The sequence below is a fragment of the Ananas comosus genome, linkage group 18, assembly GCF_001540865.1.
Source record: "Ananas comosus cultivar F153 linkage group 18, ASM154086v1, whole genome shotgun sequence".
NCBI classification, from domain to species: domain Eukaryota; kingdom Viridiplantae; phylum Streptophyta; class Magnoliopsida; order Poales; family Bromeliaceae; genus Ananas; species Ananas comosus.
In genome coordinates, this window is record NC_033638.1 from 9,475,367 (window position 1) to 9,607,055 (window position 131,689).

Sequence of the window (131,689 nt, forward strand, 5' to 3'; positions counted from 1 at the left end):
ATAGAATGAGAAAAAGAAATAAAAACTATGATAAGGTAATGGATAGGGTTGATGAGAATTTACTGTGTTCGAACATCACCAAGCCTGGTTTTTGGAGAGTATATTGTCCTTTGTCCTTTACTACTGAGAACACCAAGTTGAATGAAATTGAAATGAGATAATTAATTTATTATAGAATCTATAACACGGTTTTCGTTTTGCTTTAGTGAACTCTTTTCATCTGGCATTTTGAGGATGCATATTTTTTACATATTATAGTAAACAAACCTCGGAATAGCTAATTTTATCTTTTATTTGCAGCATGGCCCGTATGAATGCTTGCTGAACACCATTGAAGCTTGTGCAATCAATGCTTGGCCAGATTTGGTAAGTATATCTTCAAAGTTGCTTAACATGAATTCTGGGTGTTTACATAAAAGTGTAATCAATTGAAGAATCAAACTTGAAGTACTCGCCATGCTGACATCATATTCAGTTCATCTACTCTTTCTATCTGCTAAAGCTAAAAACTTGGTGAAAGCGAGAGCATAAGGATCCTACTAATGCTCGGTCAGCTAATTGCAAGATGATGCTTTTTCTTTCCCATTACGAAAGATACCGCTTGTGTAACCTGAACCTGATAGCTCATAGCTCATAGTGCGAACCTTAAGTCTCAACCAATTGCATGGATTGGGTATCCATGCCTTGTCAATCAGCACAATAGTGGTGAATGAGCAATCTAATTTATACGATTTGATTTCTGTTTGATGTGTTCGTTTTCCAAAGGCTAAATTGATTTCAGCCTCTCTCTTACTTGATGTCTTCATTTATAGCTTATATCAGCTGCTAGTCTACAAGATTATACTCCTTAATAAATTTTGATAATTTATATATGTTATATTGCAGGATGTGCATTTCAGTTTTATTTATTGTGTTGAGAGTCTGGTTGTCGAGCATAAATACCGTGAGTGGGAGTCATGCTTCTCAAAAACAGGGCTAGATTCAAAGGCTGTTATAGATTGCTATGAGAACGGATACGGACAAAAGGTTTCTTCCTAGCACTTCTTTTCTGCTCTGTAACATTTGTTTTGTTAAATACAAAAATATAGAAATACCGTTCGCTAACCGTTTAAGTTTTTTGAGTACAACGGTTGTTTCACATGGTATCAGAGTAAGAGGTCTTGAGTTCGAATCACGCCAGACTCCTAGCATTATTAATTTTCTCCTATTTAATTCAAGTCTACGTCATGTGTCTTGCAAAAAGTTTCGAACACAGACGTGAGGAGTGTTAAATATAAAAAGGGAAAACTTCAAATACCCCTCTTGTGGTTTCACTTTTTTTCACGTTAGTACCCTATGGTTTAAAGTGTATCACAAGTTAGTACCCTGTGGTTTCGCACTTTCTCACTTTAGTACTCTGTGGTTTAATATTTTATTAAGAGAAAAATAAAACAACAGGGTACTAACTTGATACAAAAATAAAACCACAGGATACTAACTTGATACAAAAATAAAACCACAGAGTACTAACTTGATACACTTGAAACCACAGGATACTAAAGTGAGAAAGTGCGAAACCATAGGGTACTAACTTGATACACTTTAAACCACAGGGTATTAAAATAAAAAAATGCGAAACCACAAGGGGGGGTTTTTGAAGTTTTCCCATATAAAAATATATAAACACCGTTCTGACAACAGTTGTTTCACATGTTTCAAAACACTTTTTTTACTAGATTGTTATAGCGTTCTTACGTCTGGTATGGAGACTAATTTATTTCAATAAGGATCGGCCAATTCTTGCATGACAAGCAAAGAAACAGCTAGTTCAGGATAGCAATATTTTCTTATGCGATAATTCTGAAAAGCAACGCTGTTTGCTTTCTTTTTCTAGAGTTGCATAATGGCAATGTTGATGTATTGGCTCTTAGTAGTTTTCTTTGTTCTAAAACGGTTTTAAATGAGATCTTATGATCACTTGGAGCATATAACTTTGTAAGCGATATGAATGATTTGGGTAATCATTGATTGGGCGAGTCATAATGCATTTTGGTCTTTGTTTAGAATTATGGTCATCTTAAATATGTTTCTTGAATGCCTAGCACTGGTAGTATGTGTTATCATTTGACTTGGATTTTCTCTTTATTTCCTCCAGCTTGAGCTTGAGTACGCGGAGCAAACAGATTCTCTTCAGCCCCCACATAGATATGTGCCTTGGGTCGTAGTTGATGGGCAGCCACTCTATGAGGTGAGATTTTTAGCTTGGCTACTTAGTAGTGTTACGTTTTGCGATCTCCTTTTCTTATTCCCACACGGCATCAAATTGTCCCTGCAGCTACATTTATGTTCTACTTTTCAGTTTATGTTATTTCTTGAGCTGGTGTAAAATATTACGAAGTCAGTTCCAAAACTTGGTATGTTTATATTTGATAACAAATTCTGCATGCTGATAAAGCTCTGATGCATCCAGGATTATGAAAATTTCGAATCTTACATATGCAAAGCATACAAAGGTGTCCCTCCAAATGCCTGCAAAGAACTCTTGAAGACCACCACGGATATAAAAGCAAGTGATCGTGTATGTCACCGCAAGAAGACAATCAGCTTATCCACAACTAAAGGAGATGAGGAAATGAAGATAAAGATGGTGATTTAGACTTTCTACATAAAGCCATTTATCTATCTTCCAAGAATTTGCTAAACATGTGACTCTCTCCTTGGCCGAGTCCAACGTTTTCTTTTCCTTGTATAGCGTATAATTTTGGTTATCAAATATGTGGAACTGATATAGTCTGCTTGTATTAGTCATAGTGACCTGCCATTTATCAACCTTGAATCCAAACCAAAGAGAAAGACTAGAAAGGAGGAACGCTGTACTTGTCTGATAACATGAAGTAGGAGACAGCATGAAAAGTGCATCCAAATGAAATAGTCTTCCTGCTGCACAATCTGAGAAAATTCTCACACTCAATTTCCAACATAAAGGAAAGAGTTTTTACCTCTCTAAAGAAACTTTCAAATCCCAGTCATTGTTTCTTTACTATAAATTGTTTCTAAATTGATCGTAATAATAAATTGCTCATACATTGCTCATACATGTCTGTAAGTACCACTTTTCTGCCGGAATGATGTGAGCAACCCACATGAAATATCCTTCAGCCCACGACACTCTTCTTTGATAGCATTACTAGGGATCTCAATCATTGCGAAACAATACTTCCCACTCGATATCATGTTTATTAATTGTGCAAGGCCACCCTGTTAATTTCTCATGGTTAAAAAAACCCTGCTAGTGAACCTTCTGAGCAGTATCCCAGGCCCCGATCAATCATCTACCTTGTTTTTCTCCAAAAGCTTCTTATAGATTGCGTTCTTGTAGACTCAAAACATGTACCATGACAAGACCATCACAAGCAAATAAACACCAAATTAGCACTCTCGATCCAGGCTTATTTTGTGATAAGGCCATTCAGTCCCACGATGTCACAGATAATGCAACCCAAAGATCATTGGATGTCCCGTGTATGTACATCCGATGTATCTCGATTTCTCCAGCAGTGGCCACTGGATTAATGCTTCCATAATGAGCATCGCTTACTCTGTCATTGACCGAAAATATAATCTCCCTTGAGATTGGTTCGTGGCCATTCAGAAGATTCCCCATGCTCAAAACTTTCCTCCATGACTGGTTAGCAGTAGGTGGAGGAAATAGATGTGCCACAGCATCTCTTTCACCCATCCTCACTGGTTGCCTGCTATTGAACTCCTGTAAACATAATTTCATCAAATTTCATACTTTTTTACACTACAAGTTGAGAAATTATATGCATGTATCACGTGCTCGCCTCTAATCGAAAAAATGGGGACATATTCCCAAAAGTGAATGCTGCAAGAAAATGCACATCAATGTACCTTGTCATAGCAAATGCTTGTCAAACTGGTACCCATCTTTGGAAGATAGAAAGTGAAATAGTCATTGAAAATTGCTTCAGAAAGACGTGGTGCATCCACTAGCTTCCGGTGGATTGAAGCAGCTAGAAACAGTAGCTTCTCAATGTGCTCAAAAACAAGACAAAGCTGTCTCACGTCTCCAGTCAACTCAGACACGTCAGAAAGCTGATTTCCTGTTTAGCAAAGGTCTGTCAGCTCTTGATAGTGGAGAAGAATAAGACCGATTAGCAGTATTCGGCAAATTCTGAATACCATAGAACAATTAAACTTCACTTAATCATAAGCTAGAATAGACGTCCATATGTGATGCCTGTTGTAGCAAATCCTCCAAAAAGAGTAATCTACACCAAAAGAAAAAAAAAAAAAAAACATCTAAACTCTTTTTACAAGAAAAGTGATACCTTGTACAGACTTCAAAGTAGATGCTAATGTAAGATAAAGCTGATCCATTTTTGTTCTCATTTGCTTGAAGTCACCATATGTGGTCTGGCTCAGTGTGTCAGCTGATGCTCTGAAGGCAGTGCACACCATTTGCTCAAGCAGCTGGTGGGGCCTCAAAGTTTCAAGGTAATGCAGTATCTACGAAAAACACAGAAACTCACTTTAGGTGGCCTATTGGAATTTCTGCTGATGTAAACCTACGGTAATTTTATACAAGATAACTCATTGAAAGAAAAATAATCCAGTTTTCCAAATAAAATATAGTTTTCCTCACACATTGTTTGTCCACCTGGTTCAGATAATTTACAACCATAAAACATGATGTATTTAAGACAAATTAAAGAAAGAAACCAAGCCAGAGGCTTAAAAGAATTACCTTTTCCCCTTCTCGGACTGGGTCAAGTAGAGGCTTCTGCTCAGAGACAGGCAAAGGAGGAGCCTCATTCCATATCTTCCTCCACTTATTCCCATATTCAGACATTCTCTGTGAGAGTTTTCCTCGAGGTGGCCAATCTGAATTCTTTCCAGATTTGTATTCTGTTTCATCAGTCTCCCAGTCACCAGGTGAATGCCACCGGATAAAATCTTCAAAGACAGCATCTGGATTTGCAGCTTTGAAGGCTGACATGTCTGAGCAATATTGCAAAAGCCATAGTTTGCAGGCTATTCAGTAATGTTATTATCTTGTATCATATCAGAAAGCAAAGAAAAAAAAAGGGCGACCTGTTTGCTGTTGTCTTACCCTAAAACATTCTATCAATGTTTTTTCTCGGGATGATTATACATTCAACATAAGAAAGATTAATGTCCTATCATAATTAGAGGATAATTATTTGATTCGAATACATGTTACTGTCGTTGTTCTCTAAGAACTTGATATGACCATCTATTAAGCCATTTTGGCTGCTCTTACCTGAGGACAAGATGTCCCTTTCTAGCTGACCAGAGAAGCCCTGCAACAAATCAAAGAAAAGGTCTAATACCATCCAATAAATTTGTAGCTAAAACTTGACATTGCATGATAATAACTAGCAAGCTAATAAAAAAGTAATATAAGAAACCGCTGACACAGACTTGCACGTAAGATAATTTAATTATGGAAAAAAAGAAGAAAAGGAACTTACAGCTTCATCACCCAAAGCTTCAACTGCATGAAGCCTCTCTTCATGCATATCTTCTGTCATTAATGGTGGATCCTACAAGTTTTAGAATGGATAAGGCTTCTTAACACACCAGGAGGTTAAATACTATTGTAACAAGAAAGTTTCAACTAAAGAAAAGGAAAAACAAAAACAAATTGCTGACACAAACCTGAGTATACGGAGCATGCATCTCCTGAAATGAACGTAGGAGCATCATAGATGGCACGACACCAGCTGATCCTCTCCGTTCTCTATGCTTTGATTGCCGGTCTGAAGATGGCACTGCATATTTAGCATCTTTACTCAAGTCCGTCGTAGTTTCTTCCAGATTTGGATGCACATCTGATCGCAAAGAACTGCAGTTTATAAATAATTTAGGATCCGTCCTGTAAAGAGAAGACAATAGAGCGCGGAATATAGTTGGCAGGCCAATGAAGAAAGTCCATCTTAACCATTTACTTGAGTCGAATAGGAAGAAATGTAGACAGGAAAAAAGAAACAGCATGAAGTTTAAGACAAAAATTGAACTCCATAGAATCTTCACATATAGTGTTGTTTTTACAATCAACCAAGCTAGTGGGAAGCTAACAAAAGAAAGTTATCGATTATAATGCATTATAAGTATTTAAGAGTATACTAAGTTCCATTTCTTCTATCCTGAAAATGGTCAAATACTCTTTTAACTGTTCAACTGACCTGTCAATTTTATCATCCCGAGGCTCAGTATGTAGGTCAGCTTCTAAATCTGTCTGTATTTAAACTGACAGAATAAATGTCTGTTGCTGATGCATAAAATATGGAAACATCAATTGAAAAAAGATGAACGGCACCTTACTACTACTGGCCTTCTGATATTTATTTTCTGAGTTATCAATGATATCATGATTCCGTGATTTCTTCCTCTCTATGCACACTGCAAGCTTATTAAGATGAAAAAAGAAAACAGAAAGTCATCAAGAATGAATAGGCTGATCTAAGTCAAAAAGTATAAAGAAGTTGACGGGGTAAAAAATTGAGGGGGAATTGGAAGCTCAGCTAAACACCTAAACATCAGAAAGTTGTAAGTACCATCTGCAATTTTTGATGTACAAGACAGGCAGAAAGATCAATGCTAGAAACATTTGATGACATTCTTGGTAATGGTTCTGACTCCTCCCAGCACCACCGAACTTCACGTACAAATTCGATCCAGAGAACAGCTATTGCTGTTTATCATATAAATAAATCAACAAAGCGGTAAGGTTCTATTCACAATAACTATCATCACATGCACCAATTCAGAGAAATATTAACTGTTGGATACACAAACCACGTATGTTGCAGTTGCCAAACCACAGTGCATGCAAACAAAACTGAGCAAAAAGGGATTCCAGGGGTGCGCCTTTGATAGCACGAGAATATCTATTTTCAACATCCACATGACTTGAACTCTGAATTTCTGAGGATTAGCGAAAAATTGCAGTACACTGTTTAGAGGTTTGCTAGTAGGGAAATAGAGAAAACAGGTGCTTATATGATATGAAAAGTATTTAAACAACTGCATGTTGACATGCAGGTCCAAATCAACATCTTAATAAATATAATATTGATCATTCTAGGTTGGGAGAGTAGCTAGAAATGTTTAGGGAAATACCATCATGGAAAAGTTCTTTAAGAACACGGTCAATAACTGTTGGTGGGGGCACAGCTGTTGCAGACTTCGAATTATCAGAAGCTGGGTTTTCAGCTGTCTAACATAAAGGGAAAAAAATTAGGAAAATAATAACATATTACAAACTCATACTGTGGCAAAATCAAGGAAAAGAACTGAGATGGGAATTTCCAAACCTGCCACAAAGTCTTCCAGAAATTGGGCATCAAAGGACAACTCCAACGCACTTACTAGAAGATGTAGTTGGGAGGCAAATCCAACAAACTTCCCAATAGAATCATCAACCCTATAATGAAAACGAAAAAGTTAATCTTAATCAAGAAACATTTCCAACAAGCAAAGACACAACATCTTCTTACAGTTGAACATAACAGATAACATTAGGCAACAGATATGGCTTAAATATTTATATAAATCTAGGAGATTGACATCAATAATTTCCCAGCAAATTAGCAAATCAAACTAATTAATGTACTCAATTCTTAGCAATTCATACATTGTTGGAGACACAATGGGATAAAGAAGCCATTTCTCAGCATCAAATGATGAAGCATTTTCCAATTCAGCCATCTCAAGAGACCCTTCAAACATTTTGCTCGACCAAATGGCAATCAATTCGAAACCTGACAGAAACAAAAGTAACCAGAACAATTAATGACACAGCTATTCTGATTTACCAAAACAGAAATTTGTTACTAGGTTAGTTCATATTGCATAAAAGCTAATATATCATAAAATCTATTTTCAAAATTTTATGGTATCAAAAATAAGTTGAATAGATAATTGAAGTTTTGATATAACAAAATAGTTACATGAATACAAGCACATGCCTGTTGGTACTAGTCATGATATTTACATGAAATTTCCTTTTCTGTCACTTCTTTCAATATCTATTTGAGCAAGAGCCCAAGTATTCACACAGATTTAGAATGCTCGTGTTTCACACACAGAGAGAGAGAGAGAGAGAGAGAGAGAGAGAGAGAGAGAGAGAGAACTACCTTTGACAGGATCCTCAGCAGAATACCACTCTGTCCATGGGCAATCATCATCCCACTGCGTTTTCATACGAGCCAATCTATCTGTTTCTCCTTCTGATTCTCTAACCTCTTGTTCTGAACTGTCCACTTCATCATCATAATCATATGGAGGTGTTCTGTAGGTAAGCTTCATTGCAAAGTGTACCTTGATGTAGCTTGCCGTAAAATCTGACGAGTCTAAGACCTCCGAGAAGAAAATTATACATGTAAGAGTGATATTATTTAGATTATATCTTATAAATCTAACATAACGAGCACATAGCATAACATCCCAGAAATGTTTATTACTACTCACAATTTTCGACAGAAACAACTCATATAACCCCTCCAAATGCATTAGTCGTATAGGCACCTGGCTACCAATCCGGTCAGCTTCAAACCGTCGAGTAAATATTGTCCCCATATTTTGGATGCCTATATATGCCTTTCGGGAAGGATCATGCACAGGAACAAATGCAGGCCAATTACTGAAAAGCACAATAAAAACTAATCACTTTATGTAGTGATTATATCAACTAGTGAATATGTAGCTTGAATTTCACAGTACAAGGACAAACATGTAAAACTTCACTTTGCTAGGGTTTCTAGAGTTTAGACAGATACTCATTCGGAATATTATATGATTGTTTCATGAAGAAGACTTTAATGGTCATCTTTTCAAGAAGCATTTTTTTTTCTTTTACATTTTAAGAGATTTTTCTGCAAAAGACTGAACATTATAAATAAATCGATACCTAAAATTGCATTTGACTTTTTCAATGGGAAACTCACCTGCCACAGTTTGACAAAGCAATAGCAACAGCACTTAGAAGCTTAGTCGACTCAGGATCATCAAGAACCACACCACTAGCACTCAAGGGAGCAATAACCTGCAAGTAGTGCAAATCAGCATCGACCGGAAAAGCTTACACGGGAAAAGTAGAGGTACCGGCACTAAATTTTCTTTCATTTGCAAAAATAGTTAGCACTTGTTCCATAAACATTAAATAATGCAAACACATACCAGAAACTCAGCGACTCCGAATGATAATTGCAAATTATGCAAATCATGGTCCCAATACGTGGACTTTCCTGCAGTAAGTAAAATAAAATGCAACTGAAATTTGAGTTTTTCTACAAACAACAAAAATAAAGCTTAAAAGATGCAAATAATCATATTACCCATAGTAGAGATCTCAAAATGATATTCCATGCAGTACATTTTTTTCCCGTACTTCAATTCACATTTGACCCTACATAACTTCTCCTGAGAACCCAAACGTTCTGCGCCTTTCTCCTGGAAACAACCAGCTGATAATATCAAACAGCGTCCAGAAGCAGAATACATTAACTAAATATTAACTGGTAGCCTATTAGCGAAGTTGCACAACTGTAAACCTAAGTAGAATTAGTCCACGAGCTGGAACACGAAAGTGTTATACAATATTGAAATTTATGCTCATTTCACTCATCATAAGGTAACGCAAGGGGGGAAAAAGAAAGCCATTTTGGGAAAATGCTGCTAAAACATGTTATATTGGTCTAAAAGACATCGTGATCACTTAAATAATAAATGAAACTATATTGAAATTGGTAAAAACTAAAACAGGAGAAGCACATACCACCAAATTCTTCGGACCATCGGCTAGCCATTGACGGCAAACAGCCTCTGCATCTGATATGAATCTAGGAAACGAGAAGAACACTAATTCAGCTAGATTTAAGCAAACAACTACATTGTTTATGAAATTATAAACAAAATTTGATTCAGAAAAAGATTTTTAAGAAAAGGATCATGCGGTACCTTTCCCATGATGATGCGATAGTGAAATCATCAAATCTCTCAATCTGAACCATAAGAAAGCTTCGATATGAGGCCAAATAGAAAACACGGAACAATTACCTTGCGCAAAAGAACATCTAATCATATGATCAACAAAGGGAGGGGAAAGAAATGGACCTCTTCTGCGGTTTCGTCCTCGTCTTCTTCTTCCTCTTCTTCTTCATCCTCCTCTTCAATTAGTAGTCGCCGCTTCGACTTGCTCGACGACGCCATGGGCGACCTCGATCGGTGGATTCGGGGATAGGAAAGCGTAGAGAGAGAGAGAGAGAGAGAGAGAGAGAGAGAGAGCACGGTGATCTTTGGATCGCGCGTTAGAAGATGCTAGAGATCGGGAGGAAGAGAACTTCAGGTGTCGGTACACCATGGTCCATGGAATTCGAGTAGGCCTGGACCATGGAGAATACCACGGCTATTTAATGGGCCGGGCCCAAGGGTCCAAGACGTGGGAAACGCACCGTGAGATTGGACCCAAACGTAACCAATTTCGGTTTATGGGCCTCAAAGGGATTAGGCTCGGGTCGAGATTTCATATTGGGCCCCATTGGGGCCATTAATTACGCCCACTAGATCGCCTGAACCCAACCTCTTAATGGGCCTCATACCGGATCCATATGTAGCCCATGAGTTCACTCTCTCTCTCACTCTAAAATAACTGTTTTTAGAAAGGAAAAAAAAAAAAAAAGAATATTATTGAAAGCATGGGAACTAAATGTACGTATATCATCATGTATATTAACTTTACATATGAGATCCCCGTACGTCAGGGGTAACAGATTCCATTGTGTTAGTGCAGAGTCATCGTCGACTTACGCTATACCTGTAAACAAAAATTAAACCTTGTTCATCCTCGTCTTACCCAATTCGGGATAAGGTCACTGCAGGGATCCAGATTCGCGGAGAAGTTACTATTTCATATGATATAGCAACCACTCCAAGGGGCATGTGATCTAGCAAATGTTCGTACAATGGGGACAATTGATTATATGTGGGATTAGGTGCGCTGGGGACAGAATCTAACCTCTGAGCGAGTTTAATCCTATGATTGGGACTAATAATGTAGAGGTCAATTGATGGGGGACAATGCTCACATGCTTTACTCCACATTGTAGGTGGATTAAAGGTGTTTTACTAATTAATTAATTAATTAATTAATATCCGCTTCATTTTGAGCTCTCCTCTTCTACGTGGAACAAAATGGGGATTCATGCGGCACATGCAAGTGTCTCTCTCATGGTCCACCAAGTGGAGAAAGAGATTGAACCGCGCGTGGACCAAATGTAGTAGACCAATTTATTAAAAAAGTAAAAAAAAAAATGCAGTGTTCATTTATTTGTTTTGAGAAATAGATAGCAAGCTATCCGCTTCATCCATTAAGTTAGATGAACTGAATATATAAGTTGGAAGCAACTTAGGCCTCCGAAAACCCGACAAAAAGGCAAAAATAGAAATTAAAAAACAAAAGGAGTAAAGTTAACAAAAGAGAGTGGAACAGAGGAAGGGGTACAGAAGAGACATTAGAGACATCAGAGCGTTGTGGTCCAATTGCTGATTAGTTGTTTGACACGTTCAAGAGACCTGGTGGCATTAGGCGGGTTTCCTCTAAAAACAAAGTTGTTTCTATCCGTCCACATTACCCACCAAGTCGCAGCCAGGAGGATCAAGCATTGCTTTCTCGACGAGTCAGCAAGGATTTCAGTAGTTCTGGCCTAGAGATCTCGAACATCTCTTGTGCTGACGTCAATTGTGTCTGATCCTCCCATACTAAGAAGAAGGAATCGAACGTACACGCAATCGTTGAAAATATGGTCGCAGCTTTCCGTGAGGACCGCACAGAAAGCACAGTTTTAGTTTACGTGCATGCCTTGGATCAGCAATCTGTCAGCAGTGGTGCAGTGTTCATTTATTAAATTATTACAAAGATGTAGAATGATAGAAGTTGTAAAATTACGGATAGTCCCTGAATTTTTGACTATTTGCAGTTCAATTTCTAATCTATTGATCGCTTGCTTCTAACATCTATTTAGAGTTGGTTGCAAAGTAGTAATTAACAGGAATTTTGAATCACAAACAAACTCAAAATATTGATTTTGGAGGAAATTGGGTGTTACTCCAATTGAGTAATTGAAAAATTACGGATCGGGAAGCAATTAGCAAAAGCCCTGGGACTACTCGTTCATTTTACTCTTAAAACCTGTGCATATATTGCATTTTTTCCCTTTTTTTGTTAAAAGCATGCGTGTAATAAAATAATATATGCTAATAATTGCTTGTAGATTTGTTGGGCCCTACACAATTTTTCGCAGGTACTGAAAATAATTCTTTCGCCATCATGAAGAAAACAATTTTAAAAAAAAATCTACGAACTTTAGACTTTTTGAAAACAATTAATTTGCCCTCTCCTTTTTGTCATCTACGCAGAACAATAAAAATTTGTGAAGTGGTCTACTTTGGGTTTTAAAATGTAACGTAGTAGATTACTTTGCTGCTTGTGTTTTAATTAACGAACTAGTTCCAAAGAGAAAAGTTTCGTTAGTTAACGTTATCAGCAAAGCATCAAGATATGTCTACGTTTAGTAGATGCGTCCTAATGTTAACTCAAGAGAAGTCAATAAACACCATGTTTTGAGGAACATTGCTAACCAATTAATCCATTTATTCATGTTTTTTAAATCAACTGGGGGCTTTAGTTACATAATCAAATATGCAAACGTAAGTTTCTACAATGTGGAGATTAATTAGGGGAAAAAAATTAGAACAGTTAATGATATGTATCCATTGAGACTATCACTCTTCGTACGCCCAGTTTTTACTCTACGATGTTTTAAAATTCGTTCGAAATAAAATCTAATGATCGAATAAAAAATGCGTGAAAAAAACATCATTTAAAAACATATATATTTTTTTCGTCCAAATTGACAAAAAGAAAATGCCAACGAGCCAAACCGGAGAAAAAAAAGGAGAAAGACATTATATACAAAAAAAGGAGAGTACGATACATCAATTTTAACAAATGTTGCGCGATAAGAAAGAATAATAGGGACATTAATAACGCTGCAGCGGCGAAAGGGCCGGCCGACACGGTTGCCCCACCGGCCGTATATTATCTCCGGTACGCTGGCACGCATTTTAATAAAAATTAATTATATGTATTTTGTAAAATAATAAAATTGTATACTTATCTCTCCGAAGCCTGACTGATTAAAACTGATGTGAAGCTCGAAAACTATTCGATCACTTTGTTCGTAAAATCGTATTCTTTTTTATCTCGACAACAATAATAATAATATTCATAATGACCAAGTAAGGAAGTGTACGAGGATAAGGCCTTTGATTATGTGCTCTTTTTTTTTTGAGAGAGAAACGCTACCTGCTTCATTCATTAGGTAAATGAACTTAGCTATATAGGGTTTGAGCCAGCTAGGACCTCATGTAGGCGACTAAACGAAGGAAAAAGAAACTAAAAGAAAAACTAAAAGAATAACAAAAAAAGAACAACAAAGAACAGTAACCAACGTCACCCTTCTCTGCAAAAATCAGTACCAAATGGCCACCACAAGAATTTGAGACTTCAACGTGTCCGTCTTTGACCGCCTTCTCATCAATTCTTTCCAAATGAACTTGACATTCTCACATGATGGGTAGACGGAGGGCGCCTCTAGGAGGGAAAGAAAAAGAAACTTGCTGACTACTCACTCCACGAATAAGTGGTCAACTATTTTCAGTTCATTGCCATACATGACACACCCATTGAGATCTGCCCAACCCCTTTTAAGTAGATTATCCACAGTAGGGAATCTCTTTTTTGATTACGTGCTCTTAAGAAGAAATAGCTAGACGGCTAAGCGGTGTAGCTCCAAAGTAAATAATAATAATAATAATAAATAAATAAATATTTTAAAAAAAATTTCTTTAAAGCCAAATTGTCAAATCTTATGATTTTAACTGCTTATTGAAATCACCTTATTTCTCTTAATTCTGCGCTATTTATTTTATGACCAAGTGACATGTCCTAATCTTCTTCTTTTTAATATTTATTTTTTTTTATTGGGGTTATTGGACATGAATTGTCCTAATCATGAAATTTCATTGCTAAAATTTTCTCCAATCATATTTCTTAGCCGGCCACAAGATAAAGGTTCCTCAGGATGGTGACCTGTTTTGTCCTTTTTAGATAAATCTCCACACATCACACTCAAATGATTCCAAATTTAAGGATAAAAATCCTCTCATACTTAATGTCGATTAATAGTTTGATTCCCAATTGACATTCTTTTCGCATTAATTATAACATAGTTTACGACTCTCAGATGAGAGTAATTTGAAGTGGGCCTGCATTAATTTGCTTTTGCATCTTTATTCTCATTAAAAATTAGCGATTTTGCACCCCTTTGGATAGAGAAAAAAAAAATTAAGCAGGAACTACGTAATTAATTAATTACTGGTTCAATATACTGTACACAACTTCTTAAAATTAAGACCAATATCCTAAAATCCACTTAAAAATTACCATTAAAATGGCAAAAAAAACATTAATTCAGACCCAAGAAAAAAAAAAGGGAGAAAAAGTGATAAATGACACACTGTTTCCCTGTTAGTCATGTGGAAGATTCTGAAACATGGTTAATTTTAATGCTAATTATTTTTGCAACTAATAAAAGAAGTGATCTAAACAGCCTGTTTGGGCCTAGCACCCCATTAAACGTTAGCTCTTATAAGAGGAGCTTCGTGGGTATACCTAACCAAAATTTGTTATAATGATACACACAAGGTGGGTTACATGCACTTTTTTCCAAACTGCAATAAGATGATTGGTCATGTGATCTTAGCAAGAATATGTTGATTAATGTTTTCTGTAGCGACATTACTGTAATGCCCATCATCATCTATTCTTTACTATATCATTTCTAAGATAGGTTTGTTAATTAAGACCTGTATAACTCCATCTTTTGAGGCATTCTTAGTTTCATACCATAAAAAAAGACACTCCAACAAAATATACTTTAGACGACTCTTTTTAGACGACACTTTATTCCAAACGACGCTTTATTTCAGCGTCTTCAATATTTGGTATGTGTCGATAATCATGATTAAGCGTTGTTAATAAATATTTTTTTATCAAATACTGATAAAAATTTTCCAACGCTATATTAAAATATCGGTATATCTATTCCGACGTATTTGCTTAACGAATTTTTGCTCAACGCTTTTACAAGCATCGCGAGTATTCTTGCCGACGCCTTAAAAGTATCCTTATATGCAAAATTTATTGTAATGAGAAACATTCAATTATTTTATTATTTGTAAGATATTTGAATTATATCACATATTTTAAGATAGACAAGAGCTTTGAAAGTATCAAAAGAAACACAAATGTAGTTCAGAAAAACTCAATACAGTTTTACATAACTTATGGTAAAAAAATTTAGGAAAAATTTTAAATACCACTTTCTCACTTTAATACCCTGTAGTTTAAAGTGTATCAATTTAGTGTCATGTGGTTTCATTTTTATTTTTTTATTATCGATTTTATTAATTTTTTTTGTTAAATCAGTGATAAAGTTAAAACTAATTAAAGGGTACTAAAGTGAATATTTGATAAACTTAGATAGTGTATCTGAAATTTTTTCTATATAACTTAACAAAATATTAATAAAAAACTGACGAAAAGATAAAAAAAAACCACAGAATACTAACTTGACATATTTTAAGCTACAGAATACTGAAGTGAAAAAATACGAAATTATATGGGTGGTATTCAAAATTTATTTTTTTATTTTTTATTTTTTGTTTTTAAGGTGTTTGTACGTAAGAACATGCATTTATAGATGTGTGGACACGCAACCATTGTTTCTATCTGAGTGTTGAGATAAATGAAGACAAATGTAGCGGCAAAAATATTGATGGAGTAGAGCACGGAGAGGGAGATGGTGTGTGTAGGACTCTGAAAATCCAAGGACGCGTCACCTTTCTTTCCTCGTGATACCATAAAGATTGAACCGTACTCTGTACTCGATCTGCACAGCGGGTGATCACTCAATGCTTCTGTACTCACCATGCATTTACCGTGACTCTGCAATAATAATAGGATGATGGCCAATGTATAAAAACGTTAAAATTAGGTTGATTTTATACACCTTTCTGTACCGTATAACAAATATATTTTTATAAAATTTAATTTTTTATTTTTATCTTTATAAAAATTCAGTATATTCATATAAATCTTTTGGTTTGTTATTTTTACAGCACTATTTATTTTTTAATAAAAAATAAATAAAAAAAATATTTTTTTCATTATAAATATGTTTTCTTAAAAGTCCCAATTAACTATTAAAACTATATAGAAATATTCTTTCAAAAATTTTGAACGGTCGTTTTCTTACTTTATACAATTGCAAAACGTATAAGAGGAATAAAAATATCAATTTATCTCATTCACTAATCAGGATAAATATTTTACATGTGATTAACTATATTTTTTTAATGTATCCTAACGGAGGAGTGATATATTTAAAAATATTAAGATTTTTATAGAGATAAATATAAATAGTTGAATTTTGTAAGGATATATCGGTGCATTTACAAATTACAAGAAGTTGTATGTAATTAACCGGAAAAAAAATTACACAATAAAATACTCCCTTGTTTAGATGCGCCTTTGTTTGCTTATATCCACCAAAACCTTCATTAGTGGAGATTGATATTTGGAAAAAAAAAATAAAAATTTTAAATTCTAACATAATTAATAATCATATCTGTCATCGAATTCTAAGTGCAAATAAATATTTAAATTAAAATATCTATTTAAAATTTAAAATCGAATTGGAATAAAAATTAAAATCTAATTTATAAAACAACCAACTACTAACAACATCATTAAATATTATATTAATTTAAAAATCTAAAATAAGTAAAAACCAAATAAGCCATTGACATATGCATAACTAACGCCTTTCCCATCTCACATGATCGCATCTCTCTCTGTTCCCTTTCGTTCTCCTCGTCACCGGTCGTACTCTCTCGATAAGCAAGATCACATGCTCATTTAAGCATCACCAACTCCTCGTATTATTCAATTCACACGCACTTCGACGCCATGTTCTTGTGTTTCATGCACACAAGAGGAGACTAATAAGAGTTGTAGAAGTAGAAGAAGATCCCTCTCCCCGCCTCTTTTTTTTTTTTTTTTTTTTTNTTTTTTTTTTTTTTTTTTTTTTGTTTTTTTTTGTTTTTGCGCTCTCTCTCTCTCTCACACACACTCTGTCTCCCAACTATAGAGCTCCAATATATATATGTAGAGCTCCTCCTCCTCCTCCTCCTCTTCTCCAATCAACCTCACTCTCTCTCTCGGAGGTCCGTCAATGGCGGCGGCGCTGGAGTGTTGGTCGGGTCGGCCGAGCACGGACGAGGAGATGGTGGAGCACGTGCTCATGAAGAGCCACCACCGCTCCGACGCCTTCTCCGCTTCCTCCGCGGCCGCCGCCGCCGCCGCCTCCGCCGCGTCGTCCCCGTCCCCCTCCGAGGACCAAAACCCTAGCGGCGGCGGCGGCGGCGGAGGCGGGACCTTCCCCACGCCCCCGAAGAAGTGGCAGCGCCTCGGCCGCAACTTCGCCGGCGCCATCGCCGCGCTCAAGAGCTCCCTCAACATCGACTCCCCACGCGACCCCTCGCCGCGCTCCGAGAAGCACTTCTGGGGCGGCGCCGTGCGGTGCCTCGCCCAACTCTACCCCAACACCCACCAACCTAGCGAGAAGCTCATCGCCAATCTCCGACGCCATTTCGATTCGTTGCCTAACAGGTGACACAAATTTAGCCCTCAATCGAACAAATTAAACAATACCCATTTCGTGATTTGGTCTATCGATCGATCTACAAGTGTCAAAATCGTTCCTTTTTTTTTTATTTTTTTGTTGTGCTGTGAACAGCTATGCTCAAGCGGGGTTTGATATGAAGGACGTTCTCCTACACGCTCGGCTTATTGAGCAAGCGTTTGCAGAGGATCAACCCGCGATCAATATACTGGAGATGCAGGAGAACAATAATGGTGTGGATGGGTTCTTCTTTAAGCTCACATTTACATGCAATTCCCCTCTTTCATGGCAAGCAATGTCGGGCTCGCTCGATAGCTCTTTGATCTGTTGTAGAAAGATTCAGATCTTTGAGAAGAAAGGTTTAACTCTTGGTATTGTGGTAATCTTTGTTCAATCGGGAAATGAGAGGAATTTCAAGTCTCGGGTCGAAGCTGCATTGAGATCTGCGGTAAAGAAGCCAAAGACTAATGGCGTGAAGCTCCCTTTCGGGCTCTGCGGGTGCCAAGAGGAGAACTCGAGGAATTGCGAGGAGGATTCGCCGTTCGATCGAGATGATCGTGCATCGGCAGCCGATAATGAGCCTCTTCGACGAATTCAGCTTCCGTCACCTTTGCCGGAGTCTTCTTTGGTTGTTTCTGTCGATGAGTGGCAAACTGTTCGATCCGGTGGCGAGGAAATTGGACGGTGGATAATAAACTCCGATGAGGTCGAGTTCATCGACTGGGTGGGCTCCAATTCCTTCAAAGGTGTCTACAGGGGAAAGAAAGTGTGGGTAAAGAAGTTGAGGGGTTGTGAAATGGGAACTGCTTATGATATAGAGATCAGACAAGACTTGTTACAGCTGATGAGCTGTGGGCAGAAGAATATACTTCAATTTTACGGGATGTGCTTCGAAGAGAATCACGGCTTGTGCATTGTAACAAGGATGGTGGAAGGGGGATCGGTTCACGATGTTACGGAGAAGAATAGGAAGCTGCATATTAGGGAAGTGATGAGGATTGCTCTTGATGTTGCCGAAGGTCTTATGTTTATGAATGATCATGGAGTGGCGTATCGAGATTTGAATACACAGCGGATTTTGTTGGATAAGCAGGGGAATGCTTATCTTGGGGACATGGGTATAGTTACATCTTGTAATCTTGGGGAGGTTAAGGAGTATGAAACAGCTGGGTACCGGTGGCTCGCTCCTGAGGTTAGATTTTGCTTACTTTGTCGCAGTATTACTTTCGCCTGTCCCTTTTCCACTACTTGTTGTGAACATGTTATACATGATCTCTCTCATCATTTGGTGAAAGTTCATTGTTTTCTAGCTCACATTTAATGAGATCTTCAATCCAATCCATGTAAAGAAAATAGAGATGGCATAAAGTGATATCGGGTAATATAGTCTGCATTCTGGGAATTCAATAATCAAAGCCTCTTGTTGTTAGCTAATTTTGAAATTTTCTTTTCTAGACCTGCCCATTGTAGCACAATCTTTTATTCCATTATCATTATCGAATTTTGAGATCCAAAGTAAATTCAGGTAAAGAAAGAACTAAACTGCTCAAAGACAGCTCCATGTCCCCCCATACAATGATCACTGCAATTGATTAGTTCTTGATCTTATTACCAAATCTTAAGCTTTTAACTTTCAAATAGTTACGATAACAGGCTGTGAAGTTTAGCCTCTTTTTGTAGCTAAATCTAATTGAGGAATCACATGAACAGCTAGATATAAAATCTCATCTTCTTGGCTCATGCAGATCATTGCAGGAGATCCCGAGAGTGCGACGGAGACTTGGATGAGCAATATCTATAGCTTCGGAATGGTGCTATGGGAAATGGTAACTGGAGAAGCCGCATACTCTTCTTATTCTCCGGTTCAAGCTGCAGTAGGAATTGCTGCATGCGGGCTGAGGCCGGAAATACCAAAAGATTGCCCTCAAGTTCTAAAGTCGCTGATGCTCAAGTGCTGGAACAATTGCCCGTCGAAGCGACCTCAATTTTCGGAGATCATCAATATCCTACTAAGGCAAAATATTCGATGATAAGCCTTAAGTTTCTTGTTTACTCTCTTTGTGCCGTATTTGATTGCTTTAGTAGGATCTATGTTGAAAAGAATTGTACTTTTTTTTTTGCCCTTTTTCTGGGTGCCTGTTTTTCTACCACCCCAAGTGTACACTTGCCATGTATGTTATTAGATGAGAAAATGTGTGGTTCTCTCTCTCTCTCTCTCTCTCTCTGTACCTTTCATCATTGTGAGATTAATAATGAGCAAACCTTCTATGGAAAGCTTCTGATAAACTAAACCATAAAGCCAACTTCTTCCCAAAAATACTTGTTGAAAAATGAAAATATATATGGATATTAAAAGAGAAGAACACTCCTATAATAATTTCTGCGAGGAGCTCCTCTAAATAACTTGTCTCTGGATGATTGTTGATTCTTTTTGTCAATTTTTTTTTTTTTTTTTTTCTTTTGAGTAGAATTTTCTCTTTTATCTCTTCAGAATCATCTCATTGGCTGGTATAATTTTGTAAGTTATGTTAGTGTTTTTTAAGTCAATTTTGTCTGTATCTTCTCCGGCCAAGTCTACTTTTTGTGTCCTCTCACCTATTTTAAAATAAACATATAGTTAAATCATATTAGGGCCCTGTTGACTTAAATACTTAACCAATTTAACGATACTTTCTTTCTATTGCTGTTGCCTCTACACTGTTAACAGTCATGTGAATTGGTCAACGACCCACAACATTGCATCTCCAGCATAATTTTTTTTAAGAGAAAATTTAAAAAATTATTAATAGTAGAGAAATAATGTTTGCTATTTATTTTTTATTTAAATTTATAAACTTTATTATGTAGTCGTGGTACAAATATATATTCAAAAACTAAAAATTTAAATATTATTTGTTTATTATTAATAGTACCATAGCTCAACTCTGTTTTTGCTGTATTGTTTTTTTTTCCGTATTGAAGCTTTTGTTTTTATGAGTGAACGCTATTGGGTTCCTCCCAACGTTCGAGTCAAATCACGATCGAACTTTTGCTTCGTTTCGTTTTTCAAAAAAAAGAAAAAATCCACCAAAACCCAAAGGTGCATAGATAGACCCATTTAATAGCATATAATCTGAGCTCAATAAAAAGAAATGGCCAGTACCCAGCTAGGCCTAGACTTAAATGTGTTTAATACTTCTATGTAATTGTAATTATATAAAATAAGTTCTAAGATAGACTAGAATTGCTTATATATATATATATATAGAGAGAGAGAGAGAGAGAGAGAGAGAGAGAGCAGGTAAAATATGACTGCAGTGTGTTGGAATAAAATATCGGAAAAGAAGCAAAAGTTGTACAGTTGATGAACTGCTTGCAAAACAAAGAACTCGGGCTGAAACCCCCTGAAAATGTATTTTTCTTCATCCACAAGACAATGCTACGAGAGAATACAAGAGAATGGGGAGTCACGAATGGTTTCCTCATAACTTATTGTTAAAGATCATCTGAAGAAATAAAGCAGGACTACTCGGATACCGGGCAAGCGCTCTCAAATGCTTGCTGCTCTTTGCGGCACAAGTCGAACTCGTTAGTGTAGTAGTACATGCATCCTGCATAAGCATCCATCTCCTTGGGGCACTTCTGGTGAAGCTCTTTCAGCCTGCATTTATTTGCTTCATTAGGACCATATTTTTGGATTTATATGAAACTAGAAATTTCACCAACAACATTTTACTCAGTTTACAAGATCATAATTTCACCATAAGTCAGTTCAGTATGTATTCATACAAGATGCATTAAACTTCACATTAAGAACATGAGAATATGTAAAATCTCCCCTCTCAAGAAGTAAGTTTTAAAAGTACCAAAACAAGTTTTGAGCAAGCCTAGATAAAAGTACATGGTGCTACTAGCGTAGTTAAGCAATACAGGATATAGAAGCTTTGTGTCATATCTTACAAAAACGCACATTCCTTAGGGGTAGCAAGATCATCTATATTATATGAAACAATGATATATAAATAGTCACATACTACATTTTATTTTCTTTGTTGTCATAAAACAAGAATACAAATCTATTTGAATATCAAAACAAAATGGATAGTATATCTATAGCATAACGATATGATTACCCTGACTTATAAGACAGTAAAATTGTGGCACAATGTAATGATGTATACATGATGTATCACAGCCTTGAATTCATTTAGACGGCTCCATGTGACAAAGCTGTTCTATGATAAAAATAGTGACATGATTTTACAGAAGTTTTAGAAAGAACGTGGCACGGTCATTTATTGGATGCATTTTCCTGAACTTCTATCCAATTTTCAGTTTGGTCCTCCTTTTTAGTTAGACATTTTACACCTCGAGCTTTTGGAAGTGCTTCATTTTTGGTCCTTGATTCGAGGGGTATATATTCCCTGCACCTAGTGCATCTGTACATCTATGTCCATGCACCACGAATTCATTGCCCCTCGATCCATTTTATACTTTAAATCCAACGGTACATTTTCTAAGAACTAAGTAGAGAAAAGGTTGTAATGCAATCGACGATATAGATAAAAATACAAGATGGGATTAAGGGCTGATAAATGCATGACGCACAGACGTATAGAGGCACCAGATGCAGGCATTAATTTTTTCTCTTGCAAGAAATGAGGATAGAGACTCAAGAAAAACACTCGAAAAAGTTTAAGGACAAAGTTTGGAGAGTAGTAGTGCAACTTACCCTCCAGGGTTTTGCCCAGAAATTAGTGTCTGATTTAGCATCTTTGTAATAGATTGACTCTCTATACAACCAACTTTTCTTACCCTAATGATGCACAATAATAATGTACCTATCATGTATCACTTTTAGTCCTAATGTGGTGATTTTTAATAAACGATATAAGTGAGCTATTTCCCAACTGTAGGAAGTTGGTTGCGGTGAAAATAAAAAAATCTAAAACTTTAAGGCTAGCCGGGAGAATTTGGCGACTCTTTTGCATAATAATATTGAAAAAAAAAAATCCATTGTAAGGCTAGCTGGAATTTAAGCATTATATGCAAGTACATAATACTATAAACACAAGAAAACTAGGCCAAAGCCTGAACACTTGTGAAGCTGAAGATAAGAAAGGAAGGCTTTACAAACAAAAGTATAATATTAGAAGTAACAAATAAAGAGGGGCGGAGAGGAGGAGGAGGAGGGGGGGGGGAGGGGGAGCATGTAAAGCATGAATAAAAGAAATAACCAGGGCGACAAGTTTAGCCTAATACAGTCCTCATGTAGCATATGGTTCGAGCTGTAATTTAAACATATCTGTAGCTACTATGGAATCGGATTCAAATTGATCTAACAAAAGAGAAGAACACGCCGCCAAGTTGATCCAAGATGTACAAAGAGGAAACTAAACAATAGGTCTATCTCAGCAGAGAATTCTCCAAACAAAAGGCGAGAAAGAGAGTTTTGACAAGGAATACAAAGGGAAAATAGAATATAAGGGGAAATATAAGAAGCACTACATGAAAGTCTTTCCCTCATTCACCATACAATTGCTGGAAAATCAAATGTCTATCATGTTGATCCAAGATGCATAATCCATCACCATACAAAGTAATAAAAGCAACAACAGCAGAACACAAATCAATCCAAACTATTCTTAACAGAGAATACAACTAAGGACGTACTCTTCAAAGACTGTTAACTAAAACGTGAATATAAACGCAACTAAAATCAGAAATCATCTGTCCGGGATTATTCAAGTAATCAAGATTCTCTATACTGTCCCAGTCGGCCCATTCAAAATTTTCCAAAATCACATTAAGAAAGAAAGATAATCCCGGACAGATGATTTCTGATAGTTGAATGGAAATCATCAGCATTTTTTTCCATTCAACTACACCGTGACATCACTTCCTAATGTAGTGTAGCTATCCTTAGCAATTTGCTCCTGAAAACATCCGAAAAATGTGGGCTCTGATCAAAACTACGATATTTACGATGCATTTTACCAATCAAATGAGGAACACACTGAATCTAAATAGATCACAAATCAAGCATCAAAGCCCCAAAAAAAATCCTCACTCAGAGAGATCAAACAGGTAGAAATCGACGAGTAACGACGCGGATCTCTTACAGGTTTAGGACGCATCGCGTGACCTGGCGACCCTTGTCGAGGCATTTCTCCGGGTTGGGATCCTTCTTCTTGCAATTGATGAAGTCGACGTTCTCGGAGCGACACTTCACGGCGATGTGCTTCGACGCCGCCATGAGAACCGACGAGGTCGGGATCGGCTCCCCCGCCGCGTCGACGGTGCTCGCCATGGCGCGTAAATCCCTCTCTCTTCCGCAACCCCGTGCGAGCGAGTGGACCGAGGGTTAAAGGAGGAGACCCAGAGGTGGCTTTCTAGGGTTAGGGTTTGTGGAATTTTACCTAAAAAGGTTCGAGCTTTTTCGCGGAGACGATGATCCGAGAAGGGGTAGAAATGGCGTGGCAACTTGAGTTGAGCTACTCCTGGGAGTGTGCACTGGGCCAAATTGGTAATTTGGCAGAGATTCATGGGCTTTTGGCTATATGTGCTCCCATGAATGCTCTGTTTGAATCAAATGGACCAAGCTTAGACCTTTATTGGGCTACTTAATTCATTCTCCAACACAGGATCTTGGGCCTTTAGCTTTGGAGGCCCAAATTGGTTGGAAAATCTAAAAACCTCCCGATCCAGTTGGTTGCGATCCAACGGCGGAGATCAAATTCACGCATTTTCATCACATTCCCTCCATTTCTACGGTGAGATTTTTATCCACAGTACATCATATTTTAAGATTCATTCTAATTCACGTAATAAACGTGGATTTTTGTTCCACTTTTTTTTTTTTTCATTTTTTGAGAAGTAGGCAGCTCGCTAACCGCTTCGTTTATTTTATTTAGAAATAAATTTAACTAGAAATGTGAATCAACTAGGATTCGAACTTGGATTGCGGATACCAACCATAAGTCTTTTGCCATTCGCTTTAGGAACGGTCGGTATTTTTGTTCCACTTTTAACCCCCCCAACTCACGCCTCTCTATATAACTCTGCTTAGCTTCGCTCTCTCTTCCTCTCCTTCTCCTCTCACTCTCTTCCTTCTTCTCCGACGTTCTCACCACGAAACCCTAGCGTAACGAAGCTAACGATCGCGTCGGACAAGGTAGCGTAGAAGAGGAGTACGAGCGAGGCTCGTTCTCCTCTCGACTTCCTCATCTCCTTCCTCTCCCTTCTCCGTTCATTGTCACCATTCTCGATCTGATCGTTTCTTGTGATATAGAAGGCGTTTTTTTGTGATGATGCTTTGAATGGAAATTTATGTATCCGAAACGAGTTACTGGTTTTTAATGTAATGTTTAATAATGATATCACCTCAGAAGCAAGTATCCTTGTTCTTAATTTTTTGGTTGGGAGATTGGATATCCTATACTTTTTCTTATATATAATGAATTTTATTTGGAGACATCATTTATGGGTTTTATAATTGTGTGCAGGATGAGCATCCATTGCCTAAGACAAGCCAATTATTTCACAATACAATCTCTATGAAATCTAATTACCTTCTTTCAGTTTACTGAGCCGATCCATAAGTGTTTAATAGCCTGTAGATGTTTCTTTTGGTAATCAGATCCTACTTTATTCTTTGTCCCAATTACCATATCTTTGGTCTCAAAGTTATCACTTGAAATCAGGTTAATTAGTTCTTGTGCGCATCATGGTTTCCATATATTAGATTTGAATCTGTCGATGAGATATCCTATTCTCTTTTTCTTTTTTTTTTTTGTTCTGGGAGAAAAGGCAGTTTACATCATTCTCTGGGAGGTTAAGTTTCTCACACTAACAATAGTATGATATTTGCCTTTTTCAATTTATGTCTCTGTTGAATTCCAAAACACCTCATGATTAAGAAATTTTTTATTGCTTTAAGCTTCTTATCAGCTTCTTTTATCTTTCTCTGAAACTCTATCTGTATTTTGCAGCAAAGAACATTGTACTTGCTGGTGTCAAATTAATCTATCACTCTACACGATGTAGAGAATGTGGAAATGTGGGATTTGTCTAGCAACTTCTTTTTAGCTGAGGAAGATATTTGTAAACGTTGGCTTAAATAGGCCAGCATTCTGCCATGTGGCGGGAGGCTATATGTGGGTCGAGTCATATTCGAAATGATGTGAGGCTGGGTTGGACTGAGTCATGTTCGAAGTGGCGTGAGGCTGGTTGGGCCGAGCCACAATCGAGATCCGTGGGCGCTGTATCTGTACTTTATAAGTGAATTGATTCTGTATTTCTAACAGCTCGAGCTTTTAGATTAATGGTTAGCATCAACGATCCGATAAGATAAGAACCGAGCTGTGGCTTGTGTCCAGTATTAAAGAAGGACCAAAAATTCTATGCCCCTCACACACTGTCCTCCTCCTTGCCACCATGGGTTATGGAGGATCCGCATCAATTTAACCGCATTCGTTGCGTTTTGCGGAATCTTCTAACTTTTCCACTTATTTTTTTGGGAAATAAAGAATGAAATGATTTGCATAGTTTCATGGTAAAGGTAAACTCATTGCCCGTGATAAAGTCCTCTTTGTATTGGTTATTCTATTTATATGCTGAATTTGTAACAACCTTATTAAAGGGCATGATCAATATAAAACATCATTATTTTATTATTTTTTTATTTTGAGAGATAGGTAGCAAGTTACCCGCTTCGTTTATTTTATTTAGAAATAAACTTAGCTGGAAATAATATAAAACATCATTAATATTAATTTTTTGTTACTTTTATTCAAATTTATTATAATGTTTTTGACATTGCAATCTCAGCGTGACATATTATAATGTTTATTGTACAAATTCCACACTAAACTAATCATAATACTTTGAGTGAATTATTCTTTTATTTACTGACAATTCTTGGACAACTACTCTCAACGACCATCAAATCCAAATAATGTCCCAATAGTATCTTTAGTAGTGCTTATCAAATCGCCCGAATCTACACTAATTAGTTAATAAAATCGCCCGAATCTACACTAATCTTATATATATTATAGAGTCTCAGTTTGCTTATCAATGGTAAGAACTAAGAATACCATAAACAAATTTTTTTTAAAAAAAAAACTAAGATTATAGTTAGAAGTATTATGAAATAGGAATTTTTCGGTAGGTGAGTAAATTTGTGCTACATAGAGGGCTTTTATTACATTTAGTCTCCTCAAAATAGAAATAAAAATAAAATAAAAGATCCTAACAAATTTATATTTGCATATATGATCATTTTCTTACTACGTGAGCGTCATACTAATATTTTCAAGTTGAACACGATAATTGAATCATTGTGTTATATTTACACTCTAGCCCCTCTTTTAATTAACTTAGGGACGATAAAAAATACAAAAGAAAATACGGTGATCTAATCACCGTATTTAAAGACGGTGATTGAATTAGCACATTCAACTTAAAAATATCACCTAGACGGTGATTGAATCAGCACATTCAACTTAAAAATATCACCTAATTGCTCTCATGGCAAGAAAAAATTTATTTATATAAATATAAATTTATTATGGTTTTCTGTAATAAAAAAAAAAAAAAGAAGGGCAAAATGCAAAAAAATACCCTAAATTTTAACATTTTATTTAGTTGGTCTCACAACAACCCAACGGAAAGCCACATTCGACCTGCAATCATTATTGACATAGTACAACATCGGAGCACATTCTTCGTCAATTGCTTAAGGATAAATTGTATGAACAGTCCCTGTACTATGCCAAAGTAACAAATTGTCTGTACTTTTATGTACATTTAGTCTTTGAATGACAAAAAATATGCCAAAAAAAAAATCCCTGTACTAGTGTACTACTCTTTAATTTACAGCAAACTTTATGGGGGGAGACTTATTAACTAAAATGATATACTAAGCCTGATTAATTCACAAATTAAAATATTTAAAATATAAATAGACATCATTGTAGAACAAGCTTCTTAACTTCATATCCCCTAAAGCAAGTGGCAAAGGACTTGGTGTTTGGTACCCGAGACCCAAGTTCGAATCCTAGTTGATTCACATTTCTAGCTAAGTTTATTTCTAAATGAAATAAACGAAACGGATAGCGTGCTACCTATTTCTCAAAAAAAAAAAAAAACTTCATATCTTTTATTGACCTCTTCAAATTTTTATTTTTTATTTAATTTAAAATTTTACATAAAAATTTTAATTGTTCTTTGCCACTGTAATATAATTTGAATATTTCCTAACTTTTTAATTTCATCGACTAAGTCAAGTATAAAAAAAATAACGAAAAATATAAATTTGATGGAGTTGTTTCAAAATCGTCTATAGTTGAGAGGGTTTCACGCATGTTTATCAAACTTTAAATATGCTATGTTAAAGTAAAATTAAATGTGAGCCATGGAGTCGTCTTTGAGCCTCTGCTACCGCCCTTTCCCTTCACGCGTTTCCTCGCCTCCTCAACCCTTCCAATCCAATTCCCCACTAATTTTTCACCTTAATTACCCCACCTTTTGATCCAAATCTCGTTGTGGGGATTGGATTTGGCCGAGTTTGTGAATGGGGTGGTCGTTGCTAGTGCTCCTACTGCTATTTTGGAGATTGGATCTCGGCGATTGGCACAATGGGGAAGGTGAGGTGTTCTCTACTGTTTTGGGGGTCGGATTCGGTGGAATTAAGCTCGATTCGGGGGTTTTTATCTGTGATTTTGGTTTACAGGTGTGGAGATTTTCGGATTCAAGGAGAAGGTGGAATTGGACCGCAATGGAGCTTCGTCGTACTGGGGTGAGCGAGGCGCATTCGGTTCGTGTTCGTTGTTTGGGGTTTGGTGCTCTGAAGGAAGAGTCGTGATTCGGTAAGTGGTGAAGTTTTGGGAAATACTCTGATCAGATCTATTTGTTGTGTTCTTCTGATTTTAATTGCAAGAAGCATCTGCATACGAAGCATGCTCTTGAGATATTTTTGTTTCCGGACAATGCACAAAAGTTAAGTGATATCTTTCATGAAGCAGTAGAAGAATATGTTCAGCTGAAATTGGATGATATTTGACGATTAAAAATATGAGTTTCCTTTAGTTTGTGCAATCATTAGGTTGTGCATAATTTGGTGGCATATGTAGTTTGGATTCAGAATCCGGAGTTGACTTTTACAGATCCTTTGGTTTCCACCTTTGGTGGCATATGCAGTTTGGATTCTGAATGCGGAGTTGAATTTGACAGCGAAAATATGATCTTTTGGTTTCCGCTGTTGTATTGGTATGTGAATACGAAATATTGTGTTATATGAAAAATTAGGAGGGAGATAGGATAATCTATATGTTCAATTCTTATTATGTTAGAGTGTTAGACTCTTTTCCTAGTACTAAGTAGGAAAGGATGATACAATCACTAACCAGTGACCAGGGTTTTATGGCTTTTGCATGCGGAATGCGGATGAGCGGGAGCAATTTGAAAAAGATTTGAGCAAAGTTGTAACTTTCAGAAATAAATAGGAGCTAGAAATTGAATCGACAAGCGCTACAATTCCATTGCATCGTGTGTGCGATGCTGACTTTTTCATATTTGCAGTGATGGAAACATTCGAAATGCAAATACGCGGAAACTTCTACAAATAGGTAGCAATGATCTTATGCCACCGGCACCAACACCAACACCAACACCGGACCCGACTTTTTCACCTATTTCTTCACCCTCGGTTGAACCCTTTCCTCCAGCCGAGCCGCCATGGATTCCACAATCTCCATTGGCTTCTACACCAACTATCTCCTTTCCATCATCTCCTTCCAGCCTTATTAATCCATCCCCCACCCCTGCTCCCACACCTTCACCTATAACCAGGCCTCCATCCCCACAAATAGCCACGACACCTTCTGCACCTGTACCAACTCTTTCATCGACAGTCAAAGTCGGCTCACATAGAAAGCATGTGAATTTGGCGGCTAAATATGGGTCGATAGCTGCAGGAGTTTCCTTTTTCCTTGCCATGTTTGGTTTGTCTATCTTCTGCTGCCGGACAAACAAGGTTGAGACTGTTAGACCGTGGGCAACGGGCTTAAGTGGACAGCTACAAAGAGTTTTTGTGACAGGTATCCTTTCTTTTAGACCCTATATTCAGTTTTCTTTTTGTTTTGCTAGAATGCAGGAAGCCACCAAAACCACAAAGATGAAATACTGTAGTATAGAGAGATGAAAAACTATAGTTTAGTGGTGTAATTTGTAGTTCTTAATTTTCAAAATTTCAGGGTGGAAAGATGAAAATGGCAAGCTTCGAAGAGGGGTTTCCTGCATCTTAGACTTTACTTTTGCTTGAATTTTCATCTTCTAACTTCATGAGATGATTCTCATTCAGGCGTGCCTGCTCTCAAACGGTCGGAACTGGAAACAGCTTGTGAAGACTTCAGCAATGTGGTTGGTTCTTTATCAGGCGGCATGCTTTACAAGGGAACTCTATCGAATGGTGTTGAGATAGCGGTGGTATCAAGTGTGATAACATCTGCACCAGGTTGGTCAAAACAATGTGAATCCCAGTTCAGGAAGAAGGTAAAATATGGTCTACTTACTTTTTTGGTAGAAACTCTAACACTTTGCATTCATTTCAGCATCAAAAACGTATTCTGGTTTCAGATCTCGAGTTTGTCCAAAGTTAACCACAAGAATTTCATGAGCCTGCTCGGCTACTGCGAGGAAGAAGAGCCTTTTACCAGGATGATGGTGTTTGAGTATGCTCCCAATGGGACACTTTTTGAGCATCTCCATGGTAAGTTCTTCAAACACAACTTTCACAGACAAAACATACTCTCATTCATACAAATTATAATATATAGATATATTGAACTCCCATGATTGGCTCAGTAAGATGAGTTGCTTACTTCTCTTACTAAACGTGCTCCTTGATCAAGTTCTTAGAAGAGTAACATGGTATGTGGAAAATAACATGCTGTATTCAGCTTCAAAACATCTGACTTTGTGATTACGACAAATTATCAAGTACAGATAACTTTCCGTGGAAATAACTAATAAATGTAAAAGAGAGATTGAGTTTTCCTCTTCAGTATGCATGATGGAACTTTACTGGTATGTAGCCTCAAGAAACTTTTCTTTTTTAGAGATCGTATCTTAATGCGAACACTCGTATACTACATTGATTCTTTTAATAGGTCCTGGGGCGTATTTGTGAAAATTGTAGAAAACATAGAAATTAGAAAGGTTGGCCTTCATTAGAGGTAGCCAATTACACACCCAGAAACTTTTAACATCGATGCTTGAGTTTCCTGTGCATGTAGCTGTGTTCCAATTTTTATTGTTTTGGCTCTCACATCATAAACTTGACATGCGTTACAGTCAAAGAAGCTGATCACTTGGACTGGTCGACTAGACTTCGGATATCCATGGGGATAGCTTACTGTCTAGAATACATGCACCAGCTAAAACCCCCCGTCATCCTCAGCAATCTCGACTCGTCGACCATCTTCCTAACTGATGATTTTGCCGCCAAAGTCTCTGATCTTGATCTCTGGACTGACAGTAAGGGAACTGATAAAGCTAGCGAGAACTCAAGCACCTTTTCATTCTTATCAGATCAAGAGAGTGTCGTCTACAAGTACGGTATCCTTATTTTAGAGATAATATCAGGTCGGATTCCATTTTCCAGCGAGAAAGGCATTCTCGAAAGCTGGGCTTCATCTTACTTAAATGGCGAGAAGCCTATTCACGAAATGATTGACCCCGGCCTCGAATCCTTTAGCGAGAAAACACTAGATGCCCTTCTCGAGGTGATATTGTCATGCATTGATCCGAATCCTGAGAAGAGACCGACAATGGCCGAGGTGGTGACCCTCATGAGAGAGATCACAGGGATGCCTCCAGATGGCGCAACTCCAAAAGTCTCCCCATTGTGGTGGGCCGAGCTCGAGATTATCTCATCCGAGGCTAACTAAGGATGGAATACTTTGCCTTCTTTGTGATTAGAAATTCGTTTGTTCAATTTGGTTTGATATTCGTTTGTTCAAATTGGTTTGTTGTCAGAATTTTTTTTCTACCTCAATTTGTTTTGCGTTGTGAGTGGGCACTACAGAAACAATGTAGATGATACAGAGAGGAAGAGTCGGTTGATGCTGTAACACGTTGTAGTATTTTCAAAGTGTTAGGGTGCTGATGTTTGTGGAGAGTGGCCCTGGAAAAATAACCGCTTTCAAAAGCTGGAAAAAAAAAGAAAAGAAAAGAAAAGAAGAGGAGAATTACAATAAATTTTAGAGCCGTTTATTAGTTGTTTGATCATTTTATACTCTTTGCTTGTCGTTTCCCTATTACGAACCAATCTATTTTCACAGATTTCGATACAAAGCCTGCAGGATTCGCCTTAATCTTTCTTTTGAGTGGATTAACTCAGAAAAATTTTATCCCAATTCCCTCGTACCCAGAAGCAGTACTGAGTTTTATGTTATCTTATATTCTATATATATATTATTTTTTGAGATAAAAAATAAACTGGTCCGCACGAAAGAAACAAACTAGTCAGCACGAAGGAATAACGTCAACACCCCAATGGCCAAATCCGTCCATGATTGTGATTGTCCAACAACTTACTAGGTCGCACGTCTCTACGCACCGTCTTTAGTTTAGTTTTTTTTTTTTTTTTTTAAGGGTTAAACTTATTGGCAATTCATTAAAAATAAAGCTTGATTATATGATTGAATAATTTTGGGAAAAACAAAAAAGCACATTAAAAAACAAGGGAGAATAGAAATATCTCCAAAATTATATAGAGAAGATAAAAGTGCCCCAAACCTGAGAAAGCAAGAGAGAAAATATATAGATCGGTACCCGAAACCTACGCATCAAATCAAGCTCCTGAACCTAAAAACCCGTAATGAAAAAGACGAACAAAACATGAAAAAAGAAAAAAAAAATCTATAGAAAAAGCAATTAACAATCAATCAGATCCAGCTGCCGACCACGTCAATCTCCGGTTTCTAGTTTAGTTATTCCCAACGTTCAATCTCTGTAAACGGCTCCTCTAAACACCAAGCTCAAAAGATATAAACATAAAAATATAAAAATATAAAATGTTTCCTAGAGGGGAAAAAAAGAAAATAGCCCGTATAAGCATTGTATACCACAACGTGCTCGAAAGGGATAATCTATTAATTTGAAATCGCCGCAGGACCAAGTGAACAAGCTGAACAGAAGACCGCATGTATAATATTTCTCAGCTCTGCGACTTTGTTTCAAACTGTTTGAGCGACAATGACAGAGACCAACTCCAAACAGTGATCAAAGCCAACTCTTCAAACCGTGCTCCGAACACAATCCGTGAATTCCAATCAATCTTACAAGGAACTCTTTACTTTTGACGAAATATCTATTTTACTCGCAAGTAGATCCGGCAACAGAGATACTGAGAATGACGAATCACTAGAGACAACTGAATACATTGGTTAGAGCAGTTTATGAACCACAAACACTTTCCTAAACTGATGGCAGACCTGCGACTCTACGGATTGAGAAGAACAACAGGAATGTATTTAGGACAAGACATCCTACGATACATTAGTGAAGACACTTGCGAACCTCCAATTCGTATTGATATATCAAAACACACAAAATTGTCAAAAGACCAGGAAATACGATCTTCACTTTAACTGCAGAAAGTAGAAGGAAAGAAGCCTATACCTCAAGAAACCAGCACTCGGCGAATCATTCCTTGAGTCCAAGTTGCAGTCTCCTTCAGTTGTTCATCGTCAGATTCGAAGCATTCTCCCAAGAAATCAGAATGGAAAGTACAATCCCTAAACAAGAGTTTTGTGTTTGGGCCGAGTGTGTCCGCAAGATCCCCCAACATGGCAACTGCAGCTCTCGTCACTCCCTCATCCCTACATGATACTCAAACTAAATATCCTTCTAAATAACAATTGATTTCCTACTCCGACGCACAAAAGGGAAACAAAAAGAGCCATAGGGTCTTTTAAAGTATATAATATCCCTGCAAAATCATCTAATTTACATATATCACTAATCCTATGTACCACTTTAAAGAGATATTTTTCATCAAAATAAAAAAAGGGTACCCTTTTTAAAGAGGGGAGTTATCCGATTCATGGGGGAACTTCTGTTCCGTACTAAAAAGAGCTATTTAGAGTGGGCATTTCTGTATGTAAAAGGGCATACGATAAAAAAAAAATTCAGATTTTGCAGGACTATAAGTGTAATAAACAATTTTCTGGCTTTATATATATTTAAATATCTCAAAATCAAATGCCAACTGCAAGCACCGCTTACCTGTTCTTGTCTTTGAAAACTGCTTCTGTGAACTGTAGAAGCTGGCTCGCATAAGGTACCAACAACTCAGCTTTTGAATTCTTAAAACCTTGGAGAATGCCAGAGTAAGCCTCGAAAATGCCTCTTCTAAGCTGATTTCCATAATCCACCATATCCTCATCATTAACATCTAGATAAGTACAAAGACCTGCCGCTCCTTGAAGCATAGAAACAGCGTAAGGCAGATACTTCTCAAACTGTTCACCAATCGCAAGGGCAATATCGCCAAAGCAGGAGAATATAGGGGGTTTTACAGAACGATGAAGCATGGAATTGGAGAGATCCTTAAGAAGGGCACTCATTATACCGTTACAGAAGGGGAGGATCTTTTCATCCAGAGCACGGCAAATATCGCCCACCACACCAACAGAGATAGAGCAGACTTGGTACTCCTCAAAATTTTGCAAGCCCATTTCCAAATAGTTGTAGAATTCTGGCATGTATTTGGCAAATTCTGGGCCAGTAGCATAAGCAAGAGCCCCAATAGCAAGCATAGCTTCTTCGTGCACTGAAGAGCTGCGACACCCAAAAACACGGAGGAATAAGATCATCATTTGGTCAGCAGATTGAAGAATTACGGATTTTGCATCTGAGCTGCTTAATTTCTGTATTATAACTTGAAGAACACCACACAATAACGCTTGCAGATCACTTTGATTTTCCTTGTCCTCAGAGGAACTAATCTGAAGCTCCAGGGTTTGGCTCAATCTCTTCATTATTTCGTGCATTAAGTGGGCAATCATGTTCAAGCTCTCAGGTTGACTGCTGCATCTGACTATCTCATTTACAGTTTCATAAGCAGAAGCCCGAAGTCTTGAGTTGTTAGTGTCCATACGGTCAGCAGTAGAGAGGAGAGCTGAGATGGCATCAGCGAGATATGGCGTTAGCACCGATGAAGCCGATCCATCATCTTCATAGCCCTGCACGAGGAAATAAATAGCCCCACACACTTTCTCCGCCACATTAGGGACGTCTCTAATACTCTCCAACAGTACAGACATGATTTGAGGAAGATTTGCATTAGTTATCACTGCATAGGTGCTGGATGGAGAGTGAAGGATCTCAAATATCCTACCGAGAGCCCATGCTGTAGTGTCCTTAACATGAGTATTCTGATCTTTCATTGCATTAAGCAAGAAATTTAGTCCAGCATGGACCAAAGGAAGAAGTGTTTCTACAGAAGGACCTTCCAAGATGGACCCAAATGCAAAAGTGGCTGCCTCACGGTTCCGCCAGTCTGCCTTTGTTATATTATCCTGCACAAAAGGCATGACAAGAGGCACAACAGCATCACCGACATTCCTGGCGACGAGTCCGAGGCAGGTGCCACCGGCCATAGACAAGTTCCAGATATTATCATCTTGATCCTGATCCTCCTCTTGCTTCAACAGTGTCTCCAGCAGCATAGGTACAAGCAAAGGAAGAGCCTTCTCGATAAACCGATAATGCTGAGAAGAACTCCCGTCAGCAGGTCCTGCGTGTTCTTCTTGTATTGTGATCTCTTCATCGCATATCGTACTCCAAAATTCAATGGCTTGAAGGGCGACAGGCTCCTCATCACCCCTCACAGCACTCGCCGTTAAGTTAAACAGGGTTTCCATATATGGCCCTAGCAGTTCATAATAAGTGGAGGCTATAGAAACGAGGCACTCAAAGGCAGCCTGTCTTACATTTGACTCTTTGGACACGGCAGTCTCACAAACCACCTTCATTAAATAGTTCCTCTCGATCTCATTCTGAAAGTTGGTCTGAGCAAAATCAAGAGCATTATACAATGCTTTGATACCAGCGAGACGGACTTCAAAACTGTGTTCCATCTGATTCATGCCTTGAACCACAGCAGTAAGGATGGCATTAACTTGGTCCTGCTCCAAATCCTCAGGAGATATCTCCTCGCACACATATCCCAAGGTTTCCAGCGTTGCTTCTTTTAGAGAAGGCAGTGAATCTTTCTGTGTCATGTTGTTTAACAACTTTGCAATAAGGTCCTGCCATTCTCGACGAGGGATCTCGATTGAAGCAACTTTGGCTATGACTTGCGAAGAGGTGCGCCGAGCTTCTGATACGGATGATCCAAGTGTCTTTAATAAGGATTCCTTAACTTGGAACTTAATAGTAAGGTCCACGCTGATCCATTTCTGGGCCAGTTCTTCTTTCCTAATTGAGTCCTTCGCATCCAAGGAATTTTTAAGCAGGATGCCGGCGAGCCTTCGAGATTCAGGAGGCTTTTGTTCATTTGATAGCTCGATAGATAAGGCAAGGAGGAAATGGGGTAGGTTCTGCTCCTGGAACTGCTTGAGATTCCCTTCCGCAACAGTACGGATCTGACCATCTTGTGATTGTGCAGCTAATAGTATTGAGGTTATCTCCATTGCCATGCCGATTATGCTACAGTACAGTAGATAGAACCCACAGATCAATCAAGTTAGAAAAGCAGGTAAATTGGAAATTCTCAAAAAGAGATGTAGCAAGATAAATGCATTTCAACATAAGCATTATCCAGATGGCTGACCCATATGATAAACAACTCTCCATTAGATTTTTTTTTTTTCCAATTTCCAAGTTTCCGGAAGACCGCTATCCAGGCCATCTTAATTGGACGAAGATCTCAGATGAGCAGCAAGATGAAGTCGATCTTGCCAAAGATGGGTTACACATACCACAATATTGCAATTTCTTAGTTGGCACATATTTGACCGAAATATAGACATCACCCAATAAGTGATATAGAGCACAACCAGCATTTCATCTCATATGTCTAGCTTTTGAAAATAACTCTTAAATGATAGTATATAAAATTAATTGCAACAATATCTAACAGAAAAATATTTTGGAAGTGTATATCTCAGCTAATCAATATGGCCTGAAATTTAACATGCAGCGGCATAAATTTAGTATATTTTCACAATAAGATTGCATAGTAGAGTCACCAATAGAAGGGTGAACACTCCAACTTTACGGGTAATCCAAATTTACAGTAAAATAATACACTTTACTATAAACTACAGAAAATGATGATGACATCAATTCCCGTAACGCCACAATCACAAGCCAAACATAAAAGTAAATTACAATGGGCTGCAAATCAGTAATCTCCAAACAATTACTCGTCTATGGTAGCAGAAAGTAGCAATTTAAAAAAGGGAGTTACACAAACCAAAATCCTAAATTACAATCCCTGCAATCAAATCAATTAGAAACTCCCACGAGAACTAGAAATAGGCAAGCAATGGAGCTAACACTCAAAATGTAAGTAAAAACAAACAAAAATAAAGGGGCAAAGAAATCCTACATGATCGATCGACAACTTCATACACATTAAATGAAAGAAAAATGATAAAAAAATAAAAAACCATTACAAATCCTAAAAACAAACATAAGTACAACTAAATCCGAAGCAGATCTCAAGGATAATAACACTCTCGCAGTGGATTCGAGATACAATACCTTAGTTTAGTGATCGACCAAGCGAAGGCGCGTCACCCTCCTCCCACGAAGCGAAAGAAGAGGCGATTTAGGGTTCTCCGCAACGCTCGCCTCTCGAGCTCTCTCACTCTCGCTTTACGGCTTTACGAAGAGTGAGGAGAGGAGAGGAGGGAGGGTCGGGATTTAGGGGTAGTGAGTGGGACATTATAAAGGAGGAGTTATTCGAAAGGGTCGGAGAAGCGGGAGGGCATCGTGCGAGAGCCCGGAAAACCCTAATTTTTTGAAATGTGCCCGGTCGAACCCGGTTCGAGACCCAACCGAACCCGACCGGATTTTTTCGAATCAAATTTTATGGTACAAAATGATTCAAAATTTCGTTTTGCCTACAGCTTAGCTACCAAAAAGAAATAATAATTTTCTTTTTTCTTTTTTATTTTTTTCAGCGTCCGAAAGGTTATAATAAGAGAATGTTTTCAAAGATTAAAATGGTCATTAAAAACTAAAAGCACCCGGTTCGATCTTCGTGGTTCAACTTTATACTAATACGATAACAATGAAATAAAATAACATTATCGTACTGTAAAGAGTAATTAATGTAAGTTTACTAGGCCGGTCCATTCCTACTCACTTTCACCACGAACCGGTGGGCTCATAAAGGCTGGAGAGTAACCGGTTTTAGGATCCATTGAACGTGCACCGTTTATTTTAAGAAGGAAAACACTAGCTATTACGGTTACTTTGTCGCAGACAATTTCTGTATAAGAACAATCTATAGCTAATCAATCAAACTAAGGATTTAAGTACCATGGTACAGTATCGTATCGGAAACTTGCCGGCACGATATGGTACGATGCATGTCGAATCGTGCCGATACGTGCCAGTCAAAAAAATTCTTATATACCGACACATAATAGCATGAAATATTTATTTTCTTTAGCAATAAAATATTTTAACTATTTATTATATTTTTTTATCACATCTTCTGAATTTTATTGAAAAAATTACTTACTAATTTAAAGAATAGAGACTTTTGAGTTGTGCCATCAACATAGGGTCTGTATCGTATCGGTATTTTGTTGGCACGGTACGGCACGATGGATACGGTCCGTGCCGACGGACACTTAAAATTTTAAATCAAACCGAAAGAAAAGGAAGGGCATTCAAAAAAAAAAAAAACTCCATCACCAGCAAGAGATCCAACGGACCCAGAAGCACTTGAGACCACAGCATAATTTTTAAGCAGCAGCGGCAGGTAATTTACCTTAGCTTCGGGCTGCTGCTTTACTGCGAACTTTGTGGTATATAGCTCGAGGGAGTCACTGCGGTTGGGGTCGAGGCACAGTGCCCCCTCGCAATCCTGCTTCTCCCGCAAAACAGCACTTCGAAGGGAAACTTCTCAAACTGATAATTCTTAACTACACTTGTTATTCAGCTGTATAAATGAATGTACATCTCAAATTAAATATTATTAGATTTCTTTTCCACTATCACACTATCGATCGTTATTTCAAATATCTTATCCTATGTTTTTTTTCGATTGTACATTTTTCACCATCCATTAATGACCAATTGATACAGTCATAATAACTTTTCAAAAATCACGAAATTTGATTTTTTTTTTTTTTTTTACTTTAGTTACTTTTTCATATTAAATGCTACGACTTGTCTGAAAAGCGAGTACGAACACCTTGGTGCTATGACGGAATATATATCAATCTATAAACTTCCTTGTGTACTTCCATAAAGCTCAATCTAAACAAATTGCAGAGAATTGGTAGCCAAAATTCTATATGATGTGCATTATCATTACAAAGGTGAACAGAGAGGCTCACTTTTTAAGCCTACTCTGCATATAAGTTGCTATTTTAAGTCGAAATAAAATTACCAACAAAATGGTCGTTGCGCAACTATCCATCACGCCGAAATTAAACTCAATCCATGAGTTTGTATCTTTTCTCCTGGACACCAGTAACTCCCATCTGTATCTCAATAATAGTATGCAACGGAACCTACAAATGCAATAAGAGAAGCATGGTTCAACTGCAATATTGGTCCCTAACCTTTAGTTACATTTGCACTTATATTACTGAACTCTTTCTATTCCATTCCATCAAAAAGTCCATAAACCAGAACAAATTGCCACATTTTAAGGTACAACGTTGAGGCTACAGCGTTGAGCTGTTGACATGACAAAACACGGTTCAATGTGGATATGGCAATTTCCGCCCAGTTAATGGGCTTTTTGATGGAAAAGAACTTGATCAAAACAACTAATAAACATTGAAGACCCAATTGAAAAAAATAAAATAAAATAAAATAAAAGGTTGGGGAATGGTGTAATTATATATCAACCCAACTAAACACAAGATCTATAGAAAAGAGGACTTCAGCTGTCAACATCGACTCACCTCAATGTGAGGAATTTCCTTCAATGGTCTGTCGGCAAAATATGCATATAATGCTCTTAATACAGCCTACATCACAATTTAAAGAATAATAATCAGTTGCTATACAAAGTAAACATAACAATTGTACTACGATCAACAGCATTAGGTATATTACCTGGTGAGATATAACAACTACCGGAGCACGCTGCCGTTCCAGCTCGATGATCACAGGCTCTAATCTGTAAATAAATAAGACTGTCAACCTATGTGGAATAAGCTAGGCGGTGTTAATACAAAATCTATGAACAAGTTGATAATAAGAATTTTAACCAAGTTAACAGTTTTCTGTGACATAAAATAACAATAATTCAACCTCTGAATGACGTCAAGATAAGATTCTCCACGGGGATACCGATATCTCAGCTTGTCCTTCTTACGTGATCTGCATTTATGAACAATAAATATACATTTTCAAGTTAGAAACCTAAAGTAGTTGTAGAAGTTCTAATTGATCCCTTGCCTATAATTAACCAACTACTGGTACCATAAGATTATAAGTATGGTTCAGCCAAATTATAAGACGGCTTTCACCAACAAGAAGGACAGTCAGATTAGATTAGTTATGACAGCATAAGCTTTTCAAGTATCACATGAGAACAAATTCGAGCGACCTTTTGTTCATCCTAACAAAAGATATAGCAAGCACTGCCTTCTCTATTTAATAATTAAAAAAAACAACCTAGAGTGCGGCTTCAAGGCATACTCATATTCCTCTGGCATGTTTTTCTTTATCTCTTCATATGTCATCCCATCACACACCCCAGAATTTATCTCATCAAGAGCACGCCATTGTATCTAAAAGCAAGCAAGAAAATTACCTCAAAACTTATTTATCAACCATATAAGTACAGATGATAGAACAAACCAATCTTGAATTTACAAGTATCTAAACAACCAACCTTTGGAAACCCAACAATAGGATTTGCAGTCAATATTGTTCTTTGGAGAGTGCTCGTCCATATCTATGGCATGGCATAAGCAAAATAATGGAATAAGAAAAGTACATCCAACTTGCAGTAAGAAAATAACTCTGTATTACAACTAATGATGAATAGACCAATGAGAATCATTTTGTGGGAGAAATGCATCTCTTTTGACAAATACTGGAGAGGTCAAACATGCAGTTCTGCTGAACATCGCTCACATTTGCTCTAGAACAAGGAAATTTTGTTTCACAATATATTCATCATTAAAAGGATGGCCATTGATATCAACAATACCAAGCCAACACAAATCTAACGACAAAGTTGGAAAAGTTTGAGACATGTCAACAACACAACAGAATTAAGGGGGAAAAAAGAAGAAAAAAAACTTCATAATATCCACAACCTAATCATCTATAACAGCATGTAAGAACAAAGAGATTCTTACTGATGCAGTCTTCTCATGTTTCAGTCGTTTCTCTACGAATTTGGCAAGTTTCTTTGCATAAAGCTCCCCAGCATCACTGCAAAAATTACATTTATCAGAAACGTCATTAGTCACAAAAGGCACTACTGTCAAATGAATGTTTGAGGGATAGTCCATGTGTCAATGCTTTTGTTACTGTTCGTTAGATACAAACGCTAACCTTTTCAAATATAGTTAGAGATGGTAAACATTAGTGTATGATGCTGTTTTACAGGACAAAAAAAATCCATGGCACCTTTTTTTTTCAAAAAAAAAAATGTAAGTATCATTTTTAAACGGCTGTATGACTGAATACATATGATGCATCAATACCACAGGAAGTTTGAGCCCACATTTATCAAGCAGTAAACTGCATGAAGAACAAAAGTCAAGACAGAGTAGACCTCAAAACTGTGTCACCACCAATTGTTCCATGAACATTGTCTAGACTTTCACCATGTCTGGTAAGCAGAATAGGACGAGGTGTCAGATGAGTATTGACCTGCAATCAAATTATGACCAGCTTATACAGTATACGCCATCACAAAAGCCTTTAGCTACAAAATGATAACATATACAAGGTCCACATCATTGATTTCCATTGCAAGAAGTGACATCAGATAAACCCAAAAGTAGGAGAAACGAACTAAAAAGATCGATTGTAAAGATTACAATTATTTTTTAAGCTTAGCACTAAGAAGAAGGAGACTATGTTTCTCCATTCAGGAATGCTATTGACAAAAACATGAGTCAAATTCTACCAGCCTTCCCTTTGACAATTTTATCATCCAAAACGAAAAGGCTAATTCTGAGTATCAGCCAATATTTCAAGACATCTTTGAATAGTATTTATGTCCAGTGAATTCTGAAAAATGGAATTGGCACAAGTATCAGTATCCGACACATCCGATACGGACAAAACAGCTAAAATGAAGTATCAGTGCATCATGGTTGAAAAGTAAGAAAATGAAAATTTTGATCCCAGTTCATAATAAAAGTACGATAGTTACATAATAGTTCAGCGACAGAAAAAATTTGAGAGCGCTTCTCCAAAGGAAAATATATTTTCTACAATAATTGGTAGTGAAGGATTGCAATAAAACTTACCAAGAAGAAGACAATCCGCCCAGGAAGGTAACCACTAATATTGTTGACCTGGATATTTACAAACAATGAAATTATGACTCTAAAGATGAAAGAACAAAAGGCAATGAAGATTGTATGCACCAATATGCTACAGAAGCCCACAAGCATTTGATAAAGACACTCAATCCTCAACCTTCGCTACAGATTGTTCTTGAAAATCAAAATTTTAGCTGAAGTAAAGGATAAACAAGCCATCTGGGTGTAACTTGGAAGTTAAAAGTACAACACCTTAATAAATTAGAGGAACCGAATTTTATAAAAAGTTCAAGCCACTTTCAGAAAAAGCAAGTGAACCAAGTTTACAAGAAATATGAAGGAAACCCCACATTTGCAAGCAAATGCAAGAACAGAAGGTGAAAATACTTTCTTCATAGCGTATACAACTCCCCGTAACTATCCTTACTGAAGTTTGAAAAATGCCTATAAAGTAGCAACCAAGGCGAAACTTGAAAATTTTCTCTACACTGCGCATGCTCACAGAAAAAGATACTTACTTGCAACTGCCCACCATATCCGTTGACCATGTCAATCATTTTGATATAAGAGCCCTCTTCTACTGGCTCATAGACCTGTAGGAGGGCAGGTATACTTAGTTTCAAACCTTAGAAGATTTTGAACTTAAAGAATCCTACCTCGTGCACACAGCTACAACATTAAAGTCATTATTTAGGACCTTTTCATAGTTGGCCAGGCGTTCTTTGAAGTCTCGTAGACCAGCTTCAAAATTTGGCCTGTAAATGAGCATCAATCTTTGCCATCACTACATCTTTGAATATGAAGGCAACCGACCAAAAAGTAGATAATGTAAGGTTTCTCACTCTTCTGCATAATCTGGACTCTGTTGAATTTTTAGGCGTATATTTCTTTCAATTATGCGTTGATCATTACATATTGTTTCCAAAAATATGATCTGTGAGGTAAACAATAAAGCAATATGTTAAAGACCAGATATCTGCAGCATCTAAACTCAACATTTAACAAACTTCTGTTGCCCAATACACCAGAAATAAGGAGTAAGGATCAAAATTTCTTAATTTCAGTTTTGACAATCGTAGGTTATAAATATGAGAAATGCTACTTGTACACCCAAAAATGGGGTGTAAATCTTACACCCACCCACATCCAGCAGTTTTGGGTTTTTAATATTCAAAAAAAAAGGATTGATAAGACTAGTGTGGGAATGGCCCTTGGACAGGTCGGGTGAAAGATTTACACCTACTTTTTGAGTGCACAGGTAACATTGTTCATAAAATATATGTAACAGACCAGTTAACTGTTAGTTGACCATTTTAGTCATCAGACCTCAATACCTATTAGGCCCATCCCTCAAAAATAAAAAAACAATTTATATATTACAGAGAAAAAAAGAAAAGAGAGGCAAGCTTGGATCCACTAAGAAGTGATTTTTATAGAAATAGAGACCCCTGCAGCATTCCCCCCTCTTCTCTCTCCTCTGCTTTACTTTTCGCAAGGATTGTTGAAGCAGCCAGCCAGGCAGCCAAAGGGTTGCATGAACTACTTCAGGGAAGATGACAAAATATGAAGAAACCAAAAGGGAGAAAACCAAGTATAGAGTAGGCTACTGAAATTTTACAAGCACCTTGCATTTTCCTTCAGCCATTTGCATCAGCATATTTCTTCGACATCTACTGCTGTTTGTGGCATCAAAAATACCGACCTATGGCCCAAGTGAAACTAATCAGTGGTCTATAATGATATTTGCACACAAAATGCAATGAAACACATCATTTGACCTGGCCACCTTCCTGCATCCAAGCCAGCATATCCTCCATTGCTAAGGCCGCTACCTGGCATCATGCAATTCAAGAGTACAAAAATTTTCAAGTATATTCCATAGAAGAACCCTCCTCTTTACAAACTCAAAATAGAAATTCAATTTCTCAACTAGAATTAGGCAAAGTACAGATCCAATAATGTAATACAAAGAATGGAAGGTATTCTGTGACTTTTTTTAATAACTAGGGGCAACTAGTATCATCCTAACCTCATTACGGGCCTCCAAGCCTTCTCGATTATCAGCACGAAAAAAATCTGCACTCTGAACAATTAAACTTTTAGTCAGAAACTTTAGAACAATAGATTATTAGAAGTGTGATAGAGCTGGCACAGAGGAATTTATAAAGCAAGTGTAGAACTCTCTAAAAAGCATAATCAAGAAAAGAAATCTAGGAAGTTAGCAAGAAACAACAAATATCCAAAATGCTATACTCAGTATACAGTCCAGCATATAAATAACAAAAAGAAATCAATTTTTCTCAAAACTGTAGAAGGTTCTTATATCATTCCACAAAAAGAAGTATAAAGTTTCTGCTCAAATCATGCCCAATCATAACATTCCAATCACACATACACACACACACACACAGGGAGGGAGACTTAAACATATTATTCAGAAACGTCAGAAAAAATATATCAGACATTCAGACTATAAAGATAGCAAAGGCTTTCCTGGTCTACATCTTCTCAACATAATTGAATGATGGCGCAAAACATGTCACTAGACATGGTCTCTGTTGGAACAAATTTCTTCTCTAACTCCTAAAGGTACAAGACTAATACGGCTTTATGTTTGACACAGATCCTTTATGGACCCATGCAGAAGATAATGCAAAAAAAATGTCCACAATAGCACATACTCATAACACCTATCTCTCATGTGAAAAAGCAAATCAGAAACGTCCGGGTAAATGTAAAAGAGCAAGTAATGGCAGACAGTAATTTGAAATGAACTGGCAATTATGGAATAGATTTCCAAGTGAACAATATATAACAAAGGGTTTAATTCAAGAAGACATCCACTATACCTGATTTGCTCCATGCTTCAGTCGGCGATACTGTAGCAAATTTTGGTATATTAGTAACTACTTTATATCAAATGTAGCAAAAAAGAAATCTTCTGGCTTTACGAAGCACAATGTATCATAGTAAGAAATAAAATACTCACCTTCCCAACATTAAAATGTTTGGTTTCATGGCCTAACCATCGAAGATATCGTGTGAGCTTAGCTGCGGTGAAGGTCTTTCCTCGAGCTGGCAAACCAACCTAAACAAAAGCAAATAACATCAAGAAACAAACAACAAGGAGAATTTTCTCTTTAGTAGAAGAGAAAAAAAATAGCAGATAACTTGTCCCAGCAAATCATCTAATCATTCAAGCCTTCTCCCACGAAAGTGGAGACAATAGAGTAAAACATCTCCTTCATAATAATGTCTTAAATGAAAAAATTGAGCATGATAGAGAAACACTCCAAACAAGATGCGGAATTCAATCTTAGTTACATTACCAGCACAATGGCCAATCGGCAATCTTCCTTTGGTCCATGCATCTGATCAGCTACAGCTGCTGCTGCAACAGCTCCTGCTGCCGCTGGCATGCCCTTCTAACATAGAATACAATGAAGTAAACATAAAAGTCACCTATAGATACTCATTCTTGTGATGAGTAAATGTTCAGAGTACAATAGACTGCAGCGTGGATTATAATCCACAAGGCAAATAAAGAAAAATTAATCTAGGAAAGCAAATTGACAAAAGCAACACAAACCTTCGCTTCAGCATCCAACTTGAGATCACTCACAAAAGCACTGGCACTAGCTGATTTGACAAGCCTTGGAGAGCCAACACCCCTATCAACAAAGAGCCCTCTTTGACCATCTTGCTTTTGAAATGTTGAAAAGGTGCCAACTGATTTTGACTCTACCATACCAGAAATTGGAAAAGCTCTAGAGGGTTCCGGAACTGTGACCTCAATATCCTGCAGCATTAACAAAACAAGATGTCTATCAACTTTTTATTTTACGCTAGCACACTTGGGCATCATCTCTGTCTTAACGATGCCGCCAGATATTATAGGCTAGATAGAAAATTATGCATAGGGAGTGACGTAATTCAGAATTGAATAAACAGAAAGCAACCAAAAAAGGCATCAATTCTCTGACTATCTAATGAATTGTCCCATATCCAAGTTCACTACAGAGGCAAAGCAAACACACAAAGAGTTGAGGTAATACCTTTCTAATGTTACTACAGTCAGCAGAAGACAGAGCAGCTTTAGTTGAAGAGTGTAAACTATTACTTGTGATACCACTTTTGGAGGAAATTCCAGTATGAAATAATGATCTTGGACTCTCAGTCAGATTAGCTGCATAAACAACACCAGAGCTAGTAGTTGGTGCTGGAACAACATACTGCTCTAAATCAAGCTCCAAACTAGCAGCAGAACCATTCTGTTGGAAGAGAAGAAGGCATATAATAAGAAACATCTCGATTGAAAAGAAACATATTATAAGAATAATAACATGATCAGCAATTGACAGCATATATGATTTGTGGTCAGAACAAATCCTAGTGCATAACAAGAACCAATGGAGAGGCTTCTGGCACCTAGCTGAAACTCAAGGTGAAGTTAGAGATGGTATACTGTTCAGAGGCAGCATTTACTTTCACTCCAAAATACTAATTTATAAGACGATATTGATCCCAAGACAGTTTAATTCCATTTAGTGTTCCAATTAATGGTATGCTCTTAAAGCAGTCACTCTGTTCACCTGGCAGTGGAATAGTAAAGTTAACTCTTTTTAAAGTTTGTGTTGAATTAGGCAACGGCCAACTCCTCATGATTCTATAATCTAATCAATTGTTAGTAAATGGATGGGTTAATACTATTCATGCACATCTAATTTAAAACTAACCTAATCCTCTCACAAGATATTTTCATAATAAATTTAGGCATTAACCAACTAATTCACATTATAGAACATTTATACTTGTATCTAGTACACCACATATCTCAAATGAAGATTCAAGAACATAACAAGAAGAAAATAGGAACTAATTTATACAAATAACATATGAACTCCCCATCTCCACGAAGATTCGAGAAATTAAAAAAGAACAGAGAGGTACAAGAAACCGATTAAGTCATAACCTCAACTCCTGAATCAGGCACCACATTGATCGTGATATCAGGGATCCCTCGCACTCTCGAGGGCCGGAGATTCTCCTGATACGCCCTCCAACTCGCCGCGAGATCAAATGGCGACACAATATCCGCCTTAATGAATACCTTGCATTCAAGCACATCCTCATCGCCTCTCAGCTTAAACACCGCCATCCGCGCGTCGCCCTCAAGCGTGCCGCCTGTTAGCACCCGATTCGGCCCCTCTTCCACCACGCACGGCGAATTCCTATACTTAGGCTTCAGCAAGAACTTGAAATCCAGGGTTTCTACAAACAATCCGAGCAAATAAACAAAACCTAGTTGATAAACTTATCACTCTCCAAACACTCGAGAAGCAGAGCATACCGTGATTGGGAGGGACGACGAAGCTGAGCTCCCACATCGACGCTGACTCTCGTTCCATCGAGAACTACAAGATTAGCGACGTTTGACGCCCTAGAATTCGGAAAGCAAGAGAGAATCGAGAGGAGGGACGAGGAAGAGGATGAGATGTGTACGGCTTTGGCAGAATCCCAGGAACCGATGATGGGGACGGAGCCATAGACGTGGGGGATGAGGTCGGCCCTGATGCGAAAGTTCTCCATCTTCAGCGAGACGTAGAGTTGCCCCCCGCCCTCTCTCCCGCCATGGGAGCTATCCGAGCTCTTGGAGGAGATCGTCCCCATCGCCGCGGAGGCGCAAAACCCTAGGTAGGGTTCAATGGCGCCGATGGAAGAGGGTAGGGATGATGATAGGGGAGGAGAGAGGGAGAGAGTGATATAGCATGGGGGGGATGAGAATAGCTTCGTAAAATGGTGGTTGAGAACGAGATTCGGGTGGGGAGGAGGGAGAGATTGCGACGCGACGGACTGAGACGCGGGGGGTGGTGGGAAATTGGTGAGTATCACTGCATGAGCCTGGTCTACAATAGACCGGTAACTAATAACAACACTTACAACACTTTGCTCTTTTTGCTGAGGTACATTTAATTCTGCATAAAATAAATCAAAATTTTAATTTTAATATGCATATAAATTTTTAAAAAATTAACATTTTTTTATTATTTTTTATATAAAATAAAGTTTCAAGCCGCATAAATTTTTTTTATTTTTTTCCCACCAAACCAAACAAATATGATTTTTTTTTTCAACCAAACAAATATTAATAAAAAATTATTTTTTCCTACAATCAAACACAACAAAACGTAAAATCTTTTTTCCAACGAAATATTATTTTTCAGGGCTTTTTTTGCAAATAGCCCCCTTACAATTTTTTTTTTTAAAATTGGCCCTATAAAAAATTTATTTGCAAAAATGGCCCTGGCTCCGCCACGCAAGCGCCATGTCAGCGCCACGCGGGCGGGGCTGGGCCAGATGGTTAAGTTGAACACGGTGAACCATTCACCGTGTTCAATACAAAGTTTTTGTATTGGACACGGTGAACCATTCACCGTGTTCAATACAAAGTTTTTGTATTGGACACGATGAATGATTCACCGTGTCCAATACAAAATAGCAAGACCGAAATATTTGTATTGGACACGGTGAACCATTCACCGTGTCCAATACAAATAATTAGACACGGTGAATGGTTCACAGTGTCTAATACAAATACCTCCAACTTAGCCATTGTATTGGACACGGTGAACCATTCACCGTGTCTAATACAAAAATCTTGTATTGAACACGGTGAATGGTTCACCGTGTTCAACTTAAACATCTGGGCCCGCCCTGCCCGCGTGGCGTTGACGTGGCGCTGACGTGGCAGGGGCAGGGCCATTTTTGCAAATAATTTTTAGACGGGGCTATTTTTGCAAATAAAATTTGTCAAGGGGCTATTTGTAAAAAAAGCCCTATTTTTCACAATTTTACGTTGAACCAAACGGACCTTAAATAGCACTGTCACGCACAATCCATATGTATACCCCATTATATTGTTAATATGTTGACAACATTATCAATAAATTTTTAATTTTTAATTATAATTATTCACGCATATATAACAGCGAATCAATAATAAAATAGATCAACTTATATCATTTCTAGTAATTAAAAGTAAAAAATACAATATATGTAAAATTTAATAGCTAATCAGTAGAGGAACCAACTTGCAATTTGGAGATAGTGCAAGGCCAACTAGATGTTTTACTCTTAAGTTTACAACCGGCGTTTGCTGACGTGGTGGACCCGGAATAATGGCTCATGGTTGACGGGGGAGTTTTTCCTGTACTGATTTGCCTGACGTGGCGGATAGGTCGGGGGACGGCTCTTACGAGGATTACGAACTACAAAGCGCGATTTGAGTATAATGATGATATAAATATAAATAAATAAATAAACAAGTGATTATTTTAAGATTTGTAATCTGTGTTCTTTTTCTTAGATTTGCTCGTCCTAAATGGTCCCGTGATTATCTCGTACAAGTTTAATTAAGGCTTAGAGGGCGTAATTATGAGCTCATTTGTTTCCGTCTCCAAGTGTAGTTGGTTCTGGAACTTGGAAATTGCAAGATCGAAGTTAGCCACCAACTGAGACAAAAATTTTATGGGCACCGACTCCAAATTACTTAATTTGGGGCAGGTCCCCGATGGGCGCCTCATGGCACAGCTGCCACCCGGCGTCCATCCTCCACTATTCTCCCAGGGAGAGCGGTGAAAATTTTGGGTGCACCTGGTGCATCTATACTAGGCGCACCATAAATTATTTTTTTATTTTTATTACTTTCAATTTTTTTTTGAAACCAAATAGAGTGTAAAATTTTAACTTCTACATGATAATTCCTAAAAAAATAAATAAATTATTACATAAAATTGTAATTTTAAAAAATTAAAAATTAATTTTATGGTGCACCTAATATAGATGCACCAGGTGCACTCGGAATTTCCACTGCTCTCCCTACATTGGGAGAGCAGTGGCCTATAGGCGCCGCGTGGCACCTGTGCCATGTGGCGCCCATCGGGGACAGGCCCCAAATGAAGCAATTTGGGGCCGGTGCCCATAGAATTTTTGTCCCACCAACTGTTTCTAAAGTAAGTTACAAAAAATTTAATGATTGATATATGACATTTCAAATTCAATATTTAGTTGCTATTATTGTTCTAAAAAATTAGCGAAACAAGTAGCATATTATTTTTCTCTAAACAAATATTAGCCATGGAGCAATGTTTGGTAACATCATTTTTATTTGAAATTGTGGTTAGATTGCATTGTAATGTTTGGTAACATCGTTTTTATTTGAAATTGTGGTTAGATTGCATTGGGTGCACGGACAAAGTACGAAAGCAAAATATTATGTTTATACTAATCAAATTTTTAGAATGATCGACAGCGGTACGTAACAAACTTAGTAATTTTACTCGCAAAGTTCTTAAGGCGCCTGTCTTTACCAACGAAGATGGACAAATTCTATTCTCTATTTACTAGTCCAGACCACCGCACCTTATAATTAAATACAAAAAAGAGAAAAGAGAAAAACAGAGGTTATCTGAAAAACCTAAGTACTTTTGTTATACTTAGTAAATAACATATAAATACAACTCTCTCTTGTTGTCTAGGGCCTCATCCTGATCCGCTATTTATAGGCCTCATTTGTATATTAAATACAGCCACTAATAGCCAAGAAAAATGGTAAAGAAAAACTATTGAGTTGCCTGTGACCATCGGACGTCCACCGATAGTTTTAAAGGCCAGTAAGTTATTTTTTTTATTTTATTTAGAAATAAACTTAGCTGGAAATGTGAATCAACTAGAATTCGAATTTGAAACTTCGGGTACCAACCACCAAGCCTTTTGCCATTTACACTGGGGACGGTCGGTGTCTCCCGCAGTAAGTTGCTGAAACAATATCCCTTCGGTTGCCCATTTCCGTTAGTGAAGTTGTGCCAGTAATTTGCCCGGATGGAAATTTTTTTAAGTCCCCGATAAGCAGCTGTGCATTTGAAGCCCTCATATCTAAGGATGATTATGGGCCAGAATCAAATGGGTCATTAGGCCTGAGTGCGAGAGCTATGAGTGGGATCACTGGATTGGACTGGGTTCTAGCCCAACCCTCCGCCTCTCTACATATCATTTTTCGTAAGTATATGATACATCACATAAATCACACTCCGGTTAAGATGCGACTTCCCAATCACATCTGGGTGTATTTAGTTCCACGTAAAAGCAGCTAATTTTTTTTTTTCAGTCTAAAATAAAATATTCTAGCTTTTGTTTTGGCGTAAAATAATTTTCACGATAAATTATTTTACGGATTTGAGGAAAAAAAATGGTTTTTCATTTTCTGCCGAAATGAGGAGGAAACAAAAACTCACCTGGCTGAAACAAGCAGCGCATGGCGTTCCTCTATATCGCGGTCCACGAACTTATGTGAGAGCTAGTGGACCGCTTGAGTGGTCCACATTGGACCACTCAGCCACTCCCTCTCTCTCTCTCGTGTGTGTGAGAGAGAGAAAAATTATTATACATATTTTATATTTTTAGTTATAAATATTATATATCTTTATTATATTTATAGTGTTATATACATACTATTACATATGTCATATTATATGTTTATCAATTTATCATATTATATAATTTTGATATATTTAATTCATAAAATATAAGTTATAATAAATGATAATAATATATATAACTTAATAATTAATATAAATAAACAATAAATAGAAGTTAAAATAAAAGAAAAAAATAATTTATTTTTTTTCGTTCAATTAAATAAGTGTGGCGGAAAACTATTTTTCTTTTTCTTCGGGCCAAATACCACAAGTTAAAAAAAAATTTCTACAAAAAAATTTTTTACCGATTTTTTATTTTCAGTTTCACGAGGAACCAAATACACTGTTCAGTCAAAAAAAAGGAATAAACATGTTGATTTATGTTATGGCCTGATTTTTTAAAAAAATTTTGGGCACAGTAATGCCTAATGAATTCTCAACTAGTTAAGGAACCCGTGCTACGCAACGGGTTCATTTATTTTCTTTATAAATAATTAATAAATAATTAAATATATTTTTTATAAAGTAAATAATAATATATTTTAATTAATTAAATAAGAAAGTTTTAGATACATTTTCACATGCGCTCAATTGTATCAGATATACAAGTTTTGATTACAAACAATAATGCTGATCTTAACAGTCGTTCGGGTTCAAATTGTAAATTCATTAGTTTATATTTTAATTATAATAAAACTTTAAAATATATAATTATTTATGCCTAATTTTTAAATATTTTAGATTGTATGTATTAAATATTAATTTTAATTTTATAATTATTTAGATATAAATAATCCCATTTTTTGCTCCCATCTTTTTAAAAGACACTAAATTAATGTTTTTATAAAAATATATTGTTAATTACCAATAAATACATAAAATATAGTAACTAAAAATATAAAGGCAAAGCAATATCATTCAACCAAATCATTAATAATACAGTTTAAAATTTAAATTTTAAATTAAATTAAATTCATTTTTCTATGTAGTCGTGCATAACACTCTAAAAATAAGAGGCGGTTAGCAAAGAAAACCACCAAAACATCACAAAAAGAGAAGAGAGCATAGGAGTGGGTTTAAAACTAGATAAACAATTTAATAATGAATAAAAAGCTCATTATAATATTAAAAAATAACATAACTCAGTTTTTTATTATTAATCTGTGTAGAACTTACAAAATAAAAAGAAAGTTAATTTAAAGTAAGAAATACTACCTTCTGTTGATTATCAACAATAAATTATTATATATTTTAAATAAAATGATTAAAATATCAGTATATATATAGAAGAGCAGAGAGCACGAGAGAAGAGACGAGAGTGAGGCTACTATGCTATTGGAAGCACGGAGCCTCCTGTGCTTCCCACGCTCTGTTCGATGTTGCGATTCTTTGAATCGTTCGGATCGGCTCGCTTAAACATTGATCTAGAGTATTTAGAGTACTAGAAAATAAATTTATTATTTTTTTGATATCATTTGCCTAGTGATCGAATGGGCTCAAAATCAACAAATGTCAATGGCCGTAGTGAGCGTTTGCAAGTTTTAACGGGTGTACAAAACAAACTTCCAACCGATGAATATCTTATATACTATATCGACAATATCTTTGATTAATATTATTCATATTACAATAGTAATTTTTTTTTTTCACAGTTACTAGACCCCTATTCCCTCGCCCAGGACAAGATATCGTAACATATATTATATAATTCTAAGACATCCACATCAAGTTAACGGAGCCGATCGACAAAGAAACGCCAGAAAACGAACAGGACACGAAAGTCAATACATACCATGCATAGAAACTAACCCCTCACTCTATAATATAAAAAATAAAAAAAAAAGTATAATATAGAAAATAAAAACATAATATATAATACCTACCCCGCCATAGTAAAACACAACTACAACTAAGTATCGATAAATATAGAGAGGACGAGCAAAACAAAAGCAATTATTATTACACCCTTCAGAAGCGGTCCCACCTCACACACAAGCGTGCAAGAGAAGATAAAGCCTGCCTAATCTTATTATTCTGGAATGCGACTAATACCAGTGCCGAGAGACACGCCGCGCCGCGCCAGATGCCCCACGGCAGCGCCTGCGCGTCGCGTGTCCGCCCCCGCTCGCGCCGCCCCCTTGCTCCGCGCTCGTGCGCCCCCTCGCGCCCCTCGAGCCCGCCGCCACGTGTCTACCCAAAAATCCTCAGTTCCTAATTTATAAGTTTATAAATTGTAATTATTATCATTTAAATAATAAAATGACTAAAAAGGTCGAAAAAGCCGCCCCAGTTAGCTGACTCTGGCGCAAATGGTGGTGGGACCCATTAGAGACCATTTTATTCTTACACCGCGAACCTGATTCATGGGTGCTATTAACCGAATTTAGTCAAATTGAAAATGATTGATATTCTGTAGAGAATTAAAATTTCCAATTAATTGAGCTCCTTGGTACGAGGAGCATCTAGAAAAGTTCGGAAACTTTTTACCTGGACCCGGTCGACCACATTATCCGTGGACCGGCAAATGCATCTCCACTCAATCTATTTCTACATCAATCTCGTCACCCAGTATTAATTTTTTGTTTCAATTTAAAAATCATCTCCTTTTTGGAGCGGTAGAGATTCCAAATAAATATGCGGTGAAGAGCGATGGTCTGGTGGACCGGGTTCAGCGAACAACTTCTCAGTCGCGTGGTCACGTATGAGAGAGAAACGTTGGGTGCAACTTCGCCGGTGCGGAGAGGATGCAAAACCGGGGAAGTTGGAGCATACAAAGGGCCACGTGGTTTTGCTGCTTCCACCCTGTTTTTGTTGACCACGCTAGTTGAAGAGCTTCAATTTATTAAATCATATAGTTTATTATAAAAAAAAAAGTATGTTATTCGATTTATTTTTTTAGAAATAAATTTAGTTAAAAATATAAAACAACTAGTCTTTAAATTTAAAATTTTAAATACCAACCACTAAATTTTTTATATCATACACTAGGGATGATCGGCTGTCATATTTATTCTAAATTTTGATAGGTTGCTTACTTGGATTTTAATAATACTGCATTAAATGACGGATATAAAACGAGCAAACTAAAAAAGCTAAAAAATAGGGAAAACTTCAAATACCCGCCCTGTGGTTTCGCACTTTCTCACTTTAGTACCATGTGGTTTAAAGTGTATCAAGTTAGTATCCTGTGGTTTCACACTTTCTTACTTTAGTACCCTGTGGTTTTAAGTATATCAAGTTAGTACCAGATGATTTCATTTTTGTATCAAGTTAGTACAATATGGTTTTAATTTTTTCTTTTTATTATTCATTTCGGAATATATAATTTAACGAAATATTAAACTACAGGATACTAAAGTGAAAAAGTGCGAAACCATAGGATATTAACTTGATACACTTTAAATCACAGGGTACTAAAATAAAAAAGTGCGAAACCATACGGGGGTATTTGAAGTTCCTCCCAAAAAAATATTATATTTTTGTTATTTGAACTTTTTCATTTTTCTTTTTTTTTTCTTTGAAAATAAATGTGAAGACGACGTGGGAAGTGCATACCTATTAATTGTTGAATAGTCGCTTCTAATCGTTAATTTATCTGTTAAAATTAGAGGAAACAAAATGACTATTTGGAATAGTATTGTTCTTCTTGTACTCCGCAGCGAATTTTCTTCTGATCACTATCAAATTTCATGCAACTTATTTTTTAGAAATAAACTTATCTATAAAATAAAAAGTAAATAGACTTCAAAAGTGAAATTTCAGATCTAAATTATTAAGCTCTTAACCAATTATGTTAAGCACAGTGAGTATAAATTAATCCATTTTAGTGTAGGAATTAATCCATTTTCACGTAACTTTTGATGTGAAAATAATAATGCATACCTACAATTGAAAATTAATAAAGCACAGTTAATTTGTTTTCTATATAGCATAATCCTACTAAGATGGCGAGCTTATTAATAGTACTTAAAGTTATTTCTCTCATCACTTTCCTGCATAATTAGTATATTTAATCATTTCCCATCATTTAACCAAATTAAAATGATTGTTTTATTCAGATACCATCAAATTAATTTAAACAAAATTAACTGAGACATTTCCTAAGTAATATCATCCCATAATCTTCAGAACCATGCATGATGCATGTGACGTTTGTTGTTGCAGTGATAGAGTCCCCGAAGTGCCAGGCAAATAACATAATTTAATAAGGATAAAGTGCATTTACATGGATAGCATCTTCAAAGAGATTTTTCTTTTTGACAATCAATAATTTATTTTTTTTAAAAAAATGAAATTGTTTCATTCAACTGAATTATACTTTATCACTATATGATAATTTTTTAAAAAATTAAGGATATATAACAGAGCAAAAGTTCAAATCTAATTTTGTAGGAATTTATATCAAATTTTGTTCTGTTAACTCGTGGCTTCGATTTCTATACGCGTTTTTGTTGGCTACTACGAGCCAATGTTTGACTCAAGATCTCCACACCAAATGATTTGTGAGCCACCGTAGGTGTCTCTCTCCAGAAAGAAATATTTGTTTTCTCTAGTTAATCCTAGTATTGCCTCACAGTAATGGAATGGCTCTCGTTTATTCTAATTATTTCTCGAATGAACGACCACTATAGTTATTTTATGACATAAGATGCACATAATCGAAAGTAATCTCCTTATATCTTCCTATATTTTTCTAAGTAAATCAAGCATAAGCACGCAAAATTGCATACCTTAATACGAGAGAGCGAATGTTAACTGAGATGCGAAATAGGAAATCAAATTGGTGGGATTTGGATCAAAATTTTAGAAGTATTTACAAAATGCAAGTCGAAAATAAGAATGCTGCATAGCCCAGTTAATCTCTGACTCAATCAAATAACACACTAATTAGTTGAAAAATTATAAATAATTTAATATGATATTTGATAATAATGCAGAGTAATAAATAAATTGCGAAGCGATAGCAAGTGATTGAGAGCTCGGTGGTTAATTGGCATCTGAAGTCTCAAGTTCGAATCCTAATTGATTCACATTTCTGGCTAAGTTTATTTCTAAATGAAATAAACAAAATAGATAGCATGCTACCTATCTCTCTCAAAAAAGAAAAAATTGTGAATCGTAAGAAAAGCAAGTATTGAATCAATCCTTTTTCTCTCATGGACCAAAACATAAATCAATTTATGCAAATACTACATCGATAATTTTTAATGATTGATGATCGATTGAAATTGTTGAGTCCGGCTGGGATACTATCAATAGCACCAAGGACCTGACGTTATTGAGTTTTCTACTGTTAGATCTAACCCTTGAATTATTTTTATCCGTTAGATTATACTATTTAACCAACTACCCACTCAATCCTTAAAGGCCCACATCATCATAACCATACATTTCTTAATGCAATGACTAAAAAACTAATAGTACCAATCTTTTGGTGCTATTAATAGTATTTTAGCCTAGTTCGAAATTGTTTGTGAATTCGATGAGTGATATTTATCTTTCAACTGTATATAAATATTTGATTATTATTAGTTTTTAATTTGACATACTTATAAAATAATTTTTATTTAATTTTTTATTTACTTATAAATTTTATAGGGAAAACTTCAAAAACCCCCCTTGTGGTTTCAATTTTTTTTCACTTTAATACCCTGTGGTTTAAAATGTATCAAGTTAGTACCCCGTGGTTTCTCACTTTATCACTTAAGTACCCTGTGGTTTAAAGTGTATCAAGTTAGTACCCTGTGGTTTTGCACTTTATCACTTTAGTACCCTGTGGTTTTAATTTTGTATCAAGTTAGTACCCTATAGTTTTTTAAATCACAAGGTACTAAAGTGATAAAGTGTGAAACCACAGGGTACTAAAGTGATAAAGTGCAAAATCACAGGGTACTAGCTTGATACATTTTAAACCACAGGGTATTAAAGTGATAAAGTGAGAAACCACAGGGTACTAACTTGATACACTTCAAACCACAGGGTACTAAAATGAAAAAGTGTGAAACCACATGGGGTTTTTTGAAGTTTTCCCAATTTTATAAATAGCCTACAATTTAGGAAGTAGAATAGGGGTCGGGACTTGACGACCAAGAAATTTCCACGAGGTGGCGGTGAAGCCACAGAGCTGTAGTCGTTTAAACCGACTGCTGCGCCACGTGTCGCCGTCTCGTTTACTCGCCCAGATCTAAAAAACCAGTCCACGTTTTTCCTAATACTGCCCCTGGTTTCAGTTTCACCCTCCCCCAAACAAAAACATAATTAATAAAACAAAATAAAATATATAAAATAAATAAATAAATAAACATCGGCTTATAGTATCCCCTTTCCTCGTATAAATAGTCCCCTACTCTTCTTCCTCAAAAGAATACACGTCAACGAAGACACGAAAATTATATAAAAAAAAAAAAACACAAAACCCCCCTCTCTCTCTCTCTCTCTCTCTCTCGCTCGCTCGCTTTGTAGTGAAACCCTAGAGATACTGAGATCGCCATGGAGACGAGCTTAGGATCGGTGGACGCGGGGGCGGAGGCGGCGGCGAATGGGGCGGTGGGGAGTCCTCCGGCGATCCCCTGCCACCCGATCTCGCCGTGCCCGGCGGTGCCGGCGGGGGTGACGGAGGCGACGCTGGGAAGGCACCTCGCGCGGCGCCTCGTACAGGTGGGGGCCCACGACGTCTTCTCCGTCCCCGGCGACTTCAACCTCACCCTCCTCGACCACCTCATCGCCGAGCCCGGGCTCCGCCTCATCGGCTGCTGCAACGAGCTCAACGCGGGCTACGCCGCCGACGGGTACGCGCGCGCGCGCGGCGTCGGCGCCTGCGTCGTCACCTTCACCGTCGGGGGCCTCAGCGTGCTCAACGCCATCGCCGGGGCCTACAGCGAGAACCTCCCCGTGATCTGCATCGTCGGGGGCCCCAACTCCAACGACTACGGCACCAACCGCATCCTCCACCACACGATCGGGCTCCCCGATTTCTCCCAGGAGCTCCGATGCTTCCAAACGGTGACGTGTTATCAGGTGTGTATCTCGATCTCCATCTCGATCTCGATCTCGATCTCCACCCCTGTTTTCTCTCTTTTTTCTCTGATTTGTGGATCGTGATTTGGATCGGAATAGGCGGTGGTGAATAATCTGGAAGACGCGCACGAGCAAATCGATACGGCGATCTCCACGGCTCTGAAGGAGAGCAAGCCCGTGTACATCAGCGTCAGCTGTAATCTCCCGGGAATCCCTCACCCCACCTTTAGTCGCGAGCCCGTTCCCTTCTGCCTCAACCCCAAGTATGTGCAGTTACCACGAATTTTTATTATTTTTTTATTAATTTCTTTTATATGCTTTAAGAACGGGAAATAGTAGGTTAGATGATTTTGATCTCTTCTTGGAGTTTTCCCTGTTTCATGGTTTGTGAGAATGATGGTATGTTTGCTCGGATGGAAAAAAGAAAGAAGCAAAGTTGGAGGAGAAATCACTTATTACTCTGGTTTGGTATGAGATTAAGGGAGATGAAAATTGGAGAAACGAAGAGGAAAAGGAGAGAACAGAGAGAGAGAGAGAGAGCGAAAATCATTGACTAAAGACCAAGTAGTTTTTCTGTTTCAGGACAATCTAGAATAGAATAGTTCTTTTTTACGGCAATCAAAATGATTAGAGGAAACTGGAGAAAAGCAGAGGAGGAGAAATTAATCTCACTTCTTCTTAAAAAAAACCCGAGAGAAATGAAAAAACCGATTTTCAATTGCTCATATCATTTTGAAACACTATTTTCTCTCACTTTTTGTTTCTATGTTGTTTCCTTGTTTTTTTTCCTTCCATGGCTATGCAAGCAAATCATGACTTATTCTGATGGAACTAACGTTCAGATTGAGCAACCAGATGGGGCTAGAGGCTGCCGTGGAGGCCGCGGCGGAGTTCCTGAACAAGGCCGTGAAGCCGGTCCTGGTCGGTGGGCCGAAGCTCCGCGTGGCCAAGGCCAGCAAGGCCTTCGTGGAGCTCGCCGATGTCTGCGGCTACGCTGTCGCTGTCATGCCGTCGGCAAAGGGCCTCGTCCCAGAGCACCACCCTCACTTCATTGGCACCTACTGGGGAGCCGTGAGCACCGCCTTCTGCGCTGAAATCGTTGAGTCAGCCGATGCCTACATCTTCGCAGGCCCCATCTTCAACGACTACAGCTCTGTTGGCTACTCCCTCCTCCTCAAGAAGGAAAAGGCCATCATAGTCCAGCCGGAACGTGTCGTGGTCGGGAATGGGCCCGCGTTCGGGTGCATCCTGATGAAGGATTTTCTACAAGCGCTTGCGAAGCGGCTGAAGAAGAACACGACGGCATTTGAGAACTACCGCAGGATCTTCGTGCCGGAGGGGCAGCCGCTCGAGTGCAAGCCTAAAGAGCCGCTGAGGGTGAACGTTCTGTTCAAGCATATACAGAAGATGTTGTCGAGTAACACGGCGGTGATTGCTGAGACCGGGGACTCGTGGTTTAATTGTCAGAAGCTGAGGTTGCCGGAGGGTTGCGGGTAAGCGCCCTGAATTCTAGAATATGTTCAGATTAGTTATATTTAATCTTTCTATTTTAGGACAATCTAGAATAGAGTTTGATCTTTGTGGTAGATATAGTTTTAGACAATAGCTAGGGATGCAACAAGGGATAACGTAGATTCGGAAATTGTCTGGAATAAACGTTTTTAAGTAATTCTAGAGTAACCTGGTGTTTGACTGGGAAGAGCTTGGTGTCTAATCGGAACAACTATATGTATTTTTTTTTATTTTGCTAATTTTGCTAGAATAAGGTTATGAGTTGAATTTTTCCCGATTATTGCTGATCAAAGTGTGTATTTTGATTATGATATTTACAGAAGAGTTGGCTTGTTTGTGCAGATACGAGTTCCAAATGCAGTATGGATCGATTGGTTGGTCGGTGGGGGCGACCCTGGGGTACGCCCAGGGCGCTAGTGGGAAACGTGTGATTGCGTGCATTGGTGATGGGAGCTTCCAGGTGCCACCATTCATTCCATCGATTTCTGGTTCAGTTCCTACATAGTGCCAAAGGTATAGAATTTTTATGGCTAATCCGATGTTTATGTATAAAATTCAGGTGACAGCGCAGGATGTATCGACAATGCTGCGGAGTGGGCAAAACACAATAATCTTCCTCATTAACAATGGTGGGTACACCATCGAGGTAGAGATCCATGATGGTCCCTACAATGTCATCAAGAACTGGAACTACACTGCCCTGGTGGACGCCATCCACAACGGCGAGGGCAAATGCTGGACTGCGAAGGTGAGTTTAGCATGATACTGTTAAAAAAACTTTTTGATCATGCTCTGCTCTTACAACTTGTTTCCCCTGTTCGGAGCTTCTGCGGAAATGTCGTTGAGTACAGTATCGAACAGCTTTTTCCGAGGATAGTTTAATTCAGTAAGAACAAATGTGATCTTTATGCTGTGCTATTGCAGGTTTTGTATGAGGAGGATCTTAAGGAAGCTATCAAGACCGCGATGGGGCCGAAGCAGGACTGCTTGTGCTTCATCGAGGTGATCGTGCACAAGGACGATACCAGCAAAGAGCTGCTCGAGTGGGGCTCCAGGGTCTCCGCTGCTAACAGTAGGCCGCCGAACCCACAGTAACTAATAAACTCAGTGTTAGATGTCGAATAATGTGAATCCTATGTTGCTATCTACAATGTTCCTCAAAGTGCTGTGTTCCGTTTTTTGCTGCTAGTGTCTGTGTATGTATGCACTTCATTTGCTAGTGTTTTTGTTGTAACGAGACTTTGCTATTTGCCTTGCTCGTTCTATTTAGAGCTCAAGTTATGAATATATCATGATCTTCTTCCTGAGATGCTCTTAAATGGTGGAGAGATTACATTACAGTATACCTAATATTCTGGAGATAATTTGCAATCAGGTCCTTTGAGCTCGAGATTTCTTGGACTAATAACTTCTGATCTATCATTTTGTTTGGGCAAAAAGGTTTGTCATACTTGATGGACCACTTATTCAAATTAGTTAAATATTGCCCGGAATCTCCTCCCAAGTTCTTTGTATCTGATGTGGTGTTGTTTGTCGCTTTCCCCACGCGATTTGAATGGGTTGTTTGTTTTTTCTTTTTTGTTCATTAACGCTATTTCTCGCTGTTAATGCATGTGCACTACTGTAGTTGGTATTCTAGTAAGTGGTATATAATTTAGCTAAAATTGTATTGAATCCAACTAACCAGCCGAAGTAGTACTAGAAAACAAATTATTTAATCCGTCTCCTTTTCTTTTCTTGGTTTCCAACTGGGAAAGCTATTGCTGGGGATATTTAACATTTTCTATGAGTAGTCTCTGTCTTTTAGTAGCCCCTTTAAGAATCTAGTGATTCCAAAATTCGTTGTGCCCAGCACATGATTCTTCTCCCAACTTTCTCTGGATCTCATCCAACACGAAATAAAAAAATCGTTCTGAAATGTCATTCGTTTAAAAAAGAAAGTGACAAAAAAAAAAAAAGAAAGCAAACTTCTGAAATGTTCTCGACGGTTGGATACATCGAGTGCGTGGCAGCCTATAAACCAAAGGACATGTTACCGTGGTCTAAACCCACTTAAATTTTGTGATTTGATGGTAGATTTGAAATCTTACTCATCAAATTTTGTGATTTAAAAGGTAGATTTGAAACCTTATAGATTACACTTTATTTTTTGCTGCCATGCAGATCGAACTTTCTCTAGGAACTAAACATTTTTTTTAATATTTTGAGAATAAGACTACTTTAAATTTTTCAATGATGAAAAGCAGCTTTTGTCGAAAAAAAAAAAACAGAAAAATAACAGAAGAGCCATGCTCTAGCAAAGTTTATAATGCACCAACAGTAACCCAGCAGCAAGAATTAACCAAAACATAGATGATTGCAAGAAATTTAGCTTACAACATCCACAAACAGAGGAAAAAGAAAACAAGTCTTTACATATGGAATTTCTGCTGCGACAAGCATGGAATACGAAATCGTCTTCCAAAAGATGGTTTTTCTGTCATTTAGATTCGGCAGTTGTTACTGAAGAAGCAGAGAGAAGACGGCAGTTTTGAAGAAGATTAGAGGGAAAGGAAGCTTTGCAGTTAGCAATGTGGGATTTAAGCTTTGGTATATTAGGATGCGCGCTCCTACATCGGTGGCATCGCAGCTCCATTGCCAACAACTTCTCATCACCGCTTACCTTCGCTGCCCCGTACTGCTCAATCTCCTGGATTACATCAACCGAGTCACGAAAGAACATGGTAGTGAACGAATTCCAGTGTTTTTTGTTCTTTAAGTGAGTCGAATCAAAATCCTGGCTTATAACATGAAGATGCAGTTGCCGCATGGATGGAACCTGTAGGATAGAGATATAAAACCAAGCAAGCAAAATTATAAGCAAAATACAGTGAGCAACGTACGTGTTCATAAACGCATTTTGCACATACCGAGTGATACCCAAGTCTAAACGATAGAGAAGAGTCCTCGCTTAAGAATTTCTGAACCCACTTCACTCCAGCAGAATGCATGCTCCTCAACAAGGGAAGGTGTTCTTTCTTTGCATCTTCAAGCGAATCAAGACCATCCAACCTCGATAACACAAGAACGTGCTTTTTAGCCTGCATGTACAAGATCTTCTCTAAAATTTAACACACACGAACAAAAAAGTACAGCAAGGAATGCATTTAATTAGTATGCCAAACCTTGGGATAAAGATCATTCAGAATGACAAATTCATTTGACATCTCCAAAACTACACCCTTGTGTTTCTCAGGGTGAATTGCAATCTCATGAAGAGCTAGGGCCCAAGAACTCCATGTCCTTTTCCTACTCTCGGCACTGTTCTTCTCCTTCTCAGAGCTTTTAATGAACTTCGATGTGTCGGATCTAATTTCAGCTAGTAATTGTTCATGCTCGTTATTATGTTCATCATCGGAAGTAAAAAATCCTTTGTACTTTTTGCTTGTCTCGGAATCATTAAAACTCTCCCGCTTGGCTTTCAAATCCTTCACATTTTCCCTCTTAGCATGGCTATGTGCAATAGATGCAAAGTTTTCAAAGAGGGACATGTATGCATCACGGAGAATCTTGCTGCCCTTTACGTAGTCATTTTTGAGACAGTTTGGTCTTTGTGGGTTCATGTTCGGTCCAAGAACATGTATTACATGAGTTACGCCTTCCCTTTGATAAAGGGGAGAACTTGGAGGGAGAGGAACGGCAATAGAGCTTCCGGGGCTTAAAGATTCAGCTCGTTCTTTAGTTGCTACTTCGAGCGCTTCTCCTGCTGCACTGAATATTGCTGCATTAACCCCTCCACCTCCAGGTTTTAACCGCCTGCATATAAACACCACCTCTGATGTTGGCACCATTTCCTGGTTTTCTGAACAATATGATTATTATGACATTTCTTAATTTCTCAAATTGGGAAGCAAAAGGTTATACACAAAATATTACAAAAAGGAGGTGCAAAATTGATGGTGTATTCAACACTTTTATATAGATCTGATGACAGCCGGTGGTTGAAAACATGCTTTTTGAGTTATTGTCTGGACTATGATTGATGCGATATTGGGCCAGAAAATACATGTGAAGTCCCAACTAAATCGGGTTAAAAAGTCATCAAATGGGTTAATAATTACCTTACTCTGGGTCAAGTAAGTGTCCTTTAGTTCAAACTAAAGTTGATTATAGTTAGGCATGTTAACGAGGCTTTAAATGAGTTCTTTATAGTCCACAATTTATTTCCTTTTCTGAAGGAGATTTTGCTTTGCATCCAAAATTCCATAATAAATGCTTTTGGACACAGAATTCTCTTCAGAATTCAGAAGCAGAGCATAAAGTAAACTTGGTTCAGATCTTACAAGAAATTCAACTCGATTTAGATCCTTATATATAGCTCATGGCTCCTAAGGTAAGAGGACGTTAACGTATAACTTGAATATTAATCAAAGGGAAAAATCTTTACGAAATCTTACCAGTTAGCAGCGTTGGCAATAACATTACAGCGTAGTCCACCCTTAGAATACAGCTGGGTTATATCTCCAACAAATGTAAAGAACTTGCTGGAATCAATGCTCTTCTTAGCAGCCTTATCCCAAACCAAAGCCAAAATATTTGATTTGTGACTCAAGTCTACAAGAACGAGCCTGACATTCTTAGCCTTCTGTAAGAACTCGGCGATTGTCTCTACTATGATATCCGATGCCTTTCCATGGTCAAACTGAAAATCCGATGTTGAAATAGACGGAAATGCCAATGTAGGAACATCGCTAAGAGAAGTACTATGCGACGTACTTTGATCGACTTTTTCCTTTTTATCTTCATTTTTATTTTCAATTTCCATGGCGCAGGAATCACTTTTGCGTGTTTCTCGTGAAAAGGAACTCTGCGACTGATCTTTATCAACCTTCTTTAGAAATTTCATTATTCCGAGCTGGACTTTGGCTTCCTTACTCTTCTGACCAAAAACTCCAGACGGAAGTTTGTCAGAAGGCCCCAGTCCACAGTACATACCGACAGCATCATTAACGTCTTTATCATTCTGACAAAATGTGATCCGAGAGAAACCCTCGCTCAGTTTCGGGGGCTCCTTTTTCTGCAGCATGCGGTTGACGACGGCAGCAGCTTTTCCACCTTGGAGATTCCCTTCGTGACCAGTTCGATTCACCGACCGGGATATACAAACTTTAGCGGGAAGATCAAGAACTACCGCATGGACATCGGCTCGTGATCCACCGAGCTTCACGAAATCGGCACGCTGCTCCTGCTCTAAGTTGCATCGGTCAAGGAGAACGCTTTTACCCTCCCTTAGCGCGTCAGCTGCGGCCTTTAAGCATTGTACTTTCGTTCCGGCCTTGCCGTTCACAATTGTGTCCTGTATGCATGATTATAGCCATGCAGCATCGATTCGATGAATTTCAAACAATATCGCCGCAACGATGTAGTTAAAATAAACAAAAAATAAAGTGATAGTGCCAATTTTCAACAAAATAATCTGAACAAATACGAATTACACTTGAAGCAGAGAACTACATCACAAATTTCACCAGCATTGACCAGTATAATTCTTTATACGTCCCAGTTGTAAATGAATTCACAATTTTGACCAATGAATCTAATTAAGCTTCACCACTAACACAATCTATCAAAAAATTAACTTAAAACTCAAAAAAGTATATGACGTTTTCTAATCAAGTATTTACTCATTTTGAATTAAAATCTATGAATAAAATCAACAATTCTAGTAGATATTAGGACATCGGTATTTAAACGAAAAAACAAAATTCGAATAGGAGGAAATACTTGATTAGAAAACGTCATATACTTTTTTGAGTTTTAAAAAACCCTAACCTGGCAAACGCGGACCCAAGCGCGACGCGCGGCGCTCATAACCGCGTTACAAAACGTGGTTTTGCCGCTCCCCGGGGCGCCCACAAGGATCACCACCACCGCCACCACGCCGCGCCCCTCATCGCCATTAGCGTTGCGGTGCTCCTCCCCTGCGTCGATGGAATCGCCCATTTTGAGAACGAGGGTTTAGAAACACGGAGAAAATCAAAAGCTTAATCGGAATAACAATAGAAATCAAAGAAAAAGAAAAACAAAAATGAAAAACAAAAAAAATGCCTTCGATTAGAGCGTCGTCGTTGTTCATCGCTTCGATTCGATCGAAGGGAGAAGCGGAGACGAAGCTACTAGCGTACGCAGAGTCTCATCATGTATTCGAAGGGGAAAGCTCATCCTAGCCGTTCATTCTTTCGATTGTGTACCGCAATCGAGCTGATCTGGACCGTTATTTTAAGGACAATGGAGAGAGAGGAAAAAAAGAAAATAAAAATCTCGATCTGTGGCTGCTGGGATTCGAGCCCAGGTCTCTACGGCCACAACGTAGAATTCTAACCACTAAACTACAGCCACTTTATTTAAATAAGTTTCGAAATTAAATTATTTATTTCTTAAACTTTGATTCTTAAGATCAAATTCACATTACGGCTCAAGCATACCATTCCAATGGAGTTGACCAGGAATTCGTTGCCATAGAACGCGTCCAAATTTCTAGTTGCAAATGCCTACAATTATATTAATCTTTTTCTTTCAAACAATAATAACAACGAAACATTGAATCTCGTTATGAAGCTTTTAAAAGTACCAAGTATTCGGCGTTTGAAAATTTTTCACTATTAGATCCATCTCTTTAATTAATTATTCTTTAGATTATGTTATTCTACCAACGATTCACTCAGTCTCAGAAGACCACTATTATCTTGACCTTATAAATTTTTATTCAAAGGCTAAAAGCCTAAAAGCACAATTAACTTGTGCTTTTAAAAGTATAGGAGCTCAATTCCCAAAACATCTATCTTATATTATAATATTAATATATTAATCTAATTTTCAACGGTTATAATAATAAACTCTCCTTTGGCGTGCGTAGAACCAATTCCAAAGTCGTACAAGTTAAACTACCAAACCATTCAACCATCACCACCCCCCCCCTCTCTCTCTCTCTCTCTCTCTCTCTCTCTCTCTCTCTCTCTCTCAAAAACCTCGCCCTACAATTTACTTACATCTTGTAATATCTTATTATGGCTACATCCAATGCAAAAGTCGGCTCTACTTCAGATGAACTGCCGACTTCACAAAGGATCGACGATCTCGAACGAATCTTCGCGTGGTTCGACGTAGACGGCGACGGAAAACTCTCCGCCGCCGAGCTCCGACTAATGATGAATGCCGTCGAAGCGGAGCTCAGCATCGAGGACGCGGAGGCTGTCGTCAGGTCGGCGGATTCGGACGGGGACGGGCTTTTGGATTTGAATGAGTTCGTGAAGCTCGCGGAGTTGGAAGGAGCAGAGGAGGGCAAGGAGCTGAGGGAAGCATTTGGCATGTATGAGATGGAGGGGAAGGGCTACATCACCGCCGCGAGCCTCAAACAGATGCTGAGCCGGCTCGGCGCGTCGGCGGAGTTGAAGGAGTGCATGAGCATGATCAAAAAGTTTGATCTTAATGGTGATGGTGTCCTGAGCTTTGATGAGTTCAGGACCATGATGAAGCTTTGAGCAATCTATCACTTCTTCATGTAATTCCTTTTCGATTCGCAGTTTTTGTTCACAAAGATGAGAACCATAAGAAGATCCAATTTGTTCATAATACAAAGAAAATTTCAAGATTTCACAGGCAATAATATCGCGACTTTTTGAGCTAAACAAAGAAGAGAAGAGCATAATATCCAACCAAAGTTCTAATTACCAGTTCTCAAATAAACATAGATTGTGTACAGAGAATTCTAGCAGGAGCAAATATTACCAAGGAAGTTGCTTCCTCTTCACTCTGTGTTCTCCTGACAATCTACAACCTCGAGGCGCAAACAGAAGAGTTCCAACCATTTAATACTCATTGAAATGTATCGCGCCGACCTTCCAAACAAGGTAGGTCGTCGCGAACATGACCGTGCTGATGAATACGAAAGAGAACGCAATGACGAGTACATCGGTCCCCACGGGGAGAAAATCGAAGCTCAATCCCTGCTTCGGTAAGCCCCGTTTGCTATCATCAAATAGGTTCGTGGGGGCCTCGGGGAGGCCGGACCGCTTCTTTCCTTTATCGCTTTCCCTAATCGCATCCAGAACTTTACTTCCGAATTCGGGCTTGGACGACTCCGACTCTGTGTACTTACTTAGGACTCGCGCCGCCCTTAGCCTCTCCCTTGCTGTCAAAGGAGGCTTCTTCAGCGCAACCTCTTTCGGCTGAGGAAGGTTGCCGTTCACACCGAGCTGAGTGTCATATGATTGAAATTGGCTACCGTTGTCGTCGGCTTTTTCAACATTTGAAGAGTCTGAAGTTGATTCTGTGGCGGCTTTATTACTATCGGTTGCCAAGGGAGTTTTTGCATATTTTCTCGCGGGAAAAAACAGCAGTGACCGGGGTTCTCGGAAGCTATTCTTATGTACGCGGTGACTCGACCGATGCAGGAGTTGATTGCTTCCTGGTGAAGATCCTGAGATAGCTCTTAATTTTATCTGCAACAGCGAGCTTTGAGTTGGTGAATTACATATAAGAATCAGTATCAGTTATTTGGGCATCACAAGCAACAACAATAATAAACTGTACAAACAAAAAGAAGGCCAAAGAACTTTTGAAGGAGAAATTTTAGTTGAAATATTCAAAAAAAAGAAAAAGAAAAAAGAAAAACAAAACTCTTAGCCTAGATGTTACTTTTGTCGTTGAGTTTTCCGAAATCAAGCTTTCTCAAATTGAAATCTAATCAACTAAATAGCATGTTTTCCAGACGAATTCATGCACAATGTAAGAAATCAACCATGATGTTCGTTCTTCATCAGAATGCCACAGCTACATAAAGGCCCTCCAAGGACTATAAACATAAATTTGAGAATAATGCAAGTCACATATCATTAAATATATATACTATTAAATTATATAAAACAACCGTTGTTCTTATAAAAAAAAAAAACTTAGCTACCAAAGAATAATAAAAGTCGGTATATCTTTGACAACAAGAAAAATTCGTATGTACAAAGATTGTTAAGTATGGTAACACTCACATAGCTCTCTTCACGCGTTGTTTATATATTACTCAAAAATCATCCTAACTATTAAAAGTACTGTAAGATTTGAACTCAGAACCTTCTGCTCTACTGCAGTTTGAAATAACTGTTTGAGTCTAAATGCATAAACTATAATAATTTGATATGTTTAAACGAATTAGGAGCTCAATTCAATTATATATATATATTATATATATATATATATATATTAATATATTTATATATATATTATATTAATTCAGCAAAACAATCATCATAATTCGAATTCAACCAGCGAATCCCGTGCTATCAATTTTAGATCGAATGATAGACCTTCACACAACTAAAACTTATCCAAAAATTGTAGCGCGTGTGTTGTGAAGAGCAACATTGGTCATTCATTTTGTCCCTCATAACTCCACCAATGATACCAATCCTCAAGCCACCAAAAAAAAAAAGAAAAAAGAAAGAAAAAAAAAAGAAAAAGCATAAGTTGCCACTTCTTGTGCAATTTGCGCACTCTCAAATAGGGGAAAACGAAACCCCAATTTCAAAAGTAGTCGTCGCTAGCGTACTTGAGATTTAAAGGGCTTATTTAAGTAAAAACTAGTAAATTATAGGGAGAGAGGGGAACTCACGTGTACGCCGATGTCGCAGAGGGAGTTCATTTTCGTAACAACGCTGCGGAGAATGAAAGGGCAAAAAAAAAAAAGAGAGCTTATTTGGCCATGGGGATAGGCTTTATGAGGCCATGGACAAAGCAAAGAAACGAAGCAAAAGGAACTTTAAATTACGACTATACCCCCTAATTTTAAAAAAAATAAGGATTTAGCTTTTCTTTAGAAATAAATTTTAACTGAAAATAATAAAATAAATTTTAAATTTGAATCTCGAATATAAACTTATGCTAGGACGGTCAGAACCCCTCAACAATTTATTTGGTGAAAATGATTTTTTTTTAGATAATTTTAGTTCTTTTATTGATTTCTTTTCGGCTTTTTTCTATAATTTGAATGAGTCGTTAACTAGCAGTAAACAAATTTAAATAAATAAAGTTTGAGATAGTTTTAGTTCTTTCGTTAACAGTGAATAAAATTTATAGTTTCATCAGCCATGACAAAAAAGTCTAAAAATATATATTTGGTTGAATCAGATTAAAATTTTTTAAATTTTTAATGAAACTAACTTAAATCAATAATACAAAAAGTTCAAAAGATATATAAATATAGTTCTATATATATATATATATATATATATATATATATATATATAAAGGTTGTCTACTTTTAAGGGTATTTCGATGAAATTTTACAATTGGTTTATCGATAATTAACGATTTCTAGCTTTATACCTGTCTTAAAAAAAAAAAAAAAAAAAAAGAAAAACTGTCAATTCTGGGTCTCTGGCCTGTAAAATACCCCCCACCCACCCAAAAAAACAAGGTTCGACTCATTTCTCAAAATACAAAAAATATATCACAAAAAGATGTAAATAATCGAGAAATAGATTACTAAAATATATAAATAAACCATTAATGTCCTCTTTACAAATGAAAAACAATAGACATCTACGGATTCACCAAAATTGCAATGATTGTGAACTAATAAAAGTTGGAATCTATCTGTTACATATAGAGGCTAGCTATTACCAAAAGGACAATAAAAGCGAAACAAATATAAAACTCTAAAAATTTCAATGCCAACTTAAATCAGGAAAATATATTTCACAAGAACCCTTTTCATGCTTAATTTAGGTTCTCACATTTGCTATACAGAGATAGTGGACCAGCACTACCCATACTTTCTTCGTCCGCAAAGTGGCTAGCAGCATGTCACCAGAAAAAGCCACTACGAATCAAACCGCAGAGCTCGAAACTATCCGAACAATCCATTCCTGTATAAGTAAGTGTATTCTCTGCATCATTTAAGAACAGGTTTTCGTCTGATTTTCGAGAGCTGGATATCTCCATTCAAAACTGAACCCACAAACTCCTCCGCTTTTTCCATTGTAATTTCACCAGTGAAAGCCGCAAAATTCCCTCTGTGTGGCTTGTACGCTACCAGAAGCTTATCATAGGACTTGTAGCCAGACTTGTCGAAAGAGTATAGAAATGACGAATGTTTGGCTGCATCCAACAACGAGTAGGAGATTGACTTCCCAGAGCTGATAACCCGATCCTGCCGCCTCACTAAAGTCTTCTGAGAGATCTGAACATAAAATATCAAGAATATAACACTTCAGCACTTGTATAGAAGCTCACTATCCACGACTGCTGAGTTGTTAAGAAGAACAAGAGAATGACAATTTAAATATCATAATAAATGAGAATGGGATTAAAGAAACAAGAAGTTTAATCCCAGTTTTAACTATGTCCTTACAAATTCTTTTGACAGCAAACAGTGTAAGCTTATGTCCTTACGATTTCGATTTAGCAATTTAGAATCTGAAATTTGTACTGTGTAACAGGGCCTTCCATTAGTCTACAGCCAAAAAAATGTCATGCACTGAACTCCACGAACGATGCTAACAAGGCATTTTAATTTCTATTATAATAGACTAAGAGAAGAGTTCACTTATTACACCCAAAAAAAATTGGGGAATTAAATAGTTTGAAGTAGACTTTGAGGAGAAATTGAAATCGGGATTAGACTTCAATGAATAAGTTTCTGATTAGTCCAAGAAAACTAAAACATACTAACCGCTGTCAAAATCTTTTCCAACTTTTCTTTCGCTTTAGATGATCTGTATGCGCCAATGATGCAAAGAGAAGTCTTATCACCGCAAATGTCATCAAAATTCGAAGGGGTGAGGAGAGGAACATTAGCCCCTTCAGGTTCAGTCTCAGATGATTTCTTGGCTTGGTTTGTTGCTTTCTTGCTTTTCTTCTCAAAACTTTCAAGCAATGATTTAAGGTCCTTGACACCTGATTTAAGATCCTTTGCAGCAATTCCCGCTCCCAGAAGATGTTGCTCCCCATTCACAGTTCTTCCCATTATAGCTGGTAGATCCCTGACACCCAACTTTTTCAGCCAAGGATGGGAAACATCATGAACCTACACAAACACATACAATCTTTAACGTGCTAAGAGATTGCAAAGTTTCTAGTACTGACTACAGGAAGAAAATGTACGAGTTCATCTGATTATTTATTGAGATTGCCCATAAGAAACTTGAGTGAATTCCAATAAAAAAATTAATCTAAGTATATAATCTACAATTGACAATTATGATGCTTAGTCAAACTTTATCGAGGAGAGGTTTTCTGCCAAATATTGTCATGAAAAAAATGGGAATGTGTGAATGTATTATGTTTGAAACAAAGTTTACTAGTATAATAACAGTTGAAATATTCACAATTTACTTTTCCTACCCCGAAAAGGTATAAGCGTCAGAAGGACTATTTCAGCACTAAGAAATTGACTATAATTTATAGTGAAAGGAAATGAAGCTACCTCTGCGTGGTAGAAAATGAAGCGTTTATGATACAAGCCACTGACAACACGCCATATTGCCGGGGCGTCTTTCCTAGTGGAGAGCAGAAGCACTTGGGGAAGCTTTTCTGAGGTGCTTGAGGGAAAATCATTTTTCCCTATTTCTACCTTCTTGGAAAACCTTGGTAGGTGATCTTGGCAGAATAACTTCAGGCTCTTAGTGTCAAGATCCCCAGTATATTCAAGTAAAGAACCTTTATCACTTGATATATATGAATAGATGAACAGGCGAGCTCGTTTGCTTGAAGATGTACCAACTTCCTGACAAAGAGTTTTCTCGCTAACGCAGTTTATTTTACCCGCCTGCATTGAGATTGAAAATTTAAATGCTACTCAGTAATCACACTCTTTAATGAATATTTAAATTTAAATCACAGTATGTCGCTACAATGCAGGGTGAATCACAACCAGGCATTCCAAAGTTATTTCAAAATTTTCAATCTGTCCCACCACATTTCAATTTTTGCAATTGGATCCTCAACCTTTGCATTCCCTGGCAGATTTGCCCTTTTCACTAGCTCAGCAGTTAAGTTGAACAGGTATCTAATTGCCACATGCAAAGGCTAGAGCCTTGTTGTACCAATCGAAAGGTTTGGGAACAAACTAAAACTAGGGTAAAAGGTTAGAAGACCCCTGGTGCAATTTATCCTCGTTATACTATAAGATACTTAAAAGAAGCAAAGTTAGATACACAGACAAATACACAAAAACTCATACCTTTATGACTCCATCTAACATATCGGCAACATCCTGCACGACACTTTCTAATACATCGTATCCTTTTGCTGATGGAGTGTAGAACAACAAAAGCCAAGTCATCCCTTGATCTCTTATTTGTTTGTTGAAGAATTGCAAGTTAACATCCTCAATTTTCCTAGGACTAGCAGATTTTGACTTAGATCCGCCAAAATTACTGAATCCACTCTGGCTCTCACTCTTCATCCCACCACCAAAGAATCTGGAAAATAAATCACCAAAACCAAAGCCAAATGGATTTCCGCTGGCAGTTGGGTCACCACTAAAGGAGAAAGAGAATGTTTTGGTATTGCCTTGGCCACCCGTTGACTGCCACCCATTTCCAGGCCCACCAGATGTAAAGTGGGTATATCCTTCATGGTTCCCAAAGTTTCCACCATTAAATCCAGCATCATATACTGGGGTGCCCTTCTCATCTCCGTAAAGATCATAATTCTTCCTCTTCTCTTCATCGGACAGAATCTCATAAGCTGAGAATAAGTAGAAGTTTTCAGACTCGATGTGTTCACTAAAGGAAGTGATTCAGCTTACAAATTGCAAATTGTGCAAATATTTCATTGAGATATGCAATATTAAAGCTAATGGTAGTCAGTAACATAATTAGAGAAGTTTAAATGCACAGATCATTGAAAAATAGATGATACAGCATGTGAATACAAATGCAAGCAGAGATGGAAATTTCCTTACACGGGGTCATTAAAATATTAAATAACAGAGAGAATCTCAGCATAAACAGTCATCATATGGGGACAAATATCATAAAGCACAAAAATTGAGTGAGTAATTACCATTATTTATCTCTGCAAACTTCTCCTGTGCTCCCTTGGCTTTATTCTTGTCAGGGTGATATTGAAGAGAGAGCCTGAAATAGATGTAAAAAACAAATGTTTAGTTACCTAAACAGGTTAGATCAGTGAATATCCAAATTTTCGACTAGATAGAAAATATAAAATGTTAAGCAGGTTAAGCATACTTGTGAAAGGCTTTCTGAATATCGCGCTGACTGGCATTTTTGTCAACACCAAGAACCTGTAGGAGGAAAATTAACAATTGAAAATTGAATCACCAATACAGAAAATTGACAAGAAAATATTCACAAAAAATAACAACAGGTTATCAATTAAAATTGGAGTTCGGGAGTCGAAAGAAGCATAGAGGAATAAAGGAGGAAAAGTTAAACATTTATATACCAAGCAAACCGAAAAGAAAAAAGTATAAACTCGGTGAAAGACCTAAATAATCTATAACTTTGTCGAGTTCTTTTGCCCCCCCGAACACTAGATTGTGTCAAATTCAGCCGAACGCCCCAAACCGGAGTCCCTTTTATTTCTGTCGTATGAGATTCTGTCGCTTAGAACTCCCAAACACCGTTTGGTTGGGGGTTAAGGGGTGGAATAACCCCTTAACCCCGAATTTATACCCAAACACCACTCTTTTCGGGTGGGGTTTACTAACCCCACCCCAAACCGGGTTAGTGGGGTTTACTAACACCACTCCCCCTCCCAACTTTAACCCCGCACGCATCCCGAGTCCTCACATTTTTCTTCTTTATCAATCATTAACCCCACTCTCCCTCCCAACTTTAACCCCGCACGCATCCCGAGCTCTCACATTTTTCTTCTTTATCAATCATTATCTTTTTATCCCACCTACTCCAACCAAACACTTTTTTTCACTATCCTACACTAACTCCAACCTCCAACCAAACACAAAAAAATTTTAACACCATTTTAACCCTGAACTTAACCCTATCCCTGGAATAGCTACTTTTTCTTAACCCCGAACCAAACGGGGGCAAAGAGTACATGATCCTCTCTGATAAACGGATCTGTTTAATCTTTCAGATTCTCACTTCATATTCGAAAAATTCTCGTTGTCTTTACGAATACTATTCTCTCCTCGTTCTTTTATCAGTTTTCTGTGTGCTTTTTCTCTTCCTTTGGCACAGCATCAGCAAACATCAGTAACCAGTTCCCAAATTGGCAATATTTTTCAGTTTCAATTGAATCAAAGTATGAAACAAAAAAATATCTCGAGAACAATCAATGTCAAATTCACATTAGAAGCACACGTAGCGCAATTTTCACCTAAATTTCCCAAATTTCACAGGCCATCAAATTGAATGGTACAGCATTGAGATCACAGAGTACAAACATCAGGAATAGTACCAATTTCACGCGAAAAAGAGCTCTAATCTATCAAATTACGCTCATAATTCCTCAAAATCGTATTAAAATGAGCGATTCTACGAGCATAAGAATGGATTAATGCTTCTCACCTTGTAGGGATCTCGGGTTTTGGCATCGCCCGGGACCGAGAGGTGGAGGAGGAGGACGAAGAAGAAGAAGGATGGCGCGAGGAATCGTCTTGCCATAGGCGCTATTGATTCCGTGCTTCGTTTTCGGGTTTTTTTTTTTGTTTTTTTTTTTTTTTTGCCCTTTTTGTTTCGGAAGAGCGAGGGAGAGAGAGAGAGAGCGCTTTTTATCTGTTTCGACTCACGCACCGGTTTCGAAGGTGGGGAGGTTTCCTCCGCGATAATTCCAGATGCTTCGTCGGCTCGGACACGTGGCGACGCCTTATGCCTCCACGGCTTTCGACCAATAGGATTTTAGGCACGGTCGCGAATTACACCAAATTCTTCAAGTTCCAAGCCCTGGTAAATCAAATTACTAACGAACTAGATAAGTAATACATTAATGAAAAATGCAGTTTTTCTTTCTCATAAAGAGACTCGCAAATTACTAACAAATTTATGAATATATATTTTTTATTTTTTTATTTTTGTTTTTATGAGATAATAGTTCTAATATTTATAAGAATTATAAAATTCTAGATAAGTAAAAATTAAATCGAATCGGTTTATAATTGTTATCCTAATATAGCTATAATATATTTTTAATTAGCTTTTCAATTTAACTAACATAATAACCGTCGGATCGAGCCCGATTATGAGCCCATCCGATCGGTTAACAGAATGCCAACAGTATAATATAATTACATAATACAAATAAATATTTTAATATCTGATTATTACTTAACTTTTTAATTTTTTTAAAATTATCTTAGCACTATTATTTCAAGTCAATATAAATATAGGTATAAATGGATAGATAGATAGATAAATATAGATATAGACTAATAAGACTCTAGTTTGGAGTTTATGATTTTATTATTACATATTTTTTTTAGGCAACAATTCAAAAACAAAAGAAGAACGCCATATAATACGGCGAAATAGACTTAATAGTAATAGATAGCGCTCGACCCATTGACTCGATCCAGGCCCGTAGGAACACAAAAAGGCCCATATTCAGAAAGAAGCAACTGTTCGGCCCATTTATTTTCTGTGGTCCCCACATCAAACCACGTTTAACTCCTGCCCAAAGCCTACAACGGCCCGGCCCATTTAATGGGCCCACTCCTCTCCCCCTCCCTCACTCTCGTTCCCCCACAAACCTCTTCTCTACCCCTCTCCCTCTTCCTTTCTCTCCATCTCCATCGTCTCCTCTCCCTTCCTCTCCTCTCCTCTCTCACCTCCGAAACCCTACCCCCCTTCTCTTCGGCGCCATTCCACTCCGCTCCTCTGCTTCGACCCCGATCGCGTTCGAGATCTCGATTCCTCTTCGGCCCCTCCCATTGCATCCGCGGAGCGATTCCTTATAAAGCGCGCGGGCGCGATCCATGGCGCTCTCGGCGTCGGATATCCAAGCCGTGTACTCGCTCCTCGCGAACTCGCTGAGCGCCGAAGAGTCCCTCCGCAAGCCCGCTGAGGCCAACCTCGCACAGTGCGAGAGCCGCCCCGGATTCTGCTCGTGCCTTCTTGTAAAACCCCAATTCTCTCTCATTTTACCCATGATTAGTACGAATTTTCTATCATGATAAGTTATTTTGGTAGTGTAAACTTCGAGGTGATGTGTGGGTGATTGCAGGAGATAATCGCGGCGAGGGATTTGGCTTGCAGGGAGGATGTCCGCCTTTTGGCTTCTGTATATTTCAAGAATAGCATCAGCCGTTACTGGAGATATCGGCGTGATACACCGTCAGTTGCTTTCTGAAACTACTTGCTTAAAAAAAAAAGCCTCTTCATATGTTTGGCAACATCCAAATTTGTCAATTTGATCGAATGCAAATTCATTTCTGTTTATTTCCTTCATCTGGATAATTAATTGATTATGATATGTACTGATTTCTACTGAATTAGGTGGATCTCAACCAGTGGAATAAATTGGACGAGTTGAGAACCGATATACCAGGATTTAAGCTTCTTAAAAGATTAAGAAAATTTGTTTGTCCAGAAATAATCTTTGTTGTCAATATGAATGGGTTTATGATTAAGCCTAAAATGGAAAAGTAAGTGATGGAAATTGGTGCATTGACATCTTATTCCAAGTAACTGATTGGTTTAAATTATACCTTGGTTTGGTTTAGATTTTAGCTCTTACTTAATTTTGTCTTGATTTGGTAGCGAAGAGAGTGTCTATCTTTTTTCTTGACTTAAAAGGGTATCAGGTTAGAAACTTGCACAGAGTGGATGTGTATAGCAGAATGGGTTGGCAAACTAATTCTGTGATCTTATCCATATGAAGATGGCTAGACAAAGACAAATATATTAAATGGGGAGGTTATGATGTTAGCTAGCGATCTCCGCACTCTTTCACAAGTTAAATTGTTCTTTTGCATATTTTTACTCTTTTGTTATTAGTGACTCCTCTCTGAATGAAGTTATGCAAATACTGTATAACATAGTAATTTTTCGCTACAGGGGAGGCATTAGCAACGAAGAAAAGATTCACATTCGAAATAAATTGTTGTTACACATAAGAGAAGAGAATACCAAGGTTAGATACGCTGATTCTTTTGTTGGTTGTATATTATCTTGACGTGTCACTATAAACAAAAAAAATAAAATTTAGCTTATTTTTTCCACATAGTTGTATACAAAATAGATTTGTGTCATGAGCGGTCAGCTAATAGATTATGCTTTGAATTGATTTTATAGATTCATTCTTGTCGTGTTATTTGAAGTTACTTTGTTCGTTTTCTTAATGGTGCAATTTGAATGGTGTCTCTTTTGGAGAAGCGGCATCTCTTAAGTGCTGATTCCCCCTCTTGGTTTTCTATTGTTTGATGCAGATTGCACTTCAGTTGGCCGTTCTTATCTCCAAGATAGCACGTATTGATTACCCAAAAGAATGGTGAATTCTTCCATCTGGTCTTTCTACACAATTATAATTTTCCAATGTATTGTGCGATGCTTATGTATCTAAAGCAGCTGCTACCCTGCAATTTCTAAATTTATTTTGTAACCATACTTTATAGTCACTGTAGTATTGCTGTAGTCAAGCAAACTTGTTATGCAGGAGCCTGCTATTAAAGTAAATCTTTCTCTAAAATGTTTAATTGGCAAGCTGCTTGATCTGGATTTTCCTTTACACTGTCAGAAAGTCTACTAGCTGTTCGCTTGATAGATCTTTTATGTTTTGCTGTGCAAGTTTGGAGAAATCGTTTTGATGGCATGTGGTTTATTTGTCATTCAGGCCAGATCTCTTTTCCTCGTTAGCACAACAGCTCCAGTCAGCTGATGTACTTGCTTCGCATAGAGTTTTTATGGTTTTGTATCGAGCTTTAAAGGAATTGTCGACAAAACGGCTTGCTTCTGACCAAAGAAACTTCTCTGAGGTACTACAGTTTTATCCAATATTGTAAGTTTTCATCTTGCCTTGTTGTCAGAAATACTATGTCCAGCTTGCATCTCAGTTTATTTTGATTTTTAAATTGCATGCTACTTGCTATACTGAAAAGATATGACTCTTTAATTCATCAATTTAGACTCTAAATAATTTTTGTTCTTTAAAGGCTTAATTTTATTAGGTTTGTGAGAGTAACTATCTGCTATTANAATAAGATAAAGTGGACATCATGAATAGTCAGCTTAGTACACAATCATCAACAATTTGATAATAGCAGATATGACTCTTTAATTCATCAATTTAGACTCTAAATAATTTTTGTTCTTTAAAGGCTTAATTTTATTAGGTTTGTGAGAGTAACTATCTGCTATTATCAAATTGTTGATGATTGTGTACTAAGCTGACTATTCATGATGTCCACTTTATCTTATTATATTATTCATGGAGTTCTTGAGTAACAAGCTGATGAAATGTTGTCTTTTGAACTTCTCTGTGCTTTAAAGAACAGCAATCTCTAACAGAATTTTGTGATGGAAACTTAAAGAAAATTTTCAAAATTTTTTGATATGGAATTTTGCTATTTATATTTAAGCTTCCTGGAATCCTTCAAACACAAACTGTTTAGTGCCCATTTTTGCATCACTTGATTTGCTTTTATTTGCCTTCTTATTAGTTAGGGTTCTTTTTTTTTTTTGGCTCTTATAAGAATAATATCCTCAACTAGGGCCTAGGGTTTTTTTTTTCTTTTCCATCTAATCCTTTGTTTAACTATATATGAGACAAAGGGTTAGAAAATAAAATGGTGCATGGCTACATTACCTGATGAATCTTGAAATGCTGTGGATTCTTTAGATTTGGGCCATTTGTCACAAAGCTAGGCAGGAAACCACAGTTTTAGTGTAGTGTATAGATGCTTCCATCAAATTTTGAACTATTAAAATGGATCATGATAGTCTTATAGTATCCTTTTATATAATGTGTACTTTTGTGCAGATCACCGCCCACCTATTTGAATATACATGGAACCTCTGGAACAGTGATGTGCGGACTATTTTGCAGAATTTTGCTGCTGTTTCTCAATCTAGCAACATCAATACCTTTGTCGAAGAATCCAATGACCTGCTTTTGATTTGTGAACGATGGTTATTTTGTTTGAAGATAGTACGGCAACTGATTATTTCTGGTTATCCTAGTGATAAAACATCTGCACAGGTATGTATCGAGATTAGCCTAAAATTTGTTTGCTTTCTGCTTTACTTTCTTTATAATTATATTTTTGGTAATCAAGACCTATAGGATGATACTATTAACTTCCAATTTCGTCCTTTTAGGACGTTTGGCAAGTCAAGGAAGTTTGTCCTGCATTCTTGAGTGCTGTTCAATCTTTTCTCCCATATTGTAAGTCGTTTCTCTTATTCGTGTTTCCGAAATCTTTAGCTGTTTCTTTATTCATCCTTCAATTTATTCAAAGGGCTTTCTTTTATTTCTTATCATCATATATCTTCTGCAAGCTTAGGTCCTGATATCTAGCAGTACTTGATTAGTTTTTTATTTTTTTCCTTTTAATGTTGTGTGGTACTACTTGAGTTCAATAATATTTCTATCTTTATTGACAACTTTGAAAATTCAATTATTTAATTAGTTAAATTCAAATACTGCAGACTCATCCTTCCAGGAAAGACATCTCAACCTGTGGGACTTCACAAGGAGAGCATGTACTAAGTTGATGAAAGTACTATCTGCCTTACAATCCAAACATCCTTATTCATTCGGTCACCATGCCATCCTCCCTGCTGTGATAGACTTTTGCTTAAATATGATTGCAAATCCTGAACAAGCGGGAACATCTTTTGAGCAGTTTCTGATTCAATGCATGATGTTAGTGAAAACTATTTTGGAGTGTAAAGAGTACAAGCCAAGCCTCACTGGACGTGTAATTAATGAAATGGGGGATTCTCTAACCTTAGAAGATAGGAAGAAGAGCATTTCTGCAGCTGTTAGTGGCATTCTCAAGAATATCTTGCCAAATGATCGTGTTATATTGCTCTGTAATACATTGATAAGAAGGTAATTTCTAGATTAGCACTTCTTGATTGATTTTTTTTTTCTCTCCTGGATGTAGAATTTCACATTAGATAGTCATGAAGATTTTTTTTTCCTTTCTTTTCTATACTCATTTGGGTGATTTTCAGAAATTTCCTTTGTTATGTCTTTTTAAAAAAAAAAAAAAAATCCTTTTGAATCTTTTTGCATGGCATATTGCTTGAAGAACGAATACCCTTTAGATCTTAGAGAGGAAAAAGTGAGAACACTAAAATCCAGGTGTAACATAGGATAAAAATAAAAGTAGTATGTATTTGCACAGAAATCTAGATGTTGTGAATGATCTACAAGCCAAATCAAGGATGTGTTGCTAATGGTGACAAAAAGTAACAAGGGTAAATGGCTAACAATTGCTTTGCACCATTTATATATTCCTGTAATTAATGCCAATTTTGGCGAGGTTTATATATATATATATATATATATGTCTTTTTTTGTTTCTGTAGTTAGTTCCTTGAGACGGCAAAAAATTTGGAAGAATGGCATCAGAATCCTGAATGTTTTCACCATGAACAGGATATGGTTCACTGGACAGAGAGGCAAAGGCCATGTGCTGAAGCCCTTTTCATTGTTCTGTTTGAAATTAATAGACAAGTCCGTACTTTTCACATTCACACTTATGGTATCTTTAACATTACTGCATATTACTTTGAATATATATATAATAGCTATATCTCATTTCAGCTTCTTGCTCCGGTGGTTGTTTCCATTCTTCATGAAGCAATTGGTGGTTCCCCTCCACTAGAAACAGACATTACTCCTGGAATGCTTTTAAAAGATGCAGCTTATACTGCTGCTGGGCACGTGTATTATGATCTTTCTAATTACCTTAATTTTAATGAATGGTGAGTTTATAGATTTATTTGCAAGAAATTTTTGGGTTTTGGGTTGGGTTTAGAAATTTGGTTTATTTTTATATATCTAGAAAAGGAGGGCACATTTAACACTATCTTACTATACTGGTTTAATGTCACATTGTACAGTTTTCACGTCACAGACAAATGTTACATGTAAGACTGTATTACATATTAACGTTTCTTCCAAAATTATAACAATTCTTGTCCTAATTCAATTCTGCAGGTTTCACAAGTCGTTATCTATTGAACTTTCAAATGGTCATCCGAATATGCGCATTATTCATCGAAAAATTGCACTGATACTCGGACAATGGATTTCTCAGGTTAAGTTTATTTTGGAGTCCTGTTTTATTATCATTGGATTCCATTACTTCTTTATTAGGACAATTTGTACTCTATTGGTCATTATGCATCACATGATTTATATAGTTGTTGTTTGTAAATAGAATGTTTGTTTTATATGTTATTGCTTATGTTTCCCAAACTTTAATTCTTAGTTCCATGAATCTGGTGTACCATTTTCAAAACAAATTTGTTGAAATTAGTTCCAACAGTTTCAGTGGAAAAGACAGAAAAAACTTGTAAGATCATTTAGAGTATATTTTTTTTGAAAAAAAAACTTAATCAAACCTGTGGTAAGATGTGTCAGATCAAAAGTAGTGTACTAGTGGCATGTCGGGCCTTATGTACTTGGGAGCTGCACATCCCTGTGTTATGGCATTGATAGATTATCTATTTTTATCGTATTAATACCATCTTATAGAATATAAGTGGCCCTGGTTCTGATTTTATGGAGTTTGCCTTTCTGAAATTCTTAACTCCGATGGGCCTAGATCTCCAACTTGATCTTCTATGATTTTGGGAAGTTATGCTATATATGGTATTCTCTCTGATCATTATTTTAACCTTTTGGTAGATTAGATCTTATCTTCATTTATTTCACCTGTGCTTCCATCATGTTATGCTATATACAGTTATCTTCTTTATTGTATGTTGCCTTATTTTTGGTTTCATGATGCAATCACAATGGTCTTTTGCTGCTAGTCTTTTTCTGGATTCTGGTTTCTGATTATTTCACCTTTCAAGCAGATTGAAGGTGACACTAAGACGATGGTTTACCACGCATTAATCAGATTACTTCAGGATGACGATGTAGCTGTTAGAGTATGATTTTTGATCTGCACAAAGCCCTAATCCTTGTATTTGATGTTTCTTACTTTTTCCTGTTTCACTGATTATATACCTATCCATTTTCAGCTGGCTGCATGTTGGTCTTTGTGCTATGTTGTTCAAGACACTAACTTTTCAGAACAAGATTTTGCAGAGCTTCTACCAGCATGCTGGACTTTGTGTTTCAAGTTGATTGATGATGTTCAGGAGTTTGAATCAAAGGTTCTTTTTCTTCTCATAATGTTATTTCACTTTCTAAGTTGCTACTCAGTAGTCTCACCTGAAATTATTTTCTGCCAACATTGGATAGGAGTTCAGTTTCGATTGATTCACTTGGTCTGGTAGTTGAGCTTTTGGGTAGGCAGTTTCCCTTGTTTAATTTTGTGGGACTTATCTTCGTTACACTTTTAGGTACTAGTTTTGAACTTTATCTCGGTACTACTTGAAGCTGTTGGTGAGAAGGTTATTCCATTCGCAAGTCAGTTATCAAAATATTTTCAGAAGGTATGTATTTAATACGTGAATTTTGATAATTCTCTTTGTACTTCAGCAGGCATATTTCAGGGAACAAATTTTACTGTTTTTTGATTGTTTGGAGTCTTAGTAGAGAATGTTTCTGATGTTTTGTAATTTGCCTAATGGCGAACATTTATTCTCTGAATAGATATGATATTGTAAAGAGTTAAATTTTATATCATTAGGCAGTATTAGAGTGAAATGACAAATATGTTTCATAATTTTATGTACCATAATAGATGGGTGATTCTTCTTTTGCTGTTCTCAGATGTGGGAGGAATCAAGTGGTGAAAGCTTACTACATATCCGGCTGCTAGTGGCACTACGTAATTTTGTTTGTTCTCTTGGATATCAATCGCCCATTTGCTATGACAGCCTTCTACCTATATTGCAAAGTGGTATTGATGTCGATAGCCCTGATGCTCTCAACCTCCTTGAGGACAGTGTCTTGGTTAGTTATATTCGATAGGTTAAACTTCGAATATATCTCGTTACAAGGAATTCATTTGATGTTGGTTGTGATACTGTGCAGCTGTGGGAAGCAACCCTTTCCAATGCTCCTTCAATTGTGCCTCAACTGCTAGAATTTTTCCCCTATCTAGTGGCTATAATAGATAGAAGTTTTGACCACCTACAGGTGAGGCACTTGATTTTGAGTTCTTCTCCAGCAAATCTACTCTTTTTGTATCTCTCCGTATCGGCCCTTCTTTTTGTTTTATCATAAACTCCATTACACAGTATAGTTTCTTGAAATTATATGTATTTCACATTATGCCTCTTGTGGAACTTAAATTGAGCCTTATTTCAAGTTTGAGTTCAGTTCGATCTTCAAGATGTAGCATTTGATAAACCCCAAATTTAGTCATTGTACTAATTCATTACTTAAGCAAGTCTTCATTGGGATAAAAGAAGATTAGACAGTGATGGAATTGGCTTGAACAATAATTATTTTACTCTTATCAGGGACTGTGTGAGACTAGACTGATTGACCCCTTTTTTTTCTGAATTATGCATCTCATTATCTTGATAGATAGGATTTTTGAATTGAACCATCTATATTCTTCATAGTAAGCTTACTGGATGTCATATTTAGATTTCTAATACACTTTTCTTAGGTGGATTGCTTTTATCAGTATAACTCTGTGTGGAAAGCAAAAAGAAGAATTAGTAGAATCTCTTCTATTGCATCTGTTATCTCCAAAATTTGATGGCGATATGCAGATTGGACTGAAACAGATGTTTCTGCAATGTAGGTGGCGGTCAATATTATTGAGGACTACATAATATTTGGTGGTGCTGAATTTTTGAAGAGGCATGCTTCGAGTATAGCTAAAATTCTTGATGCTATTGTTGGTAATGTTAATGACAAAGGGCTGCTTGCGACACTTCCTATCATAGACCTTCTTGTTCAGGTGTTTATTCTTCCATTTTAGTTAGGAGGATCGTGGACGGCTGAAGCCTGAAGCTTGTTTGGCATAAACGTTTCTATTACTGCTCTGTTTTGAGTTGCTCTCCTCCTATCTGCTATCTGCAATACATATTATTTGCCTGTATGTTGCATATTGATTTTTTTTTCCAGCAAAAAAAATCAAGTAATTTGCATCACAATATAATGTCACATTAGTTGATATTTGGTTTCTACTTCTTTCTGATTTATTCATGTGATCATTTGTGCCTAGACAAAATCGTTGCCCTTCTGCTTTCTGATATCATATTACTAGAACATGAAGTCTGTAAACTGATAAACTTCATTTGTTTCATTTGTGAGGATACGAGCTTGATTTGTCCATTGCCTTGTAACTTACATTTACTCCTTTTCTGCTCTGTAATTTAACTACATTGAGATTTATAATGCCAGCCAATTGCAACTTCCCATACGTGCAGATTTTGAGCCTTTATAGCACAGTATACTATAATTTAGCATGTACATTTGTGACATGCCACAGGAAAATCATGTGGTGAGACATCTATGTTATTTGATTATGTGAGATTGTGCTTTCGGTTGATATAGTTAACCATGTTACCTGTTGTTTTTTCTTTGTTACTAATCGAGCTTGTTTTATATGTAGTGCTACCCTTTGGAGGTGCCATTGATCTCTGGAGTTCTTCAGGTACTTAAATTGCATATTTTGCTAATCCTCGAGAAACATCAAACCGTTTCTAACTTGGTTCTTGTCATCTGAGGATTTCGATTAATGGTGCTTTACAGAAACTAGTCTATCTATGCTTGTGCGGTGATGATGAACGTAATCCTTCTCGGACAACTGTGCGTGTAACTTCTGGAGCCATCCTCGCAAGGCTTCTCGTGATGAATACCAACTATCTGGCTCAACTAGCATCTGAAGCATCTCTCACAGTTGCCCTTCAACAAGCAGGGCTTTCTATTAACCAGAATGTACTTCTTTGTTTGGTTGATGTGTGGATTGACAAGGTACCGGCAGCACTAGTGCACAAACTTTTTACCATTTATCTGCCACACTGCCTATTATCTGCCAATTAACTAAGTTTTATGCTGTAAAATTCTCTTACAATATACTTGTGATTTGTGAATATGGGGGCAACGTTGGTAACCATTATCCTTGCCATATGTCACCTCTATGAGTTTCTGACATGAACTTTCAACAGATAGACAATGTTACAGCTATACAGCGCAAGGCATATGCATTGGCCCTTTCCATCATTTTGACGTTAAGATTACCTGAAGTCATTGAAAAACTCGATGAGATCCTAAGGTAAATTTTTACAGATCAAGGAAACTCCTATTTTTGCCTCTTTACCATAACTAAGTTTTCTGTTCTCTTTTATGTCCAGTGTCTGTACTAGTGTAATTATGGGAGGAAGTGGAGGAACCAGTGAAGAAGACTCCAGGTTGTTAGTACTGAGATATTTCCTCCACTTTAGCAGTTGAATTCTCTTGGCAATTCTATTATTTTAACATTTTGTATCAAACCTTTTTTCTCAGCAGTAGTGATATTACAAGCTCTTCTTGGCCCAGTGATGTTAGTGTTTCAGGAAAAGAGTTAAGGAAGAAACAAGTGAGTTGTTATGTTTGGAAGCTAGCTTTTCATCTAAACTTGGCTTTCATCTCGTGCAATGAGTTGAAGGGGATTTCTTCTCTTATCAGATAAAAGATTCAGATCCTATCAGACAGTTTTCATTGGAGGACATTTTAAGAGAAAACTTAAAAGCATGTGCGGCCCTTCATGGGGAGGCATCTTTCAATGCTGCTATTAGCAGAATCCACCCATCAGCATTTGCTCAGTTGCAGCAGGCGCTGAAGATGGTTTAGAATGTCAATAGACGAAATCTCGATTCTTTAATTTAAGTCACCTTACAGTTCAGATGGATAGGATTCTATTTTGTGATGAATCGTAAGTTACGAACTTATAGTCCTCCTGTTTTTTGGCCCGAGTTTTATTATGAGGTGCCAGTTCATCTAATGTTAGGAATAATGCTTTTGCAGGTGCTGCTTTTTGAATGTCTTCTGTATTCCGGAGACTGCTGTTATCATCCAAGTCGCAGGCTGCTGTACTATTTTTTGATTGGAGGCTATTACGTATTTGGGTGTACCAGTGTTGAACATGATCTTGGGTGGTATTTCCTTTTTTTTTTCTTTGTTATACATATTTTTTGAGGTAATTTTTTTCAACGGAAGAGTCGACGGCTCGTATGTGAAGCAGGCAGGTTTTTGTAGGTCATGCTTCCATCGTTGACCTCGGTGGGCAATGGCGTCAGAGTTCTCGAGTACCTTTTTCTTACATCCTCATGGGAGAACCCAAAAGTAAAAAAAAAAAAGTGAGAGAGATGTGAGAGGGAAATGAAGTGTTATTTGTTGTATGATTTGGTTTGTTAACAGTTAAGTTCTTGTATTATGATTTGGATTGTTTCCTATTGAAAATTTCCTTTATTTGGGGCATGAAGAGTAAGCCTTGGCGTTTCTCTTATTTATTGGCCTGTATGAGCATTAAGATTTTGTAAATAAAAGATTGTACGCAACTCCTAGAGCATTGCTCGACCTCTCAGATGGGATGTCTCAGAAAATGTGTAGACAACTTCAGCAGAGAAGTTCAGAGTGCTGCTCTGAGCATTATGTGAGTAGATATGTCAGATCAGATAGGGTCTTCTGTCTGAAATGACCTAGTCTTCTAGAAGCGTGGGATGATGTTAGGATGTGCTTTGAGATCTGTGCACTCTTCCGTGATCAAGAATCTTCGTGCTCATAATGTTCCCACGCGGCTTCAAGTGGGTTCATGCCTGAGTGGTTACGTGCAGAAAAACCGAGGAGGATGTAAAGCCTTCTCAAATCATTCAGCTTTTATTTCAGTAGATATCGTCATTTATCGGTTCAAAAAAAAAAAAAAAAAAGAGGAAGAAAGAAATAAAAGGAGATGGAGTACAAGAGGCGAAATAGTCTTTAAGCAAATACTGTAAGAAGTATGGCATAGCTGGGTATGCTGACCTGCAATAATCTCAGCCCCAGTTAATTGGATTTGACAAAATGCAAGTGGAAATCAAATTTCTCTCTTTTTACATATTTCTGAAGGAAAAAAGAAATATGTGAATATCATACAGTTACATTAATATAATCTCTGGTAGAGGAAACAAGCATAACATTTTGTCAGATAATGCGATAACGAAACATCCGCTTTTATTTAATATATAAATCTATATACAAATTGACATATAATAACTGCAGCCCCCGACTCAGCTAACTATGATAGCTAGTAAACTAGCAAAACAACATATATGTACAAAGACAAGACGAGCAAATGGTACAGGGGGAGCAAATTATTAATTGAGCAAAAAATTTGCTCCCCATGATCTTCTTGAAGCCCTAGAAAGAATCTAAATCCTACTTTTAAGGGATGCATTCCACGAAGTTAAGTCACCGGATTAGCTTTCCACCACACGACTTGTGCCTGTATCCTATAACCCTGTGCAGCATGCGAGTATACATAAACGCCAGCTTTATATTTATACAATCATCTTAAAACATCCGAGAGGTCGTCCATGGGGATTTCAAGGCCCACGAAATCATGGTCTTGTAGTACCTCATCATCAATACTTAACCATGAACCAATATCCTGTCCTTGACCAACCAAATCAGCCACGTCAATTTCCGGCAATTGCAAACTAGACAAGTCAACTGCTTCACCATCATTTGCCACATTCGGCACCACACCGGAACTTGCATTAGGGGCCAAATCATCCTTCTTATCATTTCTCCCACCACCAGTTTCACGTGATTTAGGGCCTGAGGGCATTGCTGTTGTCGCAGGTGCCTCCGCAGATAACTGGGTTGTCCTCTGTTTCGGCTTTGTTTTATTCTTTCTTTCGCCTTTCAAATTGGATAATGATGGGCGGCCAATTTTAGGAACGCCATTTCTAACAGAATCTCTGTTTTGCCCCTTCACTTCCCGATCTCTGTCGCTCCTCTTTCCTTTTGTACCGCTGATCAGAGAAGTCCCAAGACCTGAAGAGGCTCTCAGGGAGGAGGTGCCAGCAATACTGCCGACGACATCATCAAGCAGCATTTCCCTCTTTTTTACTCTATTCGACCATGTGTCTTCTCTAGCAAGGGACTGCTCTGAGAGATGGCTGAGTGATCGAGAAGTATCAGAGTTCTTATCGGATGTGTTTGCCGCTTGGTCTTGTTTTGACATCACGCCACAAATGAAATCTGCAAAAGCAGATTGAATTAAACATAACAATGCAGGCCATGACAAACTAAACCACAATGTAAATGATCTCCAGCATTCTAGAAAAAGCAACTACATCGCTAGAAGAAATTCTTTTGTCTAGGCTATGCACAAATTGCCAGACTAGGACGAACAGCCTGTTGGCCGAGATGGAGCTTTTGCAGAATGTCTGTTTGAAGAAGCATTAAAAGCTATTATTTGCTAAATAACAGCAATAATTTTCTGCTATAGCAGAAGCAGAAGCTTCAATATGGAGCTGCTGCTTTTTGGGTTTGACTAGTACTTTAAAGCTTCCCATAGAATTTAAAAAACTCTAGACTAGACATTCTGTTTGCCAAATTACTGGTGACTGAAAGCTTCCACTTACTAGATTAGCAAGTTGCTCCAGATGCTGGGCCAAAACTGGCACTAAGCCAGCACACGGTACAGTACTACTTCCAATGGTATTAATTTATTAGTAGTCTCACCTGCGGAAGTATATATACATTTTGCATTAGAGCCGTAAGATGGTCCAGAGATGAACATATCCCTAAAAGGAGGCTCGTCAAAACAGCTTGTTCCCGTCTGCTCGAACTTCCGACACCTAACCAATGTTCGTCTAACAAAAGCAAGGGCGCCATGTTTGCCAACTCTGTTGGAATTCTTAGGACCACAGTATTCCTGCTTCATGAATTAGCCAATCATGATTAATCAAACAGTGGTCAGATTACCAAAAACATGATCAAATATCATACATTATAAATAGGATCAAGGCTGAATACAAGACATCATAGATTTTGCAACCAGAAAGTGCTAGTAACTTTAACTGTTGAAAAAGGCATCATGAGTTTAAAGCACATCTTTGGTAAAGAGAATGTACTAACTGAAGTATCTGCATTTATAATTTCTAATGTAATAGCCATACAAAATTACAATATATCCAAAATGAAATTACAAAAATAATCATAGCTTAAAACCATTCGAGTCCTAAGCACTAAGGGCCGAGACTTGGATCATATCCAGAACTGATCTCATCAAGACTGATAACCCTCAAATAACGACGAAATGGACATCAATTACTTTCCAATTTGGCTAAGATAATCAGGTTCAAGTTGTTGAGCACCCAACCCAGTGTTCAAGGCTAAATTTAGAACAGGTATAATCAAAATCATGATCTTAAAGAGCTTTCAACACAGAAATATAACAGGTGACGAGTGATAAAGTTGGTGATGAAAGAGGGTAAATTTAACATACTTATAAAGCAACTACAGCAAGTAATAGAATTGCACAAAATCAGTGAAAAGATTGAATAGACTTTGAGGAACAGTGAATTACCAAATATTTTCCATAAGCCCTACCAACAAGTCTGTCCATAGCAACACGCACAAGTTCCCTATTCAATATACAAAAGAAAATTTATAAGGGATGGTAAAAGGGCTGAGTATAAAGTCTGAACTCATATCTAGTTTTTATACAGAAATTCCAAGAATCAAATTCGGTATATTATATACCTTGGTTGAGTTTCTCTTGCCGCCGTCACCACCTTTTCTAGCTTCAGTAGCAGATCCTTCTTCTTTGAAACCTTAAGAAAAGAAACATTATCCATAAATACACTCTGTATTGTATAAATACAATTCTAGAAATGCATCATAAAATGATTTCCAAGCAACTTTTAAGCATTTTGAGGAACTCATCAGTTATTTTATATTGCTGAGTGCATTTACCATGTTCTATAATCACATTCAGAAATAATAAAAATAAAATAAAATAAACATCAACCATAACTGTGAATAATGGTACCTGTTCGTGGAGCATCTCCTCTAGCTTGCTGATACCTTCAATGATATCTTCATCTCCACTCTGCGTTAGATCAGGCTGAAATTTGAAACATGTAAGTACGTCTCCAAGTGGCCAATGTAATATAACAGGCAGATATTTAAACTATTTACACCATCATTATGTCATGGTAAAATAAACAAACCCAAAAGTTTCATGAGAGATGACATAATTTGCAGTTCAGAAACCTATGTTGGAGGAAAAGGAGAATTAGAGAAACCATTAAATATACCATACATGAATGTCCAAGGGTTGGATCACACAGAAAAAGACAAAAGCAACAATATATTGGATGCAGACTTCACTGAAAGTGTAAACTGTGACAGCAGATAGCACATATTGGCACAGATACTGCAACATAAGATTATAAAAAGAAAAAAGAAAAACCAACATGCATTGCAAAGATTGGTTTGTGCTATTTAATAAAGAAAAAAAATAGAGTACAAAATTTGCAAAATTGAGGAGATATATGAGAGAGCTGGAACCAACAATGACAAAGAACATACCACAGGTTCAGGGTAAAGTCCAAGTTCACTCAGCTCAAGGAGAATTCTGTCGTCGATGCACATCTGGCTATATTGGGTCGCAACCTCCGGTAGGACACCATTACTCACTGGTTTTTCACGTATTAATTCATCGTGATATCTCCAACCAGCATCGCCTTTGAAACCATTAGGACCTCTATCACCAGCTTGCATGGTTATTAAGGATTGCATGTAAGAATATTGTGATGTTCCATCCCCTTCAACCTCAAAGGCATCATGACTGTATTCTTCTCCTTTACTGTTACCATAATTGAAACTTTCAACCTCATCTTCTTCAATAATGGCTGAAAGAAGTGTTTGACAAATTGAAACTCCTCTTTGAGCCCCGACCCCTTGGATTAACTGTTCCATGAATGGTTCAATATCTTCTATTTGCCGAGAAATACTCGTATCCGTCTGAAATACACTTAAGCTGGTTCCATTTGAAAGAGCACCATGGTCATCTCTACTGCCCCCAGCTGGAGTTGATGGCTGTGAAACATATTCAAGATTACTCTGGAAAAGAAGATTGCATGAGTCCTCTATACTGATATCCAATAATTGATTAAAGAAATGGCATGCAAAGATAATACTAACATTTCCAGACAAATAACTATGAAAATAACTATAAAAATAACTATAAAAGAGATAATCATTAAGTAAAATTGCAGCTTCTCATTACTGCACTTCAAGATGGAAAAAAAGAAAAGAAAACAAATCTTGAAAGGGAATCAAATGAATTTAATCTAGAACAAATGAGTAAGAAGAAAAGTACATGTATCAAATATAGCAATATTAACTTGTTTAACTAGCTCTAGTAATGCAAAAAGAAGCAAAGATCATATTTGCTTCAATCAGCAAGAAAAAACTACCTTAAAGTCCTGACTATCATCTCCAGCAACATGCCTGCTTGAGCTCGACTCGTTAATAAGATGAATCTGTTCATCATAATAAGATAAAGAGTCAAAATTAGTTTGCATTATTCATAACGAGAGCTAGATATAAAAAAAGCAGAAATGCAATCTAATTCTTACCTGTTGATTCAGAAAAGCTATGTCTTCTTCAGACAGAAATCTGAAAACTGGCTCTACATAAGGCCAAAAGTCTCCAGAGGAAGCAAAGGCTGCACCGAAATTAAAATTTGGATACAGTAAACTAAAAATAAAAATGCAAGTGAAAGCAATTTAAACTGGAGGAATAGTACTTGGACTGAAGACAGAATTTGCAGCAGCTAAAAGTTCTTCACTATCATCGTCTGAGTCCCCTGAAATGTGGCACACAAAAATATCAATTTCTATATGGCACTACTCTGCTTAAATGAAATAACATAAAAAGAAATAGGTAATATAAATACCAGGAAGCTCTAAGGGAATAGTGTTGACAGAGTGCCTTGGACGCATATAACTCTTGCGCTCAGAGAGCTTTTTTGTTGGCGGTCGCCCAGGCTTGCTGCAGGAATGATATAAATAACCAAAGCTTAGTTCCAAATAACATGCTAAACCATGGCCAAACAACTGAATAAAGACCAAAATCATCATCACCTTTCATTTCTCTCTTCAGTTCTTGCGCTTCTTTGCTTTGTAATGGCAGAATTGTCAAGTTTAGCAATTGAAGCAGGTGCCTCAGACCACTTAGATGCAAAACCACGTGCAATTCTTCCTTGTCGCCTAGCACCGTCTCCATTATCGTCATCAGCAGCTGTTTTGTTCTTTCTGGAAGGCAATACCACTGTGGCCATCTTCTGTCCATTCTGCCTGTTGTTCTCCTCAATTTCGCCACATCTTTTACCTTTATCTTTAGAAATTTTATTCTCAGCAACTCCAGACTCCTCACTTTCAGATAATCCAGTTGAATTTCCAGACTTGGTCCGAGAAACATTATTGGCATTCTCAACTGAATTGGACAATGGAGTATCATCATGGCTTGAAGTAATTGGAATCAAATTCGATCTTCTTGCAGTACGTTTTTGAGACCTTTCACCCCACTGGCCTACCGGGGATGATGGGGAGGGTGCACGTGTCAAGCGCTTGCGATTGGTGGCCCCACCAACGGATACAAGCTTGTTTATACAGTTAGTGCGCTCGCCGTCATCGGAATTTGCCTGAGAGTGATTGATGTTTAGGGTTCCCTTGGACAAGGAAGCTGAATTTGATCGTGGCCCGCGAGCAGAAGGGTTCACCCTGGTTGATGAGGCAGGACTAGCGGCGCAACTATCTTCACGACTGTTCGACCTGCTTTTGATAAGAGTACATCAGTAACAAAGAGAACTTCGCACACATAGCATAGAAATGGTAAGGTTCAGTTCCTACTGGAAAAAGAATGCACAGAAAAATGATATAATTAATGCAAATAATGCATGAATTTTTTTCTTACTTGTTAACAGCTTTGGGAGTGCCACCCTGCTTATCAAAGACAGAAAGGCGGTCTCTTCTACTGTTAGGGAGGGGGCCGCTATCTTGGTCATTCCTAGGTAAAGAACGCGGAGCAGGACCATCTTGTTGAGAAGAGAACTCTGATTTTGCACCAGCAGTTCCAGCTGGAACTGGTCCAGACCTGCACCTTAACATCATCAGAACTATATCCAACAACATCCCAAACAAAAGAAGAGATGCATTTATAAAAGCTTCAAATAGTAGAACAAAATAACTTCAGCATGTAACAATCCATTTACAGCACCAGACAATTTTTAGCTTTTTTCCCGAGAAATGCCTTATCAGTTGACCAACAAAACAATGCTTGATCAAGTCAACAACCAGTCAACATGAGCACCAAAAAACAGATAGGAGATAAGTACAACCTGAAACCATGCACACTAGCCACCCTTGGCCGAGCATCACTTCCAAGCTTCTGTTGCATTCCTCGTTTTACTTCTCTATCAGCTTCAGCTGACCTAGTTAAATCAGCACTTGTGGAGGCATCTGATTTGATAGCAGAGCGTTTTCTCTTCACTACTCCTCGAGCTTTTTCTTCAGACATCACTTGACCACCATTTATTATTCCAGCAACATCTTTATCCCTTTCAACAGACCCAGACGGTCTAATGCCACTGCCATCCCTTCCATCAATCTAATTAAACAAATAAAATGACATATTAGTCCTCCATGGAGAATAAACGACAACAGTTGATGCATGTAATAATAGCAAATGACAAAGCTACTGATTGCACAAGTAAACCTGAAAAATAATCATCAACAGAATATTGACAACAAGCGAGACAACTACTTCGTGATGAGAAAGTAATGTTATCTTGCGTCTACAATCAACAATACACAAAGCATGAAATATTGATACCGAGTCCAAAGAGATCTTAGAAAGAGAAGAGGAAAAAAGAATTGGGCCAATTGACATAAGCCAAAAAAGGGGGAAAGAAAGAAGAAGTTTCATGAAAGCATGAGAAACAGTGCACTGTTCCATCATCCTGTAATGAGCAGCTCATGCATAACAGACAATATGCACCTTGAGAGAGTAATGTACCTCTCAGCATTCTTGAATAATGAAAATAGTGTTATAAAGGATGCCACAGGCCACAATCGGAAAAGTACAGACAAAAGGCACATAGAGAAGGATGTAAAATAAGAACCTGTGTTTCCAATATAGGAGAGCGAAACTTTCTGTTTTGTATGGCATTCTTGGTCCTCTCCTCTACTTTTGAAACCCCGAGCTCAAGACCATTTGCATTTAGATGACTTTGAGGGCCAGACTTGGGGATAGTTCCTCCAGACACCAATATATTAGACTGATCACTTGATAAAGTATCACCTCGAGAACGCTTTCGTGGAGGAGGGTAAAGTTTATCAATTTTCTGGATAGCATCATCAAAATATCTTCCTCGTTCCCTATCAAAATCAAACATCTTAGATAAGTTTTATATTTACTTAATTTAGCCCAAGAAAAGGACAACAATAATTAACCAGTTAATGGCACAAAGTAAATAATTTAATTTGCAAGGCACCATCGGCCATCCAAAGTTACTCACGAATATTTAACCAAGTTAAATATGCACAAACAATTCTGTACAAGGGATGACTCATGCACATCTCCAAAGTTCAGACATTGTAGGAAAACCAAAAAAGGGAGTATTCATAACTTCATATATCACAATAAGCTTTTCTAATTTTGAGGAAGCAACCAATAGAAGAATTACCTAGCCTTGGACAAGTTGCCACCGAGAGAGCTCTTAGCACGTCTGAGCTCTTCCACAGTCGAAGGAGGATATCTAGCACCAATTGATGCAGATGACTCTTCAGAGGAGGATCCAATGACGGAATTTATTGCTCTCCTTATTTCTCCCGATCGGAGCAACTTTTGATCAGCAAACACTGGTTTAAAGTCTGAAATAAGAGAGTGAACCAGATTGACAAAATCTCCCTGAGCTTGAGTCAAACTAGATCTTGATAGACTTGGAGCCGAAGATATACGACTCTCCATGCCCTCACGAAAGCTAGCTGACCTTTCTAGTGAAGCAGTAGCATAGGGCCCACGTTGGCCATTAGGGTAGGTCGGCCCGTCAGGACAGCTGGAGGACAAGTCAAATTTGCTACTAGCTGCCATTTTGCTTAATTCCTTCGAGGTCTCTTTTAAGTAATCAAAATGGTGAATCTATCAGAAAAGGAAACTTGTGGACTATTAGAGTTCCCAATCATCGAACTAAAAGGCTGTTTGAGAAATGAAGAACCCGAGAACACACAACACCTGCCAAAGAATAAAAAAAGTAATTGAAATAAAATTATTAAGAAAACTATGTTTGATGAAAGCACTACAATGATGTTATTTTCTTCTCCTTCTCTCACTCCCATTTCTTCTAACAGGATGGTTGAATGGCAGATAATAGAATTATAATGAAAGATCTGACATTACGGGCCCATAAAGAATAGTCCCAAACAGAGTGCTTGAATATCAGCATCTTGGATAGTTACGCAAAACAATAAAACGACAAAATTGGTATTGAAACAAAAGGAAACAGCCTGTCTAACTATGGTGTAAATGGAATCCTCCATATAAATATTAGTAAAACATTTACAAGGCCAATCAAGCATGCCAATCAGCAAAAGAAAGACCGCAACGCAATCTAATTCCATAAAGCACCTTCCAATAATGGCAATATATTTTGCATAAAACAAGAAAAATAAAAACAACTACATTTGGATTCTCTGAACAGCTTTAACTACCATGAGTCTTACCTAATGCGATTACACCATACGCAAAACCACAGTGATCACCAAAAAAAAAAAAATTTCCAACTGCTTATTTGTACTATTCTTACAAGAAAATACAGTTAATACAGTTAAGTCCTTACTTCTCAAAGCTCTTTTTGTCGTTCTCGTTATTTTACTAATCTACCCGCACATAACGAACTTAACACTTTTTAAGATCTTCCACATACGCATTTTCAATAATATTAACTGTCATACATTAAGTAAAATGCACTACCCATTCATACACTAGTTACAGTTAATGACCCAAAAAAAGGGGGTAAAATGCATTGATCGTAGCTGCGGTAGCAGATAGTTTGACTTAGTCCCACAATTTGTTACTCGAACACTCTATTATTCAAAAAATCCGTCATTGTAAAAATGTATGGAGACCCCCTCAACTTAGGACGTCTTGAGATGGGCCCCTCAACTTCATTTGTTTTGACCTTCAATTTTGTGAAATTGAGTGAAATTAGTTAAACAAATTGGGGATTATATCGAATTCATCATCGATTCCATCAAATTTAATGGTGTTAATCACCTATTAGCAAACGAAACTAAAATTTTAACTAAATTGTCAATAGAACCAAGTAGAATAATTCAAGTCAAAATAATTAGAAGCTAAGGGAGAGCCCATCCGAAAAAGTAAAGTTGGGGAACATATTTCAAGTGCCCTATAGTTAAGGAGGTCCCCATACATTTTCACCTTCCATCCTTAGCTGCAACCAAAGAAAAATCCAACAACAGAACCACACTTTCTTATGAATTGATCTTCTTAAACTTCTTATTTCAACTACACTGAGAGAAAAAAGTGATTTTTAACGAAGAAAAACAAAAATTAAACCAAAAGGAAGAGAAGACAACAAAGAAGCGATCAGATCTACTAAAATACCGAAAAAAAGCCGGAAAAAAAAGAGAAAGATCAGAGATCAGAGTAAAGCAATTACCGATCCTACTTCATCGAGCGAGAGAGATCGCTCTATTACGTTGCAGAATTTCAAGAAGAACAGCGAAGGGACGAGGAATCGAAGGAGAAATCGAGTTGGTTAGGGTTTGTCGGGGTTCGTAATGGAATCGAGCCGACCCACATCATCTAAAACCCGCTTGCGTTGCGTACTTGGTGTCCGGATCGAGACCGAATCACACTTGAGCTTATTCGCTTTCGACACCAAACCCCGTTTACATTACTATATAATGTTTCCTCTTTGTACAGGGAGCAATACGTTGGCGGTCCATGTACTTTTCATGTACGACAACTTGGTCCTTATATTTTCAGTTTAAACACTTTAATTCTAAAGTTTTTTATACTTTATTTTACCTTAATCTCGTTTTCATAACTATATTACATTACATTATCTTTAAAGTAAAAAAACAAATTATTTATGAAGAATAAAATAGTTATTTCATAAAAAATTAACTTTTTTTTATATTCAGAGACTAAATTGTTTGCGTGAAAAGTTAAATATCTAAATTAAAATATTAGGATAGTATATATGACAAAAAAAAAAACACAAAAAAAAGTACCAAAAGGCTAACTGGTTGTTTTAAATGCATCTATATCTATTATAAATCTATACATTATTTTTTTAAAATTTGTCATATGACAACTTTTGAGTGCGGGCTCCACTCCGATTCATTTCAAATCCTTCCTCTTACTCTTCCTCTTCCTTCAGCTATAACTTTTATTCCTTGACAAGATAAATCTTACATCTCATCATCACTTTTTTTATCACCATTTTTTCTTTTTTTGTGAATACTCTCTGTTTTTTCTCTAATTATCTATTTGTCGTATCCAATGAGTTACTATACTAATATACATAAGTTCTTATATTTTTATACTTCTTAACTATAAACATTTGACATAGAGTTACCACCCAAAATATGTCTAACTTACAAAATTAATAGTTTACAATTATTATCCAAATTAATTGATTTGTTATCAAAATAACTTTTAAGAGAGCCGTGATGAGTATACTTCGTGAAATATCTAGAATCTTCCGCTTCTCAAATAGTACTGTCGTGTAAATTCTTTGCAGAGTCTTGAAGTGGAAGGCCTACAAATAACTTCAAAAAAAAAAAAAAAAAAACCAACTAAATTTGGATGTCACTACTGTAAAGCTCAGTTGATATGCAGATATAGTGTTGACTTTTATTTAAGAATTATTTGCATACACGTTCCTGTAAATATAGTAAATTACAGATATATCTCTGCAAAACGAAAACTCCATAAGTTATCCCTACAAAAGTCATAAGTTATGAAGATATGTCCCTACTATTAGAGTCTGTTAGAAAATTTTCGTTAATCATGATTAAAATAAAATATTTAATCATGGTTAATTATAATATGAATTTACGGTTCTACCCTTCTTCCTTTTTCTCCTCCTCTTCCCTCTTCTTAGTCGCCGGTGAGGGAGATGCGGCGGCGGCGGCGGCAGACCCTCTCCCTCTTCCTCTCCCTCTCCTCTTCCCCTTTCTTCTTTCTCTCCCTCTTCCTCTTCCCTCCTCTTCGTCGCCGGCGAGGGAGAGGATGTGACGGCGGTGGCGAACTCTCTCCCTCCCTCTTCCTCTTCTTCTTCATCCTCCCTCTTCTTCTTCCTCTTTTTCTTTTCTTTCCTCTTCTTCGTCGCCGGCGAGTCCCACCCGCGCCGTCGCCGCCGTCCGCTCCGGCGGCCCAAAGAGGAAGAGAAAGAGAAGGGGAAAGAGGAATATTTTTAAAAGGACATATTTGTGAGGATAAAAATGTCATTTTATAAATTCGCTGTTAAAAAATTAACAATTCATTAATGGATGTTAATCAGAGGAACATATCTGCATAGCTTATGATTTTTGCAGGAACAACTTATGGAGTTTTCGTTTTGTAGGAATATATCTGTAATTTACTATGTTTAAAGGAACGTGTATGCAAATAACCTTTTATTTACAAGCGCAAAGTGCAAAACATTTATGTTGCATGAGGGTAAAGTTATCAGAACCATAATAATTAGTGAAAATGGTGTAAAATCAATCCATCGTACCAAATGAAATAATGTAAAACTTCACGCAACCCATGAAATTGATCGGTCCCTAATTTTTGTGTGCATGCAAAATTGATTGGGAGGATTACATTTATTAGCATGTTGTAGTTGGATCAGAAACACTTCAATTTATTAATGAGTGCTGCGCACATCGGATACATGGTAAGCCAGCTAGCTTCATTTTAGGCGACAAGCTAGCTGGCAAAAGAAGATTAAATAAATGTCTAATTTTTTTTTTTTTTAGCAGTACAGGGGAAGGAACAAAAAAACACACCGAAATATTTATTGAATTATTAACATATCTACAAAGTTTCACAAATACACACCAAAATCAGAATGAAAACTCCACTCAAAGATCCAAGGAAACATTCGAAATTCACATTTTTATAACATCAAATGATGGTCCGAATAAAAAGCATAAGCCACAAACTCGTTGAAGAAACTCAAAACGGACTCTTATTCAATTCCAACCAATAGTGGACCATATTGTTATAGCGAAAAATATATATCACTACATTCACTTACTAACCCAAATGACCACACAACTTGTCGATTTCAACATAAAACTCTGGCCCCACTAACCATGAACTGGACAAATAACACAGCTGACCACTACAAAACCAACTCAAAGCATTTAAGAAATATGCATCAAATCCTCCGACCACTTCACCTGGACTCTCACATGAGACTACACAGATGGAGAAAGCGCACCTCAGCGTCTACAAAGCCTATTACATCATCATAACAAAAGAACTCCCAACCACACAGAGACTAGCCAAATTTCCGTCTCAATATTTTTTTCCACAATACCTTCTGACCAAATTATCTATGATTCTTTTTTTTCAGAAGAGAAATCGACTATAAAAAGAACGGGGACCCTATGGGAGTTGCTCTCACTGAGACCTTACGCCAAGGAAGATGCCTCCCCCGCTTTTGCTTCTGTCTCCAGCTTTGCTTCGCCTTTTTTCTCAGTGGAAGCAGACGCCTCTTTGATCTCGCTCTCCTCAGTTTTGCTCTCGGTAACAGTCAATTTCTCGAGAAGTCCGGCTGCAGATGACGCCTCCTCGCTCTCCTTCTCTTCACTCTTGCGAAGTGATTCAGCGATCTCTTCCACGACCTCCATGAATTTCTTGCAATCTGAGGAAAGAAAGAGAGGTAAAATCATACAGATGATTGAATACGGAAAGAGGGGAAGAGACACATTGCGTTTAAGGAACTGAAGATAATAAGCCATAGAACCAATATTACAACCGTCCAAAGATGTCCGCATTAAAACAAAGATCTAGAAAAAAAAAAAAAAAAAACAAGATTGACATGTAGATGCAAAAATAGTGTCTAGAGTATCTTAGTGATTAATTTCAAGAGCTCTTCGAAGGATGAGCTAGTAATGTTTCCAGTTGCTGCACGGCTAAAATACAATACATATCTACACCTCATCTGTATCTACCAATTCTCTACCACTTATCTTGGTAAATCAGAATTGCAAAGATCAAGCACTGGATGTATGACACATCAATTAACTGTAAAAGGGTAGTTTAAACAAGCTGCTAACAAGTTGTTATGAGGGAAATACATGTAAAGTAATATAAATGAAGTAATATACTTATATTAATAGACATATGTTGTATGCAAACCTCCGGTCAAGCACTCTTCTAAAATGGCGATTGCATGTGGTGGAATAAGATCATTCAGCATACTGAATGGGTTCCCCGCGACGCATGTTCTTTCGACAGAGAAAAAATAAACTAAAAGGATCCACATTTTTAATCATTTACACCAATGGAAGCAAATTGTCACAAACACACGCCTCAGATGAATCTCGCACACCAGACCAATTTGAGGATAAATGCCAGTTTAGCCAGTAACTTGACTTACAGCCTTAGATCTGTGAAGTACCGTAAGCAACAAAATGAAAACTAGGCTGCAACTATCTAATGATCAGCCATATGAATCCAACTTTGTCCATCCTAAGGCTTTTCTGGAGCGAGCCAAATGCAAATAAACAAACCAGGCAAGCATTTCTTTATAAATTCTACGCAATTGCACATTATGCTAATCACATTTAAACAATAATATATAGCAGAGAACATGCTACAAGATCTATTACAAAACAGATGGAATCAGGTAGAATTCTACAGCACATCAATGAAGGCAAAACAGAACTGAAGCAACATAATATCGTTGTAATATGTTTACAAAAGAATGGAAAGATGAACTCACTCTCCACAGATCCGAATCGGATAGCAAACATCTCCTCCTTCAATTCCCCGTCAGCGAAGTCCGTAGCGTGCCAGACGCACGATTTATCGTTCCCAGCATGCTCCTGCATCTTCGTCGTCGAAACAACTGCAAGCCACACCATCTCGCACATCAGATAACAATTACAAACCCTTCAAATCAAGAAAAACATAGCCCCAAAAAACATAAATGATGAAAAAAGGAAAAAAAAAAAAAAAAAAAAAAAAAAAACCTAAATGGTTGGCGCAGATCTTTAGGGTTTTCGCCTGCCTCATCACCAACCGGACCTTTCCGGTCTCCTTGTGCTTCAGAAGCTTCACGTTCCCCGTGCCCCGCTCCTTCCACTGGTTCCCATCCTTATCGAACCTGTAGAGCTTCGCCTTCCTACAAGACACAAACCCCGATCGATCGATCGATCGATCAGATGCGATCAGGAACCTACAAAAACGGATAAAAGTACGAAACCCTAGCGTTTAACCGAAGAACCCCCGTAGGGGCGTACATATCAAGAAGCACGTCCTCCTCTTCCTCGCCGGTCGTGACGGCGACCTCCTCGAGCTTTACGATGGGGGCGACCTGGGCCCCGGTGTCCTCGTCGTCGCCGGCCCCGGGCTCGTTGGTCTCCTCCTCGTCGCGGCGCTCGACGTCGGCGGTGCTCGCCATGGCTACGGTGGTGGCGGAGACGCGCGCGAGAGAGAGAGAGGGGGCGAGGGAGAAGGGCGGTGGAAGAGAGCAAGGGACTGAGTGGGGGAGATGAAGGGGCAGAGCTTAGGGTTTTCCCTTTCTATTTTTATTTAGGTATTCTTTTATAGTTATGAGGTGGTGCAGGTGCAGCCTCGCGGGGCAGGGAATAAAGGGCAGTGGATTTTTGTAAAGAAGGGCCCAAAAGTTACTACAATTTTAATTAGGACCTCGCGTACTGTTGTACAAAATACTGCGTTGATTTGGATCGGGTCTTTTTGATCAACGGGTGGCGAACGCATCCGTTGAGAAATATCTGAACAATTTTATTTGAATCATGAGAGCTCGAACTCTAATTTAAGCCTTGATTTACCCAATTGTAGGGAATGTAATAATGTTGGTTGACAAAATAATTTTATTTGAGTAAACAATGCATCTAACATTTCAACAAGTTATTTTTGCCGAATAAGTAAAATTAGATACGCCCGTTTAAGCCTCATAAAAGATTTATTTATTCCTTTTCTTTTACCAAATGCATTATTAGAAATCACTATTAATTAAAAACAAAATTAGAAGAGAGCCGAAACGGTCACGTAATCTACTATAGATCCGAGATGGAAACAGTTTCTTCTATTAAGTAGAAAACAAAAAAATAATGATCTTGAAAAATAGCAACTACATTTTCCAGGATCCTGCAGAACACTATGCGAACCTGCACATAATCCAAGCAAAAAATATGTAGCAAAATAGCGCACCCACATTATGATCATTATTGATTGATCAGTACCTCTCAAACTAACACCTGAAACCATTGATTACAATTTAATGGTAGGAAATATAGAACGGCGTTCAGAAGTGCTAATCAAAGATTTTATGAGTTCACATGAGACTGGACGAAATGATTCAACAGAAAAACCTACTGTCCAGAAGAGATAGAATCTGAATTAAATCCCATACAATGAACACAAACCACGTAGCATAGCCACAATTTGACTGTTTAAATTAGTATAATTAAGATCCAAAAGCTTCGGCAGCTCTAGAATTTATTGTCCCTCTGTGTAAACTGTTTGCCGAGAAGCTTCTGCAGAATACTTCCTTTCAGGGCCATGACAGGAGCGGAAAAAAAAAAAAAGATGAAAAAAAAGGGGTCTCTAGATAACACAAGCGAGAAACACAGAAAAGGGCAAAACTGTAAATCTCTCATCCCTGGGTCGCCGCACCATTTGATGCTTCCTCGTCCATGGGCTCTGCTTCAGCTGAATCATCTTTGGCATCACCTTTCTTACCTGCACATGAAAAGAAAATTAGTATTATTATAGGTGTTAAGTAAGCTCAAATTATGTACTAATATAAAATCCTTCCCCTCAATGTTTGTAGCTTTACGGTGGCGGGTCATTGAAGCAGTCAGAGTGCAAAAAGGCGCTAATTTTACGGGGAGTACTCAGCATTTTAATCAAAGATTAAGAAAAGGAATTCGAGACACCTTTTTTCTTCTTTCCCCCGCCTTTCTTCTTTGTTTTTGTGCCCAGAGCAAGCCATGCCTTGATCTCAGCATTGTCCTCGATGGATTTCGTTGGCTGCAGCTGCTGAAGCGGATGGGATGTAATCCTGTCCGATCCATTGGGCATCAACAAGACTGTGAACTTGATATGAGCGACAAGGTCACCTGCCATGCATGTTGACTAGTTAATATAATGATTAGAAGCTAAAATTAGTGCGCTACATTTGCAAATTTAATGCACTTCTTTTATTTTGATTGGATAGAATAATAATATGAAACACAGCTGACAAGTGTTTATCTTATTTTAGGTAAACATACAACAAGATAAAAGCTTGATCAACTGGTAAAAACTATTTCCTCGACAATGCACACAAACAGTGCTCATTCTTTACTTTCTAACCACTGAAATTGTAGCCAAGTAAAGCTAATTATAAATAGTAACCAGAGAGCTACTTTTAAATACTTAATAGTTTGTCTATTTGCATGAATATTTCTTACCTGGTCTCTCATGAAGTACGGGATATGGCTGCAGAAGATCATGGTTCACACATTCTACCAGGCCCAACCGAGCACGCTTCTCTTCCAAAGCCCTGAGTTATAATACTTATCATAGTACAGGAAAGAAGAGATTTTCAAACTGGCTATATTTAAAAGAAAACCAGATCAAACGGGCAGACCTTGCACTAAAAGGCATGATTGGGAACTTCTGATTTATTTCACTAAAAATGAATCTTGACGCTTTCATCTTTAAGTGGTAGTTTTTGTCCACGGCTCTCTTGTAGATAGTCGTTTGTTTCTCATCCAGAAGTTTTGGCTGCATCCAAAACAACTATTTGTCAAAAATGAAAATAAATAAAGTTTAGGATGAAATCAATAAGTAGCAAAGAGTGGAACCAATCTTACCTTCCCTTCGCCCGTGCTAGTGACTATGTCAATTGCATAAACTTCATTTTCTTCAAACTCAGCATCGTCAACTCTGGTCTCGGGGTTCGACACGCTAAGTATGACTTTATTTCCATCAATGACAAACTGTTTCAGCTGATGGCTAAGGACACCTTCCACAATTTTGCAGTCATAAGCAGCAGCTACCTTCTGAATAGCTTCTGTAACATCCTTGTTCTGTACAATTAAAGTAAGCATCATTAAAAATCACACGACAATGAGAAAAATTTGAGATAGGGTATCAGCATGCATATCTTTAATTAAAAAAAAGGTTAAATATTATAAGAATTGCATATTCAGAGTCCATCTTGTAGCAAAATTAACTGTTTCAGTTGTACAGATAACCATGCAAGCAATGATCGAATTCATGCTGGCAGATTAATATACGTGAACACCCTAAATGAAGGCAAAAAACAACAGAAAACATAAAAGCTTCAATAACTAAAATATAAAAATCTTGAAGCATTAATGACAAATATTTAGGTCGTGTTCTCCAACTGTAAATAGTGTGAAAACACGAAATGAGGAATAAATATTAAAAAAAACTCAAAACAAAGATGTACTGTAAGAAAATACTACTGTTACTAGAAAAAGGAAGCAAAACTTGTCAGAATAACTATGACATGAGCTTCACATGATATTATTTATCCATAGTTCCAAATCATTATTCATATCCCAGAGAATATTCATTGACCCAAACATGGAATACACCAAATTAAGCAAAAAAGGGACTATAAGATGTAGATCAACAAAGCAATTGATAGAGGGAAAGAGTGACAAAATTTCAAATAATTCTTGCTAAATTTGAATAAGTTTCATCTGATTAGCAATGTTGATCTCCACCTCGTTGATTGGAGAGTGCATTACCATAAGGTTACAGAAGGAGTGGACTACACTTGATGCACATTGGAAGTACCAACATATCATAGCCCAAATATCAACTTCATCTTTTCACTCTACTACTGAGTAGTATGAAAAATTCTAGATTCTAGATCATATCAGCCAAATGATAAACACACAGGCTACAATTTATATCCTACAAAACAATTTAAACCAATAGCACATCACATCTATGCAAACAACCATCAAACTCTTAAGATATGAATAAGATTAAGTACAAATATGACGAAGCAAAACTAGAGAACAAAATTGAAAAGGGCTGCAAAGAAAAGATGATTCTCTATCAGTGTAACTATGACAACAAGCACCATTTGGATATTAATCCATAGCTCATCACTAGTCATCATTTAGAGAATTCATGCCCCACAAAATAATGAACAAAACACAAATAAATATTAGGAATTGTAACTTTTAGAGGAATAATCATGCAAAACAAAGATCAGAGATGCATATTTTCTAATATCTGAATAAGCATAAGCAAAAACACTAAAGGTTTGCAGGTGTTACAAACATAATTACACAAGGACCTGGACCTACTGCTTTCACATTTTATGAACTAAGGTGACTAAGATCGAAGGATGAACAACAGCACCCCACATATTGAGCAGCATAGTTCAGTTATGTGGCAGCTGCTAACTTGAATACAGTGTTTTCTATCAACTCTAACAGAAGACACAAGATATGTTTCTACCTAACATTAATACCGCCTGAACTAAAGCAAACCAACAGTACCTCCTAATCAGTGAGTAATTTGTGAAACTTTTCAAAGGCGCGTCAAAACAACGTTGAGAAAAGGTAATATACAAAACAGATACATATAGTCATCTATTCACTAGTCATCTATTCACTAGCAAGATGCACTGAGAACTGAAGAAGCTAATTGTTATCAAATTGATGCGCCACAAGCCAACCGACAACTACTTGTTCACAAATAAGCTCGTAATTAAGAAAGCAAAAAAATATTTTTACAAAGTTTTCAAGTGTATACCTTCTTCCCAGGCCTAACAAGCCGCAAAGCAACCTCAGCTGCAGTGTTAGCAGCAGCAATAACATCAGCTGCACGCCCAGTGACCGGTCCTTCCTGAATTACGTGAGTATGGGCCACGACAGCAATAAACCCATCTATATGACACCCCATATCTCTGCAACACGAAAATGACACACCTTTCAATATAACAAAAGGCGACAAGATACATTACCAGCACAAAAGGAGAAGGATCATACATTTTTACAATATCATTTTCCTCCAAGACGGTTTCGTCAGTCGCGAGGGGCGAGAAATGGCACACGGTGTTGTTTACGGATATGCAAGTTGGGAATGCCACACCCCTCTCGATCTTTTTCTTCACGTTCTTGTACACATTACCAGTTTGTCTAAAAGCCCAATCAACAATTTTCCATAATTAGATAAAACCTTTTTAGCAAAGAGCACATTTAATTACTGCTAAAAATAGTCCCCAAAAGGAGTAATAACTTACTCTCTGATAAAGGCATCCCCCTTCTCGCAAATGTCTACGATCTTCGCCTTCGGTTTGCACTCGGATACAACAAGCTGCAGAGCCTCTGTTGCCAAAAACCAGTTTAAGTTACTCTTCTTCAAAGTAACATCAAATACTACAAATCTACCACTTATTCGATGGAAAAAGACATTTTTAACATTATTTAGAGGGAAAAAGAAGAATTCATTACTGTTAACGATCTCAGCGGCGGTTTTGTACTTGGTTACAACATCAGGAGAAGTGAGATCCAACTCCTTCTCCTCCTTTAACTCGTCATCCGACATCTTCTCAGTCCAAAATCTTCTAACAGTAACAAAACAAAGTAAGGATGAAACCTGGGCAAAAGAAACCACTATACGATTAAAAAAATCGCAAAACCCTAACAGCATACCAGGAGAAGAACACCAAAAATCAGGGTTTCAAGCGAGGAAGGAGAGGGAAGGAGCTTCTCTATAAGACTATATCTGAATCCAATAGCGTACTCGGATGTATAATGTGATCGGATACGCTATCTCTAGGGTTTTTTGGGAAGCGGCGAGAGGTTTTGTGAGTTTCGGGGGAGAGGAGGAGATAGCTAGAGAGGACGGGAGCGGATTTAGGGCATCGGTGTTCATGCTTTTATATATATATATATACAGTAGGAGAAAGAAAAGGATGTCACGTGACATGCACGTGACGAACTCAGGTTGGGCTCTGAATCGGACTCGGGTTAAAATTGATTTGGGCCCAAATACTGATCCGTTTAGCCCATTTCAAGCCTGGTTATAGCTGGAGAGGAAGTCCAAGTCCTAGTTAGATTATGCTTTTCACGATTTATTTATTATTAAAAGCTCTATCAAATAACCATTATTTAGAATAGCTATTTGTTATTTATTTATTTAGAACATTTATTTTAGAACATTATTAGGAGGTTGAGATTTTTTTTTCTTTTTTTTTTAAGCTTATTGAACCATTAACTAATATTTATTTATATTATTTGCATAATTAAAATTTAATTTAGCAAAGTAATATTACCTAAAAATATAATTCATTAAATAATTAAATAATATTAACATATTTACTCATTTTTAATAATTATTAACTAATTATTTACTTAATAATTAATATGATTCTTCATCATCTCATATAGTATTCCTAATTTATTTATTTATTTATTTGTTAAAATATTATTTTACGAATATTTATATGCTTATTATTTAGATAAATTATCTTTTTCGATCATAAATACTTTTTATTCTTAATTCTCGTTCAAATACAAAATTTGTCTAATTTTTACTTATCCTAGAAGAATAAACAAGAATTATATATTATACTCAATTAGACCAGTGGACACATTGATTAGCTCGAGAAATAGTCTATAAACCCCTGCATCAATTTTTACAATTGTAGCACAGTTTTAATCCCAAGACCTAAAATGTAAGGATTTATTTTACCGCGATAATTGGTTTCTCTGCTTCATTGATTCGGTTCCGATCGATCTGGTTCGGTCCGGAACAAGCATTTTGGATTGAGCTCAATCATATAGCAGGTAAGAACATTTCAAGCATTTGCAAATCCGGTTTGCATGGTTTGCCCAGCTCTATTGCCAATGCTAGTCCTAAACAAACCGATCTATAAGGTCGCACCAGTCGCACAGAAACTAATAAGTTGAGTTGGATAAGCCTAGTAAATTCTGTGCGGCTACGCTCCATAATAAATCTAACGATAAGAGACTAAATAGTAGACCTAGTGTAAAGACCCAGCCCACTAACAATAATAACTCGTTGGGTCCAAACTATCGGCCCAAAATACTTAAGCCGGGTTATTATTATTAGCGCATAGGTCTCATATAAACTGATCGAAATCAGTATACCCTGACGTCGACAGACAAATCAGGACCAGATTACCAGGCGATGTGAGATTCTAGAGGTGGCTCCCACCAAACCCGTTGGTGTAGTACTTTGTCCCGCATAGCACTTAGCTCTTACACTTCCAGTTGGTATTCGTCTCTGACACTAATTGTAATGACCTGACTCGCTAGCAACAATAACTCGTTGGGCCCAAACCATCGGCCCAAAATGCTTAAGCCGGATTATTATTACTAGCGCGTATGTCTCATATAAATTGATCGAAATCAGTATCCCATCCAATGTGGGACTAATGGGTGCGTTACACCTAGTATCTAGATGGGTTGAGTCAGATCGAAACTCGTGAGTGCTGTGACTTAATTCTTTTGTGAGACTGATATGTCCTTTCTATCGGCACATATTTTTGAAATAATTAATCAGCGCTTACGATTAGAACTCTATCCAACTCAAATTGCTATTTCAAGCTCTAATTAGAGCCGTAACGCGTACAATCCCACAACATCTACATTTTTTGCACCCAAAAAAAAAAAAAAAAAATTGTGACTGAACAATTACATCAAACTTTTGATACCGAGACCGTCCCTGCTTAATATGCAAGTTGCGTCCAACACTTAAATTGAAATTTTTTAAGAAAAAGTAAATTATAAAAAGCTTCCATGCACTTTAATTTATATCTTAACTTAATTATTCTCCTTACTTTTCTGTACTATCAAAATTAATAATTTATTACATAATTTTATTTAATTTATATAATTCAAATGCAATATTACTTATGATTAACTTTACTTATAAGTTTACTTTTATAAGATAAAATTTTAATAATTAATAATTTAGTAAGTAAATTCAGCAATTATCTCAAAATAGCTTAACCTGTTTAAGATATTAACAAAATATATAAAAAAAAATTGAATATAAATATTTTAATATTAATTGAAGAGTGATTGAGATAGGAGATTTAAGCTTAAAAAAACAAAAAATTTACATTGCCGCCCAATGAACCCTAGAGCTGGAAAATACCTATGAGTGGAAAACTCCCTAACAACGCATTATTTGGAATCTCAATTCATAGTCATGTACTATTTTTATCTTTTATTCAAAATTTTAATATTTTTTCTAAATTTTAAATTTTTAAAATTTTAACATTAAAACATATTTAATAAATTATTGAATAGTGTGTGACGATGGATGGATGGATGGATGAAGTGTCGTTGGAGAGCTGCTCATTGAAATCTGAAAAAAATTTCAAATATCACCCATGTAGTTTCATATTTTTTATTTTAGTATTTTGTGATTTAAAGTATATCAATTTAGTATCTTATGGTTTTATTTTTCTCTTTTATTATTTTTTTACTATTTTTTTTATTAAATCAGTGACAAAATTAAAATTAAAAAATATTAAAATGAATATTCAACAAACCTAACTAGGTCGGATATCTGAACTTTTTTATATATAATAATTTAATAAAATATTAACAAAAAACCTAATCAAAAAAATAAAACAAAACTATATATTACTAAATTTATGCAGTTTAAAAAACTGTATTTGAAGTTTATCTTGAAATTTTTTTTAGTGCGGCACGTTCGAGACGTGGAATGACCCACCACGTCCACACGTGTCACGTCGCGGGCGCTCGCAGCAACTTCGAGTCCCGGACATGGACTCACTAAATCGTCCTAGCGCGGACTCGTGTCCGCACCAAAAGACGCGCCCCCCACCCCACACGTGTCGCCGCGCATGCGCTCCCCTCCCCTCCCCGAGGGTCGCACGTGTCGCCACCTCCTCCCACCCCCGTACCCCTATATATGCGCCACTGCGAGCGTACGTCGCAGTACGCACGCATTCGAACCCGAACTTCTATTATTAGCCACCAAAGGAGAGAGCTACGTACAGCAACTTAATTCGAGTAGTAATTGGTAAGGGCGAAAAGAGCACGCACACATAACGTAACGTATCGTATCGTATCGTAACGTACGTAGATTCGTGACAAGGTGCAAAAAATGGCGTCGCAGCAGGAGAGAGCGCAGCTCGACCGGAAGGCGCAGCAGGGGGAGACGGTGGTGCCCGGCGGCACCGGAGGGAAGAGTCTCGAAGCCCAGGAGCACTTGGCCGAAGGTCTCGTATACTTACATATGCATATATTGTAATTTTTGGCTCGAGAGCAACTGATGATTATATATAGTTTTGAATTCATTCATTCTTCATTCAGAGCGTAGCCGTGGAGGGCAGACGAGGAAGGAGCAGATAGGGACGGAGGGATACAAGGAGATGGGCCGCAAGGGAGGGCTGAGCACCGGCGACGAGCTCGGCGGAGAGCGAGCGGCTGCGGAAGGGATCGAGATCGACGAGTCCAAGTTCAGGACCAAGACTTAGGCTCTCTTAGGCTCTTTCTCTCTCTCTCTTTCTCTAGTACTTACATATGCATCATGAGTTTTAGTTTGGTGGCTAGTGATGTGTAGTACGTGTGTCAGTGGTGGTGGTGGTGGTCGTGAGTACTAATAAAATGCTGTGGCTGTAGTGGGCTAGTAGTTAGCAGTTGCTTTTGAATGCTTTGTTCCGTGTTGGGTGTGTTGTAGTTGTTCTAGTTTAGTGTGTGTACTTGTGTACGTTTTGATCCGTTTAAATGAACTAACAGTGTCCTTTGGTCTCACTCATCTCACTTTTATTACTGTTTTTTTTTCCCAGCTGTTATAAGTTGTCCTCATTAATTATAGTAAAATGATGTAAAATTTGTAAGCAAACCCCAGCAATCATTTAAGATTTAGTTTAGCAATCATTTAAGACTTAATTTGGTATTGAGACCTATCTAACGCTATAGAGTTGAAGAAAAAATATATAGAAATATATTTTTGCGTTTTTCGATAAGACCGTGGAAAATATATCGTAACTGATTTATCGCGCTATGCAGAACGTAATATTACGTATGAAAATAAACAGAATATTTTTCTAACGTACCTTTCCACCGCACATAACGCAATTTTTTCGCAACTCCAAATAAAGTCTAAGTACGAATCACACAACAGCTTGGGCTTTTAATGGGCCAAGTACAGCTCCAATGTGTACTGTGAAGGTGAAGGTGAGGTGTTCGAGTCTCGGAGCCTTCTCTGTTGTTGACGCGTGCAATTTTATTTTAGAGGATAAATTTTAAATATCTCTGTAATTTTATATTTTCTTACTTTAATATTTTATAGTTTAAAGTATATTAATTTAATATCTTGTAATTTTTTTTTTCTTTTAGTCGGCCCGTCTGTTAAGCTTTTTATTAAATTATATACAAAAAATTTTAGATACCGTACCTATAATTTATCAAATATTTATTTTAATATTTTTTAGTTTTAATTTTGCCACTAAAAAATTAGTGGAGGAGATAATAAAATAAAAAAAATAAAATCATAGAGTACGAAAATAATACGCTTTAAATTACAAGATACTAAAGTGAGAAAATACGAAATTATATGATGGTATTTAAAGTTTTCTTTATTTTAAATTTGCCAAGTTAACCACGGATTCGGACGATATGGTTATGGGTAAAAATTAGAGGATTTTTAGAATCTAAATATTAAGGCTTTATTTGGAATGGTAAAGAAATTATTTATGCACGATAAGAAAATATATAATGATATATTTTGCATATCACAGTAAATAATCTACAGTATATTTTTGGATTATATCTAAGTTGCCTTTTATTTATATTTTATTTTTTTATTAATATTAGATGTTTTAATAATAAACTGCAGGGATCTTCCCATAATAATATAATAATAATGTAATATATACTAAAACGAAACCTTGTTTGAGGTTGCTTATTACTAGTAAATTAATAAGGGTAGTGCTTTTTTTTTTTTTTTTTTTTTTTTTTTTTTAAGCAAAGGTATATGCGATTAAATTTTTGGAAGTTCCGGATAAGAACCACGGAGTACAAAAGGAAATAAAAGTAAAACTCTTGCGTGGACACGTGTAACGTCGTGGCGTGGTTTGGTTGGTTGATTAACGTTGGGAAGTGTGACTAATTAGTCATCTAATTCAATCACATTCATAACTGATCGAAGTTAATTAAACGTGAATTAAAATTTAAATAAAAGTTACTCTTTTTCCTTCTATTGTACTCTTAACTAGATTTTCACCCGTGCGATGCACGGCTAATATAATAATATAGAATAATAAAAATTATTATGTGATAATAACAAAAAGATTTTCTAATTAATTTTATANAGGGCAGACGAGGAAGGAGCAGATAGGGACGGAGGGATACAAGGAGATGGGCCGCAAGGGAGGGCTGAGCACCGGCGACGAGCTCGGCGGAGAGCGAGCGGCTACGGAAGGGATCGAGATCGACGAGTCCAAGTTCAGGACCAAGACTTAGGCTCTCTTAGGCTCTTTTTCTCTCTCTCTTTCTCTAGTACTTACATATGCATCATGAGTTTTAGTTTGGTGGCTAGTAATGTGTAGTACGTGTGTCAGTGGTGGTGGTGGTGGTGAGTACTAATAAAATGCTGTGGCTGTAGTGGGCTAGTAGCTAGCAGTTGCTTTTGAATGCTTTGTTCCGTGTTGGGTGTGTTGTAGTTGTTCTAGTTTAGTGTGTGTACTTGTGTACGTTTTGATCCGTTTAAATGAACTAACAGTGTCCTTTGGTCTCACTCATCTCACTTTTATTACTGTTTTTTTTCCCAGCTGTTATAAGTTGTCCTCATTAATTATAGTAAAATGATGTAAAATTTGTAAGCAAACCCCAGCAATCATTTAAGACTTAGTTTGGTATTGAGACCTATCTAATACTATAGAGTTGGAGAAAAAATATATAGAAATATGATTTTGCGTTTTTCGATGGGACCGCAGAAAATATATCGTAACCGACTCATCGTGCTATGCAGAACGTAATATTACGTATGAAAATAAATAGAATATTTTTCTAACGTACCTTTTCACCGCACGTAACGCAATCTTTCCGCAACTCTAAATGAAGCGTAAGTACGAATCACACAACAGCTTGGGCTTTTAATGGGCCAAGTACAGCTCCAATGTGTACTGTGAAGGTGAAGGTGGGCTTTTAATGAGCCTTCTCTGTTGTTGACGTGTGCAATTTTATTTTAGAGGATAAATTTTAAATATTTCTATTTTTCACTTTAATATTTTATAGTTTAAAATATATTAATTTAATATCTCGTAATTTCTTTTTCTTTTAGTCGGTCCGTCTGTTAAGCTTTTTATTAAATTATATACAAAAAAATTTTAGATGCCGTACCTATAATTTATCAAATATTTATTTTAATATTTTTTAGTTTTAATTTTGCCACTAAAAAATTAATGGAGGAGATAATAAAATAAAAAAAATAAAGTCATAGAGTACGAAAATGATACGCTTTAAATCAGAAGATACTAAAGTGAAAAAATACGAAACTATATGATGTTTTCTTTATTTTAAATTTGCCAAGTTAACCACGGCTTCGGACGATATGGTTACGGGTAAAAATTAGAGGACTTTTAGAATCTAAATATTAAGGCTTTATTTGGAATGGTAAAGAAATTATTTATGCACTTTAAAAAAATATATAATAATATATTTTGCATATCACAGTAAATAATCTACCATATATTTTTGGATTATATCTAAGTTGCCTTTTATTTATATTTTATTTTTTTATTAATATTCGATGTTTTAATAATAAACTGCAGGGATCTTCCCATAATAATATAATAATAATAATATAATATATACTAAAACGAAACGTTGTATGAGGTTGCTTATTACTAGTAAATTAATGAGGGTAGTGCTTTTTTTTTTTTCTTTTTTTTTTAAGCAAAGGTATATGCGATTAAATTTTTGGAAGTTCCGGATAAGAACAACGGAGTACAAAAGGAAATAAAAGTAAAACTCTTTGCCTGGACACGTGTAACCTCGTGGCGTGGCTTGGTTGGTTGATTAACGTTGGGAAGTGTGACTAATTAGTCATCTAATTCAATCACATTCATAACTGATTGAAGTTAATTAAACGTGAATTAAAATTTAAATAAAAGTTACTCTTTTTCCTAGTATTGTACTCTTAATTTGTTTTTGTAGCCGTGAGTCAAAAGTTTTTGTTTGATAAAAAACGAATAATATATAATTAATTTTATTATTAATATTTTTTTTAATGCAAATAAAAAATATACTATCAATCTTAATATATAGTACATATTAAAGTACAAAACTAGAGAAAAAAATTTTGACCAAAGTAAATATTCAACTTAAAATGCAAAATTCAATCCTGCTCTAATATCTTTGAATTGGTGGCAAAACAATTTACATTTACATATTGATGTGCAAGTAAAATGATAACTAAAATTAATATGAAAAATTACAAATGCAATTAATATTTAAGCATCTAATGAGATCAACTAAAATTTTTATATTTGACACAAATTAGAGTAAGCACACATATATTATGTTCCTACTGTCACTTTTAAGATTTAAAAATATATAGATGTTGGTTTTCAAGAAAATATAAAGAAAAAAATTTTGTTGCATGAAGATGAAAAATTACAGGAGTGATAGTAGAGAAAAAAATTACGAAATGAAAATTACAGAAGTGATAGTAGGGAAATAATATGATCTATTTTAAAGTATCAATATTTAAGAGCGAAGAAAATTACAGGAGTGATGTGAGTTTTAAATTTTTTCCTCTTTCCAAAAATGTCTCTATCTTTTTTTACTAATATTTTTATGTACAGAAATTTTCAACCAATCATTTCAAATAATTAACTAAGTAATAATTTATTCCCAAATAAAGATAAATACTTTCCTTCTCGCGCATAATATCCGCACCGCCAATTCTTTCGCAACATAATATCCGTAAATTTCTCAAATATCTCAACATAATTATAGGTGACTTTAAAATAAAATTTTCTTTATTATATGTGATTTTTAATAATATAGTAAAAGATTCCATAAAGTAGAAAATCTATATTTGAGCTTGACACGTAGATTTTCTATATAATAACAGATATTATTTTCTTAAAAAATCTATTTTTTTTCTAAAATAAAAAATATATATTTGATCTTGACACGTGGCAAACATATAGAGCGCCACGTGTCAACTTCTCACGTAAGATTCATTAAGGGTTCTACTTTAGTATATAGTAATAGAAATCTATTTTTTTTCTAAAATAAAAAATATATATTTGATCTTGACACGTGGCAAACATATAAAGCGCCACGTGTCAATTTCTCACGTAAGATTCATTAAGGGTTCTACTTTAGTATATAGTAATAGATTTGTTTTTGTAGCCGTGAGTTAAAAGTTTTTGTTTGATAAAAAACGAATAATATATAATTAAATTTTATTATTAATTTTTTTTACTATTTTTTTTCTGATTGATATTTAAAAAAATTCAAATTTAAACAAAATATGAAATTATAATAAGTTACATAATAAAAATAAACAATTACGGCGAAAATTTATTCTACTTTATTTCACTTTCGAAAAAACAGATGCACTTTTATTTTTTTCCCGAGAATTAGCCAAAAAAAAAAAGAAAAAAAAAGATGCGCACTTTTAACGTGGGCTTATTAGATATTCTTGCTTTCCATGTTGGCTTTGAGTCGACAAAATTGTACACCGCACTTCACTTTTTACAAGGTGGAACCCATGCACATGTCGAGTTTTACTAAGTTCAACGTCGCAATTACTTATTCCTAGTGCTCTTAACCTTTTCAAAGCTTATTAATTCCTCTTTATCGAACTTCAAAATATATAACATATTTAATTATATCTTCATTTACATACGATATTCGTCAAATACATACTACAAAGAGTGTTTTGTACGTATGTACAATGTCGGTCTTAAATAACTATTATTATAAAGAAGTAATAAGTCAATCTGATCTGTGCCTGACCCGAATTCGACTTAGACCATTAGTGGGACGTAACTTATGAAATGAGAGGTATATTATTATTGTTGTTAATTAGTTCTAATTAATTCTGTCCCAAACTTCTTAGACAAGCGGAATCTAGTCTTAGTTTCTAGAATAATCGGGCTTCTAAGAATCATTCGTAGATAAAATAAGAATCAGATTCGATCGGCATTAATGTAGTTGACGAAGTTGTGTAAGCAATATGATTCTTGATTCCCCTAAACTCGCCAAATAGCGTCGAGAAGGATTAATTAGTGAAAAAACCTCTTCTTATTTACATTGTTCACTGTTTAGTGAATTACATCCTTTTTTGTTGGCTCCATTGGCTTATTTTATGCAACTTTGAAGTCTATATATATACAATGCATATATGTGATGTTTCTTCCAACTAAATTTGATAATATGCACCATTGAATGTGATTAGTTGGAAAGATAAAAGGTTAATTAACAAACGTTGTTCCATTCCAACTTAATATTATATAAAGATAAAGATATCCTTAGTATAAACCATTCGTGCATGCTTTTGCTAAAGTGCTATGTACTACTATTTATTGATTACTTTTCTTTTCAATTATTAATTGTTTGTTGCAACAGCTCCAGGTAGATCTTAGATTGTGACCTTCAAACTCCATATACATTTAAGTATTAATTAGTCGAATCAATATCGCCAATCGAGTCTTATCGTTGTGGAGGAAAAGGCCAAAACAGTGCAAGAAAAATAGCATGTACATATATAGAAGTGTTCTTTTTTTTGGTAAGTGCTATAGCCCACACAGGCCACAATACTAATGGTGTTTTTAATTTTTAATCATGTTGAAAGGGACTGTAAACCCACTATAACTAATTTCATGGCCTACTAATCCATTACACAATGGGTCCATGCATTAAAAAATGCTCATTTTCGCCTCAGCTTTTTCTCGCGTCGAAAAAGAATACACTGTTCTTCATAAAAAGGAGAAGGGTTCACTTTGCAATTCAGTTTTTATTGTAACCTCCTTTGATAGGATAACATTGATCTTATATCATACAATATATAAATATATTAATGTAGCATATTTTCATTTGCTTGTTATATTATTCTAAATTGAATACTTAACATAAAATATGCAGGGGCTTATGCAAATTTATTTTCTAATATCGAACGAATACAAATTTCTTTTTTTCATCTATAAGATCATGAGTATATACAATTTTTATTTTGTGTAAATATATTTCTATTTCTAGCTATTAGTCAACTAAATATTTCTTAATCATAAAAATATAAATAAGAGCTACTATCAAACTGCTCTAAATTGCACATAGCATGTGATGACATTCCTGTTGCAACTAAGAAATACATAATAATTTATGACAATTTTCTGTGTAATATAATTTTTTAAAAATTACTAAGATATTTTTATCTGATTCGAAAAATCAAACCTCTCAACTGGTATTTGTAACTAGAACATAATAAGTTCATGGAATTAGGGATTTGTTAGGGTGAAAAGATGTATCCTGCATCCTCAATAGAAGAGATTCCAAAAGCATGTAGAATGCGCATCTATTCCTAAGCATGAACTTAGATTCCCACATACATATTCTACTAACCCAAATCCCACTCTCTCATTGAAAATAAAAGAAAATGAGAGAGAGAATACAAGAGCATTATTAGATCCAACAAGTTAATTCTCTTCAACAAAAAGCCTCCCACACTGTCAATTATTGCATCAGATTCTCTTTCAGTGGAGAAAAGTGCTACATAGCCATTTGTACAAAAATAGATAAATAAATAAATTAAATTTAAGTGTTTTCAAAGTGTAAACGATTTGGCATCAAAATATTGAGCAAGTGATAATGCGCGAGTAATTTTAATATAATCAGAAGAATCTATTGTATTATACCTTTTATGTTCTAGTTATTTTATTTTATTTTAAAGAGTCATCCAACATATTTTGTGCTTAATTTGTCCACTGATGATGGTGGATCATTTGGAAGGCCAGAAACGATTCAATTTTTTAAAATATCATACCAAATCCCGGGCTAGCGGTACACAGACTCAAGCTTCTAGTGAAGGAGTGGGATCTTATACTCGCTTCTTAACTTTTTTTCTTTTTTTTTTTTTTAAGGTTTCATTCCTTTCGGGGCCAAATTGTCCCACACTTGTAGCTTAATTCACTAATCCAATGAATGAAGTCGGTAGCATGCTACCTATTTCTCAAAAAAAAAAAAAAAGTCCACTGATGATAGTAATGTGAGACCATTTTAAAGATTATTAGTTGCTTTATTTGTCATTGGTGTGTTTGTATGCGTTTGCAAGGAGACATTTTATTGAAGAGGAGAACTCACTAACACAACAAATAATAATAAGCATGTTTTAATTTCTTGGTTGGAGTTTTATTGGCAAAAGTTTCTCTTCACTAGAGCTATCAGGAGAGGAACTAAAAGAGTATTCATCAAATTTTTTTATCCAAGAGCTTATTTTAGTTTCACATTATAGCATAATTCAAGGCATTTTATTCGTCGAAAATATCTCATTTTTGTAGTTATTTGTCTCAACCGGTGCCTATGATCTCAGCATTTGAAAAAGAAAAAAATTGTATGTACTTATATGGCAGAGCTATATTATTTTTTCTTCACGAGTGCCTGCAATTGTTCCTCGAAACAGATAAAATCTTTTTAAAAGCCACCTATAAATAACCGTATTGAAAAGCGTAACCGCCTATCATTTATCTTTAAAAAGCCAAAAACAAAATAAATTTTGGATTTTCCAAAATGCACCTTTAACATATATGCCAAAATATCGATTACAGATAAGAATAATAGTTTTGGCAATATATAAGTAAATACTAAAAAAAATTATAAATAATTTTAAATACTGCATGTGTATAAATATATATATATATATTATATATTATTAATGTGGTGGCATGCATAATGGAGCACGGCGTGTACTAATTGCTTTTAGAAAAGAGAGTGGTAATCCTATGTTGTGTATTTATTGCACATCAGCAGTAGATGAGAGCAACATTTTGCAGAGAGGCAGAAGTATATATTTTTCCCCCAAAAACATAAAAGATATTCATGGAATGTCCTCCTCTTGCTTGCTTTTTCCCCAATATAAATAAAGCCTCCATTATCACTTGGAGCCTTCAAATAATGCAAAGAGAGTTTTATTAGCACGCTCTCTCCCTCCCCGCCGCACCCCTCCACCTCCTCCTCCTCCCTCACCAACCCCACTAAAACCAAAACCAAAAAAAAAAAAAAAAAAAAAAAACCATANCTCTCTCTCTCTCTCTCTCTCTCTCTCTCTTTCTCTCTCTCTTCTCGGGAGGGTTTCTTCGAGGAGCAATGGACTCGTACACGGTCCACCTCGCCATGGCGGCGCTCGTGGGCGCCTCCTTCGCCGCCATCTCCGCCTACTACGTGCACCGCAAAACCCTATCCCAGCTCCTCGACTTCGCCCGCTCCCTCGAGCGCGAGCGCGCCCGCGACCGCGGCGGCGCCCCCGACGCCGCCGCCGAGTGCGGCGACGAGGCCGACGCCCTCGGCGGCCCGTACAGGCGCGGCGCGGGGAAGCACCACCGCCGGAAGCCGCCCGGGTACTACCGGCGCGGCGGCGGCGGCGGGGGGTCGGTGTCGCTTCCGGATGTTACGGTGGCGGCGGCGGAAGTGGACGGTGAGGGAGAAGGGGAGGAGGAGGAGGAGCGGCGGCCCGCGATGAACGGCACGATGTTGTCGGCGGCAGCGGCGGCGGAGGATCACCGGAGCTTGCCGATACCGCCGGGGCTCCCGCGGCTCCACACGGTTCCGGAAGGTACTTACGGCTCACCCCAGTTCCTTTCTGACTTCTCTCCGGAGTGATATATATTCAATTTGGCGATTTCGATGAAGATATATTTCGATGTGTCAAGTTTGTTTAGTTTGGTAGTGAACTATCTCTGAATTGGCGGCGGAAGCTTGAATTCAAACTGAAAGTTATTGACTTGATAGTTGTATTTGATGATATGAGATGTGGATTACACCCTGATGTAATGAAAATTTTTTCCTTTGATCATCAATTACTTGAATCGGAACGAAGATGATTGTCTCGAATCCATATATATTCCTCTTTGAGTTAAATCCAGTCAAATTCCAGCAATCGGTTGAGGACAAACAAGTTGGCTTCTCTTTGTTTGCCACTTTATTTATTTATGCTAGAAGAACGCAATGACATTAGAAGAGGAATAGAAAGATGACCAGCTCTACGTCGTCGTACATTGATTGGGCAGTTAAAAATGAAACACATAATGCTAAAATAATGGCCTTTTATAGTTTATATTCTTTTCAAATGTCAAACATGGCGTGTGTTTTAAATTTTATTAGCGTAGCGTTGTAGAACAGGTCAAGCCAATAGTTTTCTCAAGTTTGGATTACCCTTGCGAAGTTAAAACATCTGTGATAGCCTGTCGTTTAGCTTTCGTCTCTAATACTCCTTGAAGTCACTGATAATCTATCTTCATAAGTCCAGTTCGTTCGACCTAGTTTTGCTCTTTACCTGTCGCTCTTGCTGGATTTATGCCTGATATTTTTATATATTATATATTAATTTCAAATCTTTACTGTAAGCTGAACGCCCTAGACAGATATTACCGTTGACATTAAGCATGATGCTCGAAGTGTATAAATCCTACACACGTTGCAACATGCTTTTTTCTGTAGATTGAAGGCGGAAAATAGCAAAATTTTTCCTAGCTGATAATGATTTAGTACCTTTTCTTAGAAAAAAACATAAAAAAATTTAACTGAGTAGCAATAAACGTTTACTAATTTCCTAGCTGATAATGTATCATGTTGTTCATGCCTCCACCGTTTCATGTTGTTCATGCTGGCCTTTACTCTTTCAATAGAGAGACCTTAATGGACAAGGCATATTAAATAACCATGTTGTAATGGCTGATTTTGAGATAAAAGATTAAGAGTTATGCTGTTTTTGTTAATTTACAGTCTCTTTAGAGTTGTGAAGGGATAAGATTATTTTGATTAAACCTTTCCTATTATGGAGAGCATCATACCGAAATACATATTTCTACAGTTATCTCTAATTCTCTATGTAACGGTATAACACTTGATCAAAACATGAATTCTTCTAATATTGATTCTGTCAGATGTGTTTCCACTACAACATCTGGCTCTAAGCTAGCTATAAAAGTTTGTTATTGTCATTGTGTTTTATTTAGTAACATGGTTTCTGCGCAGGCTTCATGTAGTGCCATAATTTTGTGTGAACCAGAAATAAGTGCTTTTAACTGTTATACTTGATGTATCAGGTGTCAAACAACTTTCGCGCTCAAGTTCAAACAAAAAAATTGGACGTGTAGCTAGACCAACTTCTCCTAAATCCCCAGTTCTTAGTGGTAGTGCCTTTGAGAGCATAGAAGGATCAGAGGAAGATGAGAATGCGCCCAATGATTCTAAACTTGACAATACGTACTTGCATATGAATGGGAATCTTGTAAGTTCAATTATTAATTATTGCAGTCTTTTGTCTTGCTAATTTGAGGTTGCTTTTCTCTATTCCATCCTGAATTAGTATAGTTGTCTTCTCCAATCTTTCCCTACAGTATGAAATTATAAATTAATGAGGTTTAAGCTTACTTTAAGCAGGAGCCCAAGTGCGTGTCTCAAGAGTTACATGAGAACATCATCGAGGATGGAAATTCAAAACCATTAACTGCAACTAACATGATCCGATCTCATAGTGTGTCCGGTAATCTGCATAATGTCCAGCCTGATCCTGTGGCAGCTGATATTCTTAGAAAAGGGCCTGAACAAGAAACTTTTACCAAATTGAGAATTACACCTGTTGGTATGCCATCATTATTATCCTGAAGTTTCTCTTTTCTTTTTTGTTTCTCCGTACAGTTTTGTCCATTCGATTGTTTATGAAACGTACTGGAGTACAAAATATTGCTGTGCGAAGCTTCTTTAATTGCCTGCAAATACTGCGTAAGCCTTTAACATATGATGTTATGTTATTTTTTCTTTGAATCAATCACAGAGACACCAAACGCCGATGAAGTTGAAGTCTACAAAGTTCTTCAGAAATGTCTTGAGTTACGAGAAAGCTATATCTATAAAGAAGAAGATGCTCCATGGGAGAAGGAAATCATAACTGACCCTAGTACTCCAAAACCTAACCCTAACCCATTTAATTATGTTCCTGAGCGTAGAACTGAGGTAAAATGCACACTATATTTCTGATTAACCTGTGATGCTTGCTGTTTTTCTCATCTATTTATCTAATCTAACTTCCCCTTTCTTTTAGCATATTTTCGAGATGGTTGACGGTGTCGTTCATGTCTATCCTAATAAAGATTGTAAGTGATACTAGTTTTTGTCTTGTCTTTTGTTCGTTGTGATGTCTCCTTTTAATTCTTTTGGATGTCACTCTACTTTAATTCTTGTTTCAGCTAGGGAAAGACTTTATCCTGTTGCTGATGCGACAACTTTTTTTACTGATTTGCATTATATACTTCGGGTCATTGCCGCCGGAAATATCAGAACTGTATGCCATCATCGTCTGAATCTTTTGGAGCAAGTAATTATCTTCTCATTAGAGCCAGTTTACCTTTGGTATCTACACTTGTCTTCTGTTTTCCCGTAAAGTGATATTTGTTATTTTTCTGGGTGACTATTTCAGAAATTTAATCTTCACTTGATGCTCAATGCGGATAGGGAGTTCCTTGCACAGAAAACTGCACCACACCGGGATTTTTATAATGTCAGGAAGGTTGATACTCATGTTCACCACTCAGCTTGTATGAACCAGAAACATCTGCTGAGATTTATAAAGTCGAAATTGAGGAAAGAACCTGATGAGGTGCATCTACTTGCTTCCCATTTTGAGCAGCTCAACTTGTAATTTCTTTATACAATCTTTGTAAGAAACTTTGCCACTCAAATATGTTGCACTTTATACTTGCAAATTATGTTTTGTAGGTCGTTATTTTCAGAGATGGGACCTATTTGACCCTGAAGGAGGTTTTTGAGAGTCTGGACCTTACTGGGTAATGGAATTTTTTAGGAAACCTTAATAAGCTTATAGTTGTAATGCACGTTGTAATCCTCTCTCTCATTATCTATTTGACAGGTATGATCTTAATGTCGATTTGTTAGATGTACACGCAGATAAGAGCACTTTTCATCGTTTTGACAAATTCAATTTAAAATATAATCCTTGTGGACAAAGTCGGCTTCGGGAGATTTTTCTTAAACAAGATAATCTCATCCAAGGTACTGATTTTCATCTCTTTCCAGTTCATGGTATTGGTTGTTTTTTTATTGCTTATTCTTTTGGTTCTATGTATGTGATCCCGGCAACTCATTTGGTGATTTTTGACAAAGCATGCTTTTTCATAGTGGTGTTAGTTGATTTTAGGTTCTTTTTTAAAACAACAAGATTTTCGATGTGTAAAGAAAACTATGCCGATCCTGGAAATGTTTGTGATTACTATGTTTGTGCACATTGGGAGAATCTAATCTGTTTACAGAATATTTGCTTTTACTTTTACAGTTGATGTTAGAGAAATTCTTCTTCTTCTGATCTCTTGCTTTAATATGTTATTCTTTCTTTTCTCTAGGTCGCTTTCTTGCTGAGCTGACGAAGCAAGTATTTTCTGACCTTGCTGCTAGTAAATACCAGGTGCTGCTTTTGATTCTTATGAATGCTTTCTGTAAATTCTGTATTTATTTGCTTTGTGATTCTTCTCAGTTCTCTCCATATACTTTTGCTATAAATTATGCATAGTGGCGCAAGCATTTTCCCCCAGTAGTTTTCGCTATGCTATTATGCCACTACTTTCAGCCAACATCTTTATAGAGTTACGTTTCTGCATGATTTTTTCCCCCTTTCCAATTGCCTATGCTCAATTCCCTTTATCAGATGGCTGAATATAGGATTTCGATTTATGGGAGGAAGCAAAGTGAGTGGGATCAACTGGCAAGTTGGATAGTGAATAATGAATTATACAGCGAAAATGTTGTTTGGCTGATTCAGGTAAACTTGTGCTTTTTGTTTGTAGTTGTATAGTGTAGTGATTAAACGTGTTAAACTCTTACAATGCATGTTAATATTCTTCTTTCTTGTATAAAATTTCATGCGTGTCTAATTGTATTTGCTCTTTCATCCCGACTTTGTTATTAAATTCAATGATCTAAAAACTTATTATTTACTGTCACCAGTATAGTGTGGCTATCCATTTCTTGCGTGTCTAATAGTTTTGCTCTCGTTACTGGTGATAACATGTGAGACAAGCTTGTTACTATGTGCTACTGCTTTTGTTATTCATCTCACATTAATATTGGGTTTGAACTTACAGTTGTTGTTTTGTGATGACAATCATTCTTGTTGCTAGAAACAATGTTTCCTATCTCCAAAAGTAGTAGGCAAGAATTATATATTTTGCAAGAAATATATAATCTATTTTTTCAATTATGTTGTCCCTTTTCTGGAAGGTGATAATTTTATTTTATTTTTTTTTGTTGACCCATTATTGGATATTTTAGGATGTTCAGAAAGTTTGTGTATTTTATTTTTCTCACTGTGGGCAATCCGTTTATTGTTGTATTATAAAGTAACCTGAAATTTTCTCCTTCGTCTACAGATACCAAGGCTATATAATGTATACAAGGAGATGGGTATAGTTACATCATTTCAAAACCTCCTTGACAATATCTTTCTTCCTCTTTTTGAAGTCACCATTGACCCAGATTCACATCCTCAGCTGCATCTTTTCTTAAAACAGGTCAGCTTAATTCTTGTTTAATCCTTGTAGTCTATATTATTTTTTGGTCAATTTTTAATTTTGCTCTAGACATTTTATTTCCTAATTTTAACAATTATTCCACAGGTTGGATTAAGAATTCTAAAGTATCAATCGGAGTTTCTTTAAAACGTAACTTTAATTTGTTAGGAGCTGATACAGGAAATTGTTGCCTTTTTTTATCTGCTTATATTTTTATACGATATTCTTTGCCTGCTTTGCTTCTTTAATCTGCCAATTGCTACATATTGAAGTCAACTTTTTGTATCTTGAAAATGCAAGAATTGATCTCTGTTGTCTTGTTTGCTTCTTGCCTCCAGGTTGTCGGATTGGATTTGGTGGATGATGAAAGTAAACCAGAAAGACGTCCAACTAAGCATATGCCGACGCCAGCCCAATGGACCAATGTCTTTAATCCTGCGTTCTCATATTATGTGTACTACTGTTATGCCAACCTGTATACATTAAACAAAGTAACCATTCTATCTTTGCTGTATCAATTTCAAGCTCTCTGTTTATGCTTGCTTTGGTCAATTCTAACTTCCCATCCATACATGTTTATATAAAAGCTTCGTGAATCCAAAGGAATGACAACTATCAAATTCCGTCCACATGCTGGAGAGGTATGTTTTGATTGAAGCTTTTTCTTCTTTTTTTTTCCACGGTTTTAGACATGCATCATGTTTACGAAGTTGGTAGTTATCTGCAGGCTGGTGATATAGATCATCTGGCTGCAACATTCCTAACTTCTCATAATATTGCACATGGGGTCAACCTACGAAAGTCCCCTGTCCTTCAATACTTATATTATCTCGCTCAGGTAATTCATAATCGAAGCTGCTTTTACTCCTTTAGAAGTGTTTTGTGTGATATTGTTCTCCCGGTGGTTGAATGCTTGCTGCTTTGGCTGTTATCTTTTATGAAGTATAATTACAGGAAGATAGCTTATATTCATTTTTCTTCTTCTGCATAATGTATCTCTTTATTTTTTTGGTGAATAGATTGGTTTGGCGATGTCTCCATTGAGTAACAACTCATTATTTCTTGATTACCATCGGAACCCTTTTCAAACATTTTTCGCGCGCGGCTTAAATGTTTCTCTCTCAACGGATGATCCTCTGCAAATTCACCTAACAAAAGAGCCTTTGGTGGAAGAATACAGTATCGCTGCTTCGGTAATTGTTCTAACCACCCCAACCCCCCACCCGCCCAAAAAAAAAATTATTATCAGATGCCCTGGCGTGAATTGAATAGCAGCCTGACTTGTCTCCATTGCTAATTTACAGCTGTGGAAGCTCAGTTCGTGCGACCTATGTGAAATTGCCAGATATTCAGTTTATCAGTCTGGTTTTTCACATGCTCTTAAGGTACAAAGAAAGTGTCATATATGGTTCCTACTTGAATGTCCTATTGATTATAATTGAAAAATGTTGCAGTTGGTGGCAAATGTCACTTGTCATATAATGCTGTAGTGAATTTAATACAAAATACAATACAGCTGTTATTCTTTACTGATATTGGTTTCTATTTACATGCATCTGTTTCTACTTAGAAAAAAGAACTTCTTAAGTTTGTGACTTGTCTTTGTTTTGTCTTTGTTTAGTTACTGTAATGACACCACATGTCATCCATTTAAAGAGTTACTCCTATAAATCATAAATGGGGTTGCTCTGCATAAGATGCTACCTCATTTTGCTACTTTTCATACGCACATTTTTATGTCGTGTAAAGAATTTGCTCTACCTTTTGCCTTTTCTTTTTACTTATATAAATTGAATAAAGATGGGCCTTTTGTCTCTAGTCACACTGGATTGGCAGAAACTACTACAAAAGAGGTCCTGACGGGAATGACATTCATAGAACAAATGTGCCCCACATCAGGGTTGAATTCCGTGACATGGTACGAACTTGATATTCCACTCTCATTTCGCTTGCTGCTTACACTGAAAACATTAAGAACACTTCTCTTTTCTTGGATTTCCTTGTTTTTTTTTTTTTGGATACTCATTAACTACAATATAAACCGGCAGATATGGAGAGCGGAAATGCAGTTGGTTTTCTTGGGTAATGCGAACATACCTGAATTCATCGATAACTGATGTGTCAGTACTGTACAAGTTTCATACTAATGGTATTGGCTTAGTATTCTGGCAAGTCTTCTATTTTCTTTACAAGCAATTATTATGTTCATTGCTTATATTAGAAGAATAATCTATTTCAGCAAGTCTATTTCCAAACTTGGGAGCTTTCTTTGCAGAAAATTAATTAAGATACAGTCAGAAAATCATGCAGTGATTTGCAATGCGAGTCTTCGTAGCAGGGTCGGGTTGGATGCTTTGACGCATAAGCCTCTAATAGTTAGTCTACATTCAGCATTACCATTTACCTAATTAATCTAAATTAGGCATTAACTTTTATCTACTTGCTTTATTCTGCAGAGCCGTTAAATCTTATCATGATCTGTTTGAAGCAGAGACAGTTGGATGCAAGGTGTAAAGTGGAAAGCACTGCCCTACCCAAATCTCGGAGTAGGAACATCCAAAAGGGCATTCAAATTCATAAATTTCATAAAGCATGCAGGTGGCTGCATAGTTTTTAATGAAGCTAAGTGTATCAAAAGGAGCATAGAGAAAGAGAATAAGTTATCGTTTTAGATCGACGCGGAAATTACTATAATTTTATCTACATCTGTGTGGGATAATTACCCCATCTGCGATACTCACGTTAAAACATGTATAGATTTTCTCTACCTGGTACAGCTTGTGTAATATATCAAGCTAAAATTTTGTGCTAGATCTTCCTCAATAGATGGCGAGCATTGGATTGTCGGAATGTAATGCTTTAATTTTCACCTTCTCATTTTCATTTGGTGGTAGAAATTTTGGTTTCTGGTTTTGAAGTGAATCAATATGAAGATCTTCACATCGCTTTTGCAATAATGAAGGCTTTTTCAATATAGAGGTTATTCAAAGATGGAAAGCTCTGAAGATTTGACTTTTGTTATTTTAGTTGTCACGCATTTATGTGATATCATCCCTTTAATTGAACCCTGAAACATAAAAAACTTGAATTTGAATTCGCATAGTCCTTCGGCTTGTTGGTTAACCTTTCTTATTCTCTGTAGCCTGGACTTGTGAACCTCCTAGATTGGCCCCAGTAAACTTAAAAACTACTACTTTTTTTTTTCTTTTTCTTTTTTGTGAATCTCCTTTCACAAAATTGAAAGTCAAAGAACCAAGTCGATTTCGCTTAAAAGCATTGCTCAATAAAATTTGTTAGGTTTCATAGTCAATTAGTAGCATCAGCATGATTGTGACTTGTTTCCAAAGTCAAATAATGGGCGCCTCCAACTTGTTGGAAACAACTATCCATCCTCTTTCCCCCCATCTTCAGGAATTAGGTTAGGCCGATACAGTTCAGTATGGTTAGGCTGATACATCACTGAGGCAGTGCCATTTCCCAGGAATAAAGTGTGAATAGTGTTGAACTAACCAGCCATATACGGAATCTACACAACCAAGACTTTTAATTAGGTGGTAGTTATGGAAACCTTTTCACATGACATCCTAATCTCAGTAGTCGTTTCCTCTGTGTAAGTTTTAACTGCCACATAAAGAAGAAGTGGGTACAGCCGTACAGGGTCTTGGTGTAAGCAAGCCACTCACGTGCTGCATTTGGAATTACGGAAAGAAGGTATTTATATGCGGTAAAAATAATCAATTATTTGTTAGAAAAATATTATATATGTTTCTGTACGTAATTTCTTATTCCGCATGTCACAACAAGTCGATTAGGATAATACTTTTTACTGTCTCATTGAAAATTGAATAAGCATATTTATATATATAATTTTATCTTAACTCTATTTTATTTACTAATATTAAATAAGCCTCGATACCGAATCGCACACTCAGCTGTTTTCTAGGCTATTTTCATCTTAGACTAAGTCATGATCAAATCGATCTCACTCTCACACATCCTGGGACCATTTGGTTTTCTTTTGTACTGCAAGTCAAACCATTATCCCAAGCAGCAGGCAAGCTATTTCCTGGTCCCAAGAAATAGTGCCTTCAATCTATTCAAGATAAATTTATTGAATTGCTATAACCTCGAGAAAGCTTTATTAGATTTCTTTTTTCTTTTCTTTTTTCTTTAGAAATAAGTAGCACGCTATCTACTTCATTCAATAAAAGAGTGAATTAAGCTATATGGGTGAGGTATCACAGACATGGAGCGAAACAGGAAAAAAAAGAAGAAGCCTATATATAACTCTTAGCTTTACTTGATTTCAAGGGAAAATTTGGATTCTTTTTTTAATCTACATTGGCCACTTTGGCCCTTTTTTTCCCGAGATAAATAATAATTTGTCTTAGTTAGCAAGATCGGACAAGAGAATTTGTATTTATTGTCTCCTTATTTTGGTTAGTTTCCGTTTAGCCCGACTTCTAAAACTCTTACTCTACGGTGAATTTGAAATGAGTGTTTTTTTTTCCCTCAATCCAAATAATGTAGCCTCATTACCTTGTCTTTATTTCTCACCCTATATTCTTCAATCATTACAACTATTCTTAAGATAGACCAAATTAATTAAAATCAACTTGTTCTCGATTTTCTTAAAATATTGAAACAACTTGAGGATATAAAGCTATCCCAACTCAATTTATTCTTCATCAACGAGACAACAAACCACTCTAGTTGATGGCTGATCCTTCCTTTTTTGTTTTTAATTGATTTTATTTTATGTGGATAGCTTATGTAGAGAGGGTGTGTTCTGTAAAATTCCCAGCTTTCCTTTATTCTTTGTTCTTTTGTACATGGTGTCACATTCGCATGCATTACCATGCTTGCTTTTGAAATGGTCCCCCTCCTAATTTTCCGCTCTCTTTTAATCATGCATGTTCTTTGGCCCTTTGTTCCAATGCAACTGGATGTTTCAATTGGAATCTCTCTTTCGCTTTCTCTTTCTCTCTTTAGCTGCAGTTCAAAATTCGGATTTGGAATAGTTCTATATATAAGATATAATATGGTTAAAATTTCTAACTCGGCTAT

General features: G+C 36.8%; 18 protein-coding genes, 1 long non-coding RNA gene and 1 other non-coding gene across 28 annotated transcripts in view; 9 read left to right on the plus strand and 11 right to left on the minus strand.

The window, feature by feature from the left end:
* LOC109723915 (gamma-interferon-inducible lysosomal thiol reductase) overlaps nt 1–2,783 on the plus strand; it is a 3,501-nt gene extending 718 nt beyond the window's left edge. The window contains exons 2-5 of the mRNA XM_020252426.1: nt 301–366; nt 886–1,026; nt 2,135–2,227; nt 2,450–2,783. Coding sequence (XP_020108015.1) covers nt 301–366; nt 886–1,026; nt 2,135–2,227; nt 2,450–2,635 — 486 coding nt within the window. The 3' untranslated portion in view covers nt 2,636–2,783. The remainder of the gene's footprint in view (nt 1–300; nt 367–885; nt 1,027–2,134; nt 2,228–2,449) is intronic.
* Nucleotides 2,951–10,347, minus strand: LOC109723914 (rab3 GTPase-activating protein catalytic subunit). 3 transcript variants are annotated; one of them, XM_020252423.1, is made up of 22 exons: nt 10,141–10,347; nt 9,985–10,028; nt 9,803–9,866; nt 9,363–9,477; nt 9,205–9,272; nt 8,973–9,070; nt 8,497–8,668; nt 8,163–8,385; nt 7,661–7,787; nt 7,341–7,450; nt 7,147–7,239; nt 6,823–6,951; nt 6,582–6,718; nt 6,344–6,433; nt 6,210–6,262; nt 5,683–5,899; nt 5,496–5,567; nt 5,285–5,324; nt 4,748–5,001; nt 4,332–4,509; nt 3,892–4,103; nt 2,951–3,745 (listed from the first exon to the last, which is right to left on the minus strand). In XM_020252423.1, exons 1-22 carry the CDS (start codon nt 10,234–10,236, stop codon nt 3,449–3,451), a joined length of 2,889 nt encoding a protein of 962 aa, XP_020108012.1. In that variant the 5' UTR covers nt 10,237–10,347; the 3' UTR covers nt 2,951–3,448. The 3 variants fall into 3 exon arrangements, with proteins under 3 accessions (XP_020108012.1, XP_020108013.1, XP_020108014.1); XM_020252424.1 differs by having other exon boundaries at nt 5,683–5,869; nt 10,141–10,346; XM_020252425.1 differs by lacking the exons at nt 9,205–9,272; nt 9,363–9,477; nt 9,803–9,866; nt 9,985–10,028; nt 10,141–10,347 and having other exon boundaries at nt 8,497–8,625.
* Nucleotides 16,964–20,105, plus strand: LOC109724454 (fibroblast growth factor receptor 3). Its single transcript, XM_020253287.1, has 3 exons — nt 16,964–17,818; nt 17,946–19,023; nt 19,577–20,105. Exons 1-3 carry the CDS (start codon nt 17,382–17,384, stop codon nt 19,859–19,861), a joined length of 1,800 nt encoding a protein of 599 aa, XP_020108876.1. The 5' UTR covers nt 16,964–17,381; the 3' UTR covers nt 19,862–20,105.
* LOC109723703 (NADH dehydrogenase [ubiquinone] 1 alpha subcomplex subunit 8-B) lies at nt 21,113–24,302 on the minus strand. Its single transcript, XM_020252163.1, has 2 exons — nt 23,933–24,302; nt 21,113–21,471 (listed from the first exon to the last, which is right to left on the minus strand). Exons 1-2 carry the CDS (start codon nt 24,118–24,120, stop codon nt 21,336–21,338), a joined length of 324 nt encoding a protein of 107 aa, XP_020107752.1. The 5' UTR covers nt 24,121–24,302; the 3' UTR covers nt 21,113–21,335.
* LOC109724492 lies at nt 24,900–26,115 on the plus strand. The gene is made up of 2 exons (XR_002219947.1): nt 24,900–24,984; nt 25,802–26,115. It is a non-coding gene; the product is annotated as an uncharacterized LOC109724492 (long non-coding RNA).
* On the plus strand, nt 28,204–32,102 carry LOC109724507 (probable inactive receptor-like protein kinase At3g56050). Its single transcript, XM_020253355.1, has 6 exons — nt 28,204–28,459; nt 28,546–28,681; nt 29,394–29,911; nt 30,175–30,365; nt 30,450–30,582; nt 31,167–32,102. The coding sequence occupies exons 1-6, from the start codon at nt 28,387–28,389 to the stop codon at nt 31,760–31,762; spliced, it is 1,647 nt and encodes a 548-aa protein (XP_020108944.1). The 5' UTR covers nt 28,204–28,386; the 3' UTR covers nt 31,763–32,102.
* Nucleotides 32,638–37,820, minus strand: LOC109724437 (importin subunit beta-1-like). The gene is made up of 3 exons (XM_020253261.1): nt 37,590–37,820; nt 34,104–36,530; nt 32,638–33,697 (listed from the first exon to the last, which is right to left on the minus strand). The coding sequence occupies exons 2-3, from the start codon at nt 36,518–36,520 to the stop codon at nt 33,499–33,501; spliced, it is 2,616 nt and encodes an 871-aa protein (XP_020108850.1). The 5' UTR covers nt 36,521–36,530; nt 37,590–37,820; the 3' UTR covers nt 32,638–33,498.
* On the minus strand, nt 39,264–48,332 carry LOC109724144 (6-phosphofructo-2-kinase/fructose-2,6-bisphosphatase). Of its 4 annotated transcripts, none has more exons than XM_020252859.1 (23): nt 48,029–48,332; nt 47,877–47,940; nt 47,499–47,797; nt 46,582–46,797; nt 46,116–46,325; nt 45,856–45,948; nt 45,516–45,614; nt 45,376–45,405; nt 44,556–44,609; nt 44,305–44,358; nt 44,151–44,228; nt 43,369–43,460; nt 43,224–43,281; nt 43,045–43,119; nt 42,512–42,559; nt 41,809–41,906; nt 41,387–41,462; nt 40,915–40,977; nt 40,719–40,810; nt 40,329–40,397; nt 40,131–40,194; nt 39,977–40,042; nt 39,264–39,577 (listed from the first exon to the last, which is right to left on the minus strand). In XM_020252859.1, the coding sequence occupies exons 1-23, from the start codon at nt 48,194–48,196 to the stop codon at nt 39,500–39,502; spliced, it is 2,244 nt and encodes a 747-aa protein (XP_020108448.1). In that variant the 5' UTR covers nt 48,197–48,332; the 3' UTR covers nt 39,264–39,499. The 4 variants fall into 4 exon arrangements, with proteins under 4 accessions (XP_020108448.1, XP_020108445.1, XP_020108446.1 ...); XM_020252856.1 differs by having other exon boundaries at nt 40,695–40,810; XM_020252857.1 differs by having other exon boundaries at nt 45,856–45,951.
* On the plus strand, nt 58,351–61,850 carry LOC109724094 (pyruvate decarboxylase 1). Its single transcript, XM_020252766.1, has 6 exons — nt 58,351–59,019; nt 59,119–59,282; nt 59,862–60,512; nt 60,874–60,991; nt 61,091–61,279; nt 61,456–61,850. The coding sequence occupies exons 1-6, from the start codon at nt 58,492–58,494 to the stop codon at nt 61,624–61,626; spliced, it is 1,821 nt and encodes a 606-aa protein (XP_020108355.1). The 5' UTR covers nt 58,351–58,491; the 3' UTR covers nt 61,627–61,850.
* On the minus strand, nt 62,852–66,847 carry LOC109724415 (transcription factor bHLH140). The gene is made up of 6 exons (XM_020253232.1): nt 66,619–66,847; nt 66,343–66,491; nt 64,968–65,866; nt 63,696–64,326; nt 63,441–63,611; nt 62,852–63,349 (listed from the first exon to the last, which is right to left on the minus strand). Exons 1-6 carry the CDS (start codon nt 66,644–66,646, stop codon nt 63,011–63,013), a joined length of 2,217 nt encoding a protein of 738 aa, XP_020108821.1. The 5' UTR covers nt 66,647–66,847; the 3' UTR covers nt 62,852–63,010.
* TRNAH-GUG lies at nt 66,838–66,909 on the minus strand. The gene has a single exon. It is a non-coding gene; the product is annotated as a tRNA-His (tRNA).
* LOC109724418 (putative calcium-binding protein CML19) lies at nt 67,551–68,111 on the plus strand. Its single transcript, XM_020253235.1, has one exon. It carries the CDS (start codon nt 67,578–67,580, stop codon nt 68,049–68,051), a length of 474 nt encoding a protein of 157 aa, XP_020108824.1. The 5' UTR covers nt 67,551–67,577; the 3' UTR covers nt 68,052–68,111.
* On the minus strand, nt 68,162–70,292 carry LOC109724417. Its single transcript, XM_020253234.1, has 2 exons — nt 70,175–70,292; nt 68,162–69,011 (listed from the first exon to the last, which is right to left on the minus strand). Exons 1-2 carry the CDS (start codon nt 70,202–70,204, stop codon nt 68,379–68,381), a joined length of 663 nt encoding a protein of 220 aa, XP_020108823.1. The 5' UTR covers nt 70,205–70,292; the 3' UTR covers nt 68,162–68,378.
* LOC109724416 (dnaJ protein ERDJ3A) lies at nt 71,057–76,237 on the minus strand. Its single transcript, XM_020253233.1, has 7 exons — nt 76,062–76,237; nt 74,757–74,812; nt 74,572–74,645; nt 73,745–74,253; nt 72,989–73,330; nt 72,236–72,589; nt 71,057–71,743 (listed from the first exon to the last, which is right to left on the minus strand). The coding sequence occupies exons 1-7, from the start codon at nt 76,155–76,157 to the stop codon at nt 71,456–71,458; spliced, it is 1,719 nt and encodes a 572-aa protein (XP_020108822.1). The 5' UTR covers nt 76,158–76,237; the 3' UTR covers nt 71,057–71,455.
* LOC109724168 (importin-11) lies at nt 77,254–88,056 on the plus strand. The gene is given in 24 exon segments (XM_020252892.1): nt 77,254–77,605; nt 77,713–77,822; nt 78,546–78,621; nt 78,917–78,978; nt 79,321–79,462; nt 80,467–80,685; nt 80,805–80,871; nt 81,135–81,540; nt 82,023–82,170; nt 82,261–82,421; nt 82,657–82,756; nt 83,523–83,597; nt 83,691–83,825; nt 84,015–84,107; nt 84,388–84,570; nt 84,652–84,756; nt 85,373–85,531; nt 86,189–86,230; nt 86,329–86,550; nt 86,745–86,851; nt 86,931–86,987; nt 87,085–87,154; nt 87,244–87,490; nt 87,583–88,056. Coding segments are annotated over 23 exon segments (3,045 nt in total). The 5' UTR covers nt 77,254–77,464; the 3' UTR covers nt 87,409–87,490; nt 87,583–88,056.
* On the minus strand, nt 88,743–98,498 carry LOC109724063. Of its 3 annotated transcripts, none has more exons than XM_020252708.1 (16): nt 98,297–98,498; nt 96,302–96,849; nt 95,738–95,993; nt 94,955–95,223; nt 94,531–94,710; nt 93,699–94,388; nt 93,512–93,606; nt 93,362–93,421; nt 93,192–93,280; nt 93,030–93,095; nt 92,140–92,649; nt 91,598–91,672; nt 91,309–91,379; nt 91,133–91,190; nt 90,286–90,481; nt 88,743–89,799 (listed from the first exon to the last, which is right to left on the minus strand). In XM_020252708.1, the coding sequence occupies exons 2-16, from the start codon at nt 96,706–96,708 to the stop codon at nt 89,102–89,104; spliced, it is 3,720 nt and encodes a 1,239-aa protein (XP_020108297.1). In that variant the 5' UTR covers nt 96,709–96,849; nt 98,297–98,498; the 3' UTR covers nt 88,743–89,101. The 3 variants fall into 3 exon arrangements, with proteins under 3 accessions (XP_020108297.1, XP_020108296.1, XP_020108295.1); XM_020252707.1 differs by having other exon boundaries at nt 90,286–90,478; nt 92,140–92,673; nt 98,297–98,497; XM_020252706.1 differs by having other exon boundaries at nt 92,140–92,673; nt 98,297–98,497.
* LOC109723961 (ran-binding protein 1 homolog a) lies at nt 100,728–103,420 on the minus strand. Its single transcript, XM_020252511.1, has 4 exons — nt 103,104–103,420; nt 102,834–102,985; nt 102,584–102,709; nt 100,728–101,500 (listed from the first exon to the last, which is right to left on the minus strand). The coding sequence occupies exons 1-4, from the start codon at nt 103,262–103,264 to the stop codon at nt 101,268–101,270; spliced, it is 672 nt and encodes a 223-aa protein (XP_020108100.1). The 5' UTR covers nt 103,265–103,420; the 3' UTR covers nt 100,728–101,267.
* Nucleotides 104,094–108,739, minus strand: LOC109723960 (ERBB-3 BINDING PROTEIN 1). Of its 2 annotated transcripts, none has more exons than XM_020252509.1 (10): nt 108,516–108,739; nt 108,315–108,427; nt 108,104–108,188; nt 107,850–107,999; nt 107,614–107,767; nt 105,687–105,902; nt 105,461–105,597; nt 105,282–105,373; nt 104,766–104,948; nt 104,094–104,568 (listed from the first exon to the last, which is right to left on the minus strand). In XM_020252509.1, the coding sequence occupies exons 2-10, from the start codon at nt 108,406–108,408 to the stop codon at nt 104,483–104,485; spliced, it is 1,197 nt and encodes a 398-aa protein (XP_020108098.1). In that variant the 5' UTR covers nt 108,409–108,427; nt 108,516–108,739; the 3' UTR covers nt 104,094–104,482. The 2 variants fall into 2 exon arrangements, with proteins under 2 accessions (XP_020108098.1, XP_020108097.1); XM_020252508.1 differs by having other exon boundaries at nt 108,315–108,424; nt 108,516–108,738.
* On the plus strand, nt 111,817–112,616 carry LOC109724103 (em-like protein GEA6). The gene is made up of 2 exons (XM_020252786.1): nt 111,817–112,084; nt 112,179–112,616. Exons 1-2 carry the CDS (start codon nt 111,970–111,972, stop codon nt 112,340–112,342), a joined length of 279 nt encoding a protein of 92 aa, XP_020108375.1. The 5' UTR covers nt 111,817–111,969; the 3' UTR covers nt 112,343–112,616.
* LOC109724102 (probable AMP deaminase) lies at nt 120,949–129,515 on the plus strand. Its single transcript, XM_020252785.1, has 21 exons — nt 120,949–121,653; nt 123,146–123,330; nt 123,483–123,684; nt 123,877–124,055; nt 124,144–124,195; nt 124,289–124,416; nt 124,519–124,698; nt 124,818–124,885; nt 124,969–125,111; nt 125,459–125,520; nt 125,761–125,874; nt 126,482–126,622; nt 126,961–127,113; nt 127,210–127,263; nt 127,350–127,460; nt 127,642–127,815; nt 127,927–128,007; nt 128,442–128,540; nt 128,671–128,790; nt 128,898–128,997; nt 129,079–129,515. The coding sequence occupies exons 1-19, from the start codon at nt 121,188–121,190 to the stop codon at nt 128,737–128,739; spliced, it is 2,661 nt and encodes an 886-aa protein (XP_020108374.1). The 5' UTR covers nt 120,949–121,187; the 3' UTR covers nt 128,740–128,790; nt 128,898–128,997; nt 129,079–129,515.

Excerpts from the sequence above, each read along its gene's own strand:
- LOC109723914 (XM_020252423.1), bottom strand. The coding sequence starts at position 10,236 with ATGGCGTCGTCGAGCAAGTCGAAGCGGCGACTACTAATTGAAGAGGAG. Across the intron at positions 9,273-9,362 it reads TTTTGAGATCTCTACTATGG|GAAAGTCCACGTATTGGGAC; the intron begins GTAATATGATTA and ends TACTTACTGCAG. Across the intron at positions 9,071-9,204 it reads TCGGAGTCGCTGAGTTTCTG|GTTATTGCTCCCTTGAGTGC; the intron begins GTATGTGTTTGC and ends CACTACTTGCAG.
- LOC109724454 (XM_020253287.1), top strand. The coding sequence starts at position 17,382 with ATGGCGGCGGCGCTGGAGTGTTGGTCGGGTCGGCCGAGCACGGACGAG. Across the intron at positions 17,819-17,945 it reads TTCGATTCGTTGCCTAACAG|CTATGCTCAAGCGGGGTTTG; the intron begins GTGACACAAATT and ends TGCTGTGAACAG. Across the intron at positions 19,024-19,576 it reads ACCGGTGGCTCGCTCCTGAG|ATCATTGCAGGAGATCCCGA; the intron begins GTTAGATTTTGC and ends TGGCTCATGCAG.
- LOC109723703 (XM_020252163.1), bottom strand. The coding sequence starts at position 24,120 with ATGGCGAGCACCGTCGACGCGGCGGGGGAGCCGATCCCGACCTCGTCG. Across the intron at positions 21,472-23,932 it reads ACGCGATGCGTCCTAAACCT|GCTGAAAGAGCTTCACCAGA; the intron begins GTAAGAGATCCG and ends AAATAAATGCAG.
- LOC109724507 (XM_020253355.1), top strand. The coding sequence starts at position 28,387 with ATGGGGTGGTCGTTGCTAGTGCTCCTACTGCTATTTTGGAGATTGGAT. Across the intron at positions 30,366-30,449 it reads AATCCCAGTTCAGGAAGAAG|ATCTCGAGTTTGTCCAAAGT; the intron begins GTAAAATATGGT and ends TTCTGGTTTCAG. Across the intron at positions 30,583-31,166 it reads ACTTTTTGAGCATCTCCATG|TCAAAGAAGCTGATCACTTG; the intron begins GTAAGTTCTTCA and ends CATGCGTTACAG.
- LOC109724437 (XM_020253261.1), bottom strand. The coding sequence starts at position 36,520 with ATGGCAATGGAGATAACCTCAATACTATTAGCTGCACAATCACAAGAT. Across the intron at positions 33,698-34,103 it reads GTTTTCAAAGACAAGAACAG|GGATGAGGGAGTGACGAGAG; the intron begins GTAAGCGGTGCT and ends AGTATCATGTAG.
- LOC109724144 (XM_020252855.1), bottom strand. The coding sequence starts at position 48,196 with ATGGGGACGATCTCCTCCAAGAGCTCGGATAGCTCCCATGGCGGGAGA. Across the intron at positions 47,941-48,028 it reads CCTGGGATTCTGCCAAAGCC|TTCTCGATGGAACGAGAGTC; the intron begins GTACACATCTCA and ends CTAATCTTGTAG. Across the intron at positions 40,043-40,130 it reads TAGTTGTTATATCTCACCAG|GCTGTATTAAGAGCATTATA; the intron begins GTAATATACCTA and ends ATTGTGATGTAG.
- LOC109724094 (XM_020252766.1), top strand. The coding sequence starts at position 58,492 with ATGGAGACGAGCTTAGGATCGGTGGACGCGGGGGCGGAGGCGGCGGCG. Across the intron at positions 59,283-59,861 it reads CCCTTCTGCCTCAACCCCAA|ATTGAGCAACCAGATGGGGC; the intron begins GTATGTGCAGTT and ends ACTAACGTTCAG. Across the intron at positions 60,513-60,873 it reads AGGTTGCCGGAGGGTTGCGG|ATACGAGTTCCAAATGCAGT; the intron begins GTAAGCGCCCTG and ends TTGTTTGTGCAG.
- LOC109724415 (XM_020253232.1), bottom strand. The coding sequence starts at position 66,646 with ATGAACAACGACGACGCTCTAATCGAAG. Across the intron at positions 64,327-64,967 it reads ATTGCCAACGCTGCTAACTG|GCGGTTAAAACCTGGAGGTG; the intron begins GTAAGATTTCGT and ends GTTTATATGCAG. Across the intron at positions 63,350-63,440 it reads TTAGACTTGGGTATCACTCG|GTTCCATCCATGCGGCAACT; the intron begins GTATGTGCAAAA and ends TCTATCCTACAG.
- LOC109724418 (XM_020253235.1), top strand. The coding sequence starts at position 67,578 with ATGGCTACATCCAATGCAAAAGTCGGCTCTACTTCAGATGAACTGCCG.
- LOC109724417 (XM_020253234.1), bottom strand. The coding sequence starts at position 70,204 with ATGAACTCCCTCTGCGACATCGGCGTACAC. Across the intron at positions 69,012-70,174 it reads TCTGCGACATCGGCGTACAC|ATAAAATTAAGAGCTATCTC; the intron begins GTGAGTTCCCCT and ends TCGCTGTTGCAG.
- LOC109724416 (XM_020253233.1), bottom strand. The coding sequence starts at position 76,157 with ATGGCAAGACGATTCCTCGCGCCATCCTTCTTCTTCTTCGTCCTCCTC. Across the intron at positions 73,331-73,744 it reads TGTTAGATGGAGTCATAAAG|GCGGGTAAAATAAACTGCGT; the intron begins GTATGAGTTTTT and ends ATCTCAATGCAG. Across the intron at positions 72,590-72,988 it reads TCATTTTCTACCACGCAGAG|GTTCATGATGTTTCCCATCC; the intron begins GTAGCTTCATTT and ends GTGTTTGTGTAG.
- LOC109724063 (XM_020252706.1), bottom strand. The coding sequence starts at position 96,708 with ATGGCAGCTAGTAGCAAATTTGACTTGTCCTCCAGCTGTCCTGACGGG. Across the intron at positions 95,224-95,737 it reads CTCCTATATTGGAAACACAG|ATTGATGGAAGGGATGGCAG; the intron begins GTTCTTATTTTA and ends TTGTTTAATTAG. Across the intron at positions 91,191-91,308 it reads GCAAGAGAAACTCAACCAAG|GGAACTTGTGCGTGTTGCTA; the intron begins GTATATAATATA and ends TATATTGAATAG.
- LOC109723961 (XM_020252511.1), bottom strand. The coding sequence starts at position 103,264 with ATGGCGAGCACCGCCGACGTCGAGCGCCGCGACGAGGAGGAGACCAAC. Across the intron at positions 102,986-103,103 it reads GAGGACGTGCTTCTTGATAT|GAAGGCGAAGCTCTACAGGT; the intron begins GTACGCCCCTAC and ends TGTGTCTTGTAG. Across the intron at positions 102,710-102,833 it reads GATCTGCGCCAACCATTTAG|TTGTTTCGACGACGAAGATG; the intron begins GTTTTTTTTTTT and ends TGTGGCTTGCAG.
- LOC109723960 (XM_020252509.1), bottom strand. The coding sequence starts at position 108,408 with ATGTCGGATGACGAGTTAAAGGAGGAGAAGGAGTTGGATCTCACTTCT. Across the intron at positions 108,000-108,103 it reads GGGGATGCCTTTATCAGAGA|ACAAACTGGTAATGTGTACA; the intron begins GTAAGTTATTAC and ends TTGGGCTTTTAG. Across the intron at positions 105,598-105,686 it reads CTAGCACGGGCGAAGGGAAG|CCAAAACTTCTGGATGAGAA; the intron begins GTAAGATTGGTT and ends TTTTGGATGCAG.
- LOC109724103 (XM_020252786.1), top strand. The coding sequence starts at position 111,970 with ATGGCGTCGCAGCAGGAGAGAGCGCAGCTCGACCGGAAGGCGCAGCAG. Across the intron at positions 112,085-112,178 it reads CCAGGAGCACTTGGCCGAAG|AGCGTAGCCGTGGAGGGCAG; the intron begins GTCTCGTATACT and ends TTCTTCATTCAG.
- LOC109724102 (XM_020252785.1), top strand. The coding sequence starts at position 121,188 with ATGGACTCGTACACGGTCCACCTCGCCATGGCGGCGCTCGTGGGCGCC. Across the intron at positions 124,056-124,143 it reads TTCCTGAGCGTAGAACTGAG|CATATTTTCGAGATGGTTGA; the intron begins GTAAAATGCACA and ends CCTTTCTTTTAG. Across the intron at positions 124,886-124,968 it reads GAGAGTCTGGACCTTACTGG|GTATGATCTTAATGTCGATT; the intron begins GTAATGGAATTT and ends TCTATTTGACAG.